Below are 137619 nucleotides of genomic sequence, written 5' to 3'. Positions count from 1 at the left end.
AAACAAGTAACTGTACAGTTGAATTCCTTTGGGAAACATGAAATAAATGATTTTTTGTTTTTTTTTTTGCATAAAAATGGTAATTGTACCATTATGAACTTAAAAATTTTTGAAAAAAATTTTGCAAAAAAAAAATTGTTGTAAAACTAATGTTAAAAATTTTTTTTTATAAAATTTTAATTTTTTATTCTTTAAAACAAGTAACTGTACAGTTTCAATTAAATCATTTTTTTGAATTCCATTGGGAAACATGAAAAAATTGATTTTTTTTTGTTTTTTTTTTGCATAAAAATTGTAGATGTACCGTTTATAAAATTAAAATTTTTGTTGAACAAATTTTGCAAAAAAAAATTGTTGTGAAAACTAATGTTACAAATTTTTTTTTTAAAAAAAATTTAATTTTTTTATAGTTTAAAACAAGTAACTGTACAGTTTTTATTGAAACATTTTTTTGAATTCCTTTGGAAAACATAAAAAATTGGTTTTTTTTGTTTTTTTGCATAAAATTGTAGTTTTACTGTTATAAACTTAAATTATTTTAAAAAAATATTTTGGAAAAAAAAATGTTGTAAAAACTAATGTTAAAATTTTGTTTTATTAAAATTTAATTTTTTATTGTTTAATACAAGTAACTGAAAAGTTTTAATTAAAAACATATGTTTGAATTCCTTTGGGAAACATGAAAAATGATTTTTTTTGTTTTTTTTTGCGTAAAAATTGTAGTTGTACTGTTATAAAATTTAAATTTTTTCGAAAAAGTTTTGGAAAAAAAAAATGTTGTAAAAACTAATGTTAAATTTTTTTTAATAAAATTTAAATTTTTTATTGTTTAAAACAAGTAACTGTACAGTTTTAATTAAAACATTTTTTTGAATTCCTTTGGGAAACATGAAAAATGTGATTTTTTTGTTTTTTTTTGCATAAAAATTGTAGTTGTACTGTTATAACTTAAAACTTTTTCAAAAAAATTATGCAAAAAAAAATTGTTGTAAAAACTAATGTTAAACATTTTTTTTAATCAAATTCAATTTTTTTATTGTTTAAAAACAAGTAACTGTACAGTTATATTTAAAACATTTTTTTGAATTCATTTGGGAAACATAAAATAATTGTTTTTTTGCATAAAAATTGTAGTTGTACTGCTATAAACTTAAAAAATTTTCGAAAAAATTTGCAAAAAAAAATGGTTGTAAAAACTAATGTTAAAAATTTTGTTTTAATAAAATTTAATTTTTTATTGTTTAAAAGTGGTAACAGTACAGTTTTAATTAAAACATTTTTTGTATTCATTTGGACAACATAAAAAAATTGATTTGTTTAGTTTTTTTGCATAAAAATTGTAGTTGTACTGTTATAAACTTAAATTTTTTTTTTTAAATTTTGCCAAAAAAAATTTGTTGTAAAAACTAATGTTAAAAATTTTTTTTTAATCAAATTTAATTTTTTTATTGTTTAAAACAAGTAACTGTACAGTTTTTATTGAAACATTTTTTTGAATTCCTTTGGAAAACATAAAAAATTGGTTTTTTTGTTTTTTTGCATAAAAATTGTAGTTGTACTGTTATAAACTTAAAAATTTTTTGAAAAAAATTTTGCAAAAAAAAATTGTTGTAAAAAACTAATGTTAAAAATTTTTTTTATAAAATTTAATTTTTTATTCTTTAAAACAAGTAACTGTACAGTTTCAATTAAATCATTTTTTTGAATTCCATTGGGAAACATGAAAAAATTGATTTTTTTTTGTTTTTTTTTGCATAAAAATTGTAGATGTACCGTTTATAAAATTAAAATTTTGTTGAACAAATTTTGCAAAAAAAAATGTTGTGAAAACTAATGTTACAAATTTTTTTTTAAAAAAAATTTAATTTTTTTATAGTTTAAAACAAGTAACTGTACAGTTTTTATTGAAACATTTTTTTGAATTCCTTTGGAAAACATAAAAAAATTGGTTTTTTTGTTTTTTTGCATAAAAATTGTAGTTGTACTGTTATAAACTTAAATTTTTTTCGAAAAAATTTTGGAAAAAAAAATGTTGTAAAAACTAATGTTAAAAATTTTGTTTTAATAAAATTTAATTTTTTTATTGTTTAATACAAGTAACTGAACAGCTTTAATTAAAACATTTTTTTGAATTCCTTTGGGAAACATGACAAAAATGATTTTTTTGTTTTTTTTGCATAAAAATTGTAGTTGTACCGTTATAAAATTTAAATTTTTTCGAAAAAGTTTTGCAAAAAAAAAATGTTGTAAAAACTAATCTTAAAAATTTTGTTTTAATAAAATTTAATTTTTTTATTCTTTAAAACAAGTAACTGTACAGTTTTTATTGAAACATTTTTTTGAATTCCTTTGGGAAACATGAAGAAAATGATTTTTTTGTTTTTTTTTGCGTAAAAATTGTAGTTGCACTGTTATAAAATTTAAATTTTTTTGAAAAAGTTTGGAAAAAAAAATGTTGTAAAAACTAATGTTAAATTTTTTTTTAATAAAGTTTAAATTTTTTATTGTTTAAAACAAGTAACCGTAAAGTTTTAATTAAAACATTTTTTTGAATTTCTTTGGGACACATGAAAAATATGATTTTTTTGTTTTTTTTTTGCATAAAAATCGTAGTTGTACTGGTATAAACTTTAAATTTTTTCAAAAAAATTAATGCAAAAAAAATTGTTGTAAAAACTAATGTTAAAAATTTCTTTTTAATCAAATTTAATTTTTTTATTGTTTAAAACAAGTAACTGTACAGTTTTAATTAAAACATTTTTTTGAATTCCTTTGGGAAACATGAAAAAAATGATTTTTTTGTTTTTTTTTGCGTAAAAATTGTAGTTGTACTGTTATAAAATTTAAATTTTTTCGAAAAAGTTTTGCAAAAAAAAAAAGGTTGTAAAAACTAATGTTAAATTTTTTTTAACAAAATTTAAATTTTTTATTGTTTAAAACAAGTAACTGTACAGTTTTAATTAAAACATTTTTTTGAATTCCTTTAGAAAACATGAAAAAATTGATTTTTTTTGTTTTTTTGCATAAAAATTGTAGTTGTACTGTTATAAACTTAAAATTTTTCGAAAAAAATTTGCAAAAAAAAAAATTTTCGTAAAAACTAATGTTAAAAATTTTGTTTTAATAAAATTTAATTTTTTTATTCTTTAAAACAAGTAACTGTACAGTTTTTATTGAAACATTTTTTTTGAATTCCTTTGGGAAACATGAAGAAATTGATTTTTTTTGTTTTTTTTTGCATAAAAATTTTAGTTGTACTGTTATAAACTTAAAATTTTTTAGAAAAAATTTTGCAAAAAAAAAATTGTTTTTTTTAATAAAATTTATTTTTTTAATTGTTTAAAACAAGTAACTGTACAGTTATATTTAAAACATTTTTTTGAATTCATTTGGGAAACATAAAATAATTGTTTTTTTGCATAAAAATTGTAGTTGTACTGTTATAAACTTAAATTTTTTTTTTTTTAATTTTGCCAAAAAAAAATTTGTTGTAAAAACCAATGTTAAAATTTTTTTTTTAATATTTTTTTTAATGTTTGAAACTTGTAACTGTACAGTTTTAATTAAATCATTTTTTTGAATTCCTTTGGGAAACATAAAAAAATTGATTTTTTGTTTTTTTTGCATAAAAATGGTATTTGTACCAGTAGTTGTACTGTTATAAACTTAATTTTTTTTTTTTTAAATTTTGCCAGAAAAAAATTTGTTGTAAAAACTAATGTTAAAAATTTTTTTTTAATCAAATTTAATTTTTTTATTGTTTAAAACAAGTAACTGTACAGTTGAATTCCTTTGGGAAACATGAAATAAATGATTTTTTGTTTTTTTTTGCATAAAAATGGTAATTGTACCATTATGAACTTAAAAATTTTTTGAAAAAAATTTTGCAAAAAAAAAAATTGTTGTAAAAACTAATGTTAAAAATTTTTTTTTATAAAATTTAATTTTTTATTCTTTAAAACAAGTAACTGTACAGTTTCAATTAAATCATTTTTTTGAATTCCATTGGGAAACATGAAAAAATTGATTTTTTTTGTTTTTTTTTTGCATAAAAATTGTAGATGTACCGTTATAAAATTAAAATTTTTGTTGAACAAATTTTGCAAAAAAAAATTGTTGTGAAAACTAATGTTACAAATTTTTTTTTTAAAAAAAATTTAATTTTTTTATAGTTTAAAACAAGTAACTGTACAGTTTTTATTGAAACATTTTTTTGAATTCCTTTGGAAAACATAAAAAAATTGGTTTTTTTGTTTTTTTGCATAAAAATTGTAGTTTTACTGTTATAAACTTAAATTATTTTAAAAAAATATTTTGGAAAAAAAAATGTTGTAAAAACTAATGTTAAAAATTTTGTTTTATTAAAATTTAATTTTTTTATTGTTTAATACAAGTAACTGAAAAGTTTTAATTAAAACATATGTTTGAATTCCTTTGGGAAACATGAAAAAATGATTTTTTTGTTTTTTTTTGCGTAAAAATTGTAGTTGTACTGTTATAAAATTTAAATTTTTTCGAAAAAGTTTTGGAAAAAAAAAATGTTGTAAAAACTAATGTTAAATTTTTTTTAATAAAATTTAAATTTTTTATTGTTTAAAACAAGTAACTGTACAGTTTTAATTAAAACATTTTTTTGAATTCCTTTGGGAAACATGAAAAATGTGATTTTTTTGTTTTTTTTTGCATAAAAATTGTAGTTGTACTGTTATAAACTTAAAACTTTTTCAAAAAAAATTATGCAAAAAAAAAATTGTTGTAAAAACTAATGTTAAACATTTTTTTTAATCAAATTCAATTTTTTTATTGTTTAAAACAAGTAACTGTACAGTTATATTTAAAACATTTTTTTGAATTCATTTGGGAAACATAAAATAATTGTTTTTTTGCATAAAAATTGTAGTTGTACTGCTATAAACTTAAAAAATTTTCGAAAAAATTTGCAAAAAAAAATGGTTGTAAAAACTAATGTTAAAAATTTTGTTTTAATAAAATTTAATTTTTTTATTGTTTAAAAGTGGTAACAGTACAGTTTTAATTAAAACATTTTTTGTATTCATTTGGACAACATAAAAAAATTGATTTGTTTAGTTTTTTTGCATAAAAATTGTAGTTGTACTGTTATAAACTTAAATTTTTTTTTTTTAAATTTTGCCAAAAAAAAATTTGTTGTAAAAACTAATGTTAAAAATTTTTTTTTAATCAAATTTAATTTTTTTATTGTTTAAAACAAGTAACTGTACAGTTTTTATTGAAACATTTTTTTGAATTCCTTTGGAAAACATAAAAAAATTGGTTTTTTTGTTTTTTTGCATAAAAATTGTAGTTGTACTGTTATAAACTTAAAAATTTTTTGAAAAAAATTTTGCAAAAAAAAAATTGTTGTAAAAACTAATGTTAAAAATTTTTTTTTATAAAATTTAATTTTTTATTCTTTAAAACAAGTAACTGTACAGTTTCAATTAAATCATTTTTTTGAATTCCATTGGGAAACATGAAAAAATTGATTTTTTTTGTTTTTTTTTGCATAAAAATTGTAGATGTACCGTTATAAAATTAAAATTTTTGTTGAACAAATTTTGCAAAAAAAAATTGTTGTGAAAACTAATGTTACAAATTTTTTTTTTAAAAAAAATTTAATTTTTTTATAGTTTAAAACAAGTAACTGTACAGTTTTTATTGAAACATTTTTTTGAATTCCTTTGGAAAACATAAAAAAATTGGTTTTTTTGTTTTTTTGCATAAAAATTGTAGTTGTACTGTTATAAACTTAAATTTTTTTCGAAAAAATTTTGGAAAAAAAAATGTTGTAAAAACTAATGTTAAAAATTTTGTTTTAATAAAATTTAATTTTTTTATTGTTTAATACAAGTAACTGAACAGCTTTAATTAAAACATTTTTTTGAATTCCTTTGGGAAACATGACAAAAATGATTTTTTTGTTTTTTTTGCATAAAAATTGTAGTTGTACCGTTATAAAATTTAAATTTTTTCGAAAAAGTTTTGCAAAAAAAAAAATGTTGTAAAAACTAATGTTAAATTTTTTTTTAATAAAATTTAAATTTGTTATTGTTTAAAACAAGTAACTGTACAGTTTTAATTAAAACATTTTTTTGAATTCCTTTGGGAAACATGAAAAATATGATTTTTTTGTTTTTTTTGCATAAAAATTGTAGTTGTACTGTTATAAACTTAAAATTTTTTCAAAAAAAATTATGCAAAAAAAATTGTTGTAAAAACTAATGTTAAAAATTTTTTTTTAATCAAATTCAATTTTTTTATTGTTTAAAACAAGTAACTGTACAGTTTTAATTAAAACATTTTTTTGAATTCCTTTGGGAAACATGAAATAATTGTTTTTTGTTGCATAAAAATTGTAGTTGTACTGCTATAAACTTAAAAAATTTTCAAAAAAATTTTGCAAAAAAAAAATTGTTGTAAAAACTAATGTTAAAAATTTTGTTTTAATAAAATTTAATATTTTTATTGTTTAATACAAGTAACTGAACAGTTTTAATTAAAACATTTTTTTGAATTCCTTTGGGAAACATGAAAAAAATGATTCTTTTGTTTTTTTTTGCGTAAAAATTGTAGTTGTACTGTTATAAAATTTAAATTTTTTCGAAAAAGTTTTGCAAAAAAAAAAAGTGTTGTAAAAACTAATGTTAAAAATTTTGTTTTAATAAAATTTAATATTTTTATTGTTTAATACAAGTAACTGAACAGTTTTAATTAAAACATTATTTTGAATTCCTTTGGGAAACATGAAAAAAATGATTTTTTTTTTGTTTTTTCTGCATAAAATTGTAGTTGTACTGTTATTATCTTAAAATTTTTGCAAAAAAAATTTGCAAAAGATAAAAAAAATGGTTGTAAAAACTAATTTTAAAAATTTTTTTTTAATAAAATTTAATTTTTTTATTGTTTAAAAATGGTAACAGTACAGTTTTAATTAAAACATTTCTTGAATTCATTTGGACAACATAATGAAATTGATTTTTTAGTTTTTTTGCATAAAAATTGTAGTTGTGCTGTTATAAACTTAAAATTTGTTTTAAAAAATTTTGCAAAAAAAAATTGTTGTAAAAACCAATGTTAAAATTTTTTTTTAATATTTTTTTTAATGTTTAAAACTTGTAACTGTACAGTTTTAATTAAAACATTTTTTTTGAATTCCTTTGGGAAACATGAAAAAATTGATTTTTTTTTTGTTTTTTTGCATAAAAATTGTAGTTGTACCGTTATGAACTTAAAGTTTTTGTTGAAAAAAATTTTGAAATAAATAAAAAATTGTTATAAAAACTAATGTTAAAATTTTTTTTTAATAAAATTTAATTTTTTTATAGTTTAAAACAAGTAACTGTACAGATTTTATTAAAACATTGTTTTGAATTCCTTTGGGAACATGAAAAAATTGAATTTATTTTGTTTTTTGCATAAAAATTGTAGTTGTACCGTTACGAACTTAAAATTTTTTTGAAAAAAATTTGGCAAAAATAAAAAAAATTGTTGTAAAAACTCATGTTAAAAATTTTTTTTTAATAAATTTTAATTTTTTTATAGTTTAAAACAAGTAACTGTACAGATTTTATTAAAACATTTTTTTGAATTCCTTTGCGAAACATGAAAAATTGATTTTTTTTTTTGTTTTTATTTGCATAAAATTGTAGTTGTACTGTTATGAACTTAACATTATTATGAAAAAAATTTGCAAAAAAAAAAAATGGTTGTAAAAACTAATGTTAAAAATTTTTTTTTAATAAAATTTATTTTTTTTATAGTTTAAAACAAGTAACTGTACAGTTTTTATTAAAACAATTTTTTGAATTCCTTTGGGAAACATGAAAAAATTGAAATTTTTTTGTTTTTTTGCATAAAAATTGTAGTTGTACCCTTATAAACTTAAAATTTTTTTGAAAAAAAATTTGCAAAAAAAAAAAAAAATTGTTGTAAAAACTAATGTTAAAAATTTTTTTTTAATAAAATTTTTTTTTTTTATAGTTTAAAACAAGTAACTGTACAGTTTTTATTAAAATATTTTTTTTAATTCCTTTGAAAAACATGAAAAAATTGATTTTTTTTTGTTTTTTTGCATAAAAATTGTAGTGTTACCGTTATGAACTATAAAAAAAATTGTTGTAAAAACTAATGTTAAAATTTTTTTTTTAATAAAATTTAATTTTTTTTCATGTTTAAAACAAGTAACTGTACAGTTTTAATTAAAACATTTTTTTGAATTCCTTTGGAAAACATGAAAAAATTGATTTTTTTGTTTTTTTGCATAAAAATTGTAGTTGTACTGTTATAAACTTAAAATTTTTCGAAAAAAATTTGCAAAAAAAAAAAATTTTCGTAAAAACTAATGTTAAAAATTTTGTTTTAATAAAATTTAATTTTTTTATTCTTTAAAACAAGTAACTGTACAGTTTTTATTAAAACATTTTTTTGAATTCCTTTGGGAAACATGAAGAAAATGATTTTTTTGTTTTTTTTTGCATAAAAATGGTAATTGTACCATTATGAACTTAAAAATTTTTTGAAAAAAATTTTGCAAAAAAAAAAATTGTTGTAAAAACTAATGTTAAAAATTTTTTTTTATAAAATTTAATTTTTTATTCTTTAAAACAAGTAACTGTACAGTTTCAATTAAATCATTTTTTTGAATTCCATTGGGAAACATGAAAAAATTGATTTTTTTTGTTTTTTTTTTGCATAAAAATTGTAGATGTACCGTTATAAAATTAAAATTTTTGTTGAACAAATTTTGCAAAAAAAAATTGTTGTGAAAACTAATGTTACAAATTTTTTTTTTAAAAAAAATTTAATTTTTTTATAGTTTAAAACAAGTAACTGTACAGTTTTTATTGAAACATTTTTTTGAATTCCTTTGGAAAACATAAAAAAATTGGTTTTTTTGTTTTTTTGCATAAAAATTGTAGTTTTACTGTTATAAACTTAAATTATTTTAAAAAAATATTTTGGAAAAAAAAATGTTGTAAAAACTAATGTTAAAAATTTTGTTTTATTAAAATTTAATTTTTTTATTGTTTAATACAAGTAACTGAAAAGTTTTAATTAAAACATATGTTTGAATTCCTTTGGGAAACATGAAAAAATGATTTTTTTGTTTTTTTTTGCGTAAAAATTGTAGTTGTACTGTTATAAAATTTAAATTTTTTCGAAAAAGTTTTGGAAAAAAAAAATGTTGTAAAAACTAATGTTAAATTTTTTTTAATAAAATTTAAATTTTTTATTGTTTAAAACAAGTAACTGTACAGTTTTAATTAAAACATTTTTTTGAATTCCTTTGGGAAACATGAAAAATGTGATTTTTTTGTTTTTTTTTGCATAAAAATTGTAGTTGTACTGTTATAAACTTAAAACTTTTTCAAAAAAAATTATGCAAAAAAAAAATTGTTGTAAAAACTAATGTTAAACATTTTTTTTAATCAAATTCAATTTTTTTATTGTTTAAAACAAGTAACTGTACAGTTATATTTAAAACATTTTTTTGAATTCATTTGGGAAACATAAAATAATTGTTTTTTTGCATAAAAATTGTAGTTGTACTGCTATAAACTTAAAAAATTTTCGAAAAAATTTGCAAAAAAAAATGGTTGTAAAAACTAATGTTAAAAATTTTGTTTTAATAAAATTTAATTTTTTTATTGTTTAAAAGTGGTAACAGTACAGTTTTAATTAAAACATTTTTTGTATTCATTTGGACAACATAAAAAAATTGATTTGTTTAGTTTTTTTGCATAAAAATTGTAGTTGTACTGTTATAAACTTAAATTTTTTTTTTTTAAATTTTGCCAAAAAAAAATTTGTTGTAAAAACTAATGTTAAAAATTTTTTTTTAATCAAATTTAATTTTTTTATTGTTTAAAACAAGTAACTGTACAGTTTTTATTGAAACATTTTTTTGAATTCCTTTGGAAAACATAAAAAAATTGGTTTTTTTGTTTTTTTGCATAAAAATTGTAGTTGTACTGTTATAAACTTAAAAATTTTTTGAAAAAAATTTTGCAAAAAAAAAATTGTTGTAAAAACTAATGTTAAAAATTTTTTTTTATAAAATTTAATTTTTTATTCTTTAAAACAAGTAACTGTACAGTTTCAATTAAATCATTTTTTTGAATTCCATTGGGAAACATGAAAAAATTGATTTTTTTTGTTTTTTTTTGCATAAAAATTGTAGATGTACCGTTATAAAATTAAAATTTTTGTTGAACAAATTTTGCAAAAAAAAATTGTTGTGAAAACTAATGTTACAAATTTTTTTTTTAAAAAAAATTTAATTTTTTTATAGTTTAAAACAAGTAACTGTACAGTTTTTATTGAAACATTTTTTTGAATTCCTTTGGAAAACATAAAAAAATTGGTTTTTTTGTTTTTTTGCATAAAAATTGTAGTTGTACTGTTATAAACTTAAATTTTTTTCGAAAAAATTTTGGAAAAAAAAATGTTGTAAAAACTAATGTTAAAAATTTTGTTTTAATAAAATTTAATTTTTTTATTGTTTAATACAAGTAACTGAACAGCTTTAATTAAAACATTTTTTTGAATTCCTTTGGGAAACATGACAAAAATGATTTTTTTGTTTTTTTTGCATAAAAATTGTAGTTGTACCGTTATAAAATTTAAATTTTTTCGAAAAAGTTTTGCAAAAAAAAAAATGTTGTAAAAACTAATGTTAAATTTTTTTTAATAAAATTTAAATTTTTTATTGTTTAAAACAAGTAACTGTACAGTTTTAATTAAAACATTTTTTTGAATTCCTTTGGGAAACATGAAAAATATGATTTTTTTGTTTTTTTTGCATAAAAATTGTAGTTGTACTGTTATAAACTTAAAATTTTTTCAAAAAAAATTATGCAAAAAAAATTGTTGTAAAAACTAATGTTAAAAATTTTTTTTTAATCAAATTCAATTTTTTTTATTGTTTAAAACAAGTAACTGTACAGTTTTAATTAAAACATTTTTTTGAATTCCTTTGGGAAACATGAAATAATTGTTTTTTGTTGCATAAAAATTGTAGTTGTACTGCTATAAACTTAAAAAATTTTCAAAAAAATTTTGCAAAAAAAAAATTGTTGTAAAAACTAATGTTAAAAATTTTGTTTTAATAAAATTTAATATTTTTATTGTTTAATACAAGTAACTGAACAGTTTTAATTAAAACATTTTTTTGAATTCCTTTGGGAAACATGAAAAAAATGATTCTTTTGTTTTTTTTTGCGTAAAAATTGTAGTTGTACTGTTATAAAATTTAAATTTTTTCGAAAAAGTTTTGCAAAAAAAAAAAGTGTTGTAAAAACTAATGTTAAAAATTTTGTTTTAATAAAATTTAATATTTTTATTGTTTAATACAAGTAACTGAACAGTTTTAATTAAAACATTATTTTGAATTCCTTTGGGAAACATGAAAAAAATGATTTTTTTGTTTTTTTTTGCATAAAATTGTAGTTGTACTGTTATTATCTTAAAATTTTTGCAAAAAAAATTTGCAAAAGATAAAAAAAATGGTTGTAAAAACTAATTTTAAAAATTTTTTTTTAATAAAATTTAATTTTTTTATTGTTTAAAAGTGGTAACAGTACAGTTTTAATTAAAACATTTCTTGAATTCATTTGGACAACATAATGAAATTGATTTTTTAGTTTTTTTGCATAAAAATTGTAGTTGTGCTGTTATAAACTTAAAATTTGTTTTAAAAAATTTTGCAAAAAAAAATTGTTGTAAAAACCAATGTTAAAATTTTTTTTTAATATTTTTTTTAATGTTTAAAACTTGTAACTGTACAGTTTTAATTAAAACATTTTTTTTGAATTCCTTTGGGAAACATGAAAAAATTGATTTTTTTTTTGTTTTTTTGCATAAAAATTGTAGTTGTACCGTTATGAACTTAAAGTTTTTGTTGAAAAAAATTTTGAAATAAATAAAAAATTGTTATAAAAACTAATGTTAAAATTTTTTTTTAATAAAATTTAATTTTTTTATAGTTTAAAACAAGTAACTGTACAGATTTTATTAAAACATTGTTTTGAATTCCTTTGGGAACATGAAAAAATTGAATTTATTTTGTTTTTTGCATAAAAATTGTAGTTGTACCGTTACGAACTTAAAATTTTTTTGAAAAAAATTTGGCAAAAATAAAAAAAATTGTTGTAAAAACTCATGTTAAAAATTTTTTTTTAATAAATTTTAATTTTTTTATAGTTTAAAACAAGTAACTGTACAGATTTTATTAAAACATTTTTTTGAATTCCTTTGCGAAACATGAAAAATTGATTTTTTTTTTTGTTTTTATTTGCATAAAATTGTAGTTGTACTGTTATGAACTTAACATTATTATGAAAAAAAATTTGCAAAAAAAAAAAATGGTTGTAAAAACTAATGTTAAAAATTTTTTTTTAATAAAATTTATTTTTTTTATAGTTTAAAACAAGTAACTGTACAGTTTTTATTAAAACAATTTTTTGAATTCCTTTGGGAAACATGAAAAAATTGAAATTTTTTTGTTTTTTTGCATAAAAATTGTAGTTGTACCCTTATAAACTTAAAATTTTTTTGAAAAAAAATTTGCAAAAAAAAAAAAAAATTGTTGTAAAAACTAATGTTAAAAATTTTTTTTTAATAAAATTTTTTTTTTTTATAGTTTAAAACAAGTAACTGTACAGTTTTTATTAAAATATTTTTTTTAATTCCTTTGAAAAACATGAAAAAATTGATTTTTTTTTGTTTTTTTGCATAAAAATTGTAGTGTTACCGTTATGAACTATAAAAAAAATTGTTGTAAAAACTAATGTTAAAATTTTTTTTTTAATAAAATTTAATTTTTTTTCATGTTTAAAACAAGTAACTGTACAGTTTTAATTAAAACATTTTTTTGAATTCCTTTGGAAAACATGAAAAAATTGATTTTTTTGTTTTTTTGCATAAAAATTGTAGTTGTACTGTTATAAACTTAAAATTTTTCGAAAAAAATTTGCAAAAAAAAAAAATTTTCGTAAAAACTAATGTTAAAAATTTTGTTTTAATAAAATTTAATTTTTTTATTCTTTAAAACAAGTAACTGTACAGTTTTTATTAAAACATTTTTTTGAATTCCTTTGGGAAACATGAAGAAAATGATTTTTTTGTTTTTTTTTTGCGTAAAAATTGTAGTTGCACTGTTATAAAATTTAAATTTTTTTGAAAAAGTTTGGAAAAAAAAATGTTGTAAAAACTAATGTTAAATTTTTTTTTAATAAAGTTTAAATTTTTTATTGTTTAAAACAAGTAACCGTAAAGTTTTAATTAAAACATTTTTTTGAATTTCTTTGGGACACATGAAAAATATGATTTTTTTGTTTTTTTTTTGCATAAAAATTGTAGTTGTACTGGTATAAACTTTAAATTTTTTCAAAAAAATTAATGCAAAAAAAATTGTTGTAAAAACTAATGTTAAAAATTTTTTTTTAATCAAATTCAATTTTTTTATTGTTTAAAACAAGTAACTGTACAGTTTTAATTAAAACATTTTTTTGAATTCCTTTGGGAAACATGAAAAAAATGATTTTTTTGTTTTTTTTTGCGTAAAAATTGTAGTTGTACTGTTATAAAATTTAAATTTTTTCGAAAAAGTTTTGCAAAAAAAAAAAGGTTGTAAAAACTAATGTTAAATTTTTTTTAACAAAATTTAAATTTTTTATTGTTTAAAACAAGTAACTGTACAGTTTTAATTAAAACATTTTTTTGAATTCCTTTGGAAAACATGAAAAAATTGATTTTTTTTGTTTTTTTTTGCATAAAAATTTTAGTTGTACTGTTATAAACTTAAAATTTTTTGGAAAAAATTTTGCAAAAAAAAAAATTGTTTTTTTTAATAAAATTTATTTTTTTAATTGTTTAAAACAAGTAACTGTAAAGTTTTAATTAAAGAATTTTTTGAATTTCTTCGGGAAACATAAAAAAATTGATTTTTTTGTTTTTTTTGCATAAAAATTGTAGTTTTACTGTTATAAACTTAAATTATTTTAAAAAAAATTTTGGAAAAAAAAATGTTGTAAAAACTAATGTTAAAAATTTTGTTTTATTAAAATTTAATTTTTTTATTGTTTAATACAAGTAACTGAAAAGTTTTAATTAAAACATATGTTTGAATTCCTTTGGGAAACATGAAAAAATGATTTTTTTGTTTTTTTTTTGCGTAAAAATTGTAGTTGTACTGTTATAAAATTTAAATTTTTTCGAAAAAGTTTTGCAAAAAAAAAATGTTGTAAAAACTAATGTTAAATTTTTTTTAATAAAATTTAAATTTTTTATTGTTTAAAACAAGTAACTGTACAGTTTTAATTAAAACATTTTTTTGAATTCCTTTGGAAAACATGAAAAAATTGATTTTTTTTGTTTTTTTGCATAAAAATTGTAGTTGTACTGTTATAAACTTAAAACTTTTTCAAAAAAAATTATGCAAAAAAAAATTGTTGTAAAAACTAATGTTAAACATTTTATTTAATCAAATTCAATTTTTTTATTGTTTAAAACAAGTAACTGTACAGTTATATTTAAAACATTTTTTTGAATTCATTTGGGAAACATAAAATAATTGTTTTTTTGCATAAAAATTGTAGTTGTACTACTATAAACTTAAAAAATTTTCGAAAAAATTTTGCAAAAAAAAAATGGTTGTAAAAACTAATGTTAAAAATTTTGTTTTAATAAAATTTAATTTTTTTATTGTTTAAAAGTGGTAACAGTACAGTTTTAATTAAAACATTTTTTGTATTCATTTGGACAACATAAAAAAATTGATTTGTTTAGTTTTTTTGCATAAAAATTGTAGTTGTACTGTTATAAACTTAAATTTTTTTTTTAAAAATTTTGCCAAAAAAAAATTTGTTGTAAAAACCAATGTTAAAATTTTTTTTTTAATATTTTTTTTAATGTTTGAAACTTGTAACTGTACAGTTTTAATTAAATCATTTTTTTGAATTCCTTTGGGAAACATAAAAAAATTGATTTTTTGTTTTTTTTGCATAAAAATGGTATTTGTACCAGTAGTTGTACTGTTATAAACTTAAATTTTTTTTTTTAAATTTTGCCAAAAAAAAATTTGTTGTAAAAACTAATGTTAAAAATTTTTTTTTAATAAAATTTAATTTTTTTATTGTTTAAAACAAGTAACTGTACAGTTTTAATTAAATCATTTTTTTGAATTCCTTTGGGAAACATGAAATAAATGATTTTTTGTTTTTTTTTGCATAAAAATGGTAATTGTACCATTATAAACTTAAAAATTTTTTAAAAAAAATTTTGCAAAAAAAAAAATTGTTGTAAAAACTAATGTTAAAAATTTTTTTTTATAAAATTTAATTTTTTTATTCTTTAAAACAAGTAACTGTACAGTTTTAATTAAATCATTTTTTTGAATTCCATTGGGAAACATGAAAAAATTGATTTTTTTTGTTTTTTTTTGCATAAAAATTGTAGATGTACCGTTATAAAATTAAAATTTTTGTTGAACGAATTTTGCAAAAAAAAATTGTTGTGAAAACTAATGTTACAAATTTTTTTTTAATAAAATTTAATTTTTTTATAGTTTAAAACAAGTAACTGTACAGTTTTTATTGAAACATTTTTTTGAATTCCTTTGGAAAACATAAAAAAATTGATTTTTTTGTTTTTTTTGCATAAAAATTGTAGTTGTACTGTTATAAACTTAAATTTTTTTCGAAAAAATTTTGGAAAAAAAATTGTTGTAAAAACTAATGTTAAAAATTTTGTTTTAATAAAATTTAATTTTTTTATTGTTTAATACAAGTAACTGAACAGTTTTAATTAAAACATTTTTTTGAATTCCTTTGGGAAACATGAAAAAAATGATTTTTTTGTTTTTTTTGCATAAAAATTGTAGTTGTACCGTTATAAAATTTAAATTTTTTCGAAAAAGTTTTGCAAAAAAAAAAATGTTGTAAAAACTAATGTTAAATTTTTTTTAATAAAATTTAAATTTGTTATTGTTTAAAACAAGTAACTGTACAGTTTTAATTAAATCATTTTTTTGAATTCCTTTGGGAAACATGAAAAATATGATTTTTTTGTTTTTTTTTGCATAAAAATTGTAGTTGTACTGTTATAAACTTAAAATTTTTTCAAAAAAAATTATGCAAAAAAAATTGTTGTAAAAACTAATGTTAAAAATTTTTTTTTAATCAAATTCAATTTTTTTATTGTTTAAAACAAGTAACCGTACAGTTTTAATTAAAACATTTTTTTGAATTCCTTTGGGAAACATGAAATAATTGTTTTTTGTTGCATAAAAATTGTAGTTGTACTGCTATAAACTTAAAAAATTTTCAAAAAAATTTTGCAAAAAAAAAATTGTTGTAAAAACTAATGTTAAAAATTTTGTTTTAATAAAATTTAATATTTTTATTGTTTAATACAAGTAACTGAACAGTTTTAATTAAAACATTTTTTTGAATTCCTTTGGGAAACATGAAAAAAATGATTTTTTTGTTTTTTTTTGCGTAAAAATTGTAGTTGTACTGTTATAAAATTTAAATTTTTTCGAAAAAGTTTTGCAAAAAAAAAAAGTGTTGTAAAAACTAATGTTAAAAATTTTGTTTTAATAAAATTTAATATTTTTATTGTTTAATACAAGTAACTGAACAGTTTTAATTAAAACATTATTTTGAATTCCTTTGGGAAACATGAAAAAAATGATTTTTTTGTTTTTTTTTGCATAAAAATTGTAGTTGTACTGTTATAAACTTAAAATTTTTCAAAAAAGATTATGCAAAAAAAAAATTGTTGTAAAAACTAATGTTAAAAATTTTTTTTAATAAAATTTAATTTTTTTATTGTTTAAAACAAGTAACTGTACAGTTTTAATTAAAACATTTTTTTTAATTCATTTGGAAAACATGAAAAAAATGATTTTTTTTGTTTTTTTTGCCTAAAAATTGTAATTGTACTGTTATTATCTTAAAATTTTTGCAAAAAAATTTTGCAAAAAATAAAAAAAATGGTTGTAAAAACTAATTTTAAAAATTTTTTTTTAATAAAATTTAATTTTTTTATTGTTTAAAAGTGGTAACAGTACAGTTTTAATTAAAACATTTCTTGAATTCATTTGGACAACATAAAAAAATTGATTTTTTTAGTTTTTTTGCATAAAAATTGTAGTTGTGCTGTTATAAACTTAAAATTTGTTTTAAAAAATTTTGCAAAAAAAAATTGTTGTAAAAACCAATGTTAAAATTTTTTTTAATATTTTTTTTAATGTTTAAAACTTGTAACTGTACAGTTTTAATTAAAACATTTTTTTTGAATTCCTTTGGGAAACATGAAAAAATTGATTTTTTTTTTTGTTTTTTTGCATAAAAATTGTAGTTGTACCGTTATGAACTTAAAGTTTTTGTTGAAAAAAATTTTGAAATAAATAAAAAATTGTTATAAAAACTAATGTTAAAATTTTTTTTTAATAAAATTTAATTTTTTTATAGTTTAAAACAAGTAACTGTACAGATTTTATTAAAACATTGTTTTGAATTCCTTTGGGAAACATGAAAAAATTGAATTTATTTTGTTTTTTTGCATAAAAATTGTAGTTGTACCGTTACGAACTTAAAATTTTTTTGAAAAAAATTTGGCAAAAATAAAAAAAATTGTTGTAAAAACTAATGTTAAAAATTTTTTTTTATTAAATTTTAATTTTTTTATAGTTTAAAACAAGTAACTGTACAGATTTTATTAAAACATTTTTTTGAATTCCTTTGGGAAACATGAAAAATTGATTTTTTTTTTGTTTTTTCTGCATAAAATTGTAGTTGTACTGTTATGAACTTAACATTATTTTGAAAAAAAATTTGCAAAAAAAAAAAAATGGTTGTAAAAACTAATGTTAAAAATTTTTTTTTAATAAAATTTATTTTTTTTATAGTTTAAAACAAGTAACTGTACAGTTTTTATTAAAACAATTTTTTGAATTCCTTTGGAAAACATGAAAAAATTGAAATTTTTTTGTTTTTTTGCATAAAAATTGTAGTTGTACCCTTATAAACTTAAAAATTTTTTGAAAAAAAATTTGCAAAAAAAAAAAAAATTGTTGTAAAAACTAATGTTAAAAATTTTTTTTTAATAAAATTTATTTTTTTTATAGTTTAAAACAAGTAACTGTACAGTTTTTATTAAAATATTTTTTTTAATTCCTTTGAGAAACATGAAAAAATTGATTTTTTTTGTTTTTTTGCATAAAAATTGTAGTTGTACCGTTATGAACTTAAAATTTTTTTGAAGAAATTATACAAAAAAAAAATTGTAAAAACTAATGTTAAAAATTTTTTTTAATAAAATTTTATATTTTTATTGCTTAAAACAAGTAACTGTACAGTTTTAATTAAAACATTTTTATAAATTCTTTTGGAAAATTTAAAAAGAAATGATTTTTTTGCATAAAAAAGGTAATTGTATTGTTTTAAAGTTATATTTTTTTTCGAATTCGGTTTGCAAAAAAAATGTTGTAAAAACTAATGTAAAATGTTTTTTTTTAATAAAATTTTATTTATTTATTGTTTAAAACTAGTAACTGTACTACTTTAATTAAAACATTTTTTTGAACTTGTTTGGAAAATATGAAATAAAGATTTTTTGTTTTTTTTTGCATAAAAAGTAATTGTACTGTTTTAAAGGTGAAAATTTTTCAAATTCGGTTTACAAAAAAATTGTTGTGTAAACTTATGTAGAAAAGTTTTTTAAATTAAATTTTCATTTTATATTGCCCAAACAAGTAACTGTACAATTTTAGTTTAAATCAATTTTTCGAATTCGTCTGGAAAATATGAAAAACATGTTTTTTTTGTCTTTTTTTACATAAAAAAATAATTGCACTCTTTTAAAGTTAAAATGTTTTTGTATTCGGTTTGCAAAAAAAGTGTTGTGTTCACAAACGTAAAGAATTTTTTTAAATAATTTTTTATTTTTTATGCTTAAAACAAGTAACTGTACAGTTTAAAAATAAAACATTTTTTGAATTTGTTTATAAAATATAAAAAATGATTTTTTCTTTTTCTACAAAAAAGTAATTATACTATTTAGAGCACGACCGATTATCAGTTAGCCGATATATCGGCCGCATTTTTAGTGATTTACCGATTATCGGCAACAGCATAAAATGGCCGATATTATCGGCGCTAAGTAAACAGATGGCCAGCAACGTGCGTATGTAAGAATTAATGCAGAGCGCTAACTTGTTCATAAATGTAAACTTACTCGTATACCTATAATTCAACTCATTCGTAAAAATCTAACGTATTAAACTAGGTCAAAGCGTCTGATCACGCGTCCACCGCATGTCATGTTTATCAGCCGCTTGTAACGTCCAGGTTACTTTAGGTCACTTACGCATCTTTACGCGTCGACGTGATACACAAATAAACAGCATTGGCTGATAAATATAATGATTGTTCAATGGAAGGGAAGTAAAATTTATTTGAAAAAATTACAAATTAACCAATTAAGTAATTACAAGTTCACTAATAACTAATTAATAATAATTAAGCCTGTTAGTTGATTTTTATTAGCTATATTATATCAGATTTTTCCGTTTTAATCAGTCAAGTTTTTTAGGTGCATTAAAGTATCGGTTATCGGCAACTGAAATTTACAAAATATCGGTATCGGTTTGAAAAAAGCAATATCGGTCGGGCTCTAATACTTATATATTTTTTTTTTCGAATTCGGTTTGCAAAAAAAATTGTTGTGTAAACTAATATAAAAAATTTGTTCTAATTAAATTTTTGTATTATATTACCCATAACAAGTAACTGTACAATTTTAATCAAAAAGATATTTCAATAGTGCAAAAAATGTTGTTGCGAAAACTAATGTAAAGGATTTTTTTCAAAATAAATTTTTATATTCCTAAAATAAGTAACTGTACAGTTTTAATTAGAATATTTTTTTTGAATTCGTTTGGAAAGTATAAAATTTTTATTTTTTTTTGCATAATAAAAAAAAAGTATTTGTACTGTTTTGAAGTCATTTTTTTCAAATTCGGCAAAAGAAAAATGTTGTAAAAACTAATGTAAAAGAGTTTATTAAGTTAAATTTTTATTTTATATTGGTTAAAATAAATAACTGTACAGTTGAACTTAGAAAAATTTTACTTTAAAACAGTACAATTACCTATTTTATGCAAAAAAATCTTTTTTTACGAATTTGAAATTTTGTTTTAATTAATACTGTACAGTTACTAGTTTTAAGCAGTATATAATTAAGATTTATTTAAAAAAAATTTACATTACTTCACACATTTTTTTTGCAAACTGAATTGTACAAAAATTTAACTTTAAATCGGTACAATTACATTTTCATGCAAAAAAAAACAAAAAAAAAAATTTTTTTTTCATATTTCCCAAACAAATTCGAAAACTTGTTTTCATTAAAACTGTGCAGTTACCTATTTTAACCAATATAAAAGAAAATCTATGAAAAAACCTTTACAATGGCATAGAAATGTTGTGTTATCGATAGAAATGTAGTGTTAAGATACCAACAAAGTTTCAAGCAACGAAAGAGCTTTTAAAATTGCAGTAAAACAAGTGGCCGCGCGACAATTAGATTTCCCATAAGAAAAAAAATCACTCAACTTTGATCGTTTCTAGTTTCTGAAATACTTAGGAGAGTTCAAAATTTTTTTATATGTTTTAAATTTTTTTATACAGTCTTTTGATATGGTCGCGGTACAAAACCGAGGGAAATTAGATATAATCGCGCTAACCATGTATTTCGTCGAAAACTGCTAAAAGTAGAAAACTAACTTAAATGTGTTCACAAGCATTAGCGGTTAAACAGTCTTTAAGCCTAACTTAGAACATTTAGTTTATTATCTCCTGGATTGCTGATAATAAACGGGTCAACTTATATTATGACGCCAATAATCGACGTATTTATGACGTTATGATTTGGACCGACCCGTTTTAGGGGTTCTGGCTACGCCATCGACCTGAGCCACAAACATCGAAAAAGTCTTTCTTATAAAAAGACTAAAATAGGACGCACGCAAAAGGCTGAAATACGACGCATGTGCCTGTTTAAATTCAAGCCTGTTGTAAAACTCCTACATGCCTTAGTAATGATTTTGTGTCAATCCCTGTTATGACGCAAATAATCGACTCGTGAGTGAAACGATTCATTAGCTTTATTAAATAAGGTTTAAACAAACTTAAAACGATTCATAGCAACCTAAAAGAAACAAAGAGCTAAAGACAACTTAAACGCGCACTCGAACTTAACTGCAGTACAAATGGCAAGTAACACATGCAAACTGAGTAACGTGGCAAATTAAGAAATGCGGTAGAAACGTAGGAATGTCAATTAGGAGCGGCGCACTTAAAGCGGCGCGTAACAATAATAAGAGAGAAGGAATTCACTACAGTGAGATGTCACAATGAATTGCCAGGTCAAACAATTGCTATTATGATGCCATGAATCCACGTGTGAATCCCTACTGTTTTGTAACAATTTACCTGGCTAAGAAAAACAAGGTAAACATAGGACTTAACCAATACGCAAACGTAAACCTGTGCGACCCATGTTTGGGTCGCGACCCAAACATGATATTGAGCCCTACCTATTTTCTCCATGCTTATATCTAAGTGTTTTTTTTACAAAACTAAATTTGGTTTTATAAGACAAAATCAAACTGTACGAAATATTCAAGGTTGTTTTATGAAGCTATGAAACCAGTTTAATCGTTCGCACACGCAAACTAAAAAAATTCTTCGGCTTTACTATGATTTAGCGAGCATTAAAAATAGCACCTTACTATTTCGCATTTTTTACCTGTTCAAAGTATACTGTTTCTATTTTACATATTTTTTTAAAATTTAAAAACAGTAATCAGCTTTGACGGGCGTTTTATAAAGTCGTGATAATACTGTCGAATAATTCTGTAACCTTATTTTTTCCTGATTATCATTAAATGGGGGACCGTAAAAAGAAAATTAAAAAAAAAGTCTCGTTTGACAAAGTGTCCCATCTTTCCCCACCCTACTATATACAATATCACCTCAAATCATATATTATGCAACAAAAGTATAGGTACGTAGCATACATTTGTATGTATATAGTATTATAGTTAACACTTACCAATTAATTGCTTCAATTTGGCAATACCCTTTGCCATAATACACAAAACGTGTGAGGCCACCAACTGCGAGGATGAAAATTCACTGCTGACATATCCCACAAACTTTTTCAGTGATGGGTCATACTCAATAGCTTGGGATCACAAATCAAACTTACCGTTTATATTTATACAGGATTCTTCGCTTGACCGCTTTAAAATTCTCTGTTTTCAAGTAATTTTTTTGGACAATTCCGAGCCTCAAATAGTGTTGGAATAGCATTTGACTTGAGCTTTTTCAACCCATCTCTCCAATTTTACTCAAACTAATTTTCTTTAAAATGAGTCTAAATAAAAGCTGTGCTTAACTTATTTCGATAGGCTCAAATACTGGGCATACTTCGTTAGGTACTATACAGCATTAGGTACTATAGATTTATATAGTGTTGTTTTACCGTTACTACCTGTCTTCGCTTTTGTCAACTCTCTTGTTCTTCGTTATCGTGACCGAAGAGACGAAATAAATTTTATTCATTCTTTCTGCTTCCAATGGAAAGGCAAAAGTCCACGGGTTGCACTACTGCTTCCACTGCAGTTAGGAGCAAAACATCCAACGATAGTTTCCTTTTTTTTATTATTACGCTACAGATAATAACTATAAACATATTTATGAACTACAACGCACACCATGTATTATTATAGAAATTAAACAAATCGTTTTTTCTTTACTGAATGAATGAATGAATGAATGAATGTAACTTACTTTATCCTCGCGTGGCCGGAAAACGACAGTCGTTATAACACGGGTGTGCACCTCGCGCCAGCTTACGAGTTACCAAGTATGTTACTTTGTGGATGATTATTTTTTTTGGATTTTTTTCTCATTTTTATGTATGGCTGATAATTTGGACAACCCATTACTGACCACTGGGTTGGAGCAATTGCCGTTAAGTGTCTTGCTCAAGGACACATACGCCCACAATGGTAGCAGCGACGAGCCTTGAATCCATTACCTCTGGGTTAGAGGCAGGCGCGCTAACCACTACGCCACGGCGCCGGTTATACATACATATTATTTCGAGGTTTGTGTTTCCCGCCGAACAAACGTACGGTTCCCTATCATAGATATCATACATCTATGGTTTCAAAGTTAGTATAGACCAAGTTAGGAAACGGCGCTCGTGTCCGCCATTACGAAGCCCAGAGGGCGTGAATCGCCTATACAAATGCATGGTCGGCATGTGTTCATTTAGTTCTTGTAAGCGATACAGGGCTAGAAAACACGTATAGCGGTTATTTTAACATTTAAAATATAATTTCTAATAAAAATCGTGTTATATAATATCAAATCTACGAATTAATGTGGAGTAAATTAATATTTTGACTGGTTTTCGGCGTATAGTGTGGTTTAACAGGGTCCTTTATTCGTTGGCGATTAAGACTAGCAGCAATCAGCTTAGTTTACATAATAGTATATGATCATACCTACGAATCTACAGAGCCATTCTTTACTACATTTATAATCCAATATGAGTGGACATGCAGCTCCAAACTGCTTAAGTACTACTGTATAAGGTGTTCGCGTTTTCCGATTTCATAAAGACCCGGAACGCAGAAAAGGTAGCTTACTAATTCAAGCAGAGGACCCAAAATAGTAACTCAGTCTTGTTTTCCTCAATGTCCCTTCGATATTAGGCAAATTTTACAAAGATACCTTAAGTTTCGTTGCCGGGTATACGTGTTAAGTTTGTGAGCCAAAAAAGTAAAATCACGGCAGTTTACATGCAAAACTGCAGCTAGATACACCAGTTTATGGTAATGTTATGCGTTTTTGTGTATACTTCTATATTTTAAACATGTTCTTTATGTTTTTGGCTATAGTAAACTTGATATTTTCTGTTTTTTTACTCTTTAATCGATTGAGTGCTCAATAAAAGTTGATTATTTTTGTGAGGTTTATTATTGTGATAAGATATAACATTAGCAGAAAGCAATTTTTACGCGCAGAAGTGCTTGGTTTTTTAAAAATCGCAATATTTAAACTAACAAGAGCTCACACAGATCTAATGCATGAGCACGGTATAAACTAATTAGCATAGTATTAATTACCCCTATCACTACCAAAGAACATAGATATCAGCAAGTAAGGACAAGGCCGCCATCTTGTTTCCCACATGTTTCCCGCTCAAACATCGTTGAACTTCACAAGCGTAAACTGACATATTTGCTCATTTTTGAGCAATGTTTGGGTTATTTATGTTACACAATTATATATATATAAATTTAACGTATTTGGCACAGGCATTGCATAAGTTTTAAATACTGTATTTACGTTTAAAATGCGAATGCTTGAGTTTTGGTTGGGTTGTAAAATATTTAATTCTTTTCAATTTTGATGGATCATAAGTGTTTCCCGTATCCTTTAATACAACTATTGAAACAAAAAATGAATAAAGGTCTAAAAAGCAGCTAAAATACGCAAAATATCCGTCTGGTGCCCATGTTGATGCATGCATTTCACGCCTGATGTGGGAAACAAGATGGCGTCCATTGACCATTGTTTTCAAACAATGGCTGTCCTTACTTGTTGTATATACCATAGAGAACTAATATGTTAGTTCTCTATAGTATATCTATTTACTTTGATCCAAAGAGATTAAAACCAATGAGTGGAAACTCTGACGTAACAATGGGAAATTTGCTAATTTGCTTCGTACCCCGTCACGCTTCAATGCATCACGAAAAAGTCAAAAATATCGGTAACTAGGTACAATCAGAGTCCGTATATAAACGTTTATATACGGACTCTGGGTACAATATAACGCATTTGAAGTCAATATATATATACATAGAAGAATTTAGAGTCTGTAGCGGCCCGTCGCAATATTACGTCACACGAATTCTTTTTTCCCCAATATTGACTTAAATGTTTGACGTCTCGCGCTAACCTTCCAATAACGCAGCGGATACACCCTGCAGTTAACCGAGTTAGCGCCGATGTTCCAATTGTGTCCTATGCATTATAACCTCGTTATCGCCATTTATCACGCCGGTTCGTCTGACACCCGAAATTTCTTTTTCCCTTCAAGTTAATTCCCTGCTATATATACTGTTGTGTAATCGCCATTTAATCACAAAAGATAAGAGAAACGAGATAACAACGAGAGACAGAACGATATAACGATACGAAGCATATGAATAAATAAACTTAGTTACTGTAACTGAAGGTACAGAACCGTGTAATTTCATGCCAGCCAAAACCCTAGATAACCTAGACTAGGAAACGGCAAACGACAACTCCTAGATAACCTAGACTAGGACGTAGCTTTAGACACCCACGAGCGCACGAAGTCACTGCAGATCACCTGCAATCAGCTCATAAACAATATACCAACAACGGGTGTCGAAAAGTCGATATATTTAGTGATTGGTAACGTAATTTTATTCGATGACGAACGCTTGCTGCTTATCGAACTGTTCAAATAAGGAACCGGTGCCGTATTTTTGTGTACCGACCAAACGATGGTCTAAAAAGAATATGTTTGAGTGGGCCGATAAATTTGAAAAGCTAATCCGTGGACACTGCGCGGATTGGTTTTAATCTCTTTGCTTTGATCACTACAATATAACGATAGGACAAGAGATCACACAGATCTAATGTATGAGCACGGTATGAACTAATTAGCATAGTATTAATTACCCCTATCACTACAACGGTCGATTGAAATCGATCAAAAACAAATCAAAAGTAACCAACAAAGCGGATTTCAGTCGCCACTGGTGGCTGTGGGGCAGTAAATAGAATTTTATTCGTGTATTATAACTCATTAAACTTAAGACGTACAAGGATTGAAAGATTGGTAAAGAATATGTGTAAATACGCTTTGTACAACTCCTGCACCATATGTTGACATGTAAACTTACACTATAGTTAAACTTGTCGTCGCTTGAAGATGTTTGTTTTTGTGAATTTGGATAAACCGTAATCACGCAGTATAGGTAATGTTAGAAGTTAATATTATTCATATTGTGGCGGCTGCATAATGATTTATTGCGAGCGGTAAACTAAAAGAGCGAAGAAACGAGAGACGCGGTGTTCATACCGAAGATAACGATAAGAAAAAAGCACTCGTCTACGCTTCGGTGCACACACGCTAATTGTGCGGTTTTAAATCTGAAAATTTAGTCTAAAAATTATAAATATATATTACGATTTGATTTCAATCTAGAGATTAAAGAAAAATGCTAGAATTAAGAATTAGGATAAGTGCGGAAAAAAATCGCCCCATCAGCAACAACAACAAAGCCAAGAACAACTGTTCGACGAAAAAGGATCTATATGACCACTACCGTGCTCAAAAAGGCACTCGTCTACGCTTCGATGCACACACGCTAATTGTGCGCTTTTAAATCTGAAAATTTAGTCTAAAAATTATAAATATATATTACGATTACGATTTCAATGACGAGATTAAAGAAAAATGCTAGAATTGAGAATTAGGAAAAGTGCGGAAAACAAGAGATCACAGATCTAATGAATGAACACGTTTTAAACTAATTAGCATAAGATAGTAGAGTCGGGGAAGATGGGACACCTTTAAGACATAATATCCAAATAGCCTGATCGTGTTTTGAACAATTAACAATGGATTGTGGAAGTCGTGAAGATACGGTTTTATAATTCATTAAATGTTCTTTGTTTACTACCAAATGAAAAGAGAAAACAAAATGAAAAGGTATCCCATCTACCCCCACCCTGCTATATTAGTTAATCATTTTACTACAACGGTCGACTGGGCTCGATCAAAAACAAATCTGAAGTAACCAACAAAACGGGTTCTAGTCGCCATTGGTGACTGTGGAGCAGTAGGCAGCATGTATTTACCTACATGTATTATAACTAATGAGACTTATGGCGTATGAGAATTGAGTGATTGGTAACGAATATGTGTAAATACGCTTTGTACAACTCCTGTACCATGTGTTTATTGTAAACTTACACTAGTTAACGTTGTCGTCGCTTAAAAACGTTTGTTATCATGAATTTTGACGAACCGTAATCACGCAGTGTCACGTTTTTACGCGTGACGGATGGATTTTTAATTGGAATTAACTATCGAAAAGTGTCTCGAAGCTGGTCCCGTTAATCACCGTAGCTAAACGTCTTTCTTATTCCTCTTACTCACAACCATACGTAACTCAGTTCACTCTTGTATATCATGTTTACTACGGACCACAACACGCTTATATACGCAACGATTTTAAGATGAAAGACACAAAAAAAACAAAAGAACAGCGTGATAACTGCTGCGTCTAGATCCGTAACAGCAGGGGTGTTTGGTTTGGCTCCAGACCTTGCAGTTACGTTCCACGACTTCCGCGATACGTAATTATCGATCTATAGATACGGCAGATGACCCAGAAACTCACGCACAATACATAATATGAGGTTTAAGGAATAGCAGCCTTTTACGCATCAAAGCGTGAATTTGTGACATCACCCCCCATTTAAAGAACTTTGTTAAAAGTTCACTAAAAGAACAAATAACAAAAAAACAACATAAATTCACTGTTTGAAAACGGATACATATACACAAATATAATTTACGATGAGACGTGGTACACAGAATGAAAGTCATGAGCGGCTAAGATAATCAGCACCCACGTTATCGGCGCCTTCGATATATTCGTATTTGATTCGATAGTTTTGGAGAAACAGTGCCCAGCGCATTATTCGGTCGTTTATGAACTTAGCCTGATTAACATAAACCAGGGGCTGATGGTCGACTTGTAGTGTAAACTTAACACCGTAGAGATATCTGGAGAACTTTCTGATGGCCCATACGATCGCCAGACATTCCCTCTCGATGGTTGAATATCTGGATTCGGTCTTGGTCAGTCTCTTGCTCGCGTAGCTCACGGGGAGGCACCGTCCGTCGTGAATCTGACCAAGCATAGCTCCGATGCCCTCGTTTGACGCATCCGTCCGCAGCACAAATGGTTTTGATACATCAGGTAGCTGTAGTATTGGGTAATTTGTCAAATGCCGTTTAAGAGTAGTGAATGCTTGCTCATGGGCGTCATCCCATGTGATGGAACTTGGTTGACCTTTTTTTGTCAAGTCGGTCAGTGGTGTAGCGATGGTCGCATAATTTGGGATAAAATCTCTGTAGTATCCGGTCAGTCCAAGGAAAGCTCGGACTTCCTTTTGAGTAGTTGGCCGGGAAGCATTCTCAACCTTTGTCACGTTGTCCCTTTGTAGTCCAACCACCCCGTCAACTAGATGATGCCCTAGAAAGTCGAGATTGTCCGTTCCGACAAGACATTTTGAAGGGCGTGCAGTGACACATGCACTGCGAAGTCGTTGAAGTAGTACTCGCAGAGCATCGAGGTGTTCTTCCCATGTTTCCGTGTGTACAATGATATCATCGATGTAGCATTCGACATTGTGCAGTCCTGCAAGTATTCTGCGCATGCCTCGTACAAATGTGGCGCTGGAATTAACCATCCCAAACGGCATCCTTATGAACTCGTACGTTCCATCTGGTGTCACAAAAGCCGTCTTGTGTATATCCATTTTCGCTACCGGCACTTGCCAGTAACCTTTCGAAAGATCTATTTTGGTAAAAAACCTGTCTTTGTAAATTTTTTGAAATATCGCTTCTGCCGACGTCATAGGTTCGGGGTCGAATACCGTTACTTTGTTTAGTTTCCGAAAGTCGATACATATCCGATTAGATCCGTCTTTCTTTTTGACGATGACCACTGGTGACGCGTATGCGGACTCTGAGGGTCTGATGACTCCCATTGCCAGCATGTTGTTGATTTCCGTTCTTAGTGATTCGCGTACACTGTATGGTACTGGATAAGGCTTTGAGCGTATTGGCTTCTCATCCGTGACTGTGATCTTGTGTTCGATAATTCCCATCTCACCCGGGACGTCCGAAAATACATCCTTGAACGTTTGCACAAGCATTTTGACCTCTTGTAGTCTTAAATGCTCTAATTGTTTGCCGTAACAGATATCTTCAAGCGACTCTTTAGCTCCGAGTGTTGGCACATCCCATGGTGTCTCTTCCTCTTCGGCTACCACTCCTATAACTGCCGAACAGGCAGTGAGATTGTGTCCTTCTTCGGGACTTGGTCGAACCTCACGTTCCACGTATTCCTTCAGTAGATTAGCGTGGAATGTTTTCAATCTTCCATTTATGTCGAGTCTGTAATCATTACTACCCAGCTTGCTCTCAATGGTGAAAGGTCCCTTCCATTGCATCAACAGCTTGTTATTATCTGTGGGTAGAAGAACGAGGGCTCTGCTGCCGACTTGTAACAGTCGGCGTTTCGCTTTTCGGTCGAAATAGCGCTTATAACGAGTTTGCGACTTTTCCAATTCGTCGTTAGCAATCTTTAAAGTGTCCCGGAGACGTTCTCGTAATTGCATTACGTATAAATAACTGGTTTGTACCTCTGGATCTGTCTTGCCGTTGGTCCACATTTCTTTGAGTACATGCATGGGCCCTCGTACCGTCCTCCCATACATCAGTTCAAAAGGCGAGAAACCCGTGGATTCCTGTCTCACCTCTCGATAAGCAAATAGAAGCGGGTTTATATACCGATGCCATTGAGCTGGTTGGTCGCTGCAGAGCCTCCTTAACATACGCTTTAGCGTCCCATTGAAACGTTCAACAAGACCATTGCACATCGGATGATAAGGCGCTGTTGATAAGTGACGTATCCGTAGTAGCCTTTCGACTTCTTGCATACACTCCGATATAGACTGTGTGCCCATATCACTCAATACTTCTTCAGGTATGCCAAGCCGACTGTACATATCAACCATGGCCTCAGCTACTTGTTCCGTACTGATTCCTTTTAATGGCACTGCCTCAGGATATCTCGTTGCGTAATCCACAAGCGTCAATATGTAGCGATGCCCTCTTCCACTTGCCGGTAAAATTGGGCCAATTAAATCTACAGCTACCTTTTTAAAGGGGACGTCGACCAAGGGCATGCGCTCCAGGGGCGCGATCGGTACTCTCCCCTTTTGAATGGTGCGCTGGCAGATGTCGCATGACCTGCAAAACCGGCGTATATCTCCGTTCATGCCGGGCCAATAGAAGGCTTGAAGAATCTTGTCTTTTGTCTTTTTAGTTCCCATATGGCCTCCCATCATTGATTCGTGCGCCACTTCCATTATCTTATTCCTCAACTTCCTTGGAACAACTATTTGGTTCAGAGATTTTCCATAGTTAATCTTCGGAGTCGTGAATTTTCTAACCAGTAGACCATCCTTTTCAAAGAAGCAAACTCTAGTGGTACCTTTGCCTCGTTCATCGTTCATTTCCCGGACGAGCCCCCAGTTGTCACGTTTTTACGCGTGACGGATGGATTTTTAATTGGAATTAACTATCGAAAAGTGTCTCGAAGCTGGTCCCGTTAATCACCGTAGCTAAACGTCTTTCTTATTCCTCTTACTCACAACCATACGTAACTCAGTTCACTCTTGTATATCATGTTTACTACGGACCACAACACGCTTATATACGCAACGATTTCACGACGAAAGACACAAAAAAAACAAAAGAACAGCGTGATAACTGCAGCGTCTAGATCCGTAACAGCAGGGGTGTTTGGTTTGGCTCCAGACCTTGCAGTTACGTTCCACGACTTCCGCGATACGTAATTATCGATCTATAGATACGGCAGATGACCCAGAAACTCACGCACAATACATAATATGAGGTTTAAGGAATAGCAGCCTTTTACGCATCAAAGCGTGAATTTGTGACACGCAGTAATTAAGTAATGTTAGAAGTTAATCATATGATGTTGAATTAAAAACAATGTTTCAATTACGATTAATAACAATACGGTATAAGAGTAGTGCATTTAATGCGTCCCCACAAATGCTAATAGTTTGATTCAGTCGTGAATCGTTGTGTGGATACAACACGTGCCGTCGTTTCCCGCCAAACTCCAGACAGTGTTTCCGTTATGTAAAGTGCATGAGGAAAGTAATCGTTAATTAATCGCTCATCGTGCGGTTTTAAATCTGAAAATTCAGTCTAAAAATTATAAATATATATTACGATTTGATTTCAATCAAGAGATTAAAGAAAAATGCTAGAATTGAGAATTAGGATAAGTGCGGAAAATAATCGCCCTATCAGCAGCAACAACAACAACAAAGCCAAGAACAACTGTTCGACGAAAAAGGATCTATATGACCACTACCGTGCTGACCACTACCGTGCTGACCACTACCGTGCGCAAAAACAGCACCCAGCAATAATAAAATGCTATGCCGTGGGCTCCGTAATGGCGGCAACTATGACGTCATAGACGCGGAGACAATGGTTAACAAAATTCGTTGTTTTACAATCCGTTTCCTAACTTGGTCTATACTAACTTTGGTTTCGACGTAAAGTTAGTTTGTCACGTGACTTTAGTTTTCTATCTATATGATTAGATCAGTGGTTCTTAAACTGGGGGCGTGAAACACTCGGAAGAGGTGCGCAAAAAAACTATAAAATAAAGCGGTATTACATTGATGTTCAAAAGGCTTAAATACGTCGCACGCAAAATTTAAATTAAAATAGAAAACCTTTAAGTCTGTTTTTAAACCCCTTACACATGGTAAATGATGAGGTGTCAATCCCTATTATGACGCAAATAATCGCCGTGTGAATTGCTATTATGTCGTAATTAATTCCCACGCAAAACAATCGCTATTATGATACAAGGAATCCCTACTATTTCGAAACAAACAGTCTACCTGGCTAAGAAAAACATGGTAAATATGGTAAATAACTATACGACGTAAACGTAAACCGAACGGTTATTTGATTTCACTTTTGCGTTGATCGCGATAAGGGGTTTTACGCAATAATACAGTTACAGTCAACCAAGGGGGCGCGGTTTAAAACATGTCCAATATGTCAGGTTTGGCTATGGTGGATGGTTCTAGGCTATATCCCCCCAGGCGTTTTCCCACCGGCTATTTCCCCCCGGCTACTTCCCCGCCGTGACTATTCCCCCCGGCTACTTCCCCCCGGCTACTTCCCCCCGTGACTATTCCCCCTCCTGACTATTTCCCCCCGGCTAATTCCCCCCCGTGACCATTCCCCCCGGCTACTCCCCCCCCTGACTATTCCCCCCGGCTAAATCCCCCCCGTGACCATTCCCCCGGATATTTCCCCCCCCCGTGACCATTCCCCCCGGCTATTTCCCCCCGGCTATTTCCCCCCGGCTATTTTCCCCCCGTGACTATTCCCCCCCGGATATTTCCCCCCTGTGACTATTCCCCCGGCTAATTCCCCCCCGTGATTATTCCCCCCCGGCTATTTCCCCCCCGTAACTATTCCCCCAGGCTATTTTCCCCCCGTGACTATTCCCCCGGCTAATTCCCCCCCGTAACTATTCCCCCAGGCTATTCCCCCCGGGACTATCCCCCCCGGGGACTATCCCCCCCGGGACTATTTCCCCCCGGCTATTTCCCCCCGAGACTATTATCCACGGCTAACCCCTAACCCCTAACCCCTAACCCCTAACCCCTAACCCCTAACCCCTAACCCCTAACCCCTAACCCCTAACCCCTAACCCCTAACCCCTAACCCCTAACCCCTAACCCCTAACCCCTAACCCCTAACCCCTAACCCCTAACCCCTAACCCCTAACCCCTAACCCCTAACCCCTAACCCCTAACCCCTAACCCCTAACCCCTAACCCCTAACCCCTAACCCCTAACCCGTAACCCCTAACCCCTATCCCCTAACCCCTAACCCCTAACCCCTAACCCCTAACCCCTAACCCCTAACCCCTAACCCCTAACCCCTAACCCCTAACCCCCCTAGTCTTAGGGGGGAAATAGCCGGGGGGAAATAGCCGGGGGGAAATAGCTGGGGGGAAATAGCCGGGGGGAATAGCCGGGGGGGGAAATAGCCGGGGGAAAGAGCCGGGGGGGAATAGTCACGGGGGGGAATGGTTACGGGGGGAACTAGCCAAGGGGGAAATAGCCGGGGGGAATAGTCATCGGGGGGAAATAGCCGGGGGGAAAGGTCACGGGGGAGAACTAGCCGGGGGGAAATAGCCGGAGGGGAATAGTCTTGGGGGGAAATAGCCGGAGGGGAATAGTCACGGGGGGAAATAGCAGGGGGGAAATAGTCTTGGGGGGGAAATAGCCGGAGGGGAATAGTCACGGGGGGGAAATAGTCATTGGGGGGAATTAGCCGGTGGGGAAATAGCCGGGGGGAATTAGCCGGGCGGGAAATAGCCGGTTACGATGGTGGATCATGGCAGAAATTAATTGAACACCACTGTGATAATTTAACAAAAAGGGGGGGGGGCGCAAGTGTGTTGAGATCTTCATTAGGGGGGCGCAGAGTCGTATAAACACCGAGTAGTCCAACTGCCGTCTATGTGTGTCCAAAATAGAGCAAAAGTGGTGACTTTGGCAATGGGTTTAAACGAACTTGTTAAGTTTTGTTTGTGTTTTCCTATTGTGGGAAGGTGTAAAACAGCTTCTATTTACCTTACCAAACATTTTTTAGAAAAAATGTATAAATTTAGCCGCATTAAATGACTAAAATGTCGCAAATCAACCGCTTCTAATTCTAATTTTTGACTTTTTTTGACACAGAAAACAAATAACACATGTTTTTTACATTTTTCAACCTTTAAATTTGTTTTTAGGCCCAAGTTTTTCTGTAATTTACCGAAAAACATACATTTTCCCTATACCTACTGTGTTATTTTGGACCCAAATTGCCGTTCAATTTGTCTTTTACGTAACAATGGGTTGGACTACTCGGTATTTCTATGGCTCTGGGGGGCGTGCTTCAAAAAGTTGAAGAACCCTTGGTTTAGATCTCTATGTTGCCACGTAGCCCCAAAACTTGTCAGGCAGTAAATAATAATAAATACGGTGTCGTAACCACTTTGCTGCCAAAAAAGATAAAATATCTGGTAAGCGATCACGTAATCTAGTTGTGTAGCTGTGGAGCAAAGACTTCCAAATAATACGGTAAGATGAAATAAATGTTCAAAATTGTTTATTTTTGAGTTAAATCAGTGGTTCCTAGCCTAAAAAGTACTGCGTCACTATTTTACTATGCAAGCCATAATAAAAGTATTCCTGATGATGGTAGCCATTAAAATTTTCAATTTTAAAAAGACTTTTTGGTACCCCTGTAAAGTTTTATTTTGATACTTTGGCATTCATATCTAAAATTAACTTTGAAAATTCACAAATAGTTAGGGATGTGCCAACCCAAACTCAAAAGCTCGTGTCCAAGGGTCTCCTTTTTTGATGCTTGCTTGCAACCATTTGGGCTGTTTTGTTGTCATGACGACCCCATGTCCGCAAACACGCACCCAGACAGAAAGTGCTAAAACACGCGTTGCATTCAATATTACATTCTTTCGCTAGGAATTGAAACATTTTTTTTCATTAAATTGTTACGTTACTTGTATTACAACATAACTACCAATTATGACGTTTCATAATATAACAATCGCGAGGAATGTGCCCACTTCTAACCAACCACGAGATTAAAACATCATGTATGAGCGTCACATTTTTACGCTCTCTGCCGGCGTAGGAAAGGAAAACGCATGTGCGGTAGCATACATTCCACAGGATTGTAAAAATACCCCTTTTTCAGTGATAATGTCACCGTCCGGATCGTCGAAAAACGTCCGGATTTTTTTAGTAGAAATAAATCCTATTTATATTAAAATCAACTTTCTTACGTTCGGCCGACAATATACTCTTTGATTTCTTTGTTCCGTAATTATTGACGACATAAACGTGCGCTCTATTTTAACCGCATCGGTTACATTGCGAGAACACGGCGAATAGCTAAAATGGTGAAACGGTTCGTGCAAACATTAAAAAATGCATTTTTCTAACACCTACTATACTAATTTTGTCACAAATCATGTCACATGGAACCTTTATGTGGTGAATTTAAAATGATATTACATTTATTAAAACGACGTATCTAAATCGGTGGAAACAACTGAAAAGTTTTACGCACGTTCATCGTGGATTAAAAATGTAACGATGATTACGTCATAATACCTTTGATAAACTATTAAAATTTTAGAAAACAGTTGTGGTTTATGTGCTTTTATATTTCATATAATTGTTTTATTCCCGATATAATTTTAAGCAAGCAACCAAGAATAGTTTAAACTTTAATAAATGCAGGTAAATTGCGTTTATGTGAATTTTAATTGGTGCAAATATTAGAGCGAGGAGCGACGCTATCAGTAAATTGGAACCAACTCAAATTGTAATATGATATTACAAAGTATCTTCCCGGCCGAGCTTGGACAGAAGCCAAAAAACATCGTTCGTTGGCACCGCACGAGAACCAGAGTTTCATGACGGCACTTTTCACGAGAATAAATTCACAACGATTGCCTCGTTTGTTAGGTGTGGACTGTATGCTACTGCATGCGTCTTCCTTTATTTCCTACGCCCGCGCAGAGCGTAAAAATGTGAAGCTCATACACGATGTTTCGGTCTCGTGGTTCGTTGGGCAGTGGGCATTCCTCCCGATTGTTACGTAATGAAACGTCATAGTTAATAGTTATGTTGCAATAAGACATATGACATAACAATTAAGCGCAAAATGTCAAATTGCAGCACGGCAATGTTTGTTACTCGAGCGACTTCGTTAGCTGATTATTACGAACACACGACGAACATAAAACATTAGATCGCAGCTTTAAAAACCGTTTCTATGTGGTGATAGTCAGTAATATGCTTTATAACAAGATTTGGTAGCTTGGGTGACAGACGCACGTAAAACATACTACGTCCGGATTTACAACTTTTACAATCCTGACATTCCACACAAACGAAGCAATTGTTGTGAGTTTATTCTCATAAAAAAGACGTAGTGAAACTCTAGCAGGGCTCTACATTAACTTGTTTTAGGTGCTTCGTCAAAGGACAAGTTGATACACTAGTTTACCAACGAAATTTTTACTTGTCCCAAAGAAATAAACAATTTCTTCAAACACGGCATATTTTGTAACATGTTCAAACCTCAATGTATGCAATGTATACTTCATACTTGTATGTTGTACACATCACAAAAGCAGCGGCTAGCAAAGTCGGTTTTATTTGGGGGGTGAAACCTATATACACTTTAATTGACAAACCTTAGGATAATGAGAAATGGATAAATCTCTTAAAACAAAAAACTAGTCTTTGCAATTCTCCCACAAACACAAAATTTTTTTTTTTCAAAATTATTAAGTTTTAAAAATTGTTAATATATATAGTTTATGAAATGACATGTGATCATTAAACAGAATATCGGATCCCGTAATTAGATTCAAGTACGAAAGGTTTCGAATCTTATAGATTCAAAATTCTGTAATGTGCATCTCTAGTTACAGGTCATTTTTATGATTATGTTGCTGAATTTAGTTTAGATAAAGTCATGATGTCATTTTAGATTTTTAAAAGCCTTTATAATTTAGTTAAATCAAGTGTAATGCTCTGGTTGCTTCTTGTGCTTTATATAGGTTATGAAACTTATGGGCTTTGTTTTTAGTCTAATACAGCCCTGGAGACTCGTATAAAAGTATGTGGGCAACTGGTTGGTTTTCAAAAGACGCATGGCCGGGTGTGACGTCACGAATCCCAACGTCAGCGCGAATTTGCCTGTCTCGAATTACAGTCGGTATCGTATAACACGAGCGCCCAATGTTTCGTATCTGATTAGACGGATTTTTAATAAAAAAAACATAAATTCCTTAACTTTTTTAGCTGCATTACGTCTTCTCCTGCATTACGTCTTTTCTTTCACCGCAAACCACGTGTTCTAAATGATTTTAATTAGCGACGCTTTTCGTCCAAAAAGAAACTTATTCTCGTACGCCTTTCTCCTTAACCCTTCAACTGCCGCCTATTTTTTCAAATTTTTTAATTTTTGACCAGGTGTTGTATTCATCAATGAGGTTCTAGAAAACACAAATTCAATGACAAAACAAAGTAAATAACATGTTAAAAAAGCTTTGAAACATTAAACATAGTTTGAAATGTCCCCAAGATGATTCACTTGATTTTCATTGAAAGGAAGTAAAGTTTCACCACTTGAATATCCTATATTCCTGCTAAATACAACATCAAATCTCGTTCAAAACGAAATATATATATATTTTTTACTCATCAACTTTAGTACAAATATCATAAAAAGTGGTCAGGCAAAATAGTCATAAATTTTTAAAATTTTTAATTTTCAAACAGATTTGCTTATTTTGTACATATAAACCACGCTAATGAGTAATACCAGCTAATTCAACAACTAAAAGCAAAGAAAATGCAAGCCTTTATGGACCAGTGTCCATTTAAGCTACTTTGTACAAAAATTCTGTTCTAGTACCCCTACAAAGTGTTTTCAAAGCTAAAAATGCTTTGTGAAGCCTAAACAACGCTTGAATACAAGGGGAATCCCCTACTGCAACTCCGAATTGGCGTGAACAGGAAATTACAGCGAAATTGGGGACATAACTAAAGGAAAATGGCTAAATTTGGCTAAAAATGTTCAAAAACTTTGACAATACATTACTCAAAATTTTTAAATACGTTGATGTATTTTTTATTGCTGAAATCAAAAGGAAATTGCTTCCTCTTTCAAATGAAACCAAATTTGGGATCGTTAATGGAGAAATGAACGCAGAATCACCGTTTAAGTGGCGTGTGGTCCCAAAGCGACTTTATTTGCCATGGGCAGTTAAAGAGTTAATAACGTCATAAGCTCTTGCCGAGCTTCTGGTTGAATCTCGGCGCTCGGCGAACGTATACAAGGACATTAATGACGTCGTAGTCAACGCGCAGGTGCGTTAGGAAATCGGTGCGCCTGACTTCATTTGCTATATACTACTGTTATGTATTATATACCTTACTTTTAGCTTTTATCGCCCGTAATTTTTGCAATTTTGCGTCTGCTATATAAAAATATTAAAAAAAAAATGTTTTCGTCCAAATACGTCGGCAAAAGCGTCGGCAATTGCCGATTGCCAACGTGAGTCTCCAGGGCTGCTAATAAATGTTATTTGCGGGTAAGCTTATGTTTAAAAGGAAGTAGTGAAGTAAAAATGATAAATTATTAAAGAAAAGCTTTGGAACAAGGCTGTTAAAAGTATGTAAAAGATATTTTTTTCTTTAGGTTAAGTCAATTTGCTGTTGAAAACATTGTTTTTTTATTGCCCCGCTAATGTTTTTTTTTTTACCGCAAATCCTAGGGAATAAAAAACAGCACAAAATTTCGAATAAAATATTAAGTAATCATAGAAATCCTTCAATCTTTATTGGACATCAAGGTATAATGCATACCAGACTAAAAATATTTTTTTTAGTTGATCACTTTGGGAGAAAATCGAAAGTTTATGTTTTCTGATTTTTATTACCCCACTTGACTATATAGTTCGTTTTCTTATATCGTTTATAAAAAAAAGCATAGTGTACAAATAGCATGATAATACTATTACAAAGTATGCGTGCGGTTTAATGTCATAATTTGCGGTCTGCGGAAATTGAAAAAAAATAGAACACTGGCCTTAACCTAGCCCTAGTTCCCAATCACTAACACCTAACAAATTATTTAATTTGTAACATACGAATTATACAAAGTAATACGCATTCTATAACATTAATCTAACCTTTCTTTAACTCATTATGAGCTATTTCAAAGTTAATTTTCGACACAAACATCCAAGTTGTTTTTTCAAAAAGCATGAGACAGTGGGTATCAATGGAAGGTGAATTTTGGTGAAAATTCACTTTTCCACATTTTCAAAGTTAAGTTTTGATTAAATATTAATACTGCAGCAGTTTTGACCTCATTGAGAAGAATTAAATGAGTTTGGCAATCAATGTATTATTTCTTGTTCCGTCTTAAGTAAGGGCATTCTTTAGTGCAGATTCAGCATAACACTGAGTTTGCTTGTCCCCTCTTGGTAAAAGCTGATAAACTGCTAAACATCGTTACACATTCAACAAGTTTAGGAAAATTATAACTTAATGGTGGTTTCCATACATTCTTTGAACAAGTGTTATATGCTTTAAATTGAACAAGAGTTACATTATTTAAAATTTTAGTTGCATTTTTTGTCTTTCTCCTTGATGATATTATTTGCGCTAAGCAAACACGAGCTTTCCCCCTCCCTCCACACATCAGTTTTATTTTGTGTAAAATGAATAACCTATAACTGGATAAACTGGTTAAGTAATGCTTTAGATGTTTTCTTAGAAACACTCGTGTTATTACAATCTAACATGCCTCGAGGGCTTAGATTGTTGGTATATTTGTAGTTTACAACCTACTTTACCAAGCAGTCTGTCTAGTTTAGTTCAGTTTTACTAGTGATAGTTTAAGTTTAACAATTGTTAGTAAAAATGTACCACATAAGTTGCTAAGTTATAATGTTGTCTGAATTGGTCGCTTTATATATTGACAAATTATATATGACATTAGATTAGTTGATTAATGCCCATATTCCTAGCTAATATTATTTAATATAAATTTTATGATTCCCTTTTGACCTTGCCAGATTGTTTACATTAAATCTTAAATAAGGTTTTGAATTGCTAAATGTTTGTCAATCAGTATGTGGCACAACGTGTTGGGCCTAGCCGAGCCCGAACTCAAAAGCTCGTGCCTGAGCGTTTCTCTTTTTGACGCTCTGCTAAATCTGGGCCGAGTGCCTTACGCTATTCCTATAATGTTGCATGCGAGCAGAGCTGCGATTCGTTGCCATGTGTCGCAGAGCGCAATTTTCGACAACCAAATCGTCGCGAGAACCATAGGCGCCCACTTGATTATATTTACGAGGAGGCAATAATAATTAAAAAGGTCATTATAAGGCCAGAAGGGTTACGTGAACAATTTGCGTGAGAACGTAATATATTTTACGCACGTCTGTTACCTAAGCTACCAAATCCTGTTATAAAGCGTATAGACTAAAGCTAGGCACAGTCTAGTGTGGGCGCTTGTGCGATAGAAACGGTTGTTCAAGCTGCGATATAATGTTTTATGTTCGTCGGGTGTTCGTAATTATCAGGTAACGAAATCGATCGAACAACAAACATTGCCGTGTTGCATTTTGAACATTTTTTCGTTCAATTGTTACGTCACATGTTTTATTGCAAAATAACTATTAACTATGAAGTTTCATAACGTAACAATCAAAAATGTTCTGCCCTTTGCCCAACCAACCACGCCGCAGTGGTTCCCTAGCTTTATCTACTCGCGTACCACTTTTTGGTTCATGCAGCGCCTTTCCCACAGTTGCGTGTAAAGTAAATGTAATTTGCCAATTAAACAGGGTAATAAATAACCTAAATATGTTCCACAAGTAGCACTGCTGTATATTTACGATGTTTTCCTCAGCCTAGCAGACTATTTATTACGAAATCGTAGGGATTCACACGTGGATTCATTGCATCATAATAGCGATTGTTTGACCTGGAAATTGATTACGACATAATAGAAATTCACACGTTAATTATTTGCGTCATAATAGCCATTGTGTGAATATAGCATGAAATGTCACGCTCTACGTAATTTATGTGAATTAAAATAATGCTTATGACAATCACTAAAAGATCATTTGCGATCCTTTGGTTTTGAACTTAATAATGTGCTCGTGTACCACCTGGGAAACCTTCGCGTACCATAGTTTGGGAACTACTGAACCACAAGGTCAAAACATTGTGTATGAGCGTGACATTTTTACACTCTGCGCCGGCGTGGGAAATAAAGGAAGGCGCATGCGGTAGCATACATTCTACAACTAACAAGCGAAGCAATCGTTGTGAATTTATTCTCGTGGAAACTGACTAGATGCAACGTTAGCGGAATAGGCCAGTGGTATATAAATACCATTTATATAAAATGTTTTAACTTTTTGATATTAATAAAGTGTAAAATAACATAACAAATATACATAAATTTTAAAAATAACAAAATTAAAGAAATAACTTAAAATTAATATCCTGCAACTGGGATTCACGAAACTATGATTTTCGCGCGGTGCCTACAAAGGACGTTTTTTGGCCTCTGTCCAAGTTCGGCCGGAAGATTACTTTGTAATATCATATTACTATGTTTCGGTTCCAATTTACTGAGACTATGTGTTAGTTCCAATTTACATTAGCGTCGCTCGCTGTTATATTTGAACAAATTAAAATTAGCATAATCGCGATTTACCTGCTTTAAAAATATTCACGATTGTTGGCTTAAAATTATATTGGGAGTAAAAGAAATACGCAAACTTCACATGTCGTATGCATTATATGCTTCACATGTCGTATCCTTTAAACGTATGCGCAATCAAGTAAAGATAGTTTGCCAAAAATTATTTCGTAGCAGTGGCGCAGTTTGCCAAAAATTATTTCGTAGCAGTGGCGCAACCAGCGCGTTCAAAAGGGGGCTGTCATATTTACGTCTAGTCCACGTTTATCTCTGACGCGATAAAACACTCCCTTTATTGGTTGTGCACACGAATATATATTCTATTTTACGCGGTAAATTAAAACTAACACTACATTATTAAAAAGACGTATCTAAATTAATATAAACGGAGGAAACATTGTTGCAGATTTACGCATGTTAATGTAACGATTATTTACGTCAGAATACCTTTGATAAACCATTACGATTGTTCCATCACAAACGAGATTGTTGGTAAACAATCGTGTTTTATTTGCTCCCATACGATCTGTAGTTTTTGTATGATTTCTGTTTCTGATGATTAGTTTAAATCAGTGCTTCCCAAACTATGGTATGCGAAGGCCTCCCAGGTGGTACGCGAGCACCTTATTAAGTTCACACCAAACGATCGCAAATGATCTTTTAGTGATTGTCGTGAGCATTATTTTAATCCACATAAATTACGTAGAGCGTGACATTCCATGCTATATTCCCTACACCGGTGTTCCTAACTTTTTAAACCTAGGCGTTGCTTTACGCGTGTACAGAATATTTTTGCAGGCCTATCTTTACTTATGCCCACGAAAAGGCAAATATTCAACCTGTTTTCAAGCACCTGCAGGCTAAATAATCAAGGGGACAATCGCTAATATGACGCAAATAATCAACGTGTGAACTGCTATTATGACGTAATCAATTCCCAGGTCAAACAATCGCTATTATGACGCGATGAATCCACGTGTGAATCCCTACTGTTTCGTAATAATTATGCTGCTTGGCTGAGGAAAACATCGTAAATATACAGCAGTGCTACTTCTGGAACATATTTAGGTTGTTTATTACCGCGCCTGTTGCCCTGTTTAATAGGCAAATTACTTTTATTTTCAACTTTGAGAAAGGCAGTGCCAAGTTCATGCCCGCGGAAAAAATAGGTGTGCGTGCGGTTTCTAATTTCTACTATTTAAAATGAGTTGTTCACGAGCCTTTAGTAGTTTAGTATGTAGGTGGTTTGAGAACGCTGCTTGAACCAAAAAGTGGTACGCGAGTAGATAAAGTTTGGTAACCACTGATTTAAATGCTGATAAACCGCGATTATTATGCATTTTAATTGGTGCAAATTTAAGTGCGAGGAGCGACGCTATCAGTAAATTGGAACCAACACAAATTGTAATATATTATTACAAAGTATCGCCCCGGCAGAGCTTGGACAAAGGCCAAAAAAACGTGTTCGTTGGCACCGCACGAGAACCAGAGTTTTATTACGTCACTTTTCACGAGAATAAATTCACAACGATTGCTTCGTTTGTTAAGTGTTAAATGTATGCTACCACATGCGTCTTCCTTTATTTCCTACGCCGGCGCAGAGCGTAAAAATGTGACGCTCATACACGATGTTTCGATCTCGTGGTTGGTTGGGCAGTTAGCACATTCCTCCAGATTGTTATATTATGAAACGTCATAATTAATAGTTACGTTACAATAGGACAAGTGACGTAACAATTGAACGAAAAGTAATTCCAATTTTAAGCGAAGGAATGTAATATTGAATGCAACGCGTATGTGTGCGTCTTAGCACTTTCTGGCTGCGTGCGTGTCTGCGGAAAAGGGGGCTGTCATGACAGCAAAACAGCCCCCCTGGTTGCGCCCCTGGTCGTATGGAAGCGCATGAAACATAAAAGTTTTCTAACAATCGTATTAATTTATCAAAGTTATTATGACGTAAACCATCATTACATTATGCACGGTGAACAAGTGTGAAACTTGCACCAATGTATTTTTATATAAAAATGTAATATTAGTTTTAATTCACCACATAAAGGTTCCATGTGACATAATTTGTGTTTAAAATAATATGGAGGGTATTTGGAAAACACATTTTTCTTTAAATTAAAAAAGTTTGCACACCCGTTTCGTCTTTTTTCTATCCGCTGTGTTCTCGCAAGGTAAACGATGCGGTTAAAATAAAGCGCACGTTTATGCCGTCAATTGATTTGGAACTAGGAATCCAAATAATGTATTGTCGGCCGGACGTAAGAAATTTAATTTTCTAAAGAATAATTAAATTTTATTACATAAAAATAACTCGCCGATAAGCGTCAACGTGTAGAATGACATGTGTCAGGAGAATGTTGCATTGAATAGAGGATAACTTGGCTTAATGTTCGTTTGGTTCAAACAAAGAGTAAAAAAAAACTAATTCCTTTGGTTCAAATAAACAAGTGCGCATTGTAGGGTTTAACGCATTGCATTTCAGTGTTGTTTACGAAACAATCCCGTTTGACGCGTTGATTCAAACTCGCATAATACGCATTGTGCGTTATTGGGTTAAAATGGGTTAAATGAACATAGCTAAATAAAAACAAAACGAATATTGCAAAATAAATACGCTGCATCGCGTATAAGCTATTTCTTCGTAATTTTTATATGAAAACGGTAAATAAACCGGGAGGCGGCGCCTCCCCGCCTCTCCGTAAGTGGGCGCCAGTGGCGAGAACCATAATAATTCTGACCTCTTTTCTGTGTTTCTGTGACTTAAAATCAACTACAATACGACTGCTTTTAATATATGTGACTGATTGGAGATTGCGCAAGTTGTTGCAATCGTTATCTATATTATCGTACGCGTACCTACATTCTGACGAAAGGATCAATCGTCTCCCGAGCCAGACTACAGGAACGGTAAATCAACAAAGGAAATGAGACAAAATTTACCAACGGACATAAATTAATTTAATATTTTATTGGTTATTTGACACCGGCAAGCAGCTTAGACCAAAGTTAGTATACACCAAGTTAGGAAACGGATTGTAAAACAACGAGTTTTGTTAACCATTGTCTCCGCGCCTGTGATGTCATAGTTGCCACCATTACGGAGCCCACAGCATAGCATTTTATCATTGCTGGGTGCTGATTTTCGTTTAAGCGATTTTTTAAAAACCAAGCACTTCTGCGCGTAAAAATGGCTTTCTACTAATGTTATATCTTATCACAATAATAAACCTCACAAAAATAATCAACTTTTATTGAACACTCAATCGATTAAAGAGTAAAAAAACACTTTCGGCGCCAAACTACATATATATACGTTTAAGTAACAATGGTTCGCGGTGCCATCACACGTATGTACGTTTTACCATTTTTTCATTGTTACGAGTGCCGCGTTGCATTTAAACTAATAGTAAACCACGTATATATACGTGCGCTCAATCTAGGCTGCATTGAGACTAAATGCGAACGTCTGCTTTGTGATTACGTTATTTTTGACCAATTAGCTTGTGACTCTGCGATCAGCTGTTTCTGACGATTTTCAAGTATATTCTACGCAATATTACTAGTTTACAATGTTTTCACTGCTGGAATAATTACGGATAATGGTTCAAACTTCAATGATTAAGTGTCTGATCATTACAATTATGATGTTGTGAAGTTTTATTTTGTTTAATACTTATTCTTCCGGCTCTGAAGAAAAGTGAAGTTATGGATACATTGGTAGTGATGTTATACGTCCACACAAACGGGAAAACATGGATATGTCACTGTTTATTGGATTCCTGTTGCTTACTGTTGTATAATTCGCAACTTTCAATTGTAATTCATAGGGATGTGCCGAGCCGAGCCCGAACTCAAAAGCTCGTGCCCGAGCGTCTCCTTTTTTGACACTCGGCGCTCGGCTGAAAACTGGGCCGAGCGCCGAGCCTTATGCTATAATGTTACACGCGAGAGCGAAAAATATTAAATGAAAAAAGTGAAGCTACTAAAAGATAACGAGACTAGTCCAGGGCTCGACATTAACGCTTGTCCACTTATCCCGGACAACCAAAACAGTCCATGGGACAAGTGAATTTGGTTAGGCACTTGTCCGAAAGGACAAGTAGAAAAATAACGCTCATATCGAAGGTTAAATACGCCAGCGTATGGACAAATTCGTATATTTAAGGCTTCACAAACGCGTCGTGTTAAGAAGTGAAGTAAAAATCGTAAAATCGTTGATGCGAACGCACCGGCTCGTGCACTCGTCTGCGTGAGTGTATGTGCGAGTGTGTGTGCGTGCGCGAGGTTACGTGTGTTTTGGCGGGAATGACATCAGCTGGCAGGAATTAAACCGTAGCTTGCTTTCATTTGTAAGTATTTAAAACAACAGAGACAAAGTTAATGTCTTTATAGGTAGCTATTTAATATGGCCATTGAAATAATCACCCGTATTTTCAAAAAAAAAAAATTGAAAAAAAATTAAAATAAAAAATTTTAATTTAATTTTTTTTTTTTTTTTACAAAATACGATTCTACATGTTAAAATTTACTGGCTAAACCACAGTGTTATGCTCTCCCCCCCTCCTCTTCCTTCCAAGAGTAGACCTGTGTTATTTCATAACAAAGATTTAGCTTGGCTGCCCTTCTTTGTAAACAGATTTGCGAAGACTAGTTCTTTGTTTTAGGAGATTTATTCATTTCTCATTATACATTATAAGGTTTGTCAATTAAAGTGTAAAAGGGATTGTTTTAGGCGAAAGAAAGTGTTATTTTTAAATCTCACACCCTCTGGGCGCATTTGAAACCCTTATATTTTATGGCTGCACCACTGCTTTCAACTTTTGCGGGTAGTAAAATCCGGCTGATGCCGACAGGGCAAAAATATGCACTTTTTACGTTTGTGGTTGCGATAGGGGTAAATAGGTTTCCCCCCCCAAATAAAACCCGAGTTTGCTAGCCGCTGCTTTTAAGATGTGTACAACATAGTATGAAGTATACAATGCATACATTGAGGTTTGAACATGTTACAAAATATGCCGTGTTTGAAGAAATTGTTTATTTCTTTGGGACAAGTAAAAATTTCGTTGGTAAACTAGTGTATCAACTTGTCCTTTGGACAAGCACCTAAAACAAGTTAATGTAAAGCCCTGTAGTCAGCGTAGCTTTCTCTTTAATCATTTTTTGTTCGTTGTGAATTTGCTCTCTTGCAAGTAACGAATCGCAACGTCGGCGAATTTGATCATATGCAATTACAGCAGGTGTCGAATTACACGATAGCCTAATCCCTAATGTTTCCATATCTGATTTTAAAAAAAAAGCCTTTTTTACAACTTTTTTACAGGATTGTAGAAGTAAATCCGGACGGTGATCGGTTAATTTTATTGAAAATCCGGGTGTAATATATTTTACGCGCGTCTGTCACTCAAGCTACGAAATCTTGCATATTTCTGACTATAGTGCGGGCGCCTGTGTGATAGAAAGGTTGTTAAAGCTGCGATTTGATGTTTTATGTTTGTTGCGTGTTCGTTATAATCACGGGTGTTCGTAATTATCAGGTAACGAAATCGATCGAATAACAAACATTGCCGTGTTGCATTTTGAACCTTTTTTTGTTCGATTGTTACTTCACATGTCTTACTGTAACATAATTATTAATTATGACATTTCATAATGTACCAATCGAGAGGAATGTGCCCATTGCCTGACCCACCACGCGATCGAAAGGTCACATATTTACGCTCTGCGCTCGCTTAGGAAATAAAGGAAGACCCATGCGATAGCATACATTCAACACTTGGTAAGCGAAGCAATCGTTGTGAATATGCTCTCGTGGAAAATGATGTAATGCCACGTCAGCGTGCAGCCAGTGTTTTATAAATTATATGATTTATATAAATTGTTTAAACTTTCGGATTTTGCAATAGTGTTACTGTTACATAACATAACAAGTGTACATAAATTTCTAATTAAATATTTTATGGAAAAAACTAATATCTTGCAACTGGGATTTACGAAACTTTGGTTCTCGCGCGGTGCCAACGAACAACGTTTTTGGCCTCTGTCCAAGCTTGGCCGGGACGATATTTACTTCGTGACAAACCGTTCCGTCATTTTAGCTAGTCGCTGTGTTTTCGCAGCGTAACCGATGCGCAGGACGTAAGGAAGTTGATTTTATTATTAATAGGATTTCTTTCTATTACAAAAATACGAGCGTTTTTCGACGATCCGGACGGTGACATTATCAGTGATAAAGGGGTATTTCTACAATTCTGATCTGTAGGGATGCACATTACAGAATAATTAGGTATTCTAGGATATCCTAGAATACTTTATTTCGAATCTAGAATTCCGAATCTAGAATTTCGAATCTTTTTATATTTATAGGAAAACATAATTTTACCCACATAAGTCAGTTTATTGACTCTTTCATACCCGCCTTGTTGGAACATGAGCTGTAAAATGATCAAAAATTGTACTATTAGGTAGTTTTTGCGTCATGAAACTATTGCAGGTTATGAAAAGACGTTACGAAACGTTTACTCTTGAAAGTCCCACAAACACAAAAACATTTTTTTTCAAAATTAATAAGTTTCAAAAATTGTTAATATAGTATATGAGATGACGTGTAATTACGTCATTAAACAGAATACCGAATCCCGTAATTAGATTCGAATACAAAAGGATTCGAAATTCTGTAATGTGCATCCCTACTGATCTGATAAAAAACTGCTGCAACAGTTATAAATAAATTTTAATTAAATATTTTTTGTATGAATTTTACATTTTGCAACACTGGGAATTACGAAACGAGACGTTTATTTAACCGAAAACCACGTGTTCTGTATTTTTTTGATTAGCGACGCTTTTCGACTGAATAGGAACGTATTCTCGTACGCCTTTCTCCTTGATGACGTCATAGGTGCTCGGGCTCGTGCCGAGCTTTTCGTTGAAGCTCTGCGCTCGGCGAACCCGAGCTTTTACGACCTCAGCACATCCCTAGTAATTCATGGCTTATTAAAAATTTAATAAAATCCAAAATTCTTGCGGCACTGAGTGTCTGATTGTTTAAATTTAGTGCGGCGCCGAAAGTGTTAAACAAACAATATTACTGCTAGTGATGTGCCGAGCCGAGCCCGAACTCATAAGGCTGTTGTGGCGCTCTTCCCAGATTTTAGCCAAACGCTGAGCATTAAAAGAGGACGCTCGGGCACGAGCTTTTGAGTTGTTGGGTAATTAGGAACTCAATTTCCTATTTAATGTCATTGCATGAGTTGTTAATGTTTACACATATATTTTGTAGAAGTGTCATAAAAATGTCCCCTAATGGTAAATCATATGCAACCTCAGCATCTCCAACTTCCTCAACTATGAAAGCCTTAATATTGGTTGGTGGATACGGAACAAGATTACGACCACTCACTCTAACTGCTCCCAAGCCTTTAGTTGAGTTTGGAAATAAGCCGATTATGTTACATCAGGTTGAAGCTTTAGTTGAAGTAAGAAATATATTATTTATCCCAATTATGATGCAAATAATCAATGTTTGATTGTGTGAATTTACTGAATTAGTATTGGCTAGGAATGCACCAAGTTGATTCTGGGTCCAAAAACCCGGCCAAATATCGCAATATTTTAGATGTTCGCCCCTTAATAACATGGGAAAAAGGGTTTGTACAGAGGGTGTTCGTACATTTTTTTGACCCGTTCAATGTTCTTGCACAACAAAGTCCCGCGTAACCTTTTGTACTATTACGTAATATTCATAACTTTTTTTCCGCCAAATAAACCGACCGCATTAATGCATTCTGTACTTCCTGAAAGTTTTGCAGTATGGTCAAAAGAATTAAATATAAAGTCTCTATTAGTGAAAACATCTCATTTTGGCCTTTCGAACTAATAGAAATAGATACATTAACAACAGTATTTAGTCTGTGTATGCTTGATCGCAAACGTTGAAACAAAAATGTTCAACCTCTAGGCTATTTAAACTCCTGTTGGCTAAATAACCACTGTGTGATTTGATGCCATGAATCCATGTGTGAATTAGGGATGTGCCGATTTACAAAAGATTTGGGTTCGTGCGAATAGCGTTTCTGTTTATTCGGGTTCGAATAGATTCGCGTGTGACGTCAGCAACAAAGTATGACGTCAGCAACTTCACGGTCTCTTGGGTCACGTATGTTGTTGAGCTACTAAGAGTTGGCACTTTTGTTCACTTAATGCAGAGCGCTAACTTGTTCATAAACGTAAACTCATTCGTATACCTAATTCAACTCGTTCGTAGTAAACTAGGTCAAAGCGTCTGATCACGCGTCCACCGCATGTAATGTTTGTCAGGCGCGTGTAAAGTCGAGGTTACTTTAAGTCACTTACGTGTCAACGTGATACACAAATAAACTGCATTAGCTGATGAATATAATGTTTGTTTAATGGAAGGGAGGTAAAATTTATTTGAAAACAATTACAAATTAACCAATTAATTAATTACAAGTTCACTAATAACTAATTAATAATAATTAAGCCTGTAGTTTGATTTTTATCCGCTATATCAGATTTTTAGGTTTTATTTAGTCAAGGTATTTAGGTGCATTAAAATCTCGGTAATCGGCAACTGTAATTTACAAAATATCGGTGTCGGTTTGAATATTGGTCGGGCTCTACTTAACGTGTTGCAATAATTAAAACGCACAATCAAAGGGAGATTATTAAAGCATCGTTAAAGCATAGTTAAAACAGAGTAGACTCCCGGTTTCTTTCTCACATTCCATTTTTTCCACCGTTAAAACAATAACCTTGCATCGTCTTCTGCGCATATATACCACATACTTGCTTACGTCACACACGTGTTACGTCATAGAGGGCATTATTCGCCGGGGAATTCCACGTGCTGTGGTGCAATCACGAAAGCAACCTGTACGTAATAAATATTCGCACACGAATCTTGCGCAATATTCGGGTTCGCGCGAATATCAAAACTGTGCTGTTATTCGGCGAATCTATTCGGGTTCGGGTTCGCCTTGGCACATCCCTAGTGTGAATCCCTACTATTTCGTTATAAACATTCTGCTCGGCTGAGGAAAACATCGTAAATATAAAGCAGTGTTGGAAACAATTTAATCAGTTTAATTTAGCTTTTTATTTTGTTCTGTAAACCTTATTCCATTGGAGAGGTCTTTTTTATGACAACCACACACACTGGCGTCGATTCCAGGGGGCGCCCCCCTGGTTTACGGTATCTGTATTATTGCGTAACAACTAGGGCTGTGAATTTTTCTATTTTTTGTTTAACCGTTAACCCTTTACTTTTAACCGGTTAAACGAAACAACTGTAATCCTAATAAAAGCATCTTGTTTATTGCTTTTCTTTCGCGAATTTAAAGGCAACTACGGCTTACGTATGGACTATGCTTGCAATACACGCGCAAACGTCATTAAGGTCAAAGTAATGCTTTCTTATTCATATTCAAACCTATTTTAAAGCACCTGCCGGCTAAATAATGAACGCGTGAATTGCAATTATGACGCAATTAATCCACTTGTAAATTGCTATTATGTCTTAATCAATTGCCAGGTCAAACGATCGCTATTTTTTATGATGCAATAAATCCGTGTGTAAATGCCCACTATTTCGTAATAAACATGCTGCTTGGCTGAGGAAAACATTTAAGTTGTGTATTACGCCAATATAATGTTGCAAAACTAGTTACCCTGCGGTATTAACAATTAAGATTGACGACGTAATCGCCGTTGTAGGGCACGAAGCAACAGCGTCCCTGCGCCCTCTGTCTTATAGCGAAGAACCAATTAACAAACAGGAACACGTGCCTTTCGTGTAAATAAGACAGATATTAATATATGTTTAAGCCCTATAACGTCATAGTTCGGTTAACAACTTAAACTTTTCATTAGCGGTTAACGGAATAGGTTCGGTTAACCGTTAACTTTTCCACAGCCCCAGTAACAACGTATTATCACGATCAACGCAAAAACAAAATAAAATAACCGTTCAGTTTACGTTTGCGTCAAACTTTAGCCCTATTTTTATCATGTTTTTCTTGCTAGGTGGACTGTTTGTTATGTAACAGTAGGGATTCACACGTGAATTCATGCATCATAATAGCAATTGTTTGACCTGGCAATTCATTGCGACATAATAGCAATTTACACGTTGATTGTTTACGTCGTAATATGCATTTATACGTTCATCATTTAGCATGTAATGTTTGCCTTTTTAAATAAACCTTCCAGTGGGTCAAAATGTAGCCTTCGCGTGCGTAGTGATTTAACCTTCACGTGTATTAGTATTTAGCCTTCACGTGTGTTGTTTTTAGGCTTTATGTGCGTCGTAGTTTACTCTTAAGCTGGCACGAGGTGTTAAACCCGTGTGATAACAACTGTCGTTTTCCGGCCATTTTTTCGCCCCCCTAAGATTGGTTTACAATGTGAAAAAAAATGGACGCCTATGAGCACACACTCGGGTAGGGATGCACATTACAGAATAATTAGGTATTCTAGGATATCCTAGAATACTTTATTTCGAATCTAGAATTTCGAATCTTTTTATATTTATGGGAAAAAATAATTTTACCCACAAAAGTCAGTTTATTGACTCTATCATAGCAGCCTTGTTGGATCTTGAGTTGTAAAATGATCAAAAATTGTACAATTGGGTAGATTTTGCGTCATGAAACGTATAACAAGCTATGAAAAAACATTACGAAACGTTTACTCTCGAAAGTCCCACAAACACAAAAATATTTCTTTTCAAAATTAATAAGTTTTAAAAATTGTTAATATAGTATATGAGATGACGTATAATGACGTCAATAAACAGAATACCGAATCCCGTAATTAGATTCGAATACAAAAGGATTCGAAATTCTGTAATGTGCATCCCTACACTTGAGCGAGCTTAAAGGGCCTAAACACACCCCAAATGTACTTCGCTTTAATCGATAGAGTGTGTTTTTCTAATTCCAACGACACCTTACTTGTTTTAATCGGTTCTGTATAACCAAAGATATTCCAGCTCAAACACCGTGAAATTAAAAAAACTGATTTGAAAGTTGCGTGGCGAAAAAAATTGAGAAGTGTACTACCCACGTGACAAACACGTAACAAAATTGTTGAAGAGTGGCCGCTCTCATTCAGAAAGGCGAGAGGCAGTGTTTTCAGCGAAAAACGAGAGAACAAAAAAACGCAAAAAAGCACAAAAAAACGCAGGTTTCGCTTTTACGAATGAATCAGTCACGTGACTAGTACGTTCCTACGTCACAATCACGGAGCTCGTAGTAAAAAAAGATAGCGCTAGAGATCATTGTTTGAGGACGAATATCTCCGCCTATACTGGACCAATTTTAATAAGCAAAGTATTTTTGGAATCAATAAAACGGTCGCTTTATGAATTTACCATAAAAAATAAAAGTGACGTGGGGTGTGTTTAGGCCCTTTAACGAATAGCACACATAGCATAGCTATTGTGACGTCACTCGTCGGGCACTTGAATTCGAACAGTTCTCATTACCCGGGCGAATCCTGGCAATTTTAGTTTCCTCCCATCCCTAGTATTGGCATAACAATGGTACTTATGATGCAACTGGTAAGCCTAATGTACTATCAAGTCAAAAATCCAAAACGTTCTCCTGAACACGCAAACATGTTGTGTAACTTCAAAGTTAAGTTTCTTTTGTTTATAATTGTTAGCTATTTTTGGAATGATTGTTCCGTAAAATAAATTTTCTGTGTGTTAGTTGACCTTAGGATGACAATCTTATGTGAGAATTCTTGACTTGTTTTGTTGAAGTTATTAGTTTAACTCAAGAAAACCTTGGCAAAGTTGAACCCTAGTATCATTATCGCATTGCTTAGTAAATTTGCTTCCTGTGTCATTTCAAATTTATTTATCGATAATGTTTTAACTTTCAGGCTGGAGTTAAAACTGTTATACTCGCGGTGAGTTACATGTCAAATGTTTTGGAAAAGGAGATGAACAAACATGCAAAGAGGGTAGGCTATAAAAATAATTGTTGGAAATCAAAACTCTGGTCACTTGCATGATCACTGTGTGTCAAATCCCCAAGGAATAAGAAACAATTAAAATAAAGTTCTTGATTTTAGTTGCTTCACTTTCTTTGTATTTATTTTTTGCTCTATCATTGCATGTATAATATTGATTTGAAAACGATGATTTTCAGTTAAAAAATTTTGTTGTTTTTTGACACATTTTTAGGTAACATGAATTTTGGAGCCAAAAAAACATTTGCGGGGCAGTAAAAAACACTGTTTTTAAAAGCAACTCAACTAAAAAAATACAAAATAACAATGGATGTAGATGGTCGAGTATTAATCATTAGGGATTAAAAGTGAAGAAAATGAAGCCACTAAAAATACAGAGACTCATCAGCATAGCTTTCTCTATTATTATTATTATTTGTTAGTTGGGAATTTGCTCTATCAAAAGTAACCAATCGCAATGTCAGCGAATTTTTACCTACTTTCTCCAGCACCCATTAGAACGAAAACAAAGTTGCTTTACACATATAAAGCACAAGAAGTAACCAAAGCATGGGTGTAAACCGTGAAGTTGTTGGATTATTGGGTTGTCTGGCAACCCTTTGCTTTGACTTGCACTCTACAGTTCCTGCTTAACATTCTACTTTTTTTCATTTATGTTCATGATATGTCAAAAAAGGGATCAGTGGCTGATCAATTTATTTACAGCTGTTAATTTTTTTTCTCTTTTCGTAATTGGCCTATGTATTTTACTTTGAAAAGAACTTAATTTAATATTTTTTTTATTTTTTAGCTTGGAATTGAAATTATATTTTCTCAAGAAGAAGAACCATTAGGAACAGGTTGAAATGAGTTAAATTTCTGTTTTTATTAGGGTTATGTATTAATATGTATTATTTTTTGGATTAATTTTTAATTTGTGTGTGCAGTAGCGTAGCTAAAAAAAATTAGGCCTGGATTTCAATCTACAAACCCCCAAACCAGTGCTGCGATTCTCTACCAGGTGTCTCCGAGCGCAATTTTCTACGTCCAAATTGTCGCGAGAAAGTTAATCATTCTGACCACTGGCGCCGAACCGGGGTTGCAGCCGTATTATGCCGGCGATTAAAAATACGTGGGACAGGGCGTGACGTCACGAATCGCAACTTCAGCGAATTTGCTCGTCTCAAATTACAGCCGTAATCGAATAACATGAGCGCACAATGTTTCGTATCTGATTAAACTGATTTTTAATAAAAAACCATAAATTCCTAAAAAATTTTGTATTAAAATAATACAAAGTGCTGCATTACGTCTTCTCTTTCACCGCAAACCACGTGTTCTAAATGATTTTGATTAGCGACGCTTTGCCTCTAAACACGAACGTATTCGCGTACGACTTTCTCCTTGGTGACGTCATCAGCTCGGGCCAAGCTTTTCGTTGTATCTCGGCGCTCGGCGAATCTAAGCTTTTACAATTTAAACACATTCCCATTTTTTACACCAAATTCGCGAAACATTACCAACATCGTCTGCTTCATAGCCTGGGTCAAAGTATTTAATATTTATTGCAAACATATCAATCCTTAACTAAGTTTACTTGATCATAAACGTAAAAGGATAAACGTCCAACCTGTTCTCAAGCAGCTGCAGACTATATTCAAGGGGACAAACGCTTTTATGACGCAAAAATCAACGTGTAAATTGCTATTATGTGGTATTCAATTGCCAGGTCAAACAATCACTATTAGAATCCCTACTAATTCGTAATAAACATGCTGCTTGGCTAAGGAAAACATCGTAAATATAAAGCAGTGGTAATGTAATGATTATTTACGTCAGAATAACTTTGAAAAACCATTACGATTGTTACATTACAAACGTGATTGTTATAAAACAATCGTTTTTTTTGTTCACTTTCATACGATCAGTAATTTTTGTATAATTTTTGTTTCCGATGATTAGTTTAAAGGCAGGTAAATCGCAATGATGTGAATTTTAATTAATGCAAATATAAGAGCGAAGAGCGACGCTATCAGTAAATTAGAACCAACAGAGATTGTAATATGATATTACAAAGTATGGCCCCGGTCGAGCTTGTATAGAAGCCAAAAAACATAGTTTGTTGGCAGCGCACAAGAACCAGAGTTTTATTCTGTCATTTTTAACGAGAATAAATTCACAACGATTGCTTTGCTTGTTGGTTGTTAATATTAGTTTTTATTTTCAGCTGGGCCGATTGCTTTGGCAAGAAAGTACCTGGGTAGTTGTGCGGAACCCTTTTTTGTTTTAAACAGTGATGTTATTAGTGATTACCCCTTCTCAAATCTTCTGGAATTTCATAAAGGACATGGTAAAGAAGGGACAATATGTGTAAGTAAACATTTTGTTCTATAAGTACGGCAAAATGCTTTTTCATGTTTTAGCGTGCAACCCACGAAATTCAGATCAAAAGACAGCACCTCGTCAAAGTTTCCGTAATCTTAAACACGGCAGCTTTTAGCTTCCGATGACGAAATACTTCGGGGAAAACCCAAATTTTCGTGCGGTATAATCCTGTGTTAAATTAACATGATTTATCGCTAATAACTTTGATTAGGACGTCATAATTTCAAGTTTATTCAGAACATGAAAAACACGTTCGCGGAAAGTGCACGCTCGCCTGTTTCTTTTATAAAAATGAGAGAACGCTTTATGAGCACGCGTTCGCATGGAGCACTCTTACGCTCTCGCTTGTTTCTTTTATGAAAACGAGAGAACGCTTATGAGCACGATCTGCTTGCATTAGGAGAAAGCCACAGCCTATGCTTTTAACCGCTAAATAGCATAGGTAAAAAGACGGAAGCTTGAAAAAGCTGCAGTCTTTCACTTTGCGGAAGCTTTAGCTTCGAGCTTACGTGAAAATCGCGGACTGACCGTGTCATTATGAAAGTTGCTTTTTTTAAGTCTTTGTTACTATTAGTTAAAATACATTTTTTTTTACTTTTTACCAGAACAGCAGCGTGTTTAGTAACAGCAATCAATTGTAAACATTTTAATTTTGTTATCATACAGGTTGCTAAAGTTGAAGAACCATCCAAATATGGAGTTGTTGTTTATGAAAAAGATTCTGGTAGAATACAAAGGTAATGTATCTTGTTCAATTTTACTTGATTTTGCATATTTTTATTCAGTGTTGCATTCAAGACTGGTGTCGAATTATTGGTGAATCCTATGTTACAATTTTCATATGCTGTTATGCACTGGCGTAGAGTGCGGGAGTGCGACGCACTCCTGCCAATTTAGGAATTAGCTATTCTTGTTTAATGCACGACTACTGCACGCGCGTTTAATGTTTCGACGATAACATTAATTCGTAAAGAAATGTGTTAAAATTTGACTTATATTTGCGCAAACACGATTATTACAACATAACATCTTATTGTTTGTAAATATGCCGCAAATCACGCCCATTTTACACCTCTCTGATTGACCAATCAGAAACAAAGGAATCGTGGATTAACTAGCATTATTATGTGTGCTAGACCAGACAACCAAATAATATGTATGGGATATGGGAGTATTTAGAATAGCAATGTTTAATTTACTTGATTGCGAGTTGCGGATGTGCATCAAGCATGTAAAAAACAAAAATACGGCCGACACTGATTCGTATTTAAATTGATGTGGCAGTTTCATAAATCGTAGACGCATGCGTTCTGCTTACGCCAATGTTTTTTACAAATGCTAAAATCGTGTTAAAAATACTAAATTCACACAGTGGTGTCTTAGTTACCTATATTTTAACGAATTTTCTTCTGCTGCCCCACTGACAGTGTTTTTTTGGCTATAAGCCAACGATTCCTCGTGCCGTCTTGATAATTAAAAAAGTTCAATCTAGTTTTGTTTTTTCCGATTAAAGCCAGATTACCGCGACATTTTCAACTTGCAACACACACAAACTGTCAGATAAACATTTGCGGGTTTTTCTTGCTCATGAAAAAACAACTCTCCTGATATAAATACGGCACAGTTTCATGTACCATACTTCTCAAACTGTGTTTGGTCAGCATACAAATATATTAACGAAAGCTAGTTTAAAATACTATAAAACTTATTGGCGGTCACCGAGACACCGACCGCAGTTTATGGCAACCGAGGCAACCAACTTCCTCTTTTGAAATTACCAGGAACTTAGTGGCGGTTTAAGAATGCCTGTGTTTGCAAGTAATTCCCGAACATACACGTGTCGAAATACTGGTTTATATTTCTCACGTAATACGCATTCGTCACAATTCCTATTATTGCGAAATAGCTAGTTATGTTACGTCACAACTGCAAATGGCTCTTGGCTGTATAAATGCGGGATTTATGATAAAATAAAGCTAAATATAAAGCTGTTTGTTATGTTAGAACTGCACGAATAGGTAACTTTATACGATTTGTTTAGCAGCCGACGAAGTAAATAAAGTCCAGACTACTAAAATATCGAGCGGAATTACACTTGCAAATTATATCATTTACATTGTGATAAGTGTTCCTGCCGCGTAGAAGGTCTAACTATTGCGTTAAGATACATCCGAATTAAATTGTGTTTGCGTGTTTGCCGCACTCCCACGCAATTGCAAAACTCTACGCCAATGCTGTTATGCTTCTGAACATAGACATTCTACTACAGTTGAAGTGAAAAATTAACTCAAATTTGTTGTTCAGGTTTGTTGAAAAACCTCAGGAATTTGTTTCTAATAAGATAAATGCAGGGATGTACATATTCAACCCCTCTGTGTTGGAAAGAATTGAGGTTTGTTTACTTTTGACATCAAATTTTAGTAAGTTTCTATTGTAGCGGTTGCCTGTATGTTGTATTGCGAGCGGTAAACTTAGAGGGCGAATGAACACGAGACACGGTATTTATACGATAGATTAACGTGGGAAAAAAAGCACTCGTGTACGCGTCGGCGCACACACACGTGGCGGGCCGCCACACTATTCTAAATAGAGAAGGTCCTTTTCAAAGACCTAAAATTTCTTGAAAAATTGGCTGATTTTTTAAACACCCAGTCTGCTTATTTACGTTGTGACCACTGCCCATCCGCAATTTATTACTTGATTCCGGCATGAACTCATGTTCAGGACAGGACTATATTATTTTTCCACAACTTACTTAATCAGCTTAGTGATGCAACATATTGTTCTCGTGTCCAGTGAATGTCAGTCAGCATACGTCCGTACAATTTTAATGTCCAAACATGTTTAATCAATAAAACTTTTAGACCTATTGTGACAGGGCAGTGAAAGTTCCTGCTTGGCATTTTGGGTAACTTTTTCTCTGTATGGTTGTTTTGACAACCCATTGGTCACTAAGCAATGTCGCCTAAGTCTTAAAGTGTCTCTCTCAAATTTCCATACGCCACTTACTAGTATAGATATCAGCTTTGAGCGTCCAACCCCGTATTGTTTGGTTGAATAAAGTTTTACAGCTTTGTTTATTAGGGTGGTTGTACTGTGTGGGTAAATATTTTTTACTTGTTTTTTAACAGGAGCGACCAATGTCAATTGAAAGAGAGGTCTTTCCCTCCATGGCTGAGGATGATGAATTGTACTGCATGGAACTTAATAATTTTTGGATGGATATCGGTCAACCAAAAGATTTTCTTAAAGGAATGTGTATGTATTTAACATCACTAAGACAGAAAAGTCCAGAAAAGCTGTACAGAGGACCTGAAATTGTTGGAAATGTATTAGTGGTAAGAAGTATGATTTGTCTGTGAACATACATTATTTTAAATAATAGTAAACTTTAGCCCTAAGTTTAAGGGATATTTTTTCCAGTTAATATTCTACCTTGGTATGATAGACGCCTAACGCGGTCAGACAGGTTAGGCAAATGCCTGACCTGGAATTTGGCACATTGCCTATTAATTGTTTCATAATGAAGTTAACAAACACACACGATTTATGTATTTTATAAACCATTACGTGTCGACGATTAATGCTGTGGGGTTAACGCTTATCTTCTGGCTAGATTTACAAAACTGCTAGTTAAACAAACGCCCACCAACATAACCAGGGGCGCAACCAGGGGGGCTGTTTTGCTGTCATGACAGCCCCCTTTTCCGCAGACACGCACGCAGCCAGAAAGTGCTAGGACGCAGACACACGCGTTGCATTTAATATTACATTCGTTCGCTTAAAATTGGAATAACTTTTCGTTCAATTGTTACGTCACTTGTCCTATTGTAACGTAACTATTAATTATGACGTTTCATAATATAACAATCTGGAGGAATGTGCTAACTGCCCAACCAATCACGAGATCGAAACATCGTGTATGAGCGTCACATTTTTACGCTCTACGCCGGCGTAGGAAATAAAGGAAGAGGCATGTGGTAGCATACATTCAACACTTAACACATGAAGCAATCGTTGTGAATTTATTCTCGTGAAAAGTGACGTAATAAAACTCTGGTTCTCGTGCGGTGCCAACGAACACGTTTTTTGGCCTTTGTCCAAGCTCTGCCGGGGCGATACTTTATAATAATATATTACAATTTGTGTTGGTTCCAATTTACTGATAGCGCCGCTCCTCGCACTTTTATTTACACCAATTAAAATGCATAATAATCGCGGTTTATCAGCATTTAAATCAGTGGTTACCAAACTTTATCTACTTGCGTACCACTTTTTGGTTCAAGCAGCGTTCTCGTACCACCTACATACTAAACTACTAAAGGCTCGTGAACAACTCATTTTAAATAGTGAAATTAAAAACCGCACGCACACCTATTTTTTCCGCGGGCATGAACTTGGCACTGCCTTTCTCAAAGTTGAAAATAAAAGTAATTTGCCTATTAAACAGGGCAACAGGCGCGGTAATAAACAACCTAAATATGTTCCAGAAGTAGCACTGCTGTATATTTACGATGTTTTCCTCAGCCAAGCAGCATAATTATTACGAAACAGTAGGGATTCACACGTGGATTCATCGCGTCATAATAGCGATTGTTTGACCTGGGAATTGATTACGTCATAATAGCAGTTCACACGTTGATTATTTGCGTCATATTAGCGATTGTCCCCTTAAAGGGCCTAAACACACCCAACGTCACTTTTATTTTTTATGGTAAATTCATAAAGCGACCGTTTTATTGATTCCAAAAATACTTTGCTTATTAGAATTGGTCCAGTATAGGCGGAGATATTCGTCCTCAAACAGTGATCTCTAGCGCTATCTTTTTTTTACTACGAGCTCCGTGATTGTGACGTAGGAACGTACTAGTCACGTGACTGATTCATTCGTAAAAGCGGAACCTGCGTTTTTTTTGTGCTTTTTTGCGTTTTTTTTGTTCTCTCGTTTTTCGCTGAAAACACTGCCTCTCGCCTTTCTGAATGAGAGCGGCCACGCTTCAACAATTTTGTTACGTGTTTGTCACGTGGGTAGTACATTTCTCAATTTTTTTCGCCACGCAACTTTCAAATCAGTTTTTTGAATTTCACGGTGTTTGAGCTGGAATATCTTTGGTTATACAGAACCGATAAAAACAAGTAAGGTGTCGTTGGAATTAGAAAAACACACTCTATCGATTAAAGCGAAGTACATTTGGGGTGTGTTTAGGCCCTTTAATTATTTAGCCTGCAGGTGCTTGAAAACAGGTTGAATATTTGCCTTTTCATGCACATAAGTAAAGATAGGCTTGCAAAAATATTCTGTACACGCGTAAAGCAACGCCTAGGTTTAAAAAGTTAGGAACACCGGTGTAGGGAATATAGCATGGAATGTCACGCTCTACGTAATTTATGTGGATTAAAATAATGCTCACGACAATCACTAAAAGATCATTTGCGATCGTTTGGTGTGAACTTAATAAGGTGCTCGCGTACCACCTGGGAGGCCTTCGCATACCATAGTTTGGAAAGCACTGATTTAAACTAATCATCAGAAACAGAAATCATACAAAAACTACAGATCGTATGGGAGCAAATAAAACACGATTGTTTACCAACAATCTCGTTTGTGATGGAACAATCGTAATGGTTTATCAAAGGTATTCTGACGTAAATAATCGTTACATTAACGTGCGTAAATCTGCAACAATGTTTCCTCTGTTTATATTAATTTAGATACGTCTTTTTAATAATGTAGTGTTAGTTTTAATTTACCGCGTAAAATAGAATATATATTCGTGTGCACAACCAATAAAGGGAGTGTTTTATCGCGTCAGAGATAAACGTGGACTAGACGTAAATATGACAGCCCCCTTTTGAACGCGCTGGTTGCGCCACTGAACATAACTGTTACATCACAAGCTGTACTGTGATATTTTTATAATCCAATTTTTGTTAAGATGTTAACTTAAAATAATTGTTGTATTAAAAAAATTAAGTATGAGTTGAGGAGTTTATTTTAACAAATTTTCCATGTTAGATTTAATAAAAAATGTACATCAAATAGAAACAAAAGTTTGTTGCAATAAATTTAAAAAAATAAACTAGTTTTCAGACCTGTTTTCCCAACTCTGCTGGATAATAAAGTTAATGCATTTATAGGATTCATCGGTAAAAATTGGAAAAAACTGCAAGATTGGTCCTAATGTTGTACTTGGACCTGGTGTTGTTATTGAAGATGGTGTACGTATTAAAAGATGCACTGTAATGAAAGAAGCTGTTATTAAATCACACTCATGGCTGGAAAGTTGCATTGTAGGATGGGAATCTAAAGTTGGAAAATGGGTATGCCTGACTGCTATTAAAGTTGTTCTTGTCTAAATCACCTACAATGTTACTTTCATGGTAACTCATGCTTTAACTAACATTACATATTTTGTAGAGGGTGCTGGGGTGCCAACTAGTGTTTGCGCCACACCAGAATAAGTAATCATTTTCATCTTGTAATACATTTTACCAGGCTCGACTTGAAAATATTACAGTCCTTGGACAAGATGTCAATGTAAAAGATGAAATATATCTGAATGGTGTCCGTATACTACCACACAAAAGCATCAGTATGTCTTATCCTGAGCCGCAAATAATAATGTAATTTATTATTGTTTACAAACAGAATCTTTTACTACTGTTTAAGTAAAAATGTATAATTGGTCAATATTTTATGCAGTTGCACAAACTTTGCACTTGAAAATATGTAAATGTAGTCCTAGCATTCTTAACTGAGGCACCAACACTATTTTTTATTAGAAGATGTGTTCTTTTATACTATTTTGTGCCTTTAGTCATACACGAAATATTTAATGCAGAAGCATAATTGTTAACAAAGTTTTAAGTAGTAAACTACAATGGCTTTTACAATTTTATTTATGGAAAAAGCCCGAAAAATGTATTGCAATCTGGTTCAGAATATTCGGATTTACTTTCTGTGTTTTTTTTCAAATTTGTATTGTCGTATTCTTAAGTGACCAGATTTTCATTAAGCTAAATTATAGATTAACTGTTACAAAATATTAAAAATATACCACATAATAAACCATATAATACTATTAGTGGTTCGCCAGTGTTGTTTTTTTAAATATAGTAAAACCTTGAATGAAAATTTGCCACACCGCGGTTAGAACCAAGGTAATCCTAGAATACAGATATAGTTTAATACCAAGGTGATCCTAGAATACAGATAATGTAGCGGCCATTTTCGATACCTTATACTGGTGCCACCAATCTAAAATTTGGACACTGTACTAACTAGACCCCAGCGGTACCGATTCTGAAATCAAAAATTTAAAATTCAAAAATTTAAAATTAAATAAAAAATATGAATATTAATATTCGTCATAAAAACATATTTATAGAATTTTCGCACGCACCAGCTTTGAATATGTTGTAGCGCTACTTAATAGCTACAAAATGAAACATTAATTTCTTCAAAAAAATGGGGGCTTGGGTTCAGAATACAGACAAGTATGAGTCAAATATCTCAAATCATATAAATATTAAATTTTCTAAAAATATTCGCGAAAATATAACTCACGCATACATCTATGTTGGTCACTAACATATCATTCCCATTAAAAAAATATTTAATTTTAACTTTTTTTTAAATATGAATATTAATATTCGTCATAAAAACATATTTATAGAATTTTCGCACGCACCAGCTTGGAATATGTTATAGCGCTACGTATTAGCTATAAAATGAAACATTAATTTCTTCAAAAAAATGGGGGCTTGGGTTCAGAATACAAACAAGTATGGTCATAACTCAAATCATATAAATATCAAATTTTCGATTTTTTTTTTTCGAATATTTTTAGAAAATTTAATATTCATATGATTTGAGATATTTGACTCATACTTGTCTGTATTCTGAACCCAAGCCCCATTTTTTTGAAGAAATTAATGTTTCATTTTGTAGCTATTACGTAGCGCTATAACATATTCCAAGCTGGTGCGTGCGAAAATTCTATAAATATGTTTTTATGACGAATATTAATATTCATAATTAAAAAAAATTTAAAATTAATTATTTTTTTAATGGGAATGGTATGTTAGTGACCAACATAGATGTATGCGTAAGTTATATTTTTGCAAAAAAAATTGAAAATTTGATATTTATATGATTCAAGTTATGGTCATACTTTTTAATATTTCATACCCAAGCCCCCATTTTTTCGAAAAAATTCATGTTCATTTTGTAGCTATTAAGTAGCGCTACAACATATTCAAAGCTGGTGCGTGCGAAAATTCTATAAATATGTTTTTATGACGAATATTAATATTCATAATTAATATTTTCTCGAATTTTAAATTTTTGATTTCAGAATCGGTACCGCTGGGGTCTAATTAGTACAGTGTCCAAATTTTAGGTTGGTGGCACCAGTAGAAGGTATCGAAAATGGCCGCTAGAATATCTGTATTCTAGGATCACCTTGGTTAGTTTAATGGGGAAGATAGGACATTTAAGCACATATTGCCAAATATTTTTAAAATCAAAATAGATGACGGTTATTGGTTAATACCACGAGTTAGTACTATCATTCCTTTATTAATTGACAAGAATTAAATAAAATATAATAAAACACACGAGGAGTTATTTAACTATCCGCACAACAAGTGAAATTTTACAAATTCGAAAACACACAGGATAAGATGGGACAGTTTAAAATCATTGTTAATTTTGATTATTAAGTGTATTTATAAATAGGAATATACGTAAATAACACGAAATAATACTGTACGCTTTGAAAATTAAGTCTAAACATTCTTTTTCTTGCTCTACTGCTATAGTTTTTAACATGTTACCTATACATTATGTTATTGAACACGTTATTGAACACGTTAGTGGTCATATAGATCCTTTTTCGTCGAACAGTTGTTCTTGGCGTTGTTGTTGTTGTTGCTGATAGGGTGATTTTTTTCCGCACTTATCTTAATTCTCAATTCTAGCATTTATTCTTTATTCTCTTGATTGAAATCAAATTATAATATATATTTATAATTTTTGGACTAAATTTTCAGAATTGAAACCGCATGATTAGCGATTAATTAACGATTACTTTACTGTTTTTTTCAAATGCGCCAAATTCAAAATGCACCTTAAATAATAATTAAATGATTGTACCCTATAAAGTATTTTAAAATAAGCATAGTTGTATAAACCATACTGCATATGATCGTCTAATTAGCGAGTAATTAACGATTATATTTATGTTTTTTTAAGGCGCTAACTCATACTTCAAATGTACTTTATCACTGAAAAATCGACTATATTCAATACAATAATTTTAACTAAGTTTAGCCTTATAAACCATAGTGTATAAAATTGTCCAATTAATGAGTAATTAATGATTGTAACGCTTGCGAGTCAAGTAAACTGCCACGCATCGGGAAGTCGCTGGTAATCGGTAACTTTTAGCTTTGTTTACGTTGTTTACGTAGTCTTTGTTTACGTAGTCTCATATATCTCTTATTAAAAGAAAATAAATCCAAAATAATTGTTACGGCAGGCGAGGATCGAACTCGGGATATGACGTTAGTAAAGCGCATGCAATAACCGTTAGGCCACTAGATCTAGTAATCAGCAAAGTCGAGACAGCGGTTGTATTGTCTGGGAATTTGGAGGGCACGTCCTGGTGAGATAAAGGATCCTCACATCGATTCACACCTGAATCAAACTATTTCCATTGCAGTGGGGACGCATTATTAGTTTTTGATCAAGCTCAGTCGACCGTTGTAGTAAAAAGTTTAATAAATACTATGCTAATTAGTTTATACCGTGCTCACGCATTAGATCTTTGATCTCTTGTTGTTGTTTTTTTGCGCGACTTTTTTCTGCATATATTTCAATTCTTATTTCAAGCATCTGTTCTTTATTCTATTGATTAAAATCAAATCATAATATAGGATATATTTATAATTTTTAGACTCAATTTTCAGATTTAAAACCGCATAATTAGCGTGTGTGCACCGAAGCGTACACGAGTGCTTTTTTTCTATCGTTATCTTCGGTATAAAATCTGCGTCTGTCGTTTCTTCGCTCGTTTAGTTTATCGCTCACAATAAATCATTATGCAGCCGCCACATTATAAATAATAGCAGAGCCTTTACATACATATATGTATAAAAGCGTATTCACACTTAAAAGGAGTATTTGATTTTAATCTCTTTGCCTGACCCAATTTTGACCCGACCGTATCTATGATGTAAGGTATCTATGATGATATTCTGCTCTCTTGTTGTTTTTGTCACCTAGCAACCGTAAAAAAATATTCCGAAAAGTGAATTCTTATCTTATCTTAAAGGAGATTTATTTCTTTTCTATGTATGGCTGATAATTTTGATAACTTATTAGTTACCAACAGGTTGCAGCAATTGCCGTTAGGTGTCTTGCCCAAGGACTCATACGCCCACAATGGTAGCAGCAACGAGCCTTGAACCCATTACCTACTGGTCACAGGCAGGCACGCTAACCGCTTTTTCACGCCGCCAGACATGTATAATTTAATATATAACTTGTCTATAATATTAGTATGTACCTTAGCAACCAGGACTAGTTATCAATTTAAAAATTCCATTGCGACAAATAATATATCGGCTTTTGGTGCTAGTGAAAAATACTAAACCCTATAACCACTAACTTGTAACACTTTCCACCAGTCTATTCTGCTATGTACCAAAGGATTCTTGTAGCATTACTGTTGTAAATAAATGGAGCAATTGGAACTTATGAAGAATCCTCCGGACATATTTGTGCGTTACAGATTAGGCAGGTGGAAACGCGAGTTTGGTTTACCCTCTGTATTACTGCATGAGAATTCAGTAAAACAAACAATATTACTGCTAAACAGACGATGTTTTATCGCTGCATCGCATTCTAAATGATTTAGGCCGTAATAATCAACTTAAATCTGTTCCAGAAGTATTGCTGCTTTATATTTACCATGTTTTCCTCCGCCAAGCAGTGTGTTTGTTACGATATAGTAAGGATTCACACGTGGATTCATTACATCACAATAACGATTGTTTGACCTGGTAATTCATTACGACATAATAGCAATTCACACGTCGATTATTTGCATCATAATAGGGACTCACACGTTCATTATTTAGCCTGCAGGTTCTTGAAAACAAGTTGAATTTTGCTTTTTGACGTCTGTAATTATGTAAAGGATTGTCTCGTCACAAACCAATTGTCTACAATCACGAGTTATCAAATTTCTCTTCGAGGCTGCTTGGCGGTATCAAAACACCCAATAAAATTTTAAATTAATTTATGCCGGTTTGTAAATTTTGTTGCATTTACTTTGTCGGTTTACCGTTCCTGTAGTCCGGCACGGGAGCTTTTCGATCTTTTCGTCAGCATGTTGGTACGATAATATAGATAACAATTTGCGCAATCAGTCATATATATGAAAAAGCAGTCGTATTGTAGTTAATTTTCACACAATTTTGTCAACTACAAACGATCGTTACTTTGACGCGCGCCGATATTCGTTTAGAGCTATACGTTAACGAAAATATGTAACGAAAATACGGCCACTGATGTGACGTATTATGACGTCAGAATGATTAATTTTCTCGCGACAATTTGGACGTTGAAAGTTGCGCTCAGCGACACCTGGCAACGAATCGCAACATTGAATATCGGTGAACCGATATATCGGTCGACCTCTAAAGTACATACATTTCCAAGCTGTGGAAGAAAATCTTACTGAATTTAATTCGTATTTTTTTTATTGTTTATTTGTATGAATGAATGTAACTTACTTTTTTTTTCTTTTTTTTCTGAATGGTTAAAAATTTAGACAACCCATTAGTGACCACTTGGTTGGAGCATTTGCCGTTAAGTGTCTTGCCTAAGACACTTACGCCTACAGTGTTAGCAGCCGTGGAACAAATTATGGCGTGCATCACCAAAACAATTTGATATAACCTAATGATTAAAAATTGCTGACTGTTTGCACCCATGGCTGAAAAAATGTAAATATTTTTTCTTGTGTAAATAGTTAGTTAAGTAGGCTTTTTTAAAATTTAAATTTAAAAAAATCCTGGTTATTTTTCGCCGAGCGCCGAGCTTCAACGAAAAGCTAAAAATAATTAAAGAAAAGCTACACTGAAAAGAGAAAGCTACACTGACTAGTCTCGTTATCTTTTAGTAGCTTTACTTTTTTCATTTTTAATATTTTTCGCTCTCGAGTGCAATATTGTAGCAATGGCATAAGGCTCGGCGCTCGGCCCAGATTTCAGCCGAGAGCCAAAAAAGGAGTAGCTTGGACAAGAGCTTTTGAGTTCGGGCGCGGCTCGGCACATCCCTACTGGTTATAATATATCCGAACTGTAGAATCTATGCTACTCAAATGTTCCATGATGAGTTTAATACCTTTTGCAGTTTGAAATATTAGGAACTTATCTGATATCCTCGTATTAAATTTGTCACAAGCTGGGCCTATATTTATATCAAAAGTTACGATAAATCTTCTTCACAATGTTTACGGGAAAATCAGCCAAAAGTTTTCGCTCGGATGGTTCTGATGGAGACATTGATGCTTATGGTAAAATTCTTTTATCTCAAATAGTTACTGTGCATTTCGCATATTTTGTGTTTAAATCTCTGTTGCACTTACAAGTTCGATCGTCTGACTGGCAACTGTTTAAAACATCATTTAATTGACCTAGAAAATCATTCTAAATAGCATTTAGTAAAATTCTGTGTTAGTTAGAAACTGTATTGGATTTAAATAATATGTACAATATGAATACCGGTTGCATAAAACGAAAATACTTGTGCCACAAATTTGCAACTGGCAAGTAGATTCTAGGATGTATGGTATATGACAGGTTGTGTATGCATTTAACTTTGCATTAAGATTACAGTATAAAATTGCAGAATCCGAACTAGAAAAACTCCGACGAAAGTATCGTATCATGGAAGGTGATAGACAAGCATATGCTCTTGAGTCACAGGATTTAATTCGTAGACAACTGTGAGTAGATGTGTGCCGCCACATCTGTGCTTTTTACTTTAAATGTATTCCCCCCTACAGTCAGGCATGTAAAAAATGAAAATCCTAATGTGGCCAGAAAATAACAGTCGTTATGACAAAGTTGTTCTGATTCATACACCTCGTACCAGTTTTCAAGTTACCGCAAATGTAACCATTATAGATCATGGGGTTGAAGCAATTGCCGTTAAGTGTCTTGCCCAAGACACATAAGATCACAGTGGTAGCAGCAACAAGCTTTGAACTCACCTCTAACCAACTGTGCCACTGTACCGGACACAATCCTGTCCATTATCTGGTATAGAATTAAAGAGTCAATAAGTGTCTAAAACATTTTTTGGATTATTTTCATTCTTACTTAACTCATTACTGTAATTAAATTTTGCCAATATTTTATTACAGAATTGAAATAGAAAATTTAAGATCAGAACGAATGGAACTAGTAAAAAATCTTAACTTGGCAGAAAGTAAACTAAATCAAGAAAAAGATAAAGTGAACATGTTTGATCTGCAGAAGTTGCTGAGTGAAAAAGGTAATTAGCTTATATTTGCATAGGCTGTTATAATTGGTTAGTCATTTTATGATCTATAATATATTAATATAGTAGGGTGAGGGAAGATGGGACACTTTTTCATTTATTTTTTCTTGTCCTATTGAATAGTAAACAAAGAATGTTCAAAGAATTTAGCATATTTGCCTAACATTATACTACTTATGTCCGTCATATATGACCAGTGTGATTCTCTCCAAAATTCATGTACGGGTCCCACAGTATCGCAGTCAGACCTATTTCCGCGGCATCACAAGATCTTCTTTAAAGTAATGATAGTGAAATCATTGTGCGACATGCACTGGCGCCGACTACTAGAGGTGCGGAGGTGCGACGCACCTCGTGAATTTTTAAAACGTTGTAAGATACCAAGTTAAGACCGGTTAAGCTGTCCAGCGGTCATACGCGCCTAGTACATTTACCGTTATGACGTCAGAAAAACAGGTCGCGTAAGTCTAAACGTCGCGTATTTCTCCAACCGAAAAAAATGCTTTGACCGTTTTATGGACAGCTTTTATTTTCCTTGCACAATGTTAAATGTTCCTTGCAACGAAAACGTATAGTCCATCTCCATTGTTGGACCAAGCGCGATTATATGTTTTCACTATAACACGCGTCGACGGACGTCACTTTCCGCCAAAAACTAAGACTCGCGTAAGCGACGTATCTACGAAAAAAGTTATAACTTCTTTCATGTGCTGAATAGGTAAAAATGCTAATTATTAGGCCGTCTAAACAATGTACACATAGTTTCGGCAAACGGTATGACAGTATTGGCGTAGAGTTTTGCAATTGCGTGGGAGTGCGCAAACACGCAAACACAATTTAATTCAGATGTATCTTAACGCAATAGTTAGACCTTCTACGCGACAGGAACACTTATCGCAATGTAACGTGGTTTAATTTGCAAGTGTAATACCTCTCGATATTTTAGTAGCCTGGACTTTATTTACTTGGTCGGCTGCGTAACAAATCGTATAATGTTAACGTAAGTTACCTATTCGTGCAGTTCTGACGTAACAAACAGTTTATTTTATCATAAATCCCGCATTTATACAGCCAAGAGACATTTGCAATTGTGACGTAACATAACTAGCTATTTCGCAATAATAGGAATTGTGACGAATGCGTATTACATGAGAAAAATAAACCAGTATTTCGACACGTGTATGTTCGGGAATTACTTGCAAACACAGGCATTCTTAAACCGCCACTAAATTCCCGGTAATTTCAAAAGAGGAAGTTGGTTGCCTTGGTTGCCATAAACTGCGGGTCGGTGTCTCGGTGATCGCCGATAAGTTTTATAGTATTTTAAACTAGCTTTCGTTAAAAATTTGTATGCTGACCGAATACAGTTTGAGAAGTATGGTACATGAAACTGCGCCGTATTTGTATCAGGAAAGCTGTTTTTTTATGAGCAAAAAAACGTTTTATCCGCAAATGTTTATCTGACAGTTTGTGTGTGTTGCAAGTTGAAAATGTCGCGGTAATCTGGCTTTAATCGGAAAAAACAAAACTAGATTGAACTTTTTTAATTATCAAGACCGCACGAGGAATCGTTGGCTTATAGCCAAAAAACACCGTCAGTGGGGCAGCAGAAGAAAATTTGTTAAAATATAAGTAAAAAACTAAAACACCACTGTGCGAATTTAGTATTTTTAACACGATTTTAGCATTCGTAAAAAACATTGGCGTAAGCAGAACGCATGCGTCTACGATTTAGGAAACTGCCACATCAATTTAAATACGAATCAGTATCGGCCGTATTTTTGTTTTTTTACATGTCTGACGCACATTCGCAACTCGCAATCAAGTAAACTAAACATTGCTATTCTAAATACTCCCTTATCCCATACGTATTAAGCCATTGTCTGGTCTAGCGCACGTAATAATGCTAGTTAATCCACGATTCCTTTGTTTCTGATTGGTCAATCAGGGAGGTGTAAAATGGGCGTGATTTGCTGCATATTTACAAACAATACGATGTTATGTTGTAATAATCGTGTTTGCGCAAATATAAGTCAAATTTTAACACATTTCTTTACGAATTAATGTTATCGTCGAAACTAAATACGCGCATGCAGTAATCGTGCATTGAACAGGAGTAGCGAATTCCTAAATTGGCAGGAGTGCGTCACACTGCCGCACGCCCATACTCTACGCCAGTGGTATAACGTGACAGTATTGAATTCGCGGAGAAGTAATTCGTAATAGACGCGTTGTTATTGCATTCTCAAACAACAGATTCTCGCCCAAGATCAACAAATAGTTTGGATAGAAGGTTAGAACAATTTAAACAATGGAAATAAAACCTTCAAAATACTGCAACAAAACCGATCTGTCACGTCAAGGCTGTTCTTTCCGCGGTCACGAGGACCAGGATTCAAACTTATTTCAAACGTTGTATTTGACGTCAAGTTGTGTCTAAAACAGCAACATTTTTGATTGCTCAGACTTAATATACAACACGAAATGCTGGAGTCTGTAAACGTCTTGTGCTTGGTATTCAGAGAAGCAAACAGTTCACCATTTATTCGGTATAATGGCTAACGGAAAACTCTGCAATTGGCTTTCGTTGTAACTTTTTCTCTTTCTTTTCCAAAACGCAAGCTTTACTGCATTTAAACTCGGTAAAGATAGATATGACCATTCACTTAGGCTTTTATGGCCGACGAGATGGGTGCCTCGTTATGCAGCGATAGACGTATTTTTGCAAGAATACGAAAACGTATTAGATTGGCTGGAACAAACTTCTTAAATTTCAGAAATGGACGATCGCATCTACAAGTCTTGTATCTATTCATTTGCGCATGAAAAAGTGTTAAACATACTTTTATATACAAGTGATAAATCGAATGTTTGTAATAGTAAATCCCGTCTACATGGAATCCAAAGCTGGTCCTTAACAGTTGAAACATTCCGAAATTTACTTAGTGATATTACGTGTGTCATTTCCAGTAATAGTTATGATGGTGGCACAGCAGTTGCTTTCATAAGTCTTGTTTAGATTTTACCGCGAATGCGGGTCTCGTATATAGAGCCCGACCGATATTGCTTTTTTCAAACCGATACCGATATTTTGTAAATTTCAGTTGCCGATATCCGATACTTTAATGCACCTAGAAAACTAGACTGATTAAAACCGAAAAATCTGATAAGGCCGATAAAAATCAAACTACAGGCTTAATTATTATAATTAGTTATTAGTGAACTTGTAATTACTTAATTGGTTAAATTTTAATTGTTTTCAAATAAATTTTACTTCCCTTCCATTAAACAAACATTGTATTTATCAGCCAATGCAGTTTATTTGTGTATCACGTTGAGGCTCAAAAAAATGCGTAAGTGACCTAAAGTAACCTCGACGTTACACGCGCCTGATAAACATGACATGCGGTGGACGCGTGATCAGACGCTTCGACTTATACGTAAGATCAGCGGTTTCCAATCTTTTCTAAAAATTTTGCCTGGTGGACCCTATGCAATTATTTTGATATTTCGCGGTCCTATAAAAATCAAAGAATGCTATAGAAAAATGCAAAAACCACACCAATGAAAGAAAAAGCAAAAACTATCAAACACAGTAACCTGTTTAAATGGATGGGTGCACTTGTTTTGCTGCAATTAAATCAATGTTTGGTTTGGTTTTGAATCACAATCATTGCTTCATTGCGGACCCTCTGAAACTGCTGTACGGACCCCAGTTTGGAAACCGCTGCGTTAGATTGTTACGAACGAGTTTACGTTTATGAACAAGTTAGCGCTCTGCATTAATTCTGACGTAAGTGTGGGCAAACCTAACATCAGGCTGGAAAATACCTTACGCGAAGGCGTTCCTTAATCTTGCTAAACTTACCAAGAGTTTTAATCACGCCGACACACGTTAACAATTTACCTTCGTTCAGTGTGCGTCGCATTGTAGCGAATAGCAACTTCTATACGCTAACAACGATTAGATACTCAAAACATTTCCCAGCATAAAAGCGCAATTGTTCTATGAAGCAAACACACTTTTAATCCCAACACCTTAAAGGCAATAAACCACTATTGTAATAATAATCGACGCAACAATTGCTGCTGTGTTGCAACAATCTAATTGTTACTCAATCCCGAATAATCCACGTGTGAATTGGTACTGTGTCATAACAGAAATACGTGTTTATCTAACTTTACGTAAGACTCGTAGTTATGATGCATCCGGTAAACTTGTTGCGCAATCAAAGCTAAATGCCCAAACTCGTCCAACCGCGCACGCGACCGTAATCGCAGACAGCGTATTTGATGTTTCTCGTTTTTACTTTTTGTTATAAAATAGTATCGCCTCCCCGCTGATTTTGAAATCTAGGCGCCTATGCCAGCGGTCACATACCAATCACCAAATCGGCGCATTTAAGCGCTTACAAAGCATTCATTGCAAACGTGTCAATCCTTTACTTTATCGCAAACATAAAAAAGCAAACATTCAGCCTGTTTTTAAGAAATTATATGCTAAATAATGAAGGTGTGAGTCCCTATTATGACACAAATAATTAACGTTTGAATTGCTATTATACCGTAATTAATTGCCAGATCCGACAATTGCTATTATGATGCAATAAATCCATGTGTGAATCTTTACTATTTCGTAATAAACACGCTGCTTGGCTGAGGAAAACATTGTAAATATGGAATATACTACTTCTGGGATCGTTTTTTTTAGGTACCGTAGTTTATAACCACTTGTTCAACAAGCGAATTATATTTATTTTACACGAAACTGTAAGTTACGCAGGGCAATTAAATGTTGCGAATTTCTGTCAAACATCCGAGTGTGTCACATCACTCGCATGTATTGAGTGGTTTAAAGGATATCATAGTCAACGCGCTGCCCTCTGCATATCCAAGAAATTTAGAACGTTTCCGCCTGCTTCAACCTATAGTAAATATAGTAAACTGTGATCGAAGTGCAGTGAGGGGATACATCTGTCGCACGGAAGTGAAAGAGATTTGATCTCCTTTGATATCCGGTTACAGATGTATGTGTATATAATCGACTTTATTACTTCAAAGGTGAAATTACAACCATAGGTAAAGAATATCGCGATACTGACAAGCGATGCCTATAGCGCTTTGTTTAATTATGACGTCACGTTTGGCACCTCTTTTCCAAACTCGGCGCCTACGGTGACATGACTCGCTTACATTTTTTCAAACTGTTTGGTCGGGTCCAATCATTTTAGTTTTGTTTTATGTAGATGACTGTTTATTGGAAATTGAGGAAGAGAAAGTAAATCAAAGTAAACTTAATGAGGAAATTCAAGAATGGGAGAAAAATGTTCAAGAGCAGCGTAAGAAAATGGGAGGTGCTGATTCTACCAGAAGTTTTGCTCAAACCACTCAGAAACGAATGAGTGTACTGGAAGGCAGATTGCATAGAGTATGACAATAATATTTAGGACTATAATTAGTTTATTTAGAAAATTACCAGTCCTATCTTTTCCTGAATGAAGATCCCATATTAACCAATAAAATACTAGTATAACAAGATCTGTAGATATCTATCAGACATCCAGTAGTTACCAATGGTTTGTCCAAATTATTACAAAAAAGTTCACTCAAAAAGTTAAATATGTAATAACTCATACATGGATATGCAGTGTATAAACAAGACACTCGTGGTATAAAGGTGTGGCAAAGATAAAATAAGTATTATTCATTCATTGTCTTAACAAACTAGTATCCATAAGGTATAACCATATTACGTGACCTTGTTTAGGCTTTGTCCAAATTTAACATAGCCTTAACATGCAATGGCGCTCTGAGAGAACAGATTGAAACATTACGAATTGAGAAAGGAAGGTTTCAAATTCAATTTAAAAAGTTGGATAAGGTAAATTTTATATAAACAGAAACATGTTAATGTTAATTTTTTGGGGGTTATTTTAAAGTAATATTGTTCCAACAAGTCTATCTTTGCTGTTGGGGTCTTTCCTAAAGGAGCATGCCCCCCAAATTTTATATAAATGGAGATGCTCAAATGTACTCTAATTGTTACCATTACCACAAAAAAGGCCGAAAAAAATCTGCAAAAATTCCAAATATTTATTATCGGTTGAATTATTTGAAGAGGAATTCTGTACATCAATTGATATAATAAAAAAAAAATTATTTTATGTTTTTATTTATTAGTCTTTGAAAGATTTAAAACGTGAGATCGGTCAAGTGATTGAAGCATCAACCTTGGCGTATGACCAACGTGACGATGCACACAGCAAAATATTTCTTTTAAAAGAAAAAGCAGAGAAAGATTTACAATTATTTAATGCAGAAATAAAAGTGAGTATCCTAGGCGTATTGTTTATAAAATTACAACTCTGAGTTATTAATTTATCCATGTAATATTTGAATATATGAAATCAGCACTTCTAACCAGCATTGATATCCATATTCTAGTTTAACATAAATTTAATTTTAAATTTATTTTAAAGCCTGTAGTATCGCAACAGAGCATGGCATTTGTCAAGATGGTGATCCGAGAAGTCAAGAAATGTAATTTTTTGGTTTTTAGCTAATACAGAGAATTTCAATTAACCAAATGTAGGAAATTGTGTTTAACATTAATGTTGCTTACACTTGGTGATTGTTGAACTTTTTAAGTTGTAGTGGATCATATTAATACTTTAAGTTTGGTGCCTTGTATTTATTTACCATCGCCATCGTTTGTTTGATATTCATACAGGAATTACAAAGAGTAATTAACCATGACAAAAAAGTTCGTGACTTTATGATGGCAAAAGCTACAGCAAGGGGATTTGACATAATATCTCCTCGAAAAGGTAATTCCTAATGTAGCAATCAATCTAAAAAATATAATAACTTTTATTTGTCTCTTCGATTACGGTAGCAAAGATTTAGAAATATTTTAAACAAAAGGACAGGATATAGCGACAAAACAACAGTTGTTAAAACACGCTTACAGTTGAAAACATATTTACGTTTATTTAAAAAAAATAAGCGTGTTCGCTACACCTAGCAGACAAACAATTGACCACCAGTTGGTCCAAGTAAAGAATCTAAATGAAAGAAGAAAGACAATCTGGAATAAAAATTTGGGAATTTTCCATCCTATTGCGGTTCATTTAATTTGGTTGATTGCATGGAAACAAAATTAAACTTTATTAACATCACAAAACTATTCATAGTCCTTTTAAAAATTAAAAAATAAGTTTCTTTAGACATTTAAGTTTTCTCAAAAGGAAAACACCCCTTTTCAGTGCTCATAGATTGTGCGGTAATTTTTGATAAAACGAAATTTGTTCTGCTTGAAATTATTTCATTTAATATTACTGACATTTTAAATCAGAAAAAGATGTGAAAAAGGAAGAAGGAAGAATGATTATTCAATCATATGAAGAAGCATTTGCGGAGATTGAACAAATAACAGGGGAAGTGGATGTCAATGAAATTGTTGCAAATTTTATCAAGGGTATGTAACAGATGATTTACCATGGTCCCCAAAATTGAAGCTAAGCTTGCCCCAAGTATTTGTTAATTGTTATATGATATTCTAACTGCCAATGATATGTTTTAAAGTAGAATTTATTTAATTGGTAATAAAAGTAGGTTTTATTCTGTATAATATTTAAAAATTTGGTAATATACAGTATACGGTTAGAGCAGGGGTTCCCAAACTTATTTTATCACTGGCCAATATATGAAATCATAATTATGCGTCGGGCCATGGCCTACTCAATACACGGCCTAGGAATACACCGAAACTGCTCAGAAAATAGGAGGCCTATTGACGCGAATAATGCCCATTATAATACATTGTTACGTCACGGTTTTATGAATGGATTTTGCTGTCTGGCTGTAGTTTTTGCATCAAATAACAGTTTATTTACCATTCCCGGTTAAATTACCTTATTTTTCGGGTTATTTTGTCAACATCTTATATTTTTTATAAATGTTTAAGCATGACTGAACAGATAGGAGTTACTTTTAACCACGTGCGGCATACAAGTAAGTTTTACCGACAGTTTAGTTTGGCTCAGTCGCTGAGTGAAAATAGTATTTGGCTTAAAACAGAAGTTTTTTAAGACAGCCTATGCATATCTAGCAAAACAACACCGCAGTAACAACAAGTAAGTTAATTGATATGTCCGTTGCGGACTTTTAAAACCGGCCCTTAAAAACAATATAGGATATTGGATAAACACAAGCATTAGCCTTTTGTCTCAAGGTGCTTATGCCTTGATCTGTCCTGCTGCTCATAACTCATTTTCTACCTGAGGTTTTTTTTTGTTAAAGCAGGACAGAGGCTCTTCCTCAAGGTCAAAAAATGGGTCATACACCACATCATAAATTAAGACTGTTTAATACAAACAAACTCACGATAGCCTCCCTTCGTACTTAAGTGTTGTGTCTAACTTTAGACCTTTGTCGCTGTTTAAATTTGACTAGTCTTCCTTCCTGAAGATCTTCTTGCCACTTCTTCATGATTATAACATGCACAGATGGTACCCTTATCCAAATATTTTTATCCAACTACGGAACACCTATTGACCATGCTTAAATAGCTTGCTTAATAATTCTGGTGGCTTACAATTTAATCTAAATAAAATTATAAAGGTGTGCTGCATTATAAAACTTGCTAAATGCCTGTCTACTAAATTAAATATAATCAAAACGTAGGTTTTCTGTGTTGGTAAACTGAATCTGATTGCTCGTCTCTCTTTATGCTTAATAAACTGATATTTATATACTAATAAACCTTTTGCGCTGCTTTATATGTCTGGTATGATTTTAACTAAACAAGAAAATATCCCGGCGACACGTTCTGTGATAAACTGTAAGTTAAAACAACCTAGAACTGGTATTGAACCTACCAACAACTGCAAACTGCATTCAAAACGAAGGAAATCCATTCATAAAACCGTGACGTAACAATGTATTATAATGGGCATTATTCGCGTCAATAGGCCTCTTATTTTCGGAGCAGTTTCGGTGTATTCCTAGGCCGTGTATTGAGTAGGCCATGGTCGGGCAAGGTTTTCCTTGCTATATTGGCGACGCGACTTGTATTGGCCAAAACTTGATTATAACGAATACTGTTAGTTAGGTCAGGAAGTTCGACATATATGCTGGTAATAAACATGGCTGCTAGAATAGATTAAACTACGTACTTGCGGAGTAAAAGACAAAGTTTGACAGTATTTTTGGTGAATCATGTCGCGATATAACCCCTATACCAGAGTAACAAGCGTGGGAGGTTGGCTGATGCTGTGACAGTCATAATTATTTTTGTGACGTAACAAAGACAATGTAAATTATTACAGAAATCAATAAAACATTTTGGACAATTTTTTAAAGTAATATGTTTATTTGTGAACGTATGCAATCGGTAATTTTGAAGTCCTCTGAGGGCCATTTATTTTGCTTCTGCGGGCCGCGGTTTGGAAACCCCTGGGTTAGAGGGTTACTGCAGGTTTTAGAAGATGCCCATTTTTACATGAATTTCAATGATTGTAATCTAGCTAAAGAAAACTAAAATCACTAATAAACCTATTTATTTGGTTGCAGTGGAAGATTGTAACTTTGCTCTGTTTAATTATGTAAATGAGCAAAACAATGAAGTTGAGCGGTTGCGCGATATCATTGAAGTTGTAAGTTCCTTAATTTTATTCAGCTAAGTTGCTACCTGTGAAGAAATTATTGGTTCTGTAAATTTATCTCAAGATTTTTTATTTTATTTAGCCTCAATGTGTATGTACAAATTATTGCAAATTGCAAAAAACAGTTTAGTTTGTTCTGTAACAATCCATGTGTTGTGTCATGATGCATCACTTAAAAAATTGAATACATAACTCATTACTAAGCACATGAGGTGTGGAACCTTCCCATATGTCATGCAACCTGACACCTGTGTTATATTCGTGGCTTCTTTCCTCCCTATATGAGAATGAATAAATTAATTTTTGAGATATTATTAAACTTTATCTAACGTTTAAAACAGATCCATAAAGACATTTCACAATTCCATGATCAAGGTCTTAAGTTAGATTCAGGTCGGCAAGAAATTCTACGAAAACTAGAAGCAGCAACAAGCTATGCCAATGCCAAATATTTAGAAAACATAGAGCAATTATCTACTACCTTGAAAATACTTGATCGCTTGAAGTTGGGTAAGAATGCATTGAACCCCAGATAAAGGTGTCTAGTAAATTTGTAGACCTTCTGCATAACATATTGTGCCCACCATTCTACACTAACATAGGAAAACAGTGTTCAGTACTTTACAATGTAGCAGAATCAATATAAATGGCCTGTGTATAAACTTGGTACACATAATACTATCTGAATAACAGAATATTGCCCACCTAACACATTTTTGAAGGCCATGCCACAACTTTGTTACCAAATGCCGATTTACTGATCAACTTTAATAAGTTTTAAAATTGATCATACCAAAAAAGTTGTTTTCTAGAACAAAAACTATTATTTGCAACAGACCAGTTAGGTTGTGAAAAAAACTTGGTTATTAAAAAATTAGTCTTGTTTTACCATTTAATACAGGTATAGGATCAATCTTTAAACGAACTGGATGCGACTTGCGAGTTTTGAATGACCTTCTTGGAAGTTCAGAGGGAGTGAAGGACGACAATATTATGCAATACCTTGGTATTATTGAACAACGAGCAAATGAATTGTTGACGGCACAATCTTTTATTGATTCTCAGGTTTATTATAGTTTATTATATCCAAACAAAAAATGTCTTTTGATCCTAAATAGCTTAAGCTGTTTTCACACTTGGACATTCTTGATCTGTTTGGTGAACATTAAACTTACACTATGTAAATAGAAAAAAAGTTTTACAGCAAACCACATTCTGTTTCATGACACACATGTTAGAAATTCTGCTATAAGTGTCTTGTGTCATATGAAAAGGTTGTGTAAGACGACCTGTTTATCAAAGTGTAATTTCTAAATACCTACTGCCTACAATATGCTTGTTTTAGCAGCATAATATGTTTAGTTTATGGCATAAATAAGGTTTCCACTAAATACACTACACTGAACACAGCAGTTAGTCAAACTTTATTTTATTTGTGTGATCATAAGTAATATGTGTATGTCTGCAAGACATTAATTAAACAATTATCTCTCATTGTCAAGTTTAAACAATATTAGTGAATTTGTAAATAGAATACACTGAACAAACGTAAGTGTTAATTAAGATCAATATGTTAGGATTATGAGAAGCAATATGATCCACAAGAAAGTGCTCGTGTTATTCTTGGTCAAGTTCCAGTGGAAACGGTTCAACCTTTGTTAATTGCACCTCCTTCAACAGGGTAGGCATATTATTAATAACTAACCTTATTTGAGAGAGTTCAATGGCTAATTCAAAGCTGCATAATAAAAAAACACCTGATCAATAAAACAATACCTATAGATGATTGGCTTCATAATTTATTATATGGAGACTCCATAAGGGTGTCGAATACTGAAGAATGTTATGTGTACGACCAGTGGCGCAGCCAGGTGGGGTCGCGACCCTCCCTTTTAACCCCCCTCCCCAAAAGAAAAGAAATTATATAAAAAATAAATTAAATTACAAAATTTTGTAACGCGGTTATTTTTTTGAAGACGTGGGATTGTAGAAAAACCCCTTTATCAGTGATAATACTATCGTCTGAATTTTTGTAATGGAAAGAAGTCCTATTAATACAAAATCCAGTTTCTTACGTCCGGCGAGCCCTTACGCTGCAACAACACAGCCAATAGCGACAAAACGGTTCGTTACCAAGTTATCGCCCGGCCGAGCTTGCGCAGAAGCCAAACAACGTTTTTTGTTTGCACCGCACAAGAACCAGAGTTTTATGAATCCCAGCTGCAAGATATTATTTAATTTAATTTTACCCATAAAATATTTAATTGGAAATTGATGTCCACTTGTTATGTTATGTAACACTATTTCAAAATTCAAAAGTTTGAACATTTAAAAGACTCAGTGGTTCCCAAACTGTGGTACGCGTACCACCAGTGGTACGTAAAAGTCTCCTCGGTGGTGGGCAAGCAACTTATTAAAACAACGATCACAAACGATCTTTTAGTGATTGTCGTGAACATTATTTTAATTCCCATTAATCACGTAGAGCGTGTCATTTCGTGTTATATTCTACTTCTGGAACATATTAAGGTTGTTTAATACAGCCTGTTACTCTGTTTAATAGGCAACTTACATTTATTTCATCTGCGACTTTAAAAAAGGCAATAATAAGTTTGTGTTGCATATTCCCGCTGAAAAACTACAGTAATAATTAGGCGACTTTTTGTTTGAAATTCACTTTAGTATGTAAGTGGTACGAGAACTCGCATGAATCAAAAAGTGGTTCTCGAGTAGATAAAATTTAGGAACCATTAAATTTTAAATAAATAGAATAACTAATAAAACACTGGCCACAAACTGACTTTGCCTATCGTCATTTTTTTTGCAAGAACAAATTCACAACGATTGCTTCGCTTACTAAGTGTTGAATGTATGCTACCGCATGGGTCTTCCTTTATTTCCTAAGCGAGCGCAGAGCGTAAATATGTGACCTTTCGATCGCGTGGTGGGTCAGGCAATGGGCACATTCCTCTCGATTGGTACATTATGAAACGGCACTATTATTAGTTGTGTTACAATAAGATGTGAAGTAACAATTGAACGCAAAAACGAACATGAAACATTAATTCGCAGCTTTAACAAACTGGCACATGCACCACACTTTAGTCAGTAATACGCTTTATAACAAAATTTGGTAGCTGGGGTGACAGACGTGTGCAAAATCTATTACGTAGTGATTTTTGAGATTTCTCCCATTCAGAATACAGAAACATTGTATCGCTCGGAATTAGTGTCTGAGAGAGTTTAGTCGTTTTTCATTATACTGAGTTTCATACATTAAGGTGTAAAAAGGGGGTATTTTAATAAAAAAAATTGAACCCCCCCTTAATTTTTTTTCTGGCTGCGCCACTGTGTACGACATAAAATTGCTTCGCAATCTGTTGGAACTATCCCTTGCTTTACTGGCTTAAAAGATCAGTAGATATTGAACTTCGTTTTACGCAATAAACTGCACAACTAAGTAAACCACCGGCCAGACACTTATAAATCTCGTACCTATCAACAATATTTTATTTTAATGGAATTAAAATTAAATCAATTGTGCTTCCAATTGTTAGGATAGCCTTTAAGACTTCAGTGTTTAGTTTTATCCTAAGCAAAAATAGTTTTGACAGCAAATACTTGGTTGAGGATTACTTATATATGAATAATGTTTAGAATTTTGATCATACTGTCTTACATAACGAATTTTTATTTTTTGAACATCTTAAATTGCTTTATCTTTTGGCTATTATTCAGAACAAAGTACGAAAAAGGAAAGACCTATTTAAGTTTATTGAGTTGTTATAGTATTATACAGTATTGTTAAGATAGATCATATAAAGCCTCAGAATATATCTAGTGAGCTTGATCATGTACAGATATCTAGTGAAGAAGTATTTTTTGTCAACAGCAGTTTTTATCCTACTTTTAACAGGAATATATTTTTATACTAGTGATTTGCGTCAAAGAGCGAAAAAGAACAAGCTGCTTGCATCAGTGCTTCAGATAAAGTAAATAATAACTGTGTTGAAGTGTTGCTGTCAACATTAGGCTTTTTAATATACCAACATTTTAACATCCTATTTTACCTGCATGAAAGCTACCTAATTACGATGTCTAAGCATCACTATGGAAAATATATTTTCTGGAACAACTGTTTTATATTTACACTAAAACTATTTTTAAAATATTATTATAACACGTTTTAAAGTATATAGGTTTAACTTTCTGTTTTCTTACTTAGGGATGATTACGACAGCGATGATCTGGATATACGTGGTGATGAGGAAAGTAGACCTCTTTCTCAAAATGAACTAAAACAAACCATAATGAAAGCGGTAAGTTTGGGAATCTTTTACCTGTTTTTGCAGTTTTAGGAAAATAAGTTCATGTTTGAAACATTACAGGTGCTAAAGAAGGAAGCTGCTGCAACAAAGAAAGGCTTTAGATACGATTTGTCTGCTGCTAAAAAAAAGAAATGAACTTTTAAGCATGTTGAACAATATGTTAGAAACTAACACAGTGACTGCTACACAAACATGTCACACAAATACACTTGCAACACACAATTACCTAAGCATAACAGAGAAAATTATTTTACCTATCATTTTATAAAGAAGTTTAAGTGTGTAGATTACTTGTACATAGATTGAATATTTTCTTGATTTATAAAAAGATCGTACATATTGTTGTTTTTATTTTTAATAAAGCATGTAGAGGCCTTACATTTAAATGAAACTGTTCATAAGCTTTATACCTTAAAATGTATATCACAACACAGTCGGATTGTTGTCGCTCGGTGGTTAAGGCACCTGCGTCGCAACCAAATGGTAACCAGTTCGATGCTTGGCGCCATTAAACATAAAATACTTAAATGGGAAATGTTTGACTGCCTACATAGGTTGATGCTGTTACTTAAGTTGTTAACGTAGTTTTCACTAAGACTGACATGCACCAATATTTATGCCCTGTACACTGTAAGTCATGTTGTGATCTGTATATAATCTATGACGCAGAGCAAACTCAAGAAAGGCATAGAAGTTAAATAGATGATTTTCTATGCATAGCAACAAGAAATCGAACATGTGTTAGTTATTTCTCAAACAACAGTTAACTATAGTAGTATAATACCCAATAATATTTACGTACAACTATTCATAGGCGTTCAGTTAGGGGTTCCGAGGGTCCCTTGTCACCCCAATTTTCAAAACAAGAGTGAGATAGTGTGTTTTATCACCCCAGATTTACAAGTCACTACAGCTTTTAACTTGCTGCTAAGTATCTATAGAAACAATCAGGCCCAAACCCTACTCTATTCATACCATTCAATGAAGTTTATTTACAGCGCCGTTACATAGCGGTTAGCGAACCCAGAGGTTCCGTGTTCAAGGCTCGACGTTGCTACCATTGTGGGCGTATGTGTCCTTCGGCAAGACACTGAACGATAATTGCTCCAACCCAGTGGTCACTAATGGGTTGTCCAAATTATCAGCAATACATAAAAAAATGAAAAAATCCAAAAAAAATAATCCGCTACAAAGTAACATACATGGTAACTCGTAGGCTGGCACGAGGTGTATGAACACACATGTTATAACGACTGTCGTTTTCCGGACACGCGAGGATAAAGTAAGTTACATTCATTCATAGCTTCAAAAAACGACCTTGAACATTTCGTACAAGAACCGTTCTTAACCTTGCAAAAGTAAACTAAAATGCTCGTGTTTTACGTTTACGATTAAAGTAGCTATGTTTTTATTAAACGTTTATATAGGGAAAGGCGTATTTGGACATAATTACACTGACTTAACAATTGTTTTCTCCCAATCAAAACAATTTAATGTTGTTTACTGCAGCAACACGTTTGCCGATCACAATGGGTGTTCCACGAGAACAACATTCTATACTTAAAAAGTTTTAAATATCTATTTTTTACGATTGTAAAAATATGAAGGGTCCTCAAATCTTCGTAGTGTATTTGCGTTTCAATTTTGAGGAAACCCAACGATCTTAAGACGCGCAAACATTTCACCTTCGTTTAGCGGGTGGACGAGATGTAACAGATAATGCCCATGTGCGTCGATTCCACCAACTCGAGTCTAATTTTTATCCGCTGTGCGAGGCACTCGATGCCCAACAGGAATAAAGAGGGTCGCTTTGTCGAACACCTCTACTTATGTCAAAAGTTCCTGATAAATATTTATTTTTGCTTATTCGACATCTTGAGTTTTGATAAAGCGCCTTTATCATTGCTGTTATGCGATGTCCAAATCCAAAAGCCCTAAGACAGCTTATTAAGTATGGCCACTGAATGGAATCAAAGGCTTTGTATATATCCAATGTGAGAACAGTTGCTGGAATATTTTCTTGGTCAGAGTAGTCTATGACATCGAATAATAGTCTTAGGCTGTTGTTGATGTGACGTCCTGGCATAAAGCCATTTTGTTCTTGCCCTATGATGTCGTTCAGGCACCCTTTGAGACGACTCGTAATTACTTTAGATATTACCTTGTACAGTAGGGTGGGGAAGATGGGACACTTGTTAGCTCTATTTTCTCGTCCCATTTAGTAGTAAACGAAGAACATTTAATGAATTATAAAACTATATCCTCACGACTCCAATAGACCACCGTCAGTTGTTTTAAACACGATCAGGATACTTAGATATTATGTGCTAAAGATGTCCCATCTTCCCCCACCCTACTATAAATACTGGCAAGCAGGATTCTTGTGTTTTGTGTCGTGACATCGGTAAGTAGTTATCGTAGGTCTGGATCGGCGTATGATAAGTGATTTTTTTAACCGATAGTTGTATTAGGATTGCGACACCTCTGTCTCTGTTTGTTTCGTGCGCTAAAAAGGTTTCCCCACGTGACTATTCCCCCCGGCTAATTCCCCCCAGTGACTATTTCCCCCCGGCTAATTCCCCCCTGTGACTATTCCCCCCGGCTATTTCCCTACCGCCCCGTGACTATTCCCCCCGGCTAATTCCCCCCAGTGAATATTCCCCCCCGGCTAATTCCCCCCGTGACTATTCCCCCCGGCTAATTCACCCCAGTGACTATAACCCCTAACCCCTAACCCCTAACCCCTAACCCCTAACCCCTAACCCCTAACCCCTAACCCCTAACCCCTAACCCCTAACCCCTAACCCCTAACCCCTAACCCCTAACCCCTAACCCCTAACCCCTAACCCCTAACCCCTAACCCCTAACCCCTAACCCCTAACCCCTAACCCCTAACCCCTAACCCCTAACCCCTAACCCCTAACCCCTAACCCCTAACCCCTAACACGATGGTCACAGGGGGAATAGTCATGGGGGTAAACAGTCGGTGGAGGAACAGTCGGAAGGGAAATAGCCGGGGGGAATAGTCACGGGGGGAAATAGCCGGGCGGGAAATAGCCGGTTACGGTCTCCTTGCACAGTGCACATGGCGTCTTTGTTGACGTTGAGATGACGAGGAAACGCTCGGTGGTTGAGCAACATGTCTTTGCAGCCTTGAAGTCAGTCGTGCAGCGAAACAGTAAAACGTTTTACATTCTAGTTGGAGTCGGCCCTCGCGATCACACCCGGGGCAAAAGACTTCGCAGCTGGGAGTTGTCGACGTGGGTCTGGGCTGTGAGGTTTCTGAGCTTGTTAGATGGAGCTTTGAGCTTCTGGCAGTTCTCATTGGTTGTGTGGTTTCGGTTGCTTTCTGAGTTGTACTATTCCTCTTGTGGTTCCCGCCTTCGGCTTGTTGCTATAATGAAGAGTAGTCCTTTATTCTGACAGGGCACTTTGCTTGCTTGTGACCTGGCTTTTGGCAGTATTTACAGGTAATTGTTTCGCTGGTATATAAGACAAAACATTCAAATCCATCAATGTTAACCCTTTTATTGGCATTTTATGATTTAGCTATATACCAAAAAATATTTGTTATGTTTTTTGGTATATATGTATGTGTAAAGTTTAAGATTTGGAAATTTTTTGTTTCTCATTTTTTGTTTCTTTCTCATTTTGGCAATCACTATTTGTTGCAAAAATGCAACATTGCCAAATAAGGGTGAAAACAGGAAAAATAAAACTTTGAAAAATTTAAGCTTAGTTTATTACAAGTTAACTTTAAAACTGTTGCTTACTTAAATTTAAAAAAGTAAAATCAGCATTTACTATTTAAAACCTTACAGAAACCGTTTTTTTTAGTACGTATATTCGGTATATTTGCAACAACAAAATATAAACAACCAAAAAAAAGAAATACTTGAATAAGTATAGTACAGGGTGGGGGAAGATGGTACACCTTTTTCATTCCATTCTCTCGTCCCATTTAGTACTGGTAGTAAACAATAAAGAACGTTAAAAGCAGAATTAGGCTAGAAAACCGTACTTTCAATACTCCCCGCCTGAACCGACGATGATTAAAAGAACAACAAAAGGTATTATCAATCAAAGCATTCGATCGAAGACAAAACCGTCATTATAGATAATCGCGTATACGAGAACCGCCACATGGATCGAGCAAAAAAAAAACAAAAAATATCGGTTTAACGTTATATATATAAAGTTTACATGGCAAAGAAACTAGCACAGCCGGTTAGATTTGGTAGGTTAACTACAAGTTGCAGAATACTGCTAATGTAAATATATTTTTATTTAGAGTCCCATCTTCCCCCACATTGTAATTTTGTATGTTTTCATTGCCAAACTTTGAAAAGTTTGCTTTTAATTCAATAATTAATACTTCAGGGGATATTTAAACATAAGATACTGATATAATAAAAAGATAATATTTTGAAAATATATTCGAAATTCAGTCATTTGCACTTGGAGATAATTTATGAGAAGTGGCTTGTGCGAAAAACAGTGTAGCAATACCCAATTTGTAGCAAAAATGTAAACTTTATCAATAGTTATTATCATTTTTTTGTTATTACAAGTTCATATACATTTGTAGGATACAATATTTATCCACTGATGTTCGAACATTACCCATTGTCGTTCAAACAATACCAATTGTTATGCAATAATATAATGTATAGGTAACATGTTAAAAACTATGGTTAATGCTTTAACGCTCAGGCTGGAAGCTTTCCGAAAATCCCCTTAGTATGACGTAGTTAGATATTTCTATGAGGTCGTCGAGCGTGTCGATGTTATTGCGCAATTTTATTTAACTGTTTCGTGTTATTTAAAAGTTTGAGGTAGGCCTGGAGCATATTTGTTGTTTAGTGTTATTTTAAAGTTGGAAGTAGGCCTGGAGCATATTTGTTGTTTAGTGTTATTTTAAAGTTGGAAGTAGGCCTGGAGCATATTTGTTGTTTAGTTTTATTTAAAAGTTTGAGGTAGGCCTGGAGCATATTTGTTGTTTAGTGTTATTTTAAAGTTGGGGGTAGGCCTGGAGCATATTTGTTGTTTAGTGTTATTTTAAAGTTGGAGGTAGGCCTGGAGCATATTTGTTGTTTCGTGTTATTTTAAAGTTGGAAGTAGGCCTGGAGCATATTTGTTGTTTCGTGTTATTAAATTGTTTAGTGTTATTTTAAAGTTGGAGGTAGGCCTGGAGCATATTTGTTGTTTAGTGTTATTTTAAAGTTGGGGGTAGGCCTGGAGCATATTTGTTGTTTAGTGTTATTTTAAAGTTGGAGGTAGGCCTGGAGCATATTTGTTGTTTCGTGTTATTAAATTGTTTAGTGTTATTTCAAAGTTGGAAGTAGGCCTGGAGCATATTTGTTGTTTAGAGTTATTTCAAAGTTGGAAGTAGGCCTGGAGCATATTTGTTGTTTCGTGTTATTAAATTGTTTTGTGTTATTTTAAAGTTTGAGGTAGGCCTGGAGCATATTTGTTGTTTAGTGTTATTTTAAAGTTGGGGGTAGGCCTGGAGCATATTTGTTGTTTAGTGTTATTTTAAAGTTGGAGGTAGGCCTGGAGCATATTTGTTGTTTCGTGTTATTTTAAAGTTGGAAGTAGGCCTGGAGCATATTTGTTGTTTCGTGTTATTAAATTGTTTAGTGTTATTTTAAAGTTGGAGGTAGGCCTGGAGCATATTTGTTGTTTAGTGTTATTTTAAAGTTGGGGTAGGCCTGGAGCATATTTGTTGTTTAGTGTTATTTTAAAGTTGGAGGTAGGCCTGGAGCATATTTGTTGTTTCGTGTTATTTTAAAGTTGGAAGTAGGCCTGGAGCATATTTGTTGTTTCGTGTTATTAAATTGTTTTGTGTTATTTTAAAGTTTGAGGTAGGCCTGGAGCATATTTGTTGTTTAGTGTTATTTTAAAGTTGGGGGTAGGCCTGGAGCATATTTGTTGTTTAGTGTTATTTTAAAGTTGGAGGTAGGCCTGGAGCATATTTGTTGTTTCGTGTTATTTTAAAGTTGGAAGTAGGCCTGGAGCATATTTGTTGTTTCGTGTTATTAAATTGTTTAGTGTTATTTTAAAGTTGGAGGTAGGCCTGCAGCATATTTGTTGTTTAGTGTTATTTTAAAGTTGGAGGTAGGCCTGGAGCATATTTGTTGTTTAGTGTTATTTTAAAGTTGGAGGTAGGCCTAGAGCATATCTGTTGTTTAGTGTTATTTTAAAGTTGGAAGTAGGCCTGGAGCATATTTGTTGTTTAGTGTTATTAAATTGTTTAGTGTTATTTTAAAGTTGGAAGTAGGCCTGGAGCATATTTGTTGTTTAGTGTTATTTTAAAGTTGGAGGTAGGCCTGGAGCATATTTGTTGTTTAGTGTTATTTTAAAGTTGGAGGTAGGCCTGGAGCATATTTGTTGTTTAGTGTTATTTTAAAGTTGGAAGTAGGCCTGGAGCATATTTGTTGTTTCGTGTTATTAAATTGTTTAGTGTTATTTTAAAGTTGGAGGTAGGCCTGGAGCATATTTGTTGTTTAGTGTTATTTTAAAGTTGGAGGTAGGCCTGGAGCATATTTGTTTTTTTTGTGTTATTTATTTGTTTAGTGTTATTTTAAAGTTTAAGGTAGGCCTTGAGCATATTTCTTGTTTATATAAGAGTTTAATGTTTTGTATGCAATATTTCCAATCTAGAACACAAGTTATGTTTTGAATGCAATATATTGAGTAAAATCAGATGGTAAATGTAAATGGCAAATGCAATACCACAGCTCGGAAGTGGTTTCATGCAATAGGCACTGGCGTAAAGTTACGGGGTTGCAGGATTGCCTGGCAACCCTTTGATTTTCTCCATACTAATAATGCGTAAGGAATTACGTTCGACCAAACGAAGACGCTATTATTACTGCGAACAAACTTCGTTTACGTTCGTTAAAATATGTTAATACCGATGCGTCATTCACGACACAAATGCGTTCAACTGGTATTTAAACTCCTGTTTGCTAAATAATTCACGTGTGAATCGCTATTATGAAGTCAATAATCAACGTGTGAATTGCTATTATGAAGTCAATAATCAACGTGTGAATTGCTATTATGTCGTAATCAATTGCCAGGTTCAAACAACCGCTATTATGATGCAATGAATCCACATGTAAATCCCTACTAATTCGTAATAAATATGCTGCTTGGCTGGGGAAAACATTGTATATAAATATAAAGCAGTGTTGGAAACGATTTAGGCAGTTTATTTCCGCGATATTTCGTTCTAGAAACCTACTATTTCCGATGGACGGATTTTCGTTTGTAAGATAACCGCACACTCGTGTGGGCTTGACGAAAGGCGCATGCGACATAGCAACTGTGACGTCACTGGCGCGGCAATCCGATTTGACCGTTTCTCATTACACGGACTCGCCGAACCCGCGTAATTTTAATTTGTCTCATCCCTAAGTATTTCTGAATACGTTTACGTTTGTATGAGCGTTTAAAAAGCACATATTTAAACGGTTGCAAACCGAAAACAAAGGGTTGCAAAGACTTCCTTTTTTTCTGGTTTTTGCAACCCTAACGTTTAGTAAAACTTTACGCCTATGGCAATAGGCATGAGCAATATACAATCTGTTAAGATGATTGCTTCTAAATTTTGAATCAGGTAATGTCCTATATATTATGATGTTATTGATAAATGTTATGTGTGCTGACCGAATGCCTCAATTAGGTTGTTACGTTACAGGTATGGCCGTATGTGTGCTTTCCATACCTGTACATAGCTACCGATATCGATGTGTTCAATTCAACTTATTTATTTTGTTGTATTTATGCTAATACATATTTCACAATATCAGTAAAGTAGTATCTAGTATACTGCTGGCGTCGTGGCTTAGTGGTTTAGGCGCCTGCATTGCAACCAAAGTGTGCCCGATAGCCAGGCAAGTAGATTATTGTAGATAAGATTCAAATTTCAAAACATAGATTATTGTTGCTACCGCAGGCCAATGGAAGTGGTGAATTAAAACTTTTGGTTTGATTTACGCATACATTAAGCCACTGGCGTCGATTTATATGGTGCAGGGTATGCAGGCCTACCCTGAGAAAAAAATATTGGAAGTACAGGGTAATAATACAAATATATTAGTCATACAACCTATGCACTATGTAGTCTCTATTTTCTCAGAAACCTCAACTTTCCTTTTTTTTTCTTTTATAGTTTTACTTCACTACTTCCTTTTAAACATAAGCTTACCCGCAAATAACATTTATTAGACTAAAAAAAAGCCCATAAATTTAATAACCTACGTAGTGCACATGAAGTAACCAGAGCATTATACTTGATTTAACTAAATTATAAATTTATGGTTTTAACTAAATTATAAAGACTTTTGAAAATCTAAATGACATCTTAACTTTATCTAAAGTAAATTCAGCAATAATCATGAAAATGAGCTAATTAAACAGCCTTAACTTAAAACATAAATTACATTATCAGAAAATGTGGGCAAAGCTGTAAAATGTCTGATTTTGATACTTAATTACCTTTAAAATCAATTAAATCATTAATTAAAATAATTTAATTTACATTTTAAAATTAATTTTATCACAAAGTTAGTATTGGTTGGGGTAGAAAAAACGGGTAACACTAAAAGAGGGAAAAGGGAAAAGAGGGAAAAGGGAAAAGAGGGAAAAGGGGGAAATCGACACTACAAGGGGAAATAGGGAAAAGAGGGGAAAAGGGAAAACTTGCATTCCTAAAGGAGAGAAACAGGAAAAGAGGGAAAACAGGGAAATGCTGCTTAGTAAAAAAAATTAGATTTTTTTATATTTTATTTACTTAACTTTGATAATTAGAAAAAGGGAACAGGAGAAAATCAATACTAACCCAAGGGAAAAGATAAAAAGTAAAGAAAAGAGGGAAAACAGGGAAAATGGTGGAAAAGAAAAAGAGGGAAAAAGGGAAAAGGAAAACAGGGAAACAGTTGAAAAGAGGGAAAAGTGGGAAAAGATGGGAACAGTCGTAAAGAGGGAAAACAGGAAAAAGAGGGAAGACAGTTTTCCCCTTTTTTTCTGTTTTCCTTTCGCCCCTCCTTTTCCCTGTTTCCCTCTTTTCTTTATTTTTCATCTTTTCCCTTGTTAGTATTAATTTTCTGCTGTTCCCTTTTTCTAATTTTAAAGTTAAGTAAATAAAATCAAATTTAAAAAATATCGTTTTTTACTAAGCAGCATTTCCCTGTTTTCCCTCTTTTCCTTTTCCCCTTTTTTAGAAATGCAGGTTTACCCTTTTCCCCTCTTTTCCCTATTTCCCCTTGTAGTGTCCATTTCCCTCCTTTCCCTTTTCCCTCTTTTCCCTTTTCCCTCTTTTAGTGTTACCCAGAAAAAACAAAAACAGAAAAAAACACAGTTGTTTTTTATTACAAATACCTGCATTCATAATAAATATATCACGAAAGGCCTTCTCACAAAAAAAGTTTAGCAAACCCCATTAAAAGTTTTTTTTGTAAATTTTTTGTTTGATTTAATAATTTGTGCTTTACCGAAAAAATAATTACCACCTAGAAGAACAGTTAGAATAAAAAATAAGCCCAATAAATTTCCTTTTTACCCACAAAAGCTGTTTGCGATAAAATAATTTTTTAGCGGGCTAGGAGGGTTGTCCTTTCTTACCCCAAGTAGCCCATTGTTTTTTATTACCCCACTTTACTATAGCCTTTATTGTCTTAGGAAGCCTAAAGAACCACAGATTTTGTTTGTGAGCAATGTAGTTTTCAGATTGATACTGGCAGAATACATTACTTTACAACTGTACACTATAACTGTAAGTCTGTAATCCTATTATAAATCTAAATTGGAATATAGTCAAGTGGGATAATAAAAAACGGAAAGCATAAACTTTCGATTTTTTTTCTATGTAATAAATATAAACAAAAATATTTTAAGTTGTATAACCTATATAAAGCTCAACAAGTAACTGAAGTACTACACTTAAATTAACTAAATGTTTTAAATCTAAAGTACAGTCTAAACTAAATTCAGCAACATAATTTAAAAATGACCTGCAACTAAACAGTCTTAACCTAAAACATAAATTACATCATCAGAAAATGTAGGCAAAACTGTAAATAACTGTTTTTAATACTTGATTACCTTTAGAAATAATTAAATCAATAATTTATTTGAAATACTATACCTTTAAAATCAGTTTTATCACAAATTTAATATTGGTTGTAGTAGAAAAAATAAAAACAGAAAAAAACAGTTGCTTTTTTCACCCCTGTTTTATAAGGCAATATCGGGGTAAAAAAAACAAGAAAAAGAGGTGTATATCAAATATTCCCTAAAAATTTAAACATACAAGCAGCAAGTTACTTAAATATGTAGCAAATAACTGCATTAATAATAAGTTTATCACGAAAGCCCTTCTCACAAAAAAAAGTTTAACAAGCCCTATAAAAAGTTTTCAATTTTTTGTTTAATTTAGTAATTTGTGTTTTACCGAAAAAGAATTATCATTTAGAATTAAAGTTAGTATAAAAAATATGCCACATAAATATTGTTTTTACCCAGAAAAGTTGTTTGAAATAAATTGTCTTTTTTTAGCGGGCTAGGAGGTTTGTCCTTTCTTACCCCAAGTACCCCATTGTGTTTTATTAAGCCACTTTACTATAAAGTAAAAAAAAACTTATTGAGTTAAACCCCATTATAGCACACAACACAACCAATTGAACACATAAAATGGGTAGTACAATAACTAGTAACCCTTCGTTAACCTACATGATCCCTGGCAGCAGCAGCAGTCTCTGTATGTATGCATTGGCATTAATACATCAAAATAAATAAGTTGAATTGAACACATCGATATCGGTAGTTATGTACAGGTATGGAAAGCACACATACGGCCATACCTGTAACGTAACAACCTAATTGAGGCATTCGGTCAGCACACAAAACATTTATCAATAACATCATAATATATAGGACATTACCTGATTCAAAATTTAGAAGCAATCATCTTAACAGATTGTATATTGCTCATGCCTATTGCCATAGGCGTAAAGTTTTACTAAACGTTAGGGTTGCAAAAACCAGAAAAAAAGGAAGTCTTTGCAACCCTTTGTTTTCGGTTTGCAACCGTTTAAATATGTGCTTTTTAAACGCTCATACAAACGTAAACGTATTCAGAAATACTTAGGGATGAGACAAATTAAAATTACGCGGGTTCGGCGAGTCCGTGTAATGAGAAACGGTCAAATCCGATTGCCCCGCCAGTGACGTCACAGTTGCTATGTCGCATGCGCCTTTCGTCAAGCCCACATGAGTGTGCGGTTATCTTACAAACGAAGACCCGTCTATAATATTGCATTCAAAACATAACTTGTGTTCTAGATTGGAAATATTGCATACAAAACATTAAACTCTTATATAAACAACAAATATGCTCAAGGCCTACCTTAAACTTTAAAATAACACTAAACAAATAAATAACACGAAAAAACAAATATGCTCCAGGCCTACCTCCAACTTTAAAATAACACTAAACAATTTAATAACACGAAACAACAAATATGCTCCAGGCCTACCTCCAACTTTAAAATAACACGAAACAACAAATATGCTCCAGGCCTACCTCCAACTTTAAAATAACACTAAACAACAAATATGCTCCAGGCTTACCTCCAACTTTAAAATAACACTAAACAACAAATATGCTCCAGGCCTACTTCCAACTTCAAAATAACACTAAACAATTTAATAACACGAAACAACAAATATATGCTCCAGGCCTACCTCAAACTTTAAAATAACACTAAACAATTAAACGACACGAAACAACAAATATGCTCCAGGCCTACTTCCAACTTTGAAATAACACTAAACAATTTAAAAACACGAAACAACAAATATGCTCCAGGCCTACTTCCAACTTTAAAATAACACTAAACAACAAATATGCTCCAGGCCTACTTCCAACTTTAAAATAACACTAAACAATTTAATAACACTAAACAACAAATATGCTCCAGGCCTACTTCCAACTTTAAAATAACACGAAACAACAAATATGCTCCAGGCCTACCTCCAACTTTAAAATAACACTAAACAACAAATATGCTCCAGGCCTACCCCCAACTTTAAAATAACACTAAACAATTTAATAACACGAAACAACAAATATGCTCCAGGCCTACTTCCAACTTTAAAATAACACGAAACAACAAATATGCTCCAGGCCTACCTCCAACTTTAAAATAACACTAAACAATTTAATAACACGAAACAACAAATATGCTTCAGGCCTACCTCAAACTTTTAAATAACACTAAACAACAAATATGCTCCAGGCCTACTTCCAACTTTAAAATAACACTAAACAACAAATATGCTCCAGGCCTACCTCAAACTTTTAAATAACACGAAACAGTTAAATAAAATTGCGCAATAACATCGACACGCTCGACGACCTCATAGAAATATCTAACTACGTCATACTAAGGGGATTTTCGGAAAGCTTCCAGCCTGAGCGTTAAAGCATTAACCAAAAACTATAGCAGTAGAGCAAGAAAAAGAATGTTTAGACTTAATTTTCAAGCGCACAGCATTATTTCGTGTTATTTACGTATATTCCTATTTATAAATACACTTAATAATCAAAATTAACAATAATTTCAAACTGTCCCATCTTATCCTGTGTGTTTTCGAATTTGTAAAATTTCACTTGTTGTGCGGATAGTTAAATAACTCCTCGTGTGTTTTATTATATTTTTTTAAATTGGTGTCAATTAATAAAGGAATGATAGTACTAATTCGTGGTATTACCCAAAAATCATCTATTTTGATTTTGGAAATATTGGCATCTATTTTGACTGAAATCTTTCATTGTTGAAATCTTTCAACTCCCCACGAAAACAATATATAGACTCAGCGCCCTCTGGTGGAAAAGTTTGCGTGTATTTTCTGAAATTAATGGTAAGTTTAATTATTTCACCAGGATCTGAAGAACGTAGAAGTTGCAATAATTTCAATTTAATCCAATACTTTAAGTACGATTAAACGTATCGAAGTATGCGGAGCATTTCGTTATAGTAGGCATTCCTGTTTCTGGAAGGAATAATGGGAGTTCTTTTCACGAAGTTGTTGCAGTTATTCAGCAATTCTGGTAAGTGGTGAACAATTTTCAAAATATTTCATAATAATCTTGGGGAGCTTAAGATATTATGGTTTATGCTGTTGGTGATCAATACAATTGCAAAAGTGAGACTTACACTGTGTTACACATGTATTATACATCTATATCCTTTAGCTGATGGCCACCGAAATTTTGGTTTTAAAATGTTCTATAGGCCTTACTGATACCTGCATTTTTTTGCAAAAACCTTGGGCGTTTGTACAGAAAGCTAACTTTGAAAATGCCCTAAAACATGCTTCGCCACCATAATTCACCCGACTTGTGTAAGGTTAACGATTTAATATGTCACAATCGGGGTATGTTATGTCGCAATAGTGATAAATTACGTATGTTACAGTTTGTTATAACCTTGTTTTTCGCACTGTTTTATGCTAGAGAAAACCTTAACCCCGCTATTTAATGGGTAAAAGCCCTCGGCGTGGTTCTCTTCTATCGGCGTGGTTCTCTTCTATAACGCATGCAAATCGTGTTCACAAAGCATTCTCTCGTTTTGTAAAAAGAAACAGGCGAGAGGTAAAGTGCTCTCTGCGAACAAAACATTCTCTCATTTTTAAAAGAGAGACTTGGAGGAGTAGGACACAAAGTTAGAGAAAAAATAGTAATTGGGGAAATATAGGGAAAGGAAAGCATGTTTTGCACGTTCTGGAATACACTTGGAATTATGACGTCTAAACAACCCGATATTGCATGAAATATAAACAAAAACTTTGATCCATTTCTATAAAACCCATAAATTGATGATATGTTTTATTTATAATCAGGGGCGCAACCAGGGGGGCTGTTCGCTATCAGTAAATTGGAACCAACGCAAATTGTAATATGATATTACAAAGTATCGCCACGGCCGAGCTTGGACAGAAGCCAAAAAACGTGTTCGTTGGCACCGCACGAGAACCAGAGTTTTATTACGTCACTTTTCACGAGAATAAATTCACAACGATTGCTTCGTTTGTTAAGTGTTGAATGTATGCTACCACATGCGTCTTCCTTTAATTCCTACCCCGGCCAGAGCATAAAAATGTGATGCTGATACACGATGTTTCGATCTCGTGGTTGGTTGGGCAGTTAGCACATTCCTCCAGATTGTTATATTATGAAACGTCATAATTAATAGTTACGTTACAATAGGACAAGTGACGTAACAATTGAACGAAAAATTGTTCGAATTTTAAGCGAAGGAATGTAATATTAAGTGCAACTCGTATGTGTGCCTCTTAGCACTTTCTGGCTGCGTGCGTGTCTGCGGAAAAGGGGGCTGTCATGACAGCAAAACAGCCCCCCTGGTTGCGCCCCTGCTTTGGCGCGCGCCGATATTCGTTTAGAGCTATACGTTAACGAAAATATGTAACGAAAATACGGCCACTGATGTGACGTATTATGACGTCAGAATGATTAATTTTCTCGCGACAATTTGGACGTTGAAAGTTGCGCTCAGCGACACCTGGCAACGAATCGCAGCACTAACTGTCACAGGGCTAAACATTTGGCGATTAAAATAAAGTTTTGCTTATAAGCCTTTATGTGTTGGGCAACATTGATATTATTAATATCACTAGTTTATTACCAGAAGCTAGTTTAAGTAAGAAATGCTCTACTAGAATTGCTTTCTTTGGTTTAATAAAACTTATCGGCAATTACCAACTACACAAAACCTCGCACTACCTGTGATGAGTTGTCTTACCAGAAATTTAATAGTGCTTTAAGACTGTTGGTATTTTATATTTGGTAATACACTGATCTACAGTCTTCGAACAAACACGAGTTGAAATATTGGTTTGAATTGTTACGTATTGCATTAGTCACAATCCCTATTATTGCGCAATTAAATACCGTAAGTGTATTATGACAGCTAGTAGGGATGTGCCTTCTCGTTTGTAATGTAACAATCGTAATAGTTTTTCAAAGTTATTCTGACGTAAATAATCGTTACATTATCCACGATGGACATGCGTAAAACTTACACCAATGTTTCATTTATTAAAAAAACGTTTCTAATTTAGTATAAACAATGTAATATTAGTCTTAATTAACCGTATAAGATAGAATAGATATATATTAGTGTGCAAGACAAATATCTTAGGCCAGGCGTGCCCAACCCGTCGACCGCAGTCTACCGGTAGTCCGCGGACTTATCTCAGGTCGACCACGACAGGTGTAATAAAAAAAAATCAAAAAATCTGCTGTGGCGTTATAATTGCCAAATCATTAATTTTATTAATACTTTGTACAAAAAACACGGACCGTGTTAAGAGGGCGTACCTGTGCGGCAGCAAGCAAAAAATCCAAGATGACGACTACTAGGGATGTGCCGAGCCGAGCCCGAACTCAAAAGCTCGTGCCCGAGCGTCTCCTTTTTTGACGCTCGGCGCTCGGCTGAAAACTTGGCCGAGCGCCGAGCCTTATGCTATAATGTTGCACGCGAGAGCGTAAAATATTAAAAATGAAAAAAGTGAAGCTACTAAGAGATAACGAGACTGGTCAGCGTAGCTTTCTCTTTAATTATTTTTCGTTCGTTGTGAATTTGCTCTCTCGCAAGTAACGAATCGCAACGTCAGCGAATTTGCCCGTATCGAATTACAGCAGGTGTCGAATTACACGAGCGCCCAATGTTTTCGTATCACATTTTAAATAAAAAGCCAAAAACTCTTAAACTTTTTTATAATGAAATAATATAAATTGCTGCAACCACGGTTTTGCAACCACAGGGTTTTGCAACCCCTAAGCCACCTTTACCGCAGACACGCACGCAGCCAGAAAGTGCTAAGACGCACACACACGCGTTGCATTCAATATAACATTCCTTCGCTTGGAATTAGAACAATTTTTCATTCAATTGTTACGTCACGTGTCCTATCGCAACGTAACTATTAATTATGACGTTTCATAATATAACAATCGGGAGGAATGTGCCCACTGCCCAAGTTGGCAGCCCAATCAACCACGAGATCAAAACATCGTGTATCAGCGTCACATTTTTACACTCTGCGCCGGCGTATGAAATAAAGGAAGACGCATGCGGTAGCATACATTCCACACAACAATTTTTCATTCAATTGTTACGTCACGTGTCCTATCGCAACGTAACTATTAATTATGACGTTTCATAATATAACAATCGGGAGGAATGTGCCCACTGCCCAAGTTGGCAGCCCAATCAACCACGAGATCAAAACATCGTGTATCAGCGTCACATTTTTACACTCTGCGCCGGCGTATGAAATAAAGGAAGACGCATGCGGTAGCATACATTCCACACGTAACAAACGAAGCAATCGTTGTGAATTTATTCTCGTGAAAAATGACGTAATGAAACTCTGGTTCTCGTGCGGTGCCATCAAACGATGTTTTTTGGCTTCTGTCCAAGCTCGACCGGGACGATACTTTGTAATATCATATTACAATTTATGTTGGTTCCAATTTACTGATAGCGTCGCTCCTCGCTCTTATATTTGCACCAATTAAAATTCACATAATCGCGATTTACCTGCATCAAACTAATCATCAGAAACAAAAATTATACACCAACTACAGATCGTATGGAAGCGAATAAAACACGATTGTTTTCCAACAATCTTGTTTGTGATGTAACGATCGTAAAGGTTTATTCTGACGTAAATAATCGTTACATTATCCAAGATGAACATGCGTAGAAACTTGCTAGTTGTGCCACTGGCTGTAACAGTTATAAATAATTTTTTAATTAAATATTTTTTGTATGAATTTTACATTTTGCAACAGTAGGAATTATGAAAAGCGAGACGCGTCTTTAACCGCAAACCACGTGTTCTGTATTATTTTGATTAGCGGCGCTTTTCGGCTGAATAGGAACGCATTCTCGTACGCCTTTCTCCTTGATGACGTCATAGGTGCTCGGGCTCGGGCTCGTGCCGAGCTTTTCGTTGAAGCTCGGCGCTCGGCGAACCCGAGCTTTTTCAACTTCAGCACATCCCTAACGACTACTATGACGTAACAATCGGAACAATGGTGATTATTTTACAATAATTTCCTTAACCTGGTCTGCATGATTTGTACACTAGTAAATCTCTGTGCTTCAAACTAAGTATTTTTGACTATATTCCCAAAAATTTTGATCCCTTCCGACTTTTGACAAGCGATCGCAACAAACGTTAGTAGCATGGCAGAGAGATAACGAGCCGAGACCTATCATTTTATCGCTAAATAGGAGGACGGTTGTTTTTTCCTGTTTATTTGTATTCAAAGCCTGTTTGTTTAATATGCAACTAGGGATGCACATTACAGAATAATTAGGTCTTCTAGGATATCCTAGAATACTTTAATTCGAATCTAGAATTCCGAATCTAGAATTTCGAATCTTTTTATATTTATAGGAAAAAAAAATTTTACCCACAAAAGTCAGTTTATTGACCCTTTCATAACAGCCTTGTTGGATCTTGAGTTGTAAAATGATCAAAAATTGTACTATTGAGTAGTTTTTGCGTCATGAAACGTATAGCAGGCTATGAAAAGACGTTACGAAACGTTTACTCTCGAAAGTCCCACAAACACAAAAATATTTTTTTTCAAAATTAATAACTTTCAAAAATTGTTAATATAGTATATGAGATGACGTGTAATGATGTCATTAAACAGAATACCGAATCCCGTAATTAGATTCGAATACAAAAGGATTCGAATCTCACGGATTCGAAATTCTGTAATGTGCATCCCTATATGCAACGCAACGGTACCGTAGGGCAAAAGAAGCAAATCAGGAGCAGCACTTTAGAACGGTACATGGGGCTATGAGAGGGATTTTCCTGCAAAAACACAACTAAGCTCCGCTAAAGATGACGTGTGAGGTGTGACGCAACAATTGTATGTGTGACGTTTTTTGATTGTTACTTTTGGTAACGAAGTCATTGAAATTTGTGTAGTAATTAAAGTAGTTTTGTTGCTGATAAGTTAAAACCATGAGCATGGTTCATTGAACCGCTGCAGTTGCTTATACAGGGGATAAACGCATACAAGAGATATTTCGGCATACGTTGACGCTAGCTGGTAGACCGCGTGCAGTTGGTTAGTTGAAAAGTAGATCTTGGGACAAAAAAGGTTGGGCACGCCTACCTTAGGCGTTTGTATCGCGTCAGAGGTAACGTTGACTGGACGTAAATATCTGCATGACATACCCTTTTTGAACGCGCTGGTTGCCACACTGGCAGTTATAAATAGTTTTAATTAAATATTTTTTATATGAATTTTACAATTTGCATTACTGGGAATTACGAAACGAGGCGTCTTTTAACATAGGCGTAAAATTTTACTAAACGTTAGGGTTGCAATAAAACAGAAAAAAAGGTCTATGCGCCGATAAAAAAACAGTTTTTGATTTGCAACCCATTAAATATGTGCTTACCAGTTGAACGCACTCCTGTAAAAATAACACAGTAATAATGACGTCTTCGTTTGGTCGAAGTCGAAAGTAATTCCTTACTCATTATTGGTCCAGAAAAACCAAAGGGTTGCCAGGCAACCCTGCAACCCCGTAACTTTACGCCAGTGTCTTTTAACTTCAAACCACGTGCCTTGTATTATTTTGATTAGCAACGCTTTTCTGCGGAATAGGAATGCATTTTCGTACGGCTTTCTCCTTAATGATGTCATAGGTGCTCAGGCTTATGCCGAGCTTTTCGTTGAAGCTCGGCGAAACCGAGCTTTTACAACTTCAGCACATCCCTAACAGCTAGTAATGTTACGTCACAATTGCCATTGTCTACCGCATAAATGCCAGATTTATGCTAATACAAGAGATCACAGATCTAATAAACGAGAACGTTTTAAACTAATTAGCATAAGATAGTAGAATCGGGGAACATGGGACACCTTTAGCACATAATATCCAAATAGCCTGATCGAGTTTTAAACATTTAACAACGGTCTGTGGAAGTCGTGAAGATACGGTTTTATAATTCAATAAATGTTCTTTGTTTACTACCAAATGAAAAAACAAAATGAAAAGGTGTCCCATCTACCCCCACCCTGCTATATTAATTAATCCTTTTACTACAACGGTCGACTGGGCTCGATCAAAAACAAATCTGAAGTAACCAACAAAACGGGTTCTAGTCAACGGCGGACACTGGGGGGTGCGAGCGGGTGCGCAAGCACCCCCAATAAAATAAACAATAGAAGTGCTAACTCGCGCGCTTAAAATCTCTGCCGCCGGGTTTGTCTAGAGGACGTGCGCACTTAAAATATTGTAGTTACGATCAGTAATTCAAATAGAAAAGCTGATGTTAATTAAAAATAATCCGTCATGTGCAGCAGGGCTTCATGGTCGTGTTTACCGAGGATAACCAATTCCCATTAGAAAACGGGAAATTCCCGTATGCGATTGGTATAAAAACACACGCGATGACGCGAGGCTGAAAAATATTAAAATTGAAGAAAGAGAAGCAACTAACATTATTCAAGCGAGCTTGACTTTATCTTTAATTAATTTTCGTTCGATTTGCTCTGAAAAGTAACGAATCGCACGAGATGAGCGTAGCGGCAATCGTGCTTTGATCGGGGCAGAACTTTGGTGCGATACGGTCAACAATCAGCACTGCACGAAAAATCGTTGGCTTAATGCCAAAAACGCTGTCCTTTGAAACATGGGAGAAAAGATAGTAATAATAAGTGAACAGCAATGTAGCTTGCTTATTAACCACCGTAAAAACTTATGTTATTAACAATTATTACTAATATAGTTTTTTATATGATTTCTGCATCTTGCCACACTGGAATTCATGAAACGCGTCTTCTCTTTATCAAGCAGCGTTTGAGCGTAAACCACGTGTTCTGTATGATTTTTATTAGCGTTGCTTTTCGATTAATCAGGTACGATTCTCGTACGCCTTTTTCCTTGAAAACGTCATCATCACTCGCCTCGGCGCTCGTGCTAAAAATATCTTTTTCATACGCTTTGTCTGGATTTAGTAGAGACCGACCGATATAATTTTTTTTCCATTAAAACCGATAATTGTCACTATAACAAAACATATGAAATGATCAGTATTAAATCAAATTAATAACTGTATTCACGATATTGCAAGTTATAATAAAGAAAAGAAATGGTTGTTCTGCACGTTCTCAGTAGGTAACGTTATATGTGTTGCTTTTCTTAAATAACTTTGGGAGTGACGACCAACGTGAATACTAAACGTAAACTATGAGAGTCGACATTCATAAATTTAAACTACGACGCACGTGGACGTTAAACTACAACGCACGTAAAGGCTAAACTACAGCCCACGTGAAGGCTAAACAAGAGGCACGGGAAGGCTAAACTACAACAAATGTAAAGGTCAAGTAGGACGTACGTCGCTTCGCACGAACTATTTTATATATCAGTGTATTATCCGCGCATTTTTACCGATACCGATTATCGGTAAAACATAAATTTCGGCCGACCTCTCGTTGTCAGCACCCCCAAATATTGACCAAGTGTCCGCCATTGGTTCTAGTCGACATTGGTGACTGTGGAGCAGTAGGCAGCATGTATTTACCTACATGTATTATAACTAATGAAACTTAAGACGTATGAGGATTGAGTGATTGGTAAAGAATATGTGTAAATACACTTTGTACAACTCCTGTACCATGTGTTTATTGTAAAAATACACTAGTTAACGTTGTCGTCGCTTAAAAAAGTTTGTTTTCATGAATTTTGACGAACCGTAATCACGCAGTAATTAAGTAATGTTAGAAGTTAATATTAATCATATGATGTTGAATTAAAAACAATGTTTCAATTACGATTAATGACAATACGGTATAAGAGTAGTGCATTTAATGCGTCCCCACAAATGCTAATAGTTTGATTCAGTCGTGAATCGTTGTGTGGATACAACACGTGCCGTCGTTTCCTGCCAAACTCCAGACAGTGTTTCCGTTATGTAAAGTGCATGAGGAAAGTAATCGTTAATTAATCGCTCATCGTGCGGTTTTAAATCTGAAAATTCAGTCTAAAAATTATAAATATATATTACGATTTGATTTCAATCAAGAGATTAAAGGAAAATGCTAGAATTGAGAATTAGGATAAGTGCGGAAAATAATCGCCCTATCAGCAACAACAACAACAACAACAAAGCCAAGAACAACTGTTCGACGAAAAAGGATCTATATGACCACTACCATGCTGACCACTACCGTGCGCAAAAACAGCACCCAGCAATAATAAAATACTATGCCGTGGGCTCCGTAATGGCGGCAACTATGACGTCATAGACGCGGAGACAATGGTTAACAGAATTCGTTGTTTTACAATCCGTTTCCTAACTTGGTCTATACTAACTTTGGTTTCGACGTAAAGTTAGTTTGTCACGTGACTTTAGTTTTCTATCTATATGATTAGATCAGTGGTTCTTAAACTGGGGGCATGAAACACTCGGAAGAGGTGCGCAAAAAAACTATAAAATGAAGCGGTATTACATTGATGTTCAAAAGGCTTAAATACGTCGCACGCAAAAGTTAAATTAAAATAGCAAACCTTTAAGTCTGTTTTTAAACCCCTTACACATGGTAAATGATGAGGTGTCAATCCCTATTATGACGCAAATAATCGCCGTGTGAATTGCTATTATGTCGTAATTAATTCCCATGCGAAACAATCGCTATTATGATACAAGGAATCCCTACTATTTCGTAACAAACAGTCTACCTGGCTAAGAAAAACATGGTAAATATGGTAAATAATAGGGATGTGCCGAGCCGAGCCCGAACTCAAAAGCTCGTGCCCGAGCGTCTCCTTTTTTAACGCTCGGCGCTCGGCTGAAAACTGGGCCGAGCGCCGAGCCTTATGCTATTGCTATAATGTTGCACGCGAGAGCGAAAAATATTAAAAATGAAAAAAAAGTGAAGCTACTAAGAGATAACGAGACTGGTCAGCGTAGCTTTCTCTTTAGTTGTTTTTCGTTCGTTGTGAATTTGCTCTCTCGCAAGTAACGAATCGCAACGTCAGCAATTTGCCCGTATCGAATTACAGCCGGTGTCGAATTACACGAGCGCCCAATGTTTTCGTATCAGATTTTAAATAAAAAGCCAAAAACTCTTAAACTTTTTTATAAAGAAATGTTATAAATTGCTGCAACCACGGTTTTGCAACCACATGGCAGCCCCCTTAACCGCAGACACGCACGCAACCAGAAAATGCTAAGACGCACACACACACGCGTTGCATTCAATATAACATTCCTTCGCTTGGAATTGGAACAATTTTTCATTCAATTATTACGTCAGGTGTCCTATCGCAAGGTAACTATTAATTTTGACGTTTCATAATATAACAATCGGGAGGAACAAATTGGGCAGCCAAACCAACCACGAGATCAAACCATCGTGTATCAGCGTCACATTTTTACACTCTGCGCCGGCGTATGAAATAAAGGAAGACGCATGCGGTAGCATACATTCCACACGTAACAAACGAAGCAATCGTTGTGAATTTATTCTCGTGAAAAATGTTGTAATGAAACTTTGTTTCTCGTGCGGTGCCATCAAACGATGTTTTTTGGCTTCTGTCCAAGCTCGGCCGAGAAGATACTTTGTAATATCATATTACAATTTATGTTGGTTCCAACTTACTGATAGCGTCGCTCCTCGCTCTTATATTTCCACCAATTAAAACTCACATAATCGCGATTTACCTGCATTTAAACTAATCATCAGAAACAAAAATTATACACAAACTGCAGATCGTATAGAAGCAAATAAAACACGATTGTTTTCAACAATCTCGTTTGTGGTGTAACGATCGTAAAGGTTTATTCTGACGTAAATAACCGTTACCATATCCAAGATAAACATGCGTAGAAACTTGCCAGTTGCGCCACTGGCTGTAACAATTATATATATTTTTTTAATTAAATACTTTTTGTATGAATTTTACAGTAGAAATTATATTTTTTAATTAAATACTTTTTGTATGAATTTTACAGTAGAAAACAGTAGAAATTACGAAACAAGACGTTTCTTTAACCGCAAACCATGTGTTCTGTATTATTTTGATTAGCGACGCTTTTCGGCTGAATAGGAACGCGTTCTCGTACGCCTTTCTCCTTGATGACGTCATAGGTGCTCGGGCTCGTGCCGAGCTTTTCGTTGAAGCTCGGCGCTCGGCGAACCCAAGCTTTTTCAACTCCAGCACATCCCTAGTAAATAACTATACGACGCAAACGTAAACCGAACGGTTATTTGATTTCACTTTTGCGTTGATCGCGATAAGGGGTTTTACGCAATAATACAGTTACAGTCAACCAAGGGGGCGCGGTTTAAAACATGTCCAATATGTCAGGTTTGGCTGTGGTGGATCATGGCAGTAATTAATTGAACACCACTGTAATAATTTAACAAAAAGGGGGGGCGCAAGTGTGTTGAGATCTTCATTAGGGGGGCGTGCTTCAAAAAGTTGAAGAACCCCTGGTTTAGATCTCTATGTTGCCACGTAGCCCCAAAACTTGTCAGGCAGTAAATAATAATAAATACGGCGTCATAACCAATTTGCTGCCAAAAAAGATAAAATATCTGGTAAGCGATCACGTAATCTAGTTGTGTAGCTGTGGAGCAAAGACTTCCAAATAATACGGTAAGATGAAATAAATGTTCAAAATTGTTTATTTTTGAGTTAAATCAGTGGTTCCTAGCCTAAAAAGTACTGCGTCACTATTTTACTATGCAAGCCATAATAAAAGTATTCCTGATGATGGTAGCCATTAAAATTTTCAATTTTAAAAAGACTTTTTGGTACCCCTGTAAAGTTTTATTTTGATACTTTGGCATTCATATCTAAAATTAACTTTGAAAATTCACAAATAGTTAGGGATGTGCCAACCCAAACTCAAAAGCTCGTGTCCAAGGGTCTCCTTTTTTGATGCTTGCTTGCAACCATTTGGGCTGTTTTGTTGTCATGACGACCCCATGTCCGCAAACACGCACCCAGACAGAAAGTGCTAAAACACGCGTTGTATTCAATATTACATTCTTTCGCTAGGAATTGAAACATTTTTTTTCATTAAATTGTTACGTTACTTGTATTACAACATAACTATCAATTATGACGTTTCATAATATAACAATCGCGAGGAATGTGCCCACTTCTAACCAACCACGAGATTAAAACATCATGTATGAGCGTCACATTTTTACGCTCTGTGCCGGCGTAGGAAAGGAAAACGCATGTGCGGTAGCATACATTCCACAGGATTGTAAAAATACCCCTTTTTCAGTGATAATGTCACCGTCCGGATCATCGAAAAACGTCCGGATTTTTTTAGTAGAAATAAATCCTATTTATATTAAAATCAACTTTCTTACGTTCGGCCGACAATATACTCTTTGATTTCTTTGTTCCGTAATTATTGACGACATAAACGTGCGCTCTATTTTAACCGCATCGGTTACATTGCGAGAACACGGCGAATAGCTAAAATGACGAAACGGTTCGTGCAAACATTAAAAAATGCATTTTTCTAACACCTACTATACAAATTTTGTCACAAATCATGTCACATGGAACCTTTATGTGGTGAATTTAAAATGATATTACATTTATTAAAACGACGTATCTAAATCGGTAGAAACAACTGAAAAGTTTTACGCACGTTCATCGTGGATTAAAAATGTAACGATGATTACGTCATAATGCCTTTGATAAATCCCGACATATTTTAAGCCAGCAACCAAGAATAGTTTAAACTTTGAATGCAGGTATATTGCGTTTATGTGAATTTTAATGTAAGAGCGAGGAGCGACGCTCAGTAAATTGGAACCAACGTAAATTGTAATATATTATTACAAAGTATCTTCCCGGCCGAGCTTGGACAGAAGCCAAAAAACATCTTTGTCGGCACCGCACGAGAACCAGAGTTTCATTACGTCATTTTTCACGAGAATAAATTCACAACGATTGCCTCGCTTGTTATGTGTTAAATTGTATGCTACCGCATGCGTCTTCCTTTATTTCCTACACCGGCGCAGAGCATAAAAATGTGACGCTCATACTGTCATACATGATGTTTCGATCTCGTGGTTGGTTAGAAGTGGGCGCATTCCTCCCGATTGTTACGTAATGAAACGTCATAGTTAATAGTTATGTTGCAATAAGATGTAACAATTAAGCGCACAATGACCAAATTGCAGCACGGCAATGTTTGTTACTCGATCGATTTCGTTACCTGATAATTACGAACACACGACGAACATAAAACATTAGATCGCAGCTTTAAAACCGTTTCTATGTAGTAATACGCTTTATAACAAGATTTGGTAGCTTGGGTGACAGACGCACGTAAAACATAATACGTCCGGATTTTCAATAAAATTAAACGATCACCGTCCGGATTTACAACTTTTACAATCCTGTTCTCTGCATTTATTCCAGTTAGGGAAGAGTAAATGTTTCCAATTTCGCTGAAGAGCCGTTCACTTGGAATTGAAGTGGGGGGTGCACTCAAGTATTTTCTTGCTGTAGCTTCCAAAGAAGGAAAACAACAACTATTATTCTTCCACCATAAATGTGGGTCTGTATCTTTCTTTTGCACTGGTTCACCTAAATATTGTGCAAGTTCATGAGTTGGACCAGATTCAATAGAACTTGAACCAAGCAAGCTCTCAAACACAGCATCCAAGCAACTCTGTTGTGGCTTGTGAGCTGCAGCACTCCTGCTTTGGGCTTGCAAGCAAATCTTCCTCGACTGTGGTGAAGACGAGTTTTGATCATTTATTTCTTCAAGAATCCATTCTTTCCCTTGTTGTGAAGAGAGTGGTGACATCACTTTGGTTTTAAACCCTGGGTCTAGCATACACACCATCACTACCTCTTTGTTTTGTTCTATTTAAAAGCAGTTTTAATGCACAAATATTTGGTAAAATTATGGATAGACAAGCATTACTTTTGCTCATTTCCAAAGTAATTGTTTTGAATGGCTCAAGACAGTGTAGCAATTAAATTTTCAATTAATTTCCATTCATCACTGGAGGGACATGTCACATGAGATTGTTCCATTATCACTTTCATAAACAGTCAATGCTCTTCTTTGCTTCTCCATTCTTTTCAACATGTCCAGAAAGGAGCTCCATCTTGTTGCAACAGATTGTAATATTTGGATTTGGTACTGATATTTGCTCTTGTATGTCCTGGAGTTTTTGTTTGGCCAATACAGAATGATTGGAATGTGTAGCAATTTTCCTTAACCTTGCCAAAATGTTGATCACTGTTCGTTGTGTTTTTATCCCATCCTCTATGACCAATTGCAATGTATGAGCAAAACAACTCAAACTTGGCATGTCTATCAATTTCATTTCCTTAATCATATTTGATCCACTATCTCTTAGCACTAAAAACACTCTATTTTCATTAATCTGCCAGTGCTGTAACATTGTCGCTAACATACTGACCAGTGTGTGAACCCATCATTGCCTTAGCATTAAAAATGGCTTGGCGGCGGTTCCATTCCGGTCAATGAAGTGCACTGTAAGGCTCATTAAACTTTGTGTCGAACCAGACCAGCAGTCACTTGTAATTGACAGACAGTGTCTTGTGTTTTTCACACATAGCAATTCTCGTATCTTTTTTTCAACCAAACAATAAACTTGATCAAGCATATCGGTTCTATAATATTTTTTGCTTTTCAGCTGATACCTTGGTTCAGCTTTTTCCATTAGTCTCTGGAAGCCAGGTGCAGTCACTAAGGCAAAGGGCCTGTTGTCTGTAGCCATCATTTCCAAAATGATTCTGTCTAATTCTTTTGATCTTGGATCTATGTTACTCCACCTTCTAACTTGATTGAAAGATTCTTCCAATGTTGGATGACCTTAATGTTCTATTAATATTTGTTTTTGGGACTCTTGATATTCTTTTTGATGATTTTCCCTCAAATGCGACCAAAGATTCGTTGTATTTTTCTTTTTTTGTGTCTGTTGATCCCTGACTTAAATGTAGTTTACACGATAAGCAGTTGACAGCCCCTTTTTCCACACTAAAATATTCCCATACCTTACTCTTATGTCGAGAAGACTGCATTGCCGTTTTAAAACTTTACTCAATGCAAACAGTAAACTCCCAAAGTAAAAATGAGACAAGCAACAGACTGACTTGACCAAAATTCATATTGCAAACAAGTTAGTTTATGACGACACAGGCTAGCAACCTACGTCTTTACCTGGCACAACATGCGCAGTAAAACTGCGTGGATGTTCATGTTTTAATTAATTAGTTATTGATATTTTTTTAACTAAACGTTGTATTCCATCAAACAAACATAGTATGTATCGCGCCAATGCAGTTTGTTTGTGTATTACGCTTAAAGGGCCTAAACACACCCCACGTCACTTTTATTTTTTATGGTAAATTCATAAAGCGACCGTTTTATTGATTCCAAAAATACTTTGCTTATTAAAATTGGTCCAGTATAGGCGGAGATATTCGTCTTCAAACAGTGATCTCTAGCGCTATCCTTTTTTTACTACGAGCTCCGTGATTGTGACGTAGGAACGTACTAGTCACGTGACTGATTCATTCGTAAAAGCGAAACCTGCGTTTTTTTTGTGCTTTTTTGCGTTTTTTTTTGTTCTCTCGTTTTTCGCTGAAAACACTGCCTCTCGCCTTACTGAATGAGAGCGGCCACGCTTCAACAATTTTGTTACATGTTTGTCACGTGGGTAGTACACTTCTCAATTTTTTTCGCCACGCAACTTTCAAATCAGTTTTTTGAATTTCACGGTGTTTGAGCTGGAATATCTTTGGTTATACAGAACCGATTAAAACAAGTAAGGTGTCGTTGGAATTAGAAAAACACACTCTATCGATTAAAGCGAAGTACATTTGGGGTGTGTTTAGGCCCTTTAAAGAGACGCGTAAGTGACCGTTTGTGTATCTCGCTCAAAGAGACGCGTAAGTCACCTAAAGTAACCTGGACGTTACACGCGGCTGATAAACATGACATGCGGTGGACGCGTGATCAGACGCTTTGACCTAGTTTAATACGAACGAGTTGAATTACGTTTACGATTGAGTTAACGCTCTGTATTAATCCGGACGTACGCATGTAATAGGGTTACTTTGCACCGATAATATCGGCCATTTTATGCTCTTGCCGATAATCGGTAAATCACCTAAAATGCGGTCGATATATCGGCTAACTGATAATCGGTCCTGCTCTATATTTTTATTGCTCCGCAAATTTTTTTTACCCCAAAGCCTGGAAAATAAAAAACAGCACAAAATTTTAAATAAAATGTTAAGTAATCATAGAAATCCTACAATCTCTATTGGACATCAAGGTGTGATGAATACTGTTCCTCCAGAATAAAATATATTTTTTTAGTTTATTACTTTGGAAAAAAATCGAAAGTTTATGTTTTCTGTTTTTTATTACCCCACTTGACTATGATATTACCTCACTTTTAGTTTTTAATTTTTGTAATTTCGCGTCTGCAATATATTGCCGCGAAATTTTTTTTGTGCTTTTTTCTACATTGCCTGCAATAAACTGTCGACGGTTTGTCCAAATGCGTCGGCAATTGCAGATTGCTCTAAAATTGCGCTACTCTGCAATTGCATCAGCAATTGCAGAGTCTCTAGGGCTGGTGGTAGAAAAGATCGTAGGATATTGCGCAAGCCTGCACTTGCAAGTTTGACGATCTTTCAATACGCCACAAGTATTATTCAATTGCTGTTGTGTCGCTCATATTTGGCATGTCATTCTTTACTTTGCTACGTAGAAATAAACTAAACTTTATAAAAACCATTGCGGCAGACGGGCGGGCATATTTTTACATCAATACTCTGTGTCGCGGATGCACAAATTTTTTTTTAAGTGTACACTTTTATAAATTTCAACGTAAAAGTAATGCTTCTTTATATGTTTCTATTTCATTGAAAAAAAGCTTAAAAGTTTATGGCTCTTTATTTAAAATCAGAGACAGAAACAACAACAACGAAAAATAATTAAAAAGAAAGCTTCCCTGACTATTCTTGTTACCTCTTAGAAGCTTTAATTTTTTCTCGGCCCAGATTTCAGTCCAATGCTAAGTATTTAAAAAGGAGACGCTCGAGCATGAGCTTTTGAGTTCGGGCTTGGTTCGGCACATCCCTAACGTCTATGTATATATATTATATTGTGTTTCTGACTTATAACATTGCATCAAGTTATAATTAATATTAACTTTTCAGAACATAAGGTAATTATTGTTGGTCTGGATAATGCTGGAAAGACAACAATTTTGTATCAGTTGTAAGTAATTTTTTATTTTGTTTTATATGGATGCGAAACATCAAATTCAATCACACCATTGTAGCAAATGAAATGTTTAACTCAAATTTTCTATAATTTTGTCTCAATTGCCTGCTGAAGCACAATTTATTGTACAGTAAAAAAATTGAACTATATGTTTTTTTTAATTTGGCGACCAAGGTTTATAGTTTTTAGTGTATTAATTGCTCACATCTTAAGAGATCTGCTCAGTATTTTATCAGTTACCTAGCCCAATATTTTTAACAATTTGACAGGATAATCAAGCACTTTTTGGTTAAAAATGTAGTTTTGGGTTAAAGGGGCATACCACAAAAACGAAAATTTGTTTATGAATAGAGATGCTCAAATGTGATCTAAGACCACAAAATTTAAAAAAACGAAAAAGCTTTTAAACACATTCTATATAAAAAATTTATAGTATATATATTTCTAAATAATGTGGCGTTCAACAATGTACGGGGTTTCCCATAACAAAAAATTCATTGAACTTTTACTGTTTCTTGTTTTTTAAGTAAGGGGGGGGGGATAACATTCTCTTATCATGCTCATTGTTGCCCCAAAACTAGAAATTTAACTAGTCAAATAAAAGAATGAAAAGCTATTTTATTAAAGAAGTTGTTTTTTCCCTGATTTTCCCCATATTGTAAAATAGGTATAACTTGAAAAAAGCAATCTTAACTACTGTGTAAGTGCCTATAACTGAGTTTAACCTGGCTGTGGTAAACTAGGCATAAGTATTTGTTTTTAAAAATCAACACCACTATTTTGAAAATTTACTTTTAATGTTTTAACGCAATTACCACAAGTGTGCGTTTAAGATTAACCCTCCTCTTCGAACGGTGGAACACCTCTGCCTTCTTGAAGGTTGAACAAAAGTCCCAGTTTTTTTTTTGCCACAGCATAACATGACTTGCCTTTGCCCATGCACTTCACAACCGCTACCATAGTTTCCCTTCCATGGTGCCGTCTGGTTTTCTAATATAAAACATAAAATGATTTCAAACAAAAAAATATTTAACTTTTATGCAACTATACCAATATTACCCCATATCACCAATTCCCCCCAAACTGAAAGACTTTTTTAAACATATAAAAAAAAATAATATATATATATATTGAGTTTTTAATGCTTGACTTTTGGAGTAAATATAACTACATACCAGATTATGCTTACTCAAATTAAACCATAATAATATATATATAATATATTTTATATTTATATATTGTAGAAACAGTCAAAGTTCAAAAACACTTTTTTATGGGAAGTTACATGCAATGTTGGACAGCCAACTTGTTTACTTGAGTGGTTGGGTTTGCAGTTTTGACGTTCATTTTTTTTAGAAACTGTTTCATTTTCGTTGGTACCTTTAGATTTTGATCATTTTTATCAAAACACAATTTTGGATTTTTAGTTAGTAGGCCCTTTTAATGGATTCTGCTTGTAAACACTGTTTTGGTTTAGTTTGATGAATGAAGTTGTCCACACCTCTCCTACTATTGGTAGCAATGTTGAAGAAATTGTTTGTAAGAAAACGCGTTTTGTAATGTGGGACATAGGTGGACAAGATTCATTACGATCATCATGGACCACATACTATGCAAACTGCGATGTATGTTATTGCTCTGCTTACTAAGAATTTTTAGGAATAGAATAAGGTTAAAAAGAAAGATTATAAAGGCAACACAAAGTATGCGATACATGTTTAAGCCTATGGAAACAAAAACAATTTGTTTCATAATATACCTTATATACAAGATCTGTATCGGCCATAGAATTCATGGTATGCAAGTTGTTGTGCTTGCTTTTTACCCATTATTACCCCTTAGTGTTACTAGATTAATTTGTTTGGTGGTTCAAAAAATAGATGGTAATTTTTCATGATCTGGAAAAATATGACACTACATATTATATCTAGAAAGTAGGTGAAAAGAAAAATGAATGCTTTTTGTGTAGACCTACATGCGGTTCACTAAAGTTCAGTCTTATTTTTATAGATGAATTTAACTTTGACAATGAATGTTAGCGCTTGATATTTTCCTAGTAAATAATTTTGTATTGATAGAGAATCTGTTTTTTTCTGATCATAATTTATTAACTTTAAGATATTTAGAAAAACTATTTAATCTTACAGTCAAGCAAACAGTTAAAAAACAAACTTTTAAATCTTAGGTTTTGTTTACCTGCATAGGTATTGGTAGTTTTGTGTTTTGCACCACAAGCATTGTGAATATAAATAACAGACATAAATGTTTTATTGTAGTTTGTCATATTGGTTGTGGATAGTACAGACAGAGAAAGACTACATATATCGAAGAATGAACTTTACACAATGCTTCAAAATGAGGTAAGAATGATTAATGAAAATCAATATTTCTTTGTTTATAAAAGTTTTAAAAAAAAATAATTTAATATTTTCATTTTTTTAAAAGCTTTCTGAAAAACTCTAAAAAAAACGACAAAATCTCATTAAATCGTGTCATTAGAGTAAAAAAAAAGGTTTTGCGAAAATGTATGGTATTACGTTGAAAAAAGTTTTAATCAACTTTGACAACTTTTAGCTTCGGAACTACAGAAAAATTCCTACTTTCTTCACAAGCTGTTTTGTTATTATTTGAGCATTTCTATCCATGCAAAACTTTTGATTTTTTGTGTGTCTTAATGTATGTAGGATCTCAAAAAATCAAGGTTGTTGGTACTTGCAAACAAACAAGACATTAAAGGGAGGATGTCCGCAGCTGAAATTTCAGAACAACTTAAACTAACCTCATTGAAGGATCACACATGGCAAATACAAGCATGCTGTGCTCTTACTGGAGAAGGGTATGTCACAAATTATGATTTGTACGAAGCTATTCTAGCCCAGTGGTTAAGAGTGCTTGTGGCATACATATGTTCTTGGACAAGACACTTAGAGGGGCATACCAACCAAAATGGAAATGGATAAAAACCACCAAAGTTTAAAAAAAACGAAACAGCTGCTGAAAGATCATAAAAAAGCTGGAATAGGAAACGTTTGGCCGGGTAACAAAACATGAGATTTTCCATAAAGAAAAATAAGCCACAGAATTGTGACAGGTTCTAGTTTCTAAACTACTAATAAAAATCCAATTTTATTTCGAATCTGATATAATGAGTCAATGCTTCCTCTTGGTGAATATTTTTTAAACATTGAAAATATATAAGTTTTAATGTTTTTATTTTTTAATTTAACCCAACAACACACTAGATTATGCTGACTCATCATTTTTTCAAACCTAATTTTTAACACTATGACTGTTTAAAGAAAATTGTAACAGTAGGTACCAGTGAGATTTAATTAACATTTTAATATAAAAATGTGTTAAAAATTTACCAATGAGAGGAAAAATGCTGAATCAGCACATTATGTATTCAAAAAAAAAAAAAACATAATATATATATTATGTTTATATATATATATAAAAAAAAATATTTGGGACTCGATAAAAATGTTTCAAGTAAATATATATATAATATATATGTTCTTTTTGTTTTGTTTTTTTATATATTTACAAAGAGGTAGCATTGATTGATTGATCGATTATACCAAATCCGAAATAAAATTTAAAAAGTAGTTGAGAAGTTAGAAACCATCAAAGTTGAGGAACATTTTTTCTTGAAAATCCTAAGCATTGTCAGTTGTCACCCAGCAATTTTTTACTCGAGCATAAGCTGTTTCGCTGTTTGAAACTTTGATGGTACCTTTAGATTACATTTTAGCATTTCCATTATTACAAAAATGTTGATGTTTTGTTTTTATATCCCTTTTATAATCACTGCTCTAACCCAAGGTTTAGTAAGCTGTTACCTAAATTTTCAACACATTAAAACAAATGCAAAATAATCCAGAATATAAATAATAACTTAAATATTGAACTATCATGCAAGACAGATCAGTAAATCATTTATATCATGGTGTATCAGGTTGTCTCAATGTCTTGAATGGATGCTGACGCAAACTGGAAGATAACAACAACTGTAAAGTGGCTTGTGGTTTCAGCTGGCCCAAGGAGTTTTAATAAATGTTAGCCTACTGAATGGCATAGGGAGAACTGTAGGATTTAGTCGTTTAAAATGGGTACAAAGTCTTTGAGTCATTGCCATATATTTTATAGTTTACTTGCATTGTTTGACCAAACGCCTTTCTTTAAAAGTATGTTAAATGATTGTTGTAATTTTATTTCACTATCTTTTACTCTTAAATAATAAAAAACTATTTTAGAATATAATGCTCCTAGGTGTTGTAACGAATTGTTAACAATATTTCACCTAAAAATATATTTAATCACGTAAAGATACGATGTAACTGTTATAAATTCTGTGTTGTTGGGCACGAAGTTGCCTTAAAGAACCCTTTTTTGTCATCTGGTGGCAATGTGTCGCAAGTTGAAGTCAGAAGTCCATGTGACATTCGTTTCAGACCAAGTTCACGACACGAGAAGTGTTGCAGATGGAGTCCAGGAATTGATTACACTGGTTGCACGATAGACTTAAATCGGTTTCCTACTCCAGGACCTCCATACCTTCCACCTCAACCGTAAATGTGAGAATGGATTTATCGCTGGGCGGTTGTTCTTGCGTCTCGTGGTTTTTTTCTGACAAAGCGTATCAGTAGTGTGGGGCAAGATGGGACACTTAAGCACATGTTGCCAAATATTTCCAATATCAACATCGGATAGAAGACGGTTTTTGGTTAATGCCACGAGTTAGTACTATCATTCCTTTATTCATTAACAACAATTTTAAAAAAAAATATTAAAACAGACGAGAAGTTATTTAGCGATTCGCACACCAGGTGTAATTTTACAAATTCGAAAACACACAGGATAAGACCGTACAGTTTAAAATCATTGTTAATTTTAAATGTTAGGTGAATTTAATGATCTGGTGCTACGAAAACGGGACCAACAAACATCAAGTCCAACCACTAGTAGTAATTGAGAAATATATTTCGTCTAAAGGGCATCGTCAGTCTCTGCAAAAGAAGCGTATAAAAATATAGCAAAGTAATCGTCAGAATTTCAATTTGAATAAAAGAAGAAATTATGTTTAAAAATCAAGTTTTAAAGTTATAAAAAACGTTGCTCGCGGGCACTGTGGCGTCAAAAAGCAATATTTCGTTTTTAAACCTGTATTTAAAGTAACCATATAGGAGTTTACCATAATTCGAGTAATCATGTCTGATTGGTGCTGTGTTTAAAATAGCAAGACAAGAATGACTGTGTAAAACAAAAAGTTTATATATATATGTACATATATAGTAGGGTGGGGGAAGATGTGACACTTTGTCAGACGAGACTTTTTTAATTTTCTTTTTACGGACCCCCATTTAATAATAATCAGGAAAACAAGGTTACAGAATTATTCGACAGTATTATCACGACTTTATAAAACGCCCGTCAAAGCTGATTACTGTTTTAAATATAAAAAAAATGTGTAAAATAGAAACAGTATACTTTGGTCAGGTAAAAATGCGAAATAGTAAGGTGCTATTTTTTAATGCTCGCTAAATCATAGTAAAGCCGAAGAATTTTTTTAGTTTGCGTGTGCGAACGATTAAACTGGTTTCATAGCTTCATAAAACAACCTTGAATATTTCGTACAGTTTGATTTTATCTCATAAAACTAGTTTTAGTTTTGTAAAAACCACTAATATATAAGCGTGCAGAAAATAGGCAAGGGTCAAAATGACTTTACTTTGGAATAAAAACAACAAAAAAATATCGGTTTAACGGTATATATATGAAGTTTACATGGCAAAGAAACTAGCACAGCCTGTTAAACTCGGTAGGTTAACTACAAGTATTAGAATACTGCTAATGTAAATATATTTCAATTTAGAGTCCCATCTTCCCCCACTTTGTAACTTTGTATGTTTTAATTGCTAAACTTTGAAATATTTGCTTTTAATTTAGTAATTTATAGCCTACCTCAGGAGTTATTCAACTATAAGATACTGATATAATAAAAAGATAATATTTTAAAATATATTCTAAATTTGGTCATTTGCACTTGGTGATAATTTATAAGAAGTGACTTGTGCCAAAACCAGAGCAGTAGTACCCAATTTGTAGCAAAAATAAAAAAAACTTTATCAATAGTTATTATCAATTTTCTGTTATTACAAGTTGATATACATTTGTAGAATACAATATTTATCCATTGATGTACGAACATTGCGTTCAAACAATACCAATTGTTATGCAATAATATAATGTATAGGTAACATGTTAAAAACTATAGCAGTTGGGCAAGAAAAAGAATGTTTCGACTTAATTTTCAAAGCGTACAGTATTATTTCGTGTTAGTTACGTATATTCCTATTTATAAATACACTTAATAATCAAAATTAACAACGATTTTAAACTGTCCCATCTTATCCTGTGTGTTTTCGAATTTGTAAAATTTCACTTGTTGTGCGGATCGATAAATAACTCCTCGTGTGTTTTATTATATTTTATTAAATTGGTGTCAATTAGTTTTATGAGACAAAATCAAACAGTACGAAACATTCAAAGTTAACTATAAAACTAGTTAAATCGTTCACACTCGCAACTTACAAAATTTCATGGCCTTTACTGTAATATAGCGAGCCCTTAAAATTAGCACCTCACTATTTCGCAATTTTACCTATTCAAAATTACTGTTCATATTTAACGTATTTTTTAATAATTAAAAACCGTAGCTAGCATTAAAGCGATTTTATAAATTCGTGATTATACTGTCGAATAATTCTCTAACATTATTTTCCTGATTATCATTAAATGGGGGTCCGTAAAAAGAAAATTAAAAGAAAGTCTTCTCTGACAAAGTGTCCCATCTTCCCCCATCCCACTACATTTTGATTTTTAAAATATTGGGCAATATGTGCTTAAGTGTCCTGTCTTCTCCCACTCTACTGTAGAGCAAAAAAGTGTTTCTCCACCGTATACCGTACATGCAAAATGCCAGTCTGAAAACTGTTGTTGTGAAAGACCCGGAGCTTCTTTGTCGTAGCCAAAAAAAATCTGTGGTTCGATTTAAATAAATGGATGAATAAATTTGTTAAAAATCGGTGGTCTGTTTAAAGCACACACAATATACCGCGTTTTAGTTCGTTGAGTGAATATATTTGCACATCGTCTTTGTTTTAGTTTTGTTAAATTAGAAGATTTTTAACCGGTAAATAATTTTGAGCTACACGTTTGTTATCTAATATTATGTTGTGGCAATAAATACGCTGTATTAGATACACTTAACTTGTCTATAGAGTAGGGTGGAGGAAGATGGAACACCGTTTGACTATTTTCTCGTCTCATTTAGTAGTAAACAAAGAATATTCAAAGAATTATAAAACTATATCCTCACGACTCCCATTGACCGTTGTTAGTCGTTTAAAACATGTAATAATGGTATTTTCGTCCACTCTACTATGTATATATATATAAAAGTCGTACAACTATTGCTTCGGAAACTTCGAAACTGGGTTAACTAGATGAGCGTTGTTCAGGTTTCGAATTCCACACTTCTTCGCTCTCATTGTGTTGTGTGTACAATAATACGCAATCAATATCCGAGGTTCGTTCAGGGTGGAAGGATATAACCGGTTACGGGTGCTTAGACATGAATTGGTAATTGGAACAATAGTTTGAATTGATTTTAGTTTTTGGTGATCTTACCAACAATGGTATCATTGATGACGAAATCCGATATCGCCGAAAATAATACTCGAACTGGAAGGCGAATATCTGCCACAACAAAACTTTCGAACGAACGATGTTTAAACGTCGCAGGGTCGAGTTTTCCGGGATTGGAAACTAAGTTTCCGAGCGGTAAATTTGTCCAGCACGGAAGTTCTGCCGTTTGCAGCACAGGTGTTCAGTGCATAGCCGAATCTGGATTACTGATTAGGCCGCTCCAACCAGTGGAGCTGATACAACCATCAGTCAAAAAAGAAATAGATCTTTTAAAAGGTCAAAGTAACCAAACAATACTAAAACCAACCCCTTGTTTTGATCAAGATAACAGACAACCACCAACAGCACCAAGCAGCACACCAGTTAATAACCGCGCAGAGAAAAAAAATACTTTAGAAGTTCAACCGTTTTATCGAAGCAAGTGCGTATTTATTTTCATTTTAAACTTGTAATGTATTGTAAGTTGTGCGTGTGTTTTGCAGTTATATGAATATGTCTGCCTTAACGAGCGAAGATGGAGATCTTCTGCTGCCTAAACTTGAAAACCGAGCGGCAATTATTCAGGAGTATAACCGGAACAATGTGCATACAGCAAAGACCAGCATTTCCCAACACCGCTTTCCTGGTTTAGCGAAGGGTAAACAAAAATATATTTTTACATTAATTCGCACAAGATAGTTATATAGTAGAAGGGGAGAAAATGGGACACCTTCACTCTATTTTCTCGTCCCATTTGGAAGTAAACAAAAAACTTTCAAAGAATTATAACACCGTATTCTCACGACTCCCATACACTGTTTTTAATTGTTACATTGAAATATTATGTGCTAAAGATGTCCCGTTTTACCCCCACTCTACTGTATCAAATGATTGAAAAAAATAGCATTGATTTGAAATAAAGCATATATTGAATTTGAGCAGATACGGTTCGAGAACAAAGTAGAAGTGGAACAGCATGCGAAGGACTTGCTCCATACTTCGTACAAAGTACTTTAAACGATGTCGAACGATTACCTGCAATTCATCCACACGTCTGGGTAATATACAACAATATCTTACCGTGATGTACTTACGTTGCTATATTAATTACTGTGTTTATACAATACGCTTTGTCCCCCCTTGAAGACCGCGATGAATAGAAATATTCGCTTTTGTAAACATTCGCCCTTCGTTTTAAAACAAAGAAGTACATCTCACCTTTAATTGGAGGAGTCATATGGACTGTATTATTTGCGAACAAAGGAAAACATAAAAGGACGCCAGAACAATAAAGATTTGTTTGTTTAGTTCTGTTAGGTTTCGTTCACATCTCGTTGTATTCTAAAAGAACTGCGAAACAATATAAGAAACGTTCTTTCTGCTAAGGGCATAACATACTTACGAAATTATATATGCGACCTATATAATTTTCTCTATTAAACATATTAATGTATAGAGTTCCCGTGATGAAAAACGGATTGAGTATCGTGGTTTTGTGTCAGCTCTGCCAATGTCAGCATCCCGACCGGGTACAGTCCGGGATAAATTTAGTACAAAGATACAAAAAACTACAAGCAATAAAATCAAAACCGCCAATAAAGAAGAAACAGTGAATGAATGTTGGCGCTGTGCTCTTAGAATGGAGCATTTCAAGTGTGAAACAACGAAATATATAAGGTTATACATTTTATCACTATAACGTGTGGTTTTTAACGTTTTCCTTGTATTCTTACACAGAATCGGTGGTGGATTCCGACATAGCTATTGGTTTGTACGTCAACTGATTGAACAAGCCAAAGAAGAGGAGGAAAAACAACTTAATCTACTTCGGCATGAACAACGAGTTATATTTACAGAGAAACTTGCCTGGAGAGTCAACAGCGATGGAAAAAGTATTTTTTTGGTTTAGTTGCAGTTTTATTAAGACCTATATGTAAAAAATGATTTCTTTTGGAAGTTTGCCAAAAAACAAACTAACTTGCATATGTCTTTTTCTTACATTTATGTTACTCCTAAGATTCCCTTTCTTATAATATCAAAACGAGCACATGAAAAAAACTATTTCCGTAAATCATTTTGCAACAAGTACCGTTCGAATACCGTTCAGAAAACAATTTTCACAAATCTAGCTGCAACGTTATTTTGATCACAGGAGAGCGACGAATTAAAACGTTTGTGCGCTCGAAAAGTGGACGCCGGATTGAGAAATATGAGTATGTATCCGAGGACGTATACAATGAAATGGTTTCCCTTAACGCTGCCGGCAAAAATGCAACACATTCTGCAAAGAGACGAATGAAGGAAAAGCTGGCTGCTTCGCTTGGACTAAACGTAGGAATACGGATCGAGTTTTAATATTCAAATCAAACTATAAGCATTTTACTCGCATCTATTTTTCCCTAAACTAAATGATTCATTTCTTATTACTTATATAGTAGAAAAGGGGAAGACGGGACACCTTTAGCCATTAATATTCAAACATTTGGATCGTGTTTTAAACAATTAACAACGGTCTATAGGAGTCGTGAGAATACGGTTTTATATCACTTTGATGTTCTTTGTTTACTACTAAATGGGACGAGAAAACAGAATGAAAATGTGTCCCATCTTCCCCTACCCTACTATATCATACATCAGTGATCATAACTGGGGTTTATTTTACAGAAAGAGGATGCAAATATGTTGGATTCATGGGATGCACAGTCAGTTGGTGCGGATGATGTTGCACTAGATGATGATGGCATTCCGTTGCTGAACGATGAGGGTGAATTAATTAGTATAACCGATACTGAAACGATTAAGGTAAAATATTGTTAACTTATGTCGGTACTTACTTATATTAGGGTAATGAAAGTTTGGACAATTAAGCAAATGTTTTTCCATATTTAAATATACGGCTTTTAGGAGGATACCATGAATTAGTACTTCCAAAATATATAACTTTATTAATTAAAACTACTTCAATGAAATGTATTAAATCACACGAGAGTTATTTAACGATTCGCAAACAAGCAGAAGTTGTCTAAATCCTTGTTATTTCTTATTTATTAACAAATTTAATATTACGAATACAAATAAATAACACTTAAAAAAATATTGTACACTTTAAAAATTAAGTGAACACTCTCTGTCTTTAATTTCTAGATATCACCTACAGAATGTTATTATATAAAATATAGCATACTTATAATGGTTGAATTTCGTTGATATTTTCTAAACAATATTTTGTTAGAACTCTTTTCTAATAAATGTTACAGCAGGTACCAATGAGAAACAATGAACGTTTTAATATAAACAAAATGATTAAAATGAACTATAAGTACTGAGTCAGCATGATATGTAGCCAAGTTGATGTTTTTTTGGTAGTTTTTCATTGGTACGCCATTTCAAAAGCAGTTAATCAATTTTGCCGCGCGTCTTGTTGGACGGTTAAAACACTGTCGAATAGTATTGTCAAATTTGGTTTCGTCTACCATCAGGGGACCCGTAAAAGTTGATTTAAAAATATTGTTCTTGTTCTGTGCCCCAACCTATCTATAAGTCTGTAAAAGCAGCTCCCACGGCAAGTTTAGTTTTTTTGTCTCCGGTATGACGAAAGAATCATGAATAAAACTTCAAGTGCAAATAGGTTAAGTGGCATTATTTATGTAAACTTCCTAAGCATTCATTAATTTTTATTTGAATGATTGCAGAGAGCAAAACAGCGGCGTAACAAGAAGAGAACTGACGATGAGGACTCCTATGATGAAAGTGAAAGGGCGGATAGTGGTCTCGCATTTAGTGACACAGAAGCGCGCGAGAGGCGTCGAAGGAGACGTGGATTTGATGACAGCGATGAAGAAAGTATCTCTGGAAGGCGAAAAGGTGGTATTAATGACCGAACTGACGTCAGTCAAGCCGAGGTATGGCGTGAGGGTAAAAAAACTAGAGACGAAGATGGCAATTTATCAGAGGATGATGAGACTATGCGAGGTGACGAGAAGAAGAAAAGACGAGGCGGTAGAAGAAGAGAATCAGTAGAGTCAGATTATGAAAGTTTAGCTGGGACAAAACAACGTGGTAATAAAAAGGGGAGACGCAATGAAGGTAATGAGAGAGATGATGAATATGAAAGTGATTCGCAAAGAAAAAAACGTCACGGAAAACATGGTAGGAGAAAAAGTCAACATTCGGAAGAAAGTTTGGATGAAGGGAGTCGAACAAGAATAAGGCGTAAAGGGGGAAGGAAGCACTCGGATGATGAAAGTGCATCTGATGGTCATCGTAGTGGTAAAGGTCGTCGCAGGCGCGGTCAAAATAAACACAGAGGTCGTGCTGGTGGTAGTGATAGTGGAAGTGAAAATAATTTTCGCACTGGTGGAAAAAAGAAGAAAAAGAAGAAAGGTCAGGCAGGATCAGAAACTAACTCTGACATGGATAGTGATAACTTAGACTTGCACCGTAAAAAAAAGAAGCATTACAATCGTGTTGGCTCCGATTCTCGAGATTCTTTATCTGATGGTAGCAAAGTAGGCAAAGGTAAGAAAAAGGGTCGCCGGGAAAGACACTCGGACTCTGAAGACTACAGTGAAGAAGGAAATGAAAAAAAAGATCGTCGTCGAAAACATAGACATCGTAAACACAGCTCTGATGATGAGCACAGTACTGATGGTGGGAGAAAAAAACGGGATCTTAGAAATAAAGGTGGAAAATCAAGAAACAGGACATCTACATACAGTGATAAAAGTGACGATTCGGACGTCATGATGGGAAAGGGAAAACGTAAGAAAAAACGAAAAGGTCGCCATAGACGTGATGAAGATGCTTTCGATAGTGACGAAAGTTACTTTTCGGGTGATTCCCGGGCGGAACGTAAACGTAAAGCAAAAAAGAAACGCAACCAAGGAGACGACCAATCCGATTATGGCAGTGGCAGTTCTCGATCCAGTTCACCACGTGGTCTTCATAAAAAGGATAAAAAGCGCAGAAAGGGGCGACAACGTCGTGGCTCCAGTGGCTCTAGTCAAGAGGATTCTGCAGATAGCGACCATAAGAAGACGAAAAAAGAAAAACGACGTGGATCCCGTCATCGTCGACAGCGAGGAAGGAAAGATTCACAAAATGATTTTTCCGACGAATCTTACGATTCTCGGGATTCCAGATATTCAGATGGAAGTAACGATCATAGAAAAAAAAGAAGACATCGAAGAAAGCAGGGAAAACATCGTCGACACCGAAAATATTCAAGTGGAGATGATGAGGGTAGCAGTGAGGATCGGAGCTACGAGGGTGAGAGATGGAGACTTTGCAACACTGAATTCACTGTTGCATGCTTTGAATCTTTGTTTCATTAGATTAGATTAATGATGGCTGAACTGCCCTTTCAATCAGAATTTCGGATTATCAAATGCCCTTTACATATATATTATCTCGGTTTGACTGACGAAATTAATTGCACATTGAGCATTTTAATTGTAGAAGCGTACCAACAAAATTTGATTTATTAATTTAATCGAACTTATTAGTTTTCTTCTCGGTGTAGGTAGAAGGCGCCGTCGTCATCGACACTACAGTAATGACAGTGATGAATATGCATCTGTTGACAGTGGAGCAGACTCAGCCTCACAAAGCAACAGAAGACATCACCGCAGGCGTCGCCACCGCAGGCGAAGGTATAAAATCTAGTTGCTTAATGTTTTATGAAACTGAACGGAGTAAAACATAGAAGTAGTTCGGGCTCGGATTACGAAAGTCGTTCTGACGAAAGTTCACACCGAGATCGCCGACGCAGAAGACGTCGAAGACACAGTAGCAGAGGATCTGGATATAGCTCAAGCACTTCTGGATCACACAAAGTAAGATCATTGTATGATGCAAATGGTAATTATAGTCTGTTTAACTCTACAGCGAGGTAGGAGCAATCGCAAACGACACGGACGACGTCACCGCAGATCATCAAGAAGCAGCACAGACAGTGATTTGGATGACGATTCCCGAAGTCGAAAGCGTCACAAAAACCGCAAAAAAGGAAGAAGGCACGAACATTACTATTCAGATTCATCCAGCGATAGGTTTGAAGAAAAAATAACATAATTCTAACATCACTTTTTAACACCTCATTATTTATCAGGCATCGGCACAGACGAAGAAGACGCAGACATCACAGTGACAGCAGTTCATCTTATGATTCTATTTCGTCGAGCGAATATTCAACTTCAAGAAGGAAACACGATCGAAGGCGTCGCAGAAAACGTAAAAAGTTTTAATCTGAATTTTTTTAAAGTATGTGATAAGGCAAGCTAAAGTTAAATTTAAAATAGACAAATATGATGACGATTCTGATTCGTACAGCGAGGACGACCGAAAAGGAAAGCGGAGAGATACTCATAGAAGACGTATGTTTAGTATTTTTTCTAAAATGACAAAACTTTCTGGTACTATACATAACATACATGCAATAGACCGCCGTCGAAGATATTCCACGAGCACCGAAGAAAGTTCTGCAGGAGACGAAAAACCATCGCGTAGAAGAGACAGACACAGAAGATCTCGGTTTGTCACATAATATATGTAACATTTTAGGTTTGAAACTAAACTACTATTAACAAACAGAAAACTGAGCGACTCCGACTCCGATAGTTACTACTCCTATGAAAGAAGGCGACATGGCAAGAAGAAACGACCGCCGCGTCCCCCGAGTACCGATTCTAGCTCGCTTAGTTCAGAAGAAAATGCTGAGCGGTTAGCTAAAATGTCAAAAAAAGAAAGGAAAGCGTATGAGAGGCGTCGACAAGAAAAGATCGTAAGGGCAGAAAAGCGACAACAACAAAGAAAGGAATACGAGCGCTATATTGATAAAAAAGAAAAACGGAAGCAGAGGTAAATTGTGTCAATTTTTGCTAACGTACCTGAAGCACTGCGTTTTGATAAGTTGAAAATATTTATAGAAGAAGAGAGAGAGAAGGCAAAGACTACGTATCATCAAGTTCTGACGATGATAGTTGGGTCGATGGTCGAACTGCGGTTAAATATGACAAAGGAAGCCGTCGAAAAATTTTGGATAAGAACCAAAAGTCAGATGGAAGAGATATCGGATATGATGATCCGTAAGAATATCGAGATAAATATTTTACAGAATCACCGAAACGAAGGTTTGTCTTACTTGTAGGGACGATCCTTGGAACAAGAAGTCTCATAAACGAGAAAAAAAGAAGCAACGGTCTCAGAAGAAAAAACAAGGGTCAGATTCTGATGTCACCTCATCAGATGATAAATCGGATGATGTGGCGAGTCTTTCCAAACAAAATAAAAAGAAGAAGAAAGAAAAAGGTTGAATCAGTTTAATTGACTTTTAAATGTCAACGAATCTTATATATAAATACATTAAGTTTAATTTATACTTGAATTTATATTTTTCTAAATCATCAGGAGCAAAGGGACATTCTTCAGATGACAGCGATGACGTTGAATCTATTTACGAAGACGTTTTTCAGGAAGATGGTAGGTCTATGGAGACATGAGAAAACGGGGTATAAAATTGCCAACAGGATACGGATTTGTGGGTACTGGTTCAATTAGACAGGCGCGTCTTTTTAAAGAGAACATGTATTAACGCCTATTATTGAATGAATGCTGTAACTTTGCGTGGCAACGATAGATGTCTTAACACGTGTGGTCTGTTACATACACCTAATAGTGCCAGTTTACGAGTTACCATGAATGTAACTGGATGGGTGGCGATAGCTCTTTTTGGGATTTTTTACTTTTTGTTTTATGCATGGCTAACAATTTGGACAATCCATTAGTGACCACACGTACGTCCACAGTAGTATCCGTAACTTCTAGGTCAGGCGCGCTAAACACTGTGGCACGACGCCAAACAAGTTTCAGTGTTTTCCAAAATAAATTAACTTGTTAGTTATTTTTTACAAACCACTAAAGTTAAACTGCAATGATAAACTATTCATCCGTAACAGGTACAGTACAAAGAAGACGAATGAAAGTAACAAAAAAGAAAGGATCAAAAGTTAAAAAGGTTTACGAAGATGATGAACTGGATGCCGAATCAGAATATGATTCAATTGGGAGTGCGGATGCCGACAAACTTATTTCAAGACAAATATGTTTGTTATTTGTAAATTACAATGTTAAAAATTATAAAAATTAAATGCATATTTATATAGATGACAAAGACGGCGAAGTAATTCGACTGACGAAGGATGGGAGGCGCATCAAAGACGGGAAGATAAGTAAGGAGGTGTTTGATATTAGTAAACATCAAGAGAAAAAGAAAAAGAAGAAGAAAGAGAAACAAATGTTAGAGAAGAGTTATGAAGAGGAGTACGTTGAAGAATTTATGGACGAAGAAGGAAGAATTGTTAAAGTAGTTAAGAAAGTAAGGTTATATGATCATTTCACGTTGACTTAATTTAAAAAGTCAACAATTCTTAACTTTGGAATCCTATAGAGTAGACCAACGTCTCGAAGATTTCAATTTCTATTACCCCAAACCATTTTATTCGTCTGCTTAAAATTGGATGCTTTTTTGTCGGGATCCATTTTTGTTTTAGATCAAAAAAAATAAATAAATTCAAACTTCGCATTCTTTGATAGCGCTTAAAGGAAAAAACAACAGCTTTAGGAAAACGACCATCCACACCATTAACTGGTCAACGAAGAGTTCAAGTTCTATTTTTAAAGGGTGGGACACACATGCAGGTCAGGACTGTGATATTTTACAAAATAAATAGTAACTATTTCAACTCGTTTTTTTCGTAGAACCGCCTTAAACAACTTTTGGAAAAATGTTCATTGAATGATTCCGATCCTAGGTTTTCAGTTTTGGCACAAGAACACGGCACATCTGATCTCGACGAGAAAGGCAAAACTTACATGTAGTTGCACAACCAGAATATTACTTGTATTGATTTCTACAGAAGGCGCTATTGACTACTTATCACATTATCGCTTGGTGGAGCCAGCTAGCCTTGAAATTTACGGAAAGGCGTTTTTAGTTGAAGATAGAGATGAAAATTATCTTTTAAACATGGAAGAAACAAGAGTTGCATTAGAAGGTATCCCAAGTCTACAGGTTGGTTCATGAAAATTGAAATTATATTTCTGTCTTCGGGTAATTTACTTATGAACATTAAGTATTGATATAAATTCATATACCGAGAGTAGTATTGGTGTTGTATTTTTATAGAAAGCGCGAAGAATAAACAAAACCTTACTATTAGTATTTTTTAGGGAATGAGTGACAAGCAAATTAACTACATTTTGAAAGTGCTTGGAATTGATGAAACAACTACAGTAACATTCAAGATGTTTGCCGTTGTTTGTGCGCTTTGTGAACGATTTCTCAGCATTGTCGAGTAATTTGTATGATTTTTTAGATATATTCAGATATTCACTAAATTTGCTTGTACAACCAGTGACCAAACTCGACAGTGGATGGAAATAAACGATTTGGCGGATATGGAACGAAAGATCGGTTTATACAGAGCCATGTTCTACTGGAACACAAGCTCAGATCGAAGTTCGAACTACATAAAAGTGACTTCACTTCGAATCGAACTTATTGCTGGGGGTTTAAGTCGTGCACAGGAAGATTACGTCATAAACAAAATAGAGCCAAATCCCTATAGAGAAGTAAATAGGTTTTATTTTTGTGGGCTTATAGATTGGGTTGCTCTGCTGAAAGGCGACTTGAACAGCTAACATATCGCAACGTATGGTATAGGATAAATGAATTTGTCAAAAGAGGTGTTTAAAGTCACATAAAATTTATGTTTGAGTGCTTAATTTCTTGTTTGTTAAAGGTCTCGTTCATTGACTACATGGCGTTCATTCCTTTATTTTTGATCACCCATGAAAGTATCATTGACAACCCCCTGGACATGTCAAGAGACAAAATCAGCAATGATAAAGTATTGGAGCCCCAAAGAGACATGGTATGATAATCTTCTACATTTAAAACATGTGCAACATCTATCAGCGTAATTTGATGTGACAAATAAGTAAAATGAATGTAACCAGGTACCTCTTGGTCGTCCAATGACAAAAGCAGCAGCAACTACTATGAATTCTTTCCCTATACCTTATGAATTTGAAATACAACCCGGGTAAGACTTTTTACAAATACAAAACGTATCCTCTTTGTTATAAGACACTTTATTTATACGTTTAAAGATATTATATATAAGACACCGCACGTCATTATGGGCGCAGGTGAACTTGGGAAGGCCGTTTTACGGTATTTGTTCGTCCATCGCGTATGTTGGGCATGAAATGTTATCTAAATTTCTACTATAACAAATAAAAAGTCATCAACCAAATGAAATATTTCAGGTTTACACCCGCAAAACGCATTCGATTGAAGTTGCGAGTTTCAAAGGATCCAACAGTAGATGGCGATCGACGTGACTCATTTGCAAGCAGTGTATATTGACTCTCGTTAATTAAAATTGTATAAACTGTAATTGTTTGTAACTTATTTGCACTGTAAAGCCTTCTTGAGCAACGCTACAGAACAACACTCTTGTTGTTGTTTCTTTTAAATGTATAGGTAAAAATGAATAAATATCCATTACAATTAGGAGCAACGTCGTAATGATTTTTCATGGAAATGCCTTGAAAGCCGGTGAAATTTTCTAATTTTGGTACAGTTGATGTGGAACTATTTACGTGGCCGTAAGTGTCCTTAAAGAAGACACTTAACGACAATTCTTTGTCGTGTACGAGCTCTGTGGAACAAAGTCAAATACGTACATTCTACTTGCCGAAATTCCCCCAAAAAATTCTTGCAAAGTTATAAAAATAATAACTTTATTTGTCTTTTTCGATTACAGTAGCATGGACTTAAAAGAATTTTAAACAGACAGGATATAGCGACAAAACTGCAGTTGTTAAAACACACTTGGAGTTTAAAATATATTTATATCTGTTTGAAAGAAAATAAGCGAAGCAGCTCCACTAAGCGAACAAACAAGAAATTTTTGTTTAATTATTATCAAGTAAGTCTTCTAATAGAAACAAAAGACACGTCCCGTACAATGAGGGGGGAGTCGGGGAGGATTGACTCGAGGGTTTGGTCATGATGGAAAAAAAAAACCATAAAAATGTAAATTCTACAAGAATTGCATTACTGTAATAAACAAGAAAATAAAATAAAGACGAATATTTGTGATATGCTAATTTTTATAAATGTTAACGAGCAACCCCCAATAGGTTTATTTGCAATATAACAGCAGTGGCGTCGATTTTATAATGTACGGGTTGGGACTTTATAACATGTTATGAAAGTCGGTCTGTAAAACTCGTATAATCATGCGTTGTAGTAAAAGTGTTAAATATTACTATTTATAAAGATACGGCAGTAAAATTATACATCCATAGAAAACACAAAACAAATGTATTCCATACAAAAGGGACCGGGCGTATATTTTTTTAATTATACAAATACCTTCCCGACTTAATTGAATTTAAAGTAATCAATTTGACTTAATCTATTTCGTGAGGTAATTGGAGAATGAATGAATGAATGAAATTTATTTCGTCTCTTCGGTCACGATAACGAAGAACAAGAGAGTTGACAAAAAGCGAAAAGACGGGTAGTAACGGTAAAACAACAGTTGTTAAAACACGCTTATTGATAAAAAAGAAAGAAATAATGTTTTGGATAAAAGGCGTGACCGTTACACCCTACAGATGATACAATGTCAAAATTAAATAAATAGCATTTAATTAAACATATTAAAGTTCTAATTTGAAGAAGTGTGCGTAAGGACAAAACCCGTACAATGGGGGGAGTCGGCCTTAAAGAATATTGATCCAAAGATTGGAACATGATGAAAAAACAAAACCCCCAAAAAGAAATTCCACCAAAGTTTACAGTATATAAACAAGTATTGGAAAGAAGAGTGGACCAGCAGAATTGAATTAATGAAAAAATTAAAATATGAACAAAAATGAGTGACATGCAGAATATGTGGTATATAAGGATAGTAATGTGAGCTACGGAAACAGTAACTTGTTGGACAGAGTTCTATTAGGGCCGGCACAAGGGAAATTAGGAAATTAAACAAACAAAACACAAGTGTGCCAACGGCTTGCCAAGTAATGGTACTCATGTCGATGTTGAACACTGAAATAATGTGCATCAAAATGTGGTGGCAGTGAATGTAAGTGCTGTATCAATAAAGTAAAAGTCAGACCATGCAAAAAAGAATAAAAACTGAGAAGTATGGTGTTTCACAGTGGTCAATTTAAAATAAATCAAAGTATAAAGTGCAACAATAGAAAAATAGTGGTTATACATCCTAGTTATTTATATAGGAAAAAAAGTGGTTATTCATAGAAGAGAGGGTTATAGATTAAAAAAGAAAGGATGAAAGTGTGTGTTTGGCTAAAACGGTTTAAGTAGGGTAATATGGTAAGTGTATTAGTCAGTATTTAAGTTAGTGTTTGTAAACATATGGTGTTTGACAGCACAGACAAATTTTTTTAAGGTCGCCATTTTGCGGATTTCTATTGGTAATGAAGACCAAAGTTTAGAACCAATATATCTAATGGATTGTTGGGAGGTAGTCTTGGCACAATAGGGGATCGAGAAATTGGCTTGACTTCTAGTTATTCGTGTAATATGTGATGGTTTATGGGAGATGGAATGAAGCAGAGCTGTAGGTAGTTTATAACTGTTACATTTGTACATTACAGTGAGAATTTCCAGTTTATACATTTCCTGAATTGTAAGAAGGCCATGTTGTCTCATGATTTTAGTTGTGTTAACCCGTTTGTGTAGATTAAAGATCATTCGAATAAATTTGTTGCAAAGTATTTGAAGTTTAGCAATTAATTGATTGTTTCCATTACACCAAGTAGATATACAATATTTTATATGACTTAACATCATTGAATTTTAAAGTGGTAATAGGGATGCTTGGTTTATTAATGGTTTAATCTTTCGTACTATAGCCAGATTCTGCGTATAGATTCTGCGTACACCTACTGTTTATTTTTGCCCGTCCCAATGAAAAAATCTCCTACAGCCAATAGAAAGTTACGTAAATAGTAAATTTAGGTAAGCTTTGACTTAAAAACAAGTTTAAAGGTTTAAAAGTCTAAAACACATCGGTAATTTGCTTTCTGTTTTGAAAAAAAGTTAAAAACAAGATCTAGAACATTTGTGTCTTTAATTAGTGCATGCCCGCTATGTCCGCTACATAGTGGACATAGCAAACATGCACTAATTAAAGGCACCGGTGACGTTTTAGTCATTTAATAAGGGTAATTTTTATATTATTTTGCAAAAAAAATTATTAAAAGATTAATAAAAGCTATTTTACACGCACCCACAAAAGGAAAACGCAAACGAAACTTAAAGTTTGTTTAAACCCAAAGGGCTATTTTATATTATTTTTCTAAAGATGTTTGACAGGGTAAATGTAAGCCATTTTACGCTTGCAACCAAACATAATTGTCTTAACACATTGAAAGGTCCAGGTGTTTGCTTGGTTTTGGATACACAAATAGCAGCAGTGAGGCCACTCGGTGTTTTTTTGACTGATATCATCTATCGTAAATTTTAAATTGTACGTGCCCATCCATTAGAGCTATGCTATCTTGTTAATTTTTTGGGCTGTGGTTGTAAATGCGTTTTTATCACGTCATCCCAGACTTTGTTAAAATGTGAGTCCTTGGGTATTAGGATGTAATAAGGGGGTTGTACTTAATTATTTATTCAATACACTGTTATCATACAATAACAGCATGTTTTACTGTTCGGTATATACAAATGAGTTTCATAGTAAACTATTTAATGCAAATAATTGTTTACATCTGTAAGCTTAACCAGGTCATCTGCATTGACACCTATATGCCAAGTGATAAATTCCCCCCTAAAAAAGAAGCACCTAAATCCCCCCTAAAAAAAGAAAAAATATATATATATATATATATATATATTACCCACAAAATACCATACATGGTAAAACGTAAGCTGGCACGAGATGTGTGAACGCCAGTGTAATGACGACTGTCGTTTTCCTGCCACGCGAGGATAAAGTAAATTTCATTCATTCATTCAGTTGGAAGTCGGTTTGTAAATCACGTAAAATGCGTTGTAGTAAAGGGGCTTATTAATACTATACTAATAAGTTTAAACTGTGCTCATTCATTAGATCTTTAAAATCTTGTTGAGCACGTTAGTGGTCATATGGATCATTTTTCGTTGAACAGTTGTTCTTGTTGTTGTTGTTGTTGTTTTTTTGACGTTTTTTTTTTAACACTTACCTCAATTTTTAATTCTAGCATTTATTCTTTATTCTCTTGATTGAAATCAAATCATAATATATATTTATAATTTCTAGACTAAACTTTCAGAATTGAAACCGCGTAATTAGCGATTAATTAACGATTACTTTACTGTTTGATCAAATGCGCCAAATTCAAAATGCACCTAAAACATTAATTAAATGATTGTACTCTATAAAGTAATTTGAAGTAAGGATAGCTTCATGAACATACGATCGCCTAATTAGCGAGTAATTAACGATTAATTTTCTGTTTGTTTAAGGCGCTAATTCGTACTTAAAATGTACTTAACATTGATTAATCAGATGTATTCAATACATTAATTCAAACTAAGCTTAGTCTTAGAAACCATAGTGTATAAAATCGTCAAATTAATGAGTAAGTAATGATTATAACGCTTGCGAGTCAAGTAAACTGCAATGCATCGGGAACCCGTTGGTAGCACGTCAGTAATCGATAACTTTTGGCTTTGTTTATGTTAGTATGCAAATATAAATAAAAAGTGTATATAGTATTAGTCTCCTATACCTCTTATTAAAAAAATAAACCCACAGAATTGTTACGGCGGGCAAGGATCGAACTCGGCACACTGAGTTTCCCGTCGCGCGACCTAACTATAACTTCCAATCTTACTACATGTCGAAACAGTGCATATGTAATGTCTAGGAATCTGGGACATTAGGAGGTTACGAGTTAGTGAGATAAGCATTCACAGAAATAAAAAAGAATAGAAGCGCATCTCCAATGTCGGCAAAAGAGAAAGGTTTTCTAACAGACCGTTTGTTGACAGGTTTTTAATTAAATTTATTAAATATTTTAATTTCCTAAACAAGTGGTAAACTGTAAGCGTTCATCCACCAAAAAACTAAACTGGCCTAATAAACTGGAATAGTTGGTGTAGTTAAATAAACAGATAAAACCTCCCAAAATCACTGTGCGTCTATCTTTTACAATAGAGACCAAGCGAAATGGGGACGTGTTGGCGGTCACGTGAATAGAAAAAACAATATATCACGGTTTGGGTTAGTTGCGCGTTCTACTCTTTTTTATTTCTGTGTAAGGAATCCATAAAACGATTGACGCCTGAATCAAACTAATTACCATTTAAGTGGGGACGCATTAAAATCACTACTCTTATGCCTGATTTCCCTTTGTCGTACTTAAAACGTTGTTTTTAATTTTAACATTACATGATTAATATTAACTCCTAACATTACCTGATTACTGCGTGATTACGGTTTGTCCAAATTTATTGTTAACCAGTTTACATGTCAACGCATGGCACAGGAGTTGTACAAAGCGTATTTACACATATTCTTTACCAATCATTCAATCCTTATACGTCATACATACATCATAAGTTTCATTAGTTATAAATTATAATATATTTTAGAATGAATTTTGCCTTTTGCTTCACAGTCACTAATGGGGACCAGAACCTGTTTTGATGGTTACTTCGGATTTGTTTTTGATGGAGCCCAGTCGACCATTGTAGTAAAAGGGTTAATTAATATAGTAGGGTGGGGAAGATAGAACACCTTTACTTTAGTTTTTTATTTTCATTTTGAAGTAAACAAACAACATTCATGAGTTATAAAACCGTTTCCTCACGACTTCCACAGACCGTAGTTAATTGTTTTAAACGTGCTCACCTATTAGCTTATTGATCTCTTGTTATGTATTAATTATCGATTGATTATAGCTATCTATCTTAGCACTTTCTTTCCTATTAGTTAATTTTTATCATTTTTTTTATATTAAAATGTTTAATATATCTCAATAGTACCTACTGTACCACTTTCTTTATAAAAAAGCCAGTTTTTCGTGTTTAACATTAGGTTTAAAAAATTGCCGAGCCAGCGTAATCTAGCACAAAGCTAGATTCAATCGAAAAATTAAAGCATAATAAAGTTTACATTTTAATTTTTTTGTATATTTAGAAATAAAAAGCATTCGGTGTACCAAAAAAAATAATATAATTTTTTTTCCTCTGTAGTTTAGAAAAGCTTTTTTAAGAAGCTTTGATAGTACCTTTAAGGTGGGTTCACACTAGCGCCGATAGCTGGCGATTTGAGAGAGTCTGGCGATTTTCTGACGTCACTTCCTTCATCGTTAGCGATACGAGCGACAAAATTTCGATTAGAAACAGTTTCTACTGTGCCGATGATGGCTAGCGATGAACGGCTTGGGCGCGAAAATTAACAATTTTCGCGTAAACTATTTCGCTGCAAATTAAACGTTGGAGATAAATTTTGAGTAAACGACGTATAGTTGTCGACGTATAGCGTTATGGAGTCGTTACGTTGCGATGGGTGCTAGCGTGAACGGATCTACTGCAACCCCCCGCCACGATGCGTTGAGATGGGCGCGACCGTTGAACTACATTACCGCACCCCCAACACACTTAATAATCAAAATTAACAATGATTTCAAACTTTCCCATCTTATCCTGTGTGTTTTCGAATTTGTAAAATTTCATTTGTTGTGCGGATCGCTAAATAACTTCTCGTGTGTTTTATTATATTTTATTTTTATATGTTGTCAATTAATAAAGGAATGATAGTACCAATTCGTGGTATTAACCAAAAACCGTCATCTTTTTTGATTTTAGAAATATTTGGCAATATGTGCTTAAATGTCCTATCTCCCCCCATTGTACTATATTCTTTCCTGGGTATTTTCCTCCACTTTAATCGCATATTTACGCTTAAACTATTAAATTTATTTTCCAACTTCCCGCCAAACAGAACAAGATACCAGGCGATTTTACATTTGTGTGTGAATGCTTTGTAGACATATCGGCCGACAATCGCTCTCTCCCATCGGCAGCGCTTTTACCCCCCCGTAGTGTGAACCCGCCTTTAGGTCACCATTTTTGAGCATCTATATTCATATACAAATTTTCATTTTTCGTTGGTATATGCTTCTTTAAGGCCGCTACCCAGTGTTATGGCATATTTTAATAAAGAAGTTGTATTATTTA

The 137619-nt window shown here is 33.4% G+C and overlaps 5 protein-coding genes across 8 annotated transcripts; 4 read left to right on the top strand and 1 right to left on the bottom strand.

The window, feature by feature from the left end:
* Window positions 1-33973: 33973 nt before the first annotated feature.
* LOC149732044 (mannose-1-phosphate guanyltransferase beta-A-like) lies at window positions 33974-62780 on the top strand. 3 transcript variants are annotated; one of them, XM_089883456.1, is made up of 10 exons: window positions 33974-34136; window positions 48617-48812; window positions 53242-53322; window positions 54122-54170; window positions 55538-55680; window positions 56362-56432; window positions 58000-58087; window positions 58827-59033; window positions 61834-62016; window positions 62192-62780. In XM_089883456.1, the coding sequence occupies exons 2-10, from the start codon at window positions 48630-48632 to the stop codon at window positions 62321-62323; spliced, it is 1137 nt and encodes a 378-aa protein (XP_089739582.1). In that variant the 5' UTR covers window positions 33974-34136; window positions 48617-48629; the 3' UTR covers window positions 62324-62780. The 3 variants fall into 3 exon arrangements, with proteins under 3 accessions (XP_089739582.1, XP_089739583.1, XP_089739584.1); XM_089883457.1 differs by having other exon boundaries at window positions 33976-34136; window positions 48664-48812; XM_089883458.1 differs by lacking the exon at window positions 48617-48812 and having other exon boundaries at window positions 33983-34136.
* A 5110-nt stretch (window positions 62781-67890) lies between these two features.
* On the top strand, window positions 67891-83655 carry LOC149732043 (outer dynein arm-docking complex subunit 1-like). 2 transcript variants are annotated; one of them, XM_089883454.1, is made up of 15 exons: window positions 67891-68282; window positions 68618-68714; window positions 69135-69265; window positions 74518-74699; window positions 75039-75152; window positions 75452-75598; window positions 76002-76098; window positions 76626-76748; window positions 78845-78927; window positions 79278-79446; window positions 79838-80001; window positions 80514-80617; window positions 82872-82928; window positions 83162-83255; window positions 83325-83655. In XM_089883454.1, exons 1-15 carry the CDS (start codon window positions 68216-68218, stop codon window positions 83397-83399), a joined length of 1704 nt encoding a protein of 567 aa, XP_089739580.1. In that variant the 5' UTR covers window positions 67891-68215; the 3' UTR covers window positions 83400-83655. The 2 variants fall into 2 exon arrangements, with proteins under 2 accessions (XP_089739580.1, XP_089739581.1); XM_089883455.1 differs by lacking the exon at window positions 82872-82928 and having other exon boundaries at window positions 67898-68282.
* A 12515-nt stretch (window positions 83656-96170) lies between these two features.
* LOC149732041 (ADP-ribosylation factor-like protein 5A) lies at window positions 96171-116983 on the top strand. The gene is made up of 6 exons (XM_089882186.1): window positions 96171-96384; window positions 112589-112649; window positions 114133-114280; window positions 114932-115015; window positions 115340-115491; window positions 116614-116983. Exons 1-6 carry the CDS (start codon window positions 96339-96341, stop codon window positions 116657-116659), a joined length of 537 nt encoding a protein of 178 aa, XP_089738312.1. The 5' UTR covers window positions 96171-96338; the 3' UTR covers window positions 116660-116983.
* On the bottom strand, window positions 107619-111992 carry LOC149732042 (zinc finger BED domain-containing protein 4-like). The gene is made up of 2 exons (XM_089882183.1): window positions 111269-111992; window positions 107619-110726 (listed from the first exon to the last, which is right to left on the bottom strand). Exon 2 carries the CDS (start codon window positions 109224-109226, stop codon window positions 108570-108572), a length of 657 nt encoding a protein of 218 aa, XP_089738309.1. The 5' UTR covers window positions 109227-110726; window positions 111269-111992; the 3' UTR covers window positions 107619-108569.
* Window positions 116984-117399: 416 nt separating the features above from the next.
* LOC149732040 (uncharacterized) lies at window positions 117400-130921 on the top strand. Its single transcript, XM_089882147.1, has 28 exons — window positions 117400-120786; window positions 120848-121002; window positions 121287-121402; window positions 121801-122021; window positions 122082-122236; window positions 122497-122675; window positions 123009-123146; window positions 124037-125612; window positions 125866-125995; window positions 126049-126178; window positions 126231-126394; window positions 126454-126575; window positions 126644-126718; window positions 126785-126875; window positions 126936-127202; window positions 127271-127429; window positions 127492-127652; window positions 127752-127823; window positions 128300-128446; window positions 128507-128718; window positions 128937-129041; window positions 129102-129204; window positions 129260-129414; window positions 129573-129697; window positions 129758-129974; window positions 130145-130276; window positions 130362-130447; window positions 130674-130921. The coding sequence occupies exons 1-28, from the start codon at window positions 120353-120355 to the stop codon at window positions 130771-130773; spliced, it is 5727 nt and encodes a 1908-aa protein (XP_089738273.1). The 5' UTR covers window positions 117400-120352; the 3' UTR covers window positions 130774-130921.
* The last annotated feature ends 6698 nt before the right edge of the window (window positions 130922-137619 follow it).

This window comes from Ciona robusta, chromosome 8 (genome assembly GCF_009617815.1).
Source record: "Ciona robusta chromosome 8, ASM961781v2".
Taxonomy (NCBI): domain Eukaryota; kingdom Metazoa; phylum Chordata; class Ascidiacea; order Phlebobranchia; family Cionidae; genus Ciona; species Ciona robusta.
This window is presented reverse-complemented; position numbering and strand designations above follow the sequence as displayed.

What these genes read in the sequence shown, in the direction of transcription:
- LOC149732041 (XM_089882186.1), top strand. Translation starts at nt 96,339, where the DNA reads ATGGGAGTTCTTTTCACGAAGTTGTTGCAGTTATTCAGCAATTCTG. An exon ending in ACAACAATTTTGTATCAGTT is followed by an intron (nt 112,650 to 114,132) that starts GTAAGTAATTTT and finishes GTTTTGGTTTAG; the next exon opens with TTTGATGAATGAAGTTGTCC. An exon ending in CATACTATGCAAACTGCGAT is followed by an intron (nt 114,281 to 114,931) that starts GTATGTTATTGC and finishes GTTTTATTGTAG; the next exon opens with TTTGTCATATTGGTTGTGGA.
- LOC149732044 (XM_089883456.1), top strand. Translation starts at nt 48,630, where the DNA reads ATGTCCCCTAATGGTAAATCATATGCAACCTCAGCATCTCCAACTTCC. An exon ending in GATTCTGGTAGAATACAAAG is followed by an intron (nt 56,433 to 57,999) that starts GTAATGTATCTT and finishes TTTGTTGTTCAG; the next exon opens with GTTTGTTGAAAAACCTCAGG. An exon ending in AATCTAAAGTTGGAAAATGG is followed by an intron (nt 62,017 to 62,191) that starts GTATGCCTGACT and finishes ACATTTTACCAG; the next exon opens with GCTCGACTTGAAAATATTAC.
- LOC149732040 (XM_089882147.1), top strand. Translation starts at nt 120,353, where the DNA reads ATGGTATCATTGATGACGAAATCCGATATCGCCGAAAATAATACTCGA. An exon ending in CAATTCATCCACACGTCTGG is followed by an intron (nt 121,403 to 121,800) that starts GTAATATACAAC and finishes ATTAATGTATAG; the next exon opens with AGTTCCCGTGATGAAAAACG. An exon ending in CGATTTCTCAGCATTGTCGA is followed by an intron (nt 129,698 to 129,757) that starts GTAATTTGTATG and finishes TTGTACAACCAG; the next exon opens with TGACCAAACTCGACAGTGGA.
- LOC149732042 (XM_089882183.1), bottom strand. Translation starts at nt 109,226, where the DNA reads ATGGTGTGTATGCTAGACCCAGGGTTTAAAACCAAAGTGATGTCACCA.
- LOC149732043 (XM_089883454.1), top strand. Translation starts at nt 68,216, where the DNA reads ATGTTTACGGGAAAATCAGCCAAAAGTTTTCGCTCGGATGGTTCTGAT. An exon ending in TATTTAATGCAGAAATAAAA is followed by an intron (nt 75,599 to 76,001) that starts GTGAGTATCCTA and finishes ATATTCATACAG; the next exon opens with GAATTACAAAGAGTAATTAA. An exon ending in AATCTTTTATTGATTCTCAG is followed by an intron (nt 80,002 to 80,513) that starts GTTTATTATAGT and finishes TCAATATGTTAG; the next exon opens with GATTATGAGAAGCAATATGA.